The sequence below is a fragment of the Ursus americanus genome, chromosome 16 (assembly GCF_024610735.1).
Source record: "Ursus americanus isolate L20-20 chromosome 16, mUrsAme1.1.p, whole genome shotgun sequence".
Taxonomy (NCBI): domain Eukaryota; kingdom Metazoa; phylum Chordata; class Mammalia; order Carnivora; family Ursidae; genus Ursus; species Ursus americanus.
The window spans coordinates 5162588-5306310 of NC_142142.1; the positions used below are offsets into that span (position 1 = coordinate 5162588).

At 40.0% G+C, this 143723-nt stretch overlaps 14 protein-coding genes and 1 pseudogene across 14 annotated transcripts; all 15 read left to right on the forward strand.

Annotated features, from left to right (window-relative positions):
• The first annotated feature begins 5891 nt into the window (after positions 1-5891).
• Positions 5892-6824, forward strand: LOC123803743 (olfactory receptor 51B2-like). The gene has a single exon (XM_045815400.2). The coding sequence runs from the start codon at positions 5892-5894 to the stop codon at positions 6822-6824; it is 933 nt and encodes a 310-aa protein (XP_045671356.2).
• An 8559-nt stretch (positions 6825-15383) lies between these two features.
• Positions 15384-16305, forward strand: LOC123803740 (olfactory receptor 51B2-like). The gene is given in 2 exon segments (XM_045815398.1): positions 15384-16117; positions 16119-16305. Coding segments are annotated over 2 exon segments (921 nt in total).
• Positions 16306-20238: 3933 nt separating this feature from the next.
• Positions 20239-21174, forward strand: LOC123803744 (olfactory receptor 51B2-like). Its single transcript, XM_045815401.1, has one exon. It carries the CDS (start codon positions 20239-20241, stop codon positions 21172-21174), a length of 936 nt encoding a protein of 311 aa, XP_045671357.1.
• A 20270-nt stretch (positions 21175-41444) lies between these two features.
• LOC123803738 (small ribosomal subunit protein eS28 pseudogene) lies at positions 41445-41792 on the forward strand (annotated as a pseudogene).
• A 7228-nt stretch (positions 41793-49020) lies between these two features.
• LOC148108740 (hemoglobin subunit epsilon-1) lies at positions 49021-50585 on the forward strand. Its single transcript, XM_087868536.1, has 3 exons — positions 49021-49172; positions 49296-49518; positions 50358-50585. Exons 1-3 carry the CDS (start codon positions 49081-49083, stop codon positions 50484-50486), a joined length of 444 nt encoding a protein of 147 aa, XP_087724662.1. The 5' UTR covers positions 49021-49080; the 3' UTR covers positions 50487-50585.
• A 9467-nt stretch (positions 50586-60052) lies between these two features.
• Positions 60053-60349, forward strand: LOC123803745 (hemoglobin subunit epsilon-like). The gene has a single exon (XM_087868521.1). The coding sequence runs from the start codon at positions 60053-60055 to the stop codon at positions 60347-60349; it is 297 nt and encodes a 98-aa protein (XP_087724647.1).
• Positions 60350-65670: 5321 nt separating this feature from the next.
• Positions 65671-67049, forward strand: LOC123803737 (hemoglobin subunit epsilon-2). The gene is made up of 3 exons (XM_045815395.2): positions 65671-65762; positions 65874-66096; positions 66921-67049. Exons 1-3 carry the CDS (start codon positions 65671-65673, stop codon positions 67047-67049), a joined length of 444 nt encoding a protein of 147 aa, XP_045671351.2.
• Positions 67050-71320: 4271 nt separating this feature from the next.
• LOC123803736 (hemoglobin subunit beta) lies at positions 71321-72965 on the forward strand. The gene is made up of 3 exons (XM_045815393.2): positions 71321-71479; positions 71608-71830; positions 72710-72965. Exons 1-3 carry the CDS (start codon positions 71388-71390, stop codon positions 72836-72838), a joined length of 444 nt encoding a protein of 147 aa, XP_045671349.1. The 5' UTR covers positions 71321-71387; the 3' UTR covers positions 72839-72965.
• A 4666-nt stretch (positions 72966-77631) lies between these two features.
• On the forward strand, positions 77632-79002 carry LOC123803746 (hemoglobin subunit beta). Its single transcript, XM_045815403.2, has 3 exons — positions 77632-77790; positions 77919-78141; positions 78749-79002. Exons 1-3 carry the CDS (start codon positions 77699-77701, stop codon positions 78875-78877), a joined length of 444 nt encoding a protein of 147 aa, XP_045671359.1. The 5' UTR covers positions 77632-77698; the 3' UTR covers positions 78878-79002.
• A 9707-nt stretch (positions 79003-88709) lies between these two features.
• Positions 88710-89669, forward strand: LOC123803747 (olfactory receptor 52Z1P-like). Its single transcript, XM_045815404.2, has one exon. It carries the CDS (start codon positions 88710-88712, stop codon positions 89667-89669), a length of 960 nt encoding a protein of 319 aa, XP_045671360.2.
• Positions 89670-96576: 6907 nt separating this feature from the next.
• On the forward strand, positions 96577-97515 carry LOC123803749 (olfactory receptor 52A1-like). The gene has a single exon (XM_045815406.2). The coding sequence runs from the start codon at positions 96577-96579 to the stop codon at positions 97513-97515; it is 939 nt and encodes a 312-aa protein (XP_045671362.2).
• A 1323-nt stretch (positions 97516-98838) lies between these two features.
• LOC123803724 (olfactory receptor 52Z1P-like) lies at positions 98839-99810 on the forward strand. Its single transcript, XM_045815381.2, has one exon. It carries the CDS (start codon positions 98839-98841, stop codon positions 99808-99810), a length of 972 nt encoding a protein of 323 aa, XP_045671337.2.
• A 7413-nt stretch (positions 99811-107223) lies between these two features.
• Positions 107224-108189, forward strand: LOC123803733 (olfactory receptor 51I2-like). Its single transcript, XM_045815389.2, has one exon. The coding sequence runs from the start codon at positions 107224-107226 to the stop codon at positions 108187-108189; it is 966 nt and encodes a 321-aa protein (XP_045671345.2).
• Positions 108190-120097: 11908 nt separating this feature from the next.
• Positions 120098-121036, forward strand: LOC123803750 (olfactory receptor 52A1-like). Its single transcript, XM_045815407.2, has one exon. It carries the CDS (start codon positions 120098-120100, stop codon positions 121034-121036), a length of 939 nt encoding a protein of 312 aa, XP_045671363.1.
• Positions 121037-141152: 20116 nt separating this feature from the next.
• Positions 141153-142091, forward strand: LOC123803751 (olfactory receptor 52A1-like). Its single transcript, XM_045815408.2, has one exon. It carries the CDS (start codon positions 141153-141155, stop codon positions 142089-142091), a length of 939 nt encoding a protein of 312 aa, XP_045671364.2.
• Positions 142092-143723: the final 1632 nt, after the last annotated feature.

Sequence of the window (143723 nt, forward strand, 5' to 3'; positions counted from 1 at the left end):
TATCTATACAAAAGAACTACAAATGACAGCAATCCACTTAGGCATTTATTTTTCTTAAAAATCTATTTTATGAATTAACATAAGCATATCATTTCCTTGGATGTAGGTTACTATCATCACAAAGTGTAGAGTTTCATGTCAATCTTATATCGGCGTGTCTGTGGTAAAATGCAGGGCACCAAAAGCAACCTATTTGCAAAAGTATATCCCAGGAAACACTGCAAATACGTTTTGTATTCATAAGCCAGGTGGATTTCAGATCGGTCCACTGCACCAGCGCACCAGCCCATAAGTGAATCTCCATCAGGACAGGTTAGTGATGTCTGAAATTTAGCTTATCATCACTGAATACTTAAAAAAAAATAAAAGGAACTTATATGGAGTCACTATTAGAGGACTTCATGATAAATAAATAAATTCACTAGTGCCTATTGAGATGAATAATCAGCATGTAGTTATAGGAGATCTAAGGTTTATAAGAACATGTATTAGGAAGAAGTCTTTGCCAGTATCATCCTTGCTCTTCCAAAGAATGTTTTAAGTATACAGCATAAGCTGTAATTTAAAGGATAATCTACCATAAGGATATTGAATTTGAATGAGAAAATGAAAGGCTAATCATGCATTTCTCTGGATGAAAGACAAAACCCAGTCTAAAAATGATCAGAAAGAGAGTCAGAAATATTAGAGATACATTGAAAAATCCTCACCTGATCTAAAAAGTGAGCAGATTATTCCTCTTCCAAATATAAAATGAACTAATGGAATGAACTAATGGCAAGTGAGAGGCATACGAATTCACTCTGTTAATTAATAAATAATTGCTGGATTCTTTCTCAGGAGATGCAGATATTTATAGGGTAAATGAAAGGAGATGTATTTGTACTTATTAATTTTATATTAAACTAGATATTCAGAGTTATTAGAAATATTAAAGGACTCTATATCCAATTAAAGAATGTCAGTCAATTTTTATTTTATAGCCTAAGTCCTCAGAGAGTATCATTGTTATGAATAAGCTCATAGACAAAATTTGTTTTTATAGGAAATTTAGAAGTTTATGCCCCTATAGTTCTATTGCTTGTCACCAAGCTGACAGGTGGTAGGAACAGTAAAGAACACCATAAAAATAGGTAAGATGAGATGGACCGTTCAGAGGATAATTTTAAAAGATGGGATCTGCCTGGACTAGGGTGGAGTGCTGAAGGCTTACAGATAATAGAATTGAACTCCCTAGAAAAAAGAAGGCTGGTGACATCAACACAGGCTTGCTCAACAAATAGCAAAAAATTCCTAGGAAAAAGACTTCTCTGAATCCTTAGTGAAAGTATTTAGTTAGAACGCCCGAATGTTACCTTCATATATGTTATCAATATTATGGGGTAGGAATAGCCCGTAAACTGTGTGACACAGGAGCTCTGATCCATTGCCAGGGAATGGTAGGTAAGGCCAGAGGAAAATATTTTAACTCAAAAGGTAAGATACTTTTACTGATGAGGCTGTGTGACTATCTTCAAAACACATGTTCTCATGAAGATTGAGCTCGGTGACCCAGAGGGAGGCAGGCACTGACCGTATGACCCTTGTCAGGAAGCACCACCTCAAAGAAAGGCTTTCATTACGGGAGATGGGAGGTTCTTCCAAATCTGAGAGAGTCTGCTACTGTGATCCTATACTTCACAGGCAGTGCTGTAGGAAATATGAAAGGAATGAATACGGTTTGGAAAACACATGCATGACAGAGCCATAAAGGCCACTTAAGGAAATGGTGCCCCCCACCTCCTCCCAGTGCCCCCAAACCTGGCTGCTTGGAGTGGTGGTTGATATGGACTAACCTCGGCTCCCGTTCTCCAGTGACTGGTCTTAGGCCTCACGTGGAATGTTATCCTGACTGGGGCATCTTGCAGCAAATGACCTTCTACTTGTTCTAGAGAAAGTGGTGCTTCCGGGAATGGAGTTACACGCTGGGGTGGGGAGCCCTGCGGACGAGAGGGTAAATCTTCCTACTGATGGAACATGGGGAAAGCTTTGAAATCTTGTGGATTATCTCAGGGGCTCACTCCGTCACCTCATTTTCAGTTCAAAATATGGCTCTCCCAAATCAATTCATCCTTAAGTATGCATTTAGTACAGAGCTTTCAGGGAAAGGAAATTCAGACTCAAATCATTCTGAGACTGACTCCTAAACATCACTTCCCAAATCCGACTGACTTTCAGAAAGACTTACGGGCAGAGGAGAGTTCAGGAGGAGCTTAATTGAATCTGAAATGTCAGAAACCAAAATGTGACCCACGTGGTTTACCACATTGCACCCAGCCTCATTTTAAAGTCTTACAGTTGGGCTAGGCTCCAGGACAAATTTAGGAGACAAAGCTAAGACAAGACAAGAGAGTTCGTCAGATCCTTATCCTTGTCAGAATGTGAATACAGTCCTTTCTACTCAAGAATGAATTGTTAGAGGAAGTCAAGAATGGAAAGAACACCTTCTCCATGTCCACTAGTTCACTCCATTATTACTTAAAAGAAGACTTGTTACTTGACTTGTATGGTTCCAAACACAAGAACTATCATCTCTGGATCAGACTTACTAGGAGGAAGATATAAAGCTTACTGTTGAAAGAATTTATCAGTACTTGGACTCATTTGTGAGATAATATCACGTTAAGAATGCATATGTGAAGTAGTGTAATAAGTGGTCTCATGTGAAACCAAAGGAAGGTAATGTCGGAGAACTATCGAACTGCATCTGAGGTTAGTGAGATTATTTGCTCCCGGATTCAGGAATGGCAAAGTCAAATGCAATTTTGATGGTCTCGTCTCTGTTCAGGTGGGGATCAGAAAGGACAAAGGTGATGTGACAGCACGATTTCCCTTTGCTAGACAAAGCTACAATTCTGCTTTCTGTCTGTAGTGACAATGTGGAGTTATAGGACTCAGCTCTGGGGGCCCTCATCCTTCCCCAGAGGAGGCCAGGAGAAGATTTCCCAGAAGCTTAATTATCCAGTAGCCAAAGGGACCCAGAGGAAGCATTTTTTTCTATATAAATAACTTCACCAATTAATCTTATTAGTGGTCTTTGAAGATAATATTTGCATCAGGTTCTATATCAAGACCACAATTACCTCTCCCCTTAATTCCTGGTGCCCCAGGCAAGGCTCTGGTGACCGTGGGAGAATGGGCTGGAGATAATAGAGAAGAAATTGAAGATGACTGCTCTTCTTGGACTCCTCTTCCTTCATGCAGATATTGCAAGATGGTGAATACGGGAGTGAGGAAAGCTATGCGTATCCGTGGGCTGAGGCTGTGTCCAGTGTAACAGATTGTCACAAAAAAGTTCAGCTCCCTAGGAAATACTGACCCCCCGACATACGCAGTGCATTCTTGTTTTGTCTTCTTTTGTTTTTGTCTTAAATCATGGATGCACATATAAATAATTAAGAGATCCAGGTTGCTACCTAGACTTTCTTGTTAGCCCAGAGCTACCAAGAATATTTTTTTCCTACAATAAGAACATTCTTTGGAAGAGGCAGGCAGAGGAAGAGAGACTGATGTTGGGAGTACAGGTTCAGGGCAGGGTCACATGACATTCAGCTTTCAATATCACATCTTTTCCTCCTCTGGTGTTATTCTCAATGTTCCGTTTTCTTTCTCACACATCTCCCTATGTTACCTTTCTGTCCTCTCTTTCCTCTTCTTTGTGCTTTATGCCTTCGGTAATTTGACTAATTCTCAGTTATAGCTCAAAACTGTGTGTTGTCTTCTTACCCCAATGCCTATCCTTAAGAGTTGTTGTTCCTTTAAGGCTTGGGAATGATCACAGTGTAAGAGCTCCTCTGCGGGTAAGACACAGTCAGGACTAGTCAGGAACGTCCACCACTGAGAAAAAAATTAGGGTCTGGAGGGCCTGATGGTGACCACATATGCAGGGTGTTGGTGAGTTATTGGTGACTCTTAACTGGACATTTGCTTGGGAAAAGGCTGTACTTTGTTTGATCAGTCAACTTACACATTAGCCAATTAGTGTATCAGTAAGTACTATTTGGAAGTCAATGTTACTACATGAATCAGTTTAACTATCAGCTTACCAGCCAATTAGTGTATCACTGTGTTAAAAATAAGACCATTGAAATTTCATTAATGACCTGATAATCTATGTCAAAATCTGTCATTGCTGCCAGGAAGACTGATGTATCCATAGAACACTCAATGAAGAAAGCAACGTTAGCATTGGATTGAAAATACATGCATGTTTTAGTTGGAATGAATTAATTAGAGCATTTAGGTCTGAAAGACTGGTAATAAAATGTAAAAAACAAAACATTTTGCAGTGAGGTTTGTGCTAGGACATGGATGATGGGGAAGAGATACATGGGACATAGCTACAGGGAGAGGGCAAAGTGAGGGATAAGATTTAAACCCAATAAAAGTGTAATAGACATCAGAAGGAGGGAATAGGACAATGACGGGATGGAGACGACGTCAGCTGAATCCTAGGTGCATGTACAAGGAAGGCAGAAATCACTAGACGAGCCTAGGCAAGGCCAACTGGAATTAGCTGAACAATGTATATGAGAGCAAAAGTAATTGTGTGACGTAAGCCACTGAAGCCACACAGGGCTTTGTCATGTGGCAATTTTTTTTACATTGGCTAATTGACACAATAAGTAACTTGCATAAACTCTCCAAATATTAGTTTAATATTTAATGCTAGTGGATTTGTCTAGATGACCAACACTTGTTTCCAATATCACAGTTCTGTAGGTGAGAGTCTGGTAGGCTTGACTGGTTCTCTGTTTAGGCTGTAATAAGGCCACCATCAAGGCGATGGCCGGGCTAGGGTCTTGTATGAAATTTCTAGGGAAGAATCCACTTCCAAGTGAATTCATGTTGTTGGCAGAATGTATTTGCTTATGACACCAAGAATGATGTCCCTACTTTTTTGCAGGCTGTCAGCTGGCGCCCTCTCCCTGCTCCAGTAGCTGCTTGAAATCTTTCTCATGTGGCTCCCTGTATCTTCAAACTAGTAACTATCCGTCAAGTTCTTCTCAAATGTTGAATCATTTTGGGTTCTCGTTCCACCATTAGCCTAAATTTTTTGCCACTAGTGAAAAATCTTTGATTTTAAGGGCTCATGTGGTTAGATTTGGTCCACGCTGTCTTTTCATGGCTGGGTAGCTCATTTCATTTTAGTGAGATAGATATGATCGTCTTTAGGTAAAAGTTAGGAATTGAAAAAAGTCACTTCTACGTTTCCATCTGCTGTCTTTGGCACCAAATGCAATGCTTCCTTGAAGGAGAAAGTTGTAAATTCCATAAAGTTTAGTAATGTAACAGTCCTTGGAGGTTAGGAGGCACCTGGACAGATTTCGGGCACCCCCTCTGGGACTTTCTGAGTGTGTTGGTCCTATGGGGCTGCATAATATATTTATACATACAAAGTACTAGAGTGTGAACTACAACTCAGGTAAATATGGTATCATCCCACATTTTTGTGACAAGACCATGAGGTTTGTGTCCTTAATGCCAAGTCGACGTCTTCATTTATGTAGGTATCATTAATTCCTATTTGTTGAATCAATGAACAGAATATGAATGGTGTATCCAAAATGGAAGGGCAATATAAAGCATGCTCTTTCCTATAAAATCTGTTCACAATAGAGAGAAGAAACTAGATGGCAGAACTAGAGATGGACAAAGGTACAGATGGACTGTATTTTAGAGATAGTGGATTAAATAAAATGCAGTATTAAAATTACATTTAACTTCTTTCTTTTTACTCTTTTTAATGTGGCTACTAGAAAATTTAAAATCATGTACATGGCTCAAATTATATTCCTATGGAAGAGTTTTGGTCTAGAGAGAGCTTTTTTGTTTCTTCTCAGGGATCCACCATGTGGTCCAACATCAGTGCCACCCCTTTTCTACTGACCGGCTTCCCAGGTCTGGAGATATTTCATCCTTGGATTTCCATCTCCTTCTTTGTCATTTATGTCTCCATACTCCTCAGCAATGGCACCCTCCTCTTCCTTATCAGAGAAGACCGTGCTCTCCATGAGCCAATGTACTACTTTTTGGCTCTATTGGCAGCCACGGACCTTGGAGTGACTTTGACAACGATGCCCACTGTGCTTGGTGTTCTGTGGCTTGATCACAGGGCAATCAGCCATGGAGCCTGCTACTTTCAGGCCTATCTAATCCATTCACTCTCTATCGTGGAATCTGGAGTCTTGCTCGTTATGGCCTATGATCGTTTTATTGCCATCCGCAATCCCCTGAGATACACCTCCATTCTCACCAATGCTAAGGTGGTGAAGATAGGTCTGGGCGTTCTAATGAGGGGATTTATACTTATTGTTCCCATAATCACCACCCTCTCTGGATTCCCCTACTGCAAATCCCATGTCCTCTCCCATGCTTTCTGCCTACACCAGGATGTGATCAAACTGGCTTGTGCCGACATCACCTTCAATAGACTCTATCCTATAGTCCTGGTCTCATTAACCGGTTTCTTGGACTCTGTGCTTATCCTTATCTCTTATATTCTAATCCTTAATACTGTCATGGGAATTGCCTCAGGTAAGGAGCAGGCTAAGGCTTTAAACACTTGTGTCTCTCATATTAGCTGTGTTCTGGTTTTTTATGTCACTGTTACTGGGCTGACCCTCATTCATCGATTTGGGAAATATGTGCCACATGTAGTTCATATTATCATGAGCTATATCTACTTCCTCTTCCCCCCATTTATGAATCCAATAATCTACAGTATGAAGACCAAGCAGATAAGGAATGGTATCAATCGCCTTCTCTCTCTCCATAGAATTTGATTCTGATCTATTTACCTTGGAGTCTCTCCCCACTCTGGCATGGGTTTCTTGGGAGAATGGACTTGATAAAGCCAATGGGACTTACAATCAAGAGGACTGGCATCCCTGTCATTTAAAAGACACAGCCTCATTGCTCTGTTTCTTAGCCCCTTACCCCCATCATACTCCCAAGGACATTGACTTTAGTCCTGTTGCTCTGTTTGCTAGGTTGGTTTGCTATATACTGTCATTTTCTCATCTGGCAGAATTGTCTTCATGGTTACCTGAGGCCAATGATATTTGAAATGGTTGCAGAGTCTATTCATTGGGAGGGAAATTAGATAGCTTGCAAGAGTTCCCTGGCATTTTGTGGGAAACAGTTAAACATTTCTTGTATGCTTGAGAGCACATCAGAGATGACAGAGGGTCTTAGACAACCCTACCAGTATTGTATGTGCTAGAGTGGATCAGAAATAAATAAGAATAAGCACTGGGTGTTATATGCAACTGATGAATTATTGAACACTATATCTGAAACTAATGATGCACTATATGCTGGCTAATTGAATTTCAATTAAAAAAAAAAGAAAGAAATGAGAATAAGATATTCAGACCAAGAGAGAGCTTGTTGCCAAAACCACCCAAGGCCAAAGAAGAACTTAGATTCCAGCAGATGCTGGTGTAGCTAGATGCCCACCATAGATAGATTAATGAGAAGTCTCTGAGTTGCTGGTATCTGGTGTCTTCAGACTTGGGGATGAGGACTTCAAACCACTACAATAAAATAAAGTTCCATTTCTTGCACACCTGAGCTTTTGTTCAGTGTTCTGCAGTTCATAACCTTGACACATGCTTAATGGAAAAGGATACTAGTCAAAGAAACATTCTGATATGTACACAGGGGCAACATTTTGTCTTTTTCTGGATTGAGGGGATGGTAGTGAAATATTTTCAGGAAATATTGTAATTGTATGGACTTGAAACCCATAAGACATTTAAGGAAAGTTCTGTCAGGGCCTCCCATACATTTTATTCCATGCAGGGTAAACATGATGAGAATCTGTAAATCAGCAAAATAGGAAGAAAAGCTCTATTTTATTAGTTCATCAAAAGGTAAAGAGGTCTACAGAGAAAGATGTACATTCAACGAAATTATAGAAAATATGTTGGCAAATTGAATGCCAATGTATTCAATCAATAATTAGTCCATGACTTTTTTTTTTCTAACTGGAGAAGAAATTTCATATCCCTATGTCTTACCAGATCGCTGGAATGATTTCCTATAACCAATAGATTCTCTTGTAAAATAATTTATTTCTCCATTGGAAATGGTTATTTATAAAATAATCTTTGAAAACCATTGATTTAGATCTTCCATCACTGTTTGTTTTCATTCTTTTTTAAAATTTTTTTTATTATATTATGTTAGTCACCATACAGTACATCCCTAGTTTCTGATGTAAAGTTCGATGATTCATTAGTTGCATATAACACCCAGTGCACCATGCAATACGTGCCCTCCTTACTACCCATCACCAGCCTATCCCATTCCCCCACCCCCTCCCCTCTGAAGCCCTCAGTTTGTTTCTCAGAGTCCATAGTCTCTCATGCTTCATTATCCCTTCTGATTACCCCCCCTTTCTTTATCCCTTTCTTCTCCTACTGATCTTCCTAGTTCTTACGTTCCATAGATGAGAGAAACCATATGATAATTGTCTTTCTCTGTTTCCATTCTTAATTCACCTAACTTTTCCCCCTCATTTTAATTAGGTTTTCCCTATTGATTCTATGAAAGAGAAGAGAATAATGGATCAATTGACCTGTACAGTCCAGGCAGTTTAAAAATTAAAAGAATATATAACAAGAGCTTAAAAACAAGGGAAAATACATTTTAAAAAAATCAAGGCAATGGTGATATAAGTAAGTCTAACATAATAAGTATCTCTAATAGAGTGATGCCTAGAAATGAATTCAGAGAAAAACAATGAAACATATGAGGCAATTCCATAGTTATAAACTATTTAAAGAAGGTATAACAGGCATGATCTTTATTTTTTATCATCTATCTATATATATCCAAAAGCATCTTAAAAATTTAAGATTTCATGGAAATATAGTTACCAATTTTATTATACCATCTTATTATCTATAAAATTATATCCTATCTTTTATAATATATACTCTGTTCTCAAACTTCCCCAAATAAAATGCGTAGAGTTTACCTAGATATATGGAATATACTATTACATTTAAAAAGGCTAAAACTGTAATCATGTTATACCTTTGACTATAGTAAATTTACTTGCTTCAATTTATTCTTAAGAAATATGGAAAATTTGCTTTAAAAAAAGCACAGTATGGTAGAAAGAATGTAGTCTTGGAGCAAAAGTCTACTTTTGTCTCCTTCACATACAACCTTTGTGATGTTGAACAAGTCATTAAATCTCTGAGCCTTATTAATTAAGAATAATAAAATGCATGCTATCGGCATTCGTATGTCCTGTTAATTATATCAATATCATTGTACTGGCAAAGCCAGACATCTGAAGTGTTCGACCCATCAGCACTAAAATAGAAGGGAAGAACTTTGAGCCAGTAGGAAGTCATTTAATATATGATGATTCTTTCACATGATGAAATACATAGTTAATACGAATAAAAATTGTAAGTTTTATTTTTATTTTTTTCCTGGGAAAAGGTTTATTTATTTATTTATTTATTTATTTATTTATTTATTTATTTATATTAGGTTCAGTTAGCCACTGTATAGTACATAGTTAGTTTTTGATGTAGCGTTCAATGATTTTTAGTTATGTATCTTAACTAAAAATTATAAGTTTTATTTTTTATTTTTATTTTTTAAAGATTTTATTTATTTATTTGACAGACAGAGAGACAGCCAGTGAGAGAGGGAACAAGCAGGGGGAGTGGGAGAGGAAGAAGCAGGCTCCCAACCGAGGAGCCTGATGCGGGGCTCGATCCCAGAACGCCGGGATCATGCCCTGAGCCGAAGGCAGCCGCTTAACGACTGAGCCACCCAGGTGCCCCCAAAATTGCAAGTTTTAAACAGCCTTTGGAAATGATGATGTGCCCTCAAGCTTCTCCCTCGGTCATTCCCAACCAACATAGCTTCCCCTACGAGGACACCAGGACATCCAGTCCTTTGACACTTGTATTTTTGATTCCTTCTTGTCCTCATTTACCTTGACAACTTAGACGGTTTTATTTTCAGTTCTTTGGAAACTCTTATGCGGTATCCTATGTGTTTTGTGCGTTTGATTGTGTGTTTTGGCTTATTTTAAATTAATCCTAGGCATTTCATTCTTTTAGACTCTTCTGAGAAAACTTACCCAAACAAAGCAAAACGATGTAGATCTTAACATTTTCCAGGCCTTGTGCCAACACATACGTAAATAACTTACACTATTGTTACCTCATTCTTAGGAGTATTTATTTAATCTTTGCAACAGTCTTTTCAATGACTTCCATCATCCCCTTCTCACTGATGAAGGAGCCTCAGTGTTAAGTATGTAAAGACACAGAACCTATAGGTAGGGCTGGGCTCGTACTCATACTCCAGGGCTCCCGCTCTTAGCTATGAATTCCAGTAATTTGAAATAAAGTTTCCAATCTAATCTAATCTGATCTAATTATTGATTGTTCTCAAGTCCCTCCCCCTGCTCTCATATTTGTTTTCTGAACTCAAGACGCACATACATAACTAGCAAGGAGGCATTTCTACCCAACTGCTTACAGACACACCAGGCCCTAACCTGAATGATTCGCTTCATTCTTTCTTCCAGATCCAGCATGTAAAACAATGCGTAGTGCACAAGAGCCAAACAACAATTCCTGATCACCTAGTGAAGTCGGTGTCTTCCGTGACCCCTGTATTAATAAATGGACTTGCTCTGCACTCAGATAAAATCAGAGATGCGGATAGCATCTTCCACTGTTCCGTCTCCTTAGTCTACCATCCTCAGTCAACTTCTCATTGTAAATCTTGGATTCTTTCTCCCGTCCACTTCTGTGCTACCCTACCAACAGCATCTCATCTCATCCACACCAACAGTATTTCTCTCCTGGATTATTGCAATTGTATCCTCAGTCACTCCTCAGTCACTCACTCTTCCACCTTTTCAACGTGTCCTTCAAGCTTTCACCAAAGTAAACTTACAACGGGATTACGTGACTGTGATCCCCTCCCCCTTACTTCACACTCGTTGCTCTTAGGGTGAAGTCAAAACTCCTTACATGATTTGTAAGACCCTACATGATTAGAACCTGCTGCCACAGATTCATTTTGTGTCGAATTTTCCCACAAGTTTTTTTAAGCTGTACTAAAATTCTTTTTATCTGAATTCATTGTATTTCTTTCTCGCCTTTGGCCTATGCACTTCTTTCCTCTCTGTTTGGAACTAAACTCTATCCTATTTACACCTACTATGCTCCTTACCTTCCTCCTTGTTCAATCCTCAGCTGAAATCACATTTTCTCTGGGAAGTTTTCCCTGATCCCAAAGATATTCCCTACGTGCTTCTCTTAGCGTGCTATCATCTATGCAGTAATGATAGTACTATGAAAATGTATGGTAAAAAGAAGAAAATCTATGGTTAATATTTTCTCCCTGGTACCCACCATATTCCGATGTGTTCATTGTAAAGCTGACACAAAGAGGCTAATGATCTAAAAATAAGGTGATTTTTAAGACAAAAAGTTGACTGTCCCCATACACATGGCTATTAAGAAATTAACTCATGTTCTTCTGAATCAGAACTTATTTCCCCAAAGGAACAGGAAAGAAACAATGCAACTGGAATTCATAAGCTCTAGGATCAGCAATGGTACATGTGGTCCCTGAGAGAAACTGGTATACTTGTGGCATTGAAGGTAGACAACAGGAAGGACATGCATGGGTTTCTTAAACCCTGATGCTGAGGATTCGGAGGGGGGATCATATAAGCAAGTTCTGATATTCCATCTCTGCTGGCATCTGAGTTTCCAGTCTTCCTCCCACATCCTTTGGGAAATGCATGAATGACCTGAAGACATTGTTTAAGTGGCCCAGCTACTCCCAGAAAGAGGAAAGAGTTCTGGAAGGGAGATCGAGGGGTCTCCTGAGTGGCTATAAAGCGAACTCTGGGGAAGTGATTCCTACATACATAAGCTTTCTAATGGGGCCTCCCGAGGGAGCTATGTGAGGGAAGCATCTAAACCTGGTCTTCAAATAGGGAAGGAACAAGTCCCTATTACAGCAGCAAGACTGGCGTGGGTGAGTGCCAGGAACAGAAATACGGAATGACTCTTTTCCTTTCTGATGTTATACGCAGTCAAAAGGAGCATTTAATAAATTTTTCCAGAGGGCTGCATCGAGGGAAGATTCCAGCTGAGGTGAGAGACATCTACTGCACAGACTTCTTCCTTTTTTTCAATAAGTGTATTAAAGAAACTATGCTAGATTTGGCTTTTCTAATCTGTAACCCTTGGGTTGGCATCATCATAACCATGAGTGCCCTAAATTGTGTGCTTTTATCCATTTTTCTAGGTAGAAGGTTATAGTTTTTATCAGATCCTAACAACATGCATGTGCACCCGTGCATGTGTATGTGTGTGTGTCTACACTTTAGGAACTGCTGTCTTAGGAAGGGCATGTGAGACTCTCTAGGAAAAGTAGAAAACCTGAGACTCTATTTCTGGCCCATCACTCTTGTACCTATACGGTGTATCCCTCATTCCACTCAGGAGGAAATGGAGCAGATGGGAAGAGCAGATGGGGGGGGGCAGGATTAACGCTCTCCTCTCTGGTCACCTGTGCATTTGGACTTTGTGATGGATTCATTTTTCACTATTTCCTTTTGAGGTCCATATATCTTTCTTATCCTTTCTTTCCTCGTATACCCAAGCCCCCTCTGCTTCTTCCCTTCCCCCATATCCACTGAGAGTCAAGTTGTGCTCTCAGACTGAGCAGTATGGTCTGTTCCTATTGATGTCTATGTGTGTGTGTATGGGTTTTGTGTGTGTGTGTGTGTGTGTGTGTGTGTGTGTGTGTGTGTTGTTACAAGTCTAGGAATCCTGTTTACCTAGAAAAACATCATAACATGAAAATCAGGTTGGTAAATTATCTGGATGTTTTCAGCATTAGGGACCCTGTTGAGACATTCATTGACAATGCTTTGCATAAAATTGCACAGTGATCAAGCCCAATTTTAAGCTCCGCTGGTGTGTGTTGTGAGATTCTTCAAGATCGATACTGTGCTTATGAAATAGTTTTCTCAGCCATCAACATAGTGGCGGTCGTGTGGTGTGTGCTCACTAACTCTCTGCACATTCAAAATAGTAATCTTTCCACTTGTCCCAGGTGAGACTGAGGGGTGGTGCTTCTACTGGCTGTCCACACCTTCAGGTGTACAGCATCCTTTGGGGACAGTTCATCAGATAGTGATAAGACAATTCCCCCAGAACTTTAGGAAGTCACTAAAGAAAAAACATGTTCTGAGTTGGGAGCTGCCTCTCTCCACCTAGATGCATTAATTCTTGTGCGCCTGATGTAATTTTCTCAACACCTGTCAGTAAATAAACCCATATATAGCCAAGCCATGTTTATGGAAATTTGCTACCTAATGTAGGCTTGGGAGGATGCATTCAGTATGGTCCCAGCCCTGAAGAAACTGTCTACAGTGGTCTCAGTTTGATGACAGTATCTTGTACTCCTGGAAACCCCACACACCTGCTCCTGGACAAATATCGGGGTTCTCTTTTCATCCTGGACAGGGTTTCCCTTTATTCCAAAGGCTTAGGAACATGTCCTGGTTTTACATTCTTAGAGGTATTATAGCCTTCCCTGTATCTTTTTATTTTTCTGATACAAGCCTAGCTATAGAGGAAAATACAGCCTCCCTATTTCTCAAACATTTTTCTGCTCATAAAAATAGTAAAAGCTTATGTCCTTTTTGGTCTTGGACATTTTATTACCAGTCTCTGAAAAGATCTGATTAATTTTTAAGGAGAAGCTTACGTTCTGGAAATACAGTTGAATCATTCCGAATTCCTTTTATTTAATACATTAAATAAATTCAGGATCTTATGGTTTCTTTTTGTTTTTGTTTTGTTTTGGTTTGTTTTTGCTATTTCCCCTTTAGAATAGATATCTCTAATTCACTACCTCTCCCAGCTACCTTTCTCTTCCTCTGACATGTTGTTTTCTCAACCCATTTTTAAACCTCAGGCAACTTTCAGGGATAGAACAACATTTATATAGTAATACTAATGTAAACCCCTATATGACTTGATATACTTTAGTTTTAGGGAACTCCTAGAGTTGGTGATTTCTGTCTCAGCGAGTGCCATGCCCATACAGATGTGACGTCAGAGCATTTTCTTACATAAGAGTTACATTCTTTGTGAATTGTCCTGGCTCTGGTTTATTTCTGATATTAGGGACATGTTGTCAAGAAGCGTCTGCTTCTGAGTTGATGGTGAAGTGAGACTGCAGCGTAAAAGGTAATAGGCTCTTTATTTGGCGTGGATGCCACGAAGAACGTGGACGTAGTAGAGATGACTGACATCTTCTGGCTGTAGGGACATTGTAATGTGACCAGTCACATAAACAACAGCTTATCGGAAGTGAAGTATTGAAGGAAAAGGAGCTAAGAGTTAAGAGGAGACATAGAGAAAGAATCTGAACATTCAAGAGCCAGTGAACAAAGCAGCTATGAAAAAAATTACACGATATTTGGCAGGAACTAAGAAACCACCCAGGTGGACGAATCCAAAAGCATGTATCTCCAAAGATGGAATAGATATGAAATGTTTAGAGCAGTGATTCTCAGATATTACGGTACGCCTGAATCACTTGGGGATCGTGATCAAAGGCAAATTTTGGTTCGGGGGTTAGAGGTAGAGTCCAAGGCCGCATGTCTAACAAGTCCCTGTGCTTGTTATTTGTGGCTGGTCTATGGCCCCTGCTTCTGGTCGCCAACCTCTAAAAAGGGGTCACTAATTGTTGGAGGAACAAAGCAATTGGAAGTGATGGTGGTGGTCTGTGTTCCATAAAACAGCACCATTCAATTTCAAAAACAAAGGCAAGTTTTTCTAACTGAGAACTGTGTATTTATCATGACTGTAGAAAATAGAAGCAAGATCAAAGTTAAGTGTGCCCAAAAGCTTAGCAATCATGGCAACAAATCCGCTAAGTAAGATTATTACTCACTTGTACTTATTTACCTTATTTGTTGTTATACACGGCTACTGGAAAAAATATTAAGCGTACACACCATATAGGACCTGATGTTGTGAGAAAAATTAATGAAAACATTTCGTTTAATTTGAGAAAATTTTAACTCTTAACCGAATGTTTTTTTCTACTTAGGGAAAAACTAACATTCCTATCTCAAGTATAACCTGCAAACCTCTATTCTTCTTCTGCAGGAAAATACTTGTGGAGTTACATTTATCATAGCAATTAATTATCCCCAAGTATGAAGATTGTGGTTGAGGCTTCTGTGATATAATACCAGTAAAAACCCTGGGTTCCCTGAGTTCAATGCTTCTAGAAAGCTGCTCTCTACCTGTGGACATACTATGTGGCCCAATATCAGCGCTGCCCCCTTTTTGCTGACTGGCTTCCCAGGTCTGGAGGCTGCCCATCACTGGATCTCCATCCCCTTCTTTGCAGTCTACGTCTCTGTGCTTCTTGGCAATGGCACTCTCCTCTACCTCATCAAGGATGACCACAGCCTCCATGAACCCATGTACTATTTCCTTGCCATGCTGGCAGGCACAGATCTGATGGTGACATTGACCACGATGCCTACTGTCATGGGCGTCTTATGGATGAATCACCGGGAGATGAGCCATGGAGCCTGCTTCCTGCAGGCTTATATTATTCACTCCCTTTCCATTGTGGAATCAGGAGTCTTACTTGCCATGGCCTATGACCGTTTTATTGCCATCCACAATCCTTTGAGATACACTTCCATTCTCACCAATATCCGAGTGGTAATGTTAGGGATGGGAGCTTTCATGAGGGGTTTTATATCCATCATCCCTGTAATCTTGCGTCTCTTTTCATTTCCATATTGCCACTCTCATGTTCTCTCCCATGCTTTCTGTCTTCATCAAGAAGTCATGAAACTGGCCTGTGCCGACATAACTTTCAATAGACTTTACCCTGTAATTCTGGTTTGTTTAACAGTCTTCCTAGATTCTCTGATCATCCTTTTCTCCTATATCCTAATTCTTAAGACTGTCATGGGCATAGCCTCTGGTGAAGAGAGAACCAAAGCCCTCAACACTTGTATCTCCCACATCGGCTGTCACTGTGATTGGTCTGTCATTCATCCATAGGTTTGGGAAAAATGTGCCATCAGTGGTCCACATTATAATGAGCTATGTCTACTTCCTCTTTCCTCCTTTAATGAATCCTATCATCTATAGCATCAAGACCAAGCAAATTCAATATGGCATTCTTCGCCTTTTATCCAAAGATCGATTTGGAAGTTAAATGCAGATAGTAGAGATCTGAGGTTTCTCTGAACCGAGGGCCACGGAATTCTAATTCCACTAAGTCTTAAAACCTATTGTGGCATTCTCCATTTCTTCAAATGATACAACGCCATTTATGAAGCTTATGAGTTACAGGTTTATGAGTTGATTTGTTTCCTTGTTATCCTGTGTTCTTGCCTTTAAACTCTACCTAAGGGATAAAAACACTTTTAATTTTCTGGAAAATTAAGTACAATGTGGATATTGTATGCAATTAATTTTTATGCTAAAACACATAGAAAATTTGTTGTAGCTATTTTCATGGCTTACTTTGGAATTTTTTGATCATGTCTCTTGTCATTTTCCTATCAGGGAGTTCATCATTTCCTAATTTATTTGTGGGAACTCATTATAAATGAACCCTAGTGAGCCATTTATATTGCAAATATATCCCAATTTCTATTTGTCTTTTTATATGTAGAATTTAAAATTCTACATATAAATAATTTCATTTTTATTTACCTTATTGAGATTTGGTGGCCACATGATGAAGACCTCCTTGATTCCAGGTTTTTTCGTATGATTTCTCATTTTTTGCATAACTTCTTTTTGCACATTCTATTTTATAATAAATTAATATTTGGAGAAAATTAAGAGATTTAAAGAAATCCTCATTGATTCTATTTTCAAAGTGGTAACAGTAATATTCAGCCATTTGGCTAATATTTTAAGGCATGAGACAGGAATGATGCTGAACGAAAACAATTTAACTGCAAACAGACCAATACAAAATATTGTCTTATCTAGATCCAATCCACAGTGGGTCAAAAAATCAAGGAAACCTACATTTGAAATTATCTCTGTGACTAGTGACAACTTGTGAAAGACAAACTGTTTTGAGGATGTGGGTTCCAAAAAGATTCACTTCCAGACTGAGCGAAGGGAAAGGTTCCCTGAGGAGTGTGTCTTCAGCTGAGACCTGAGGGTGTATTAGAAGTTAACTGGTCAAACAGGCGTAAGAATGTTTTAAGCAGAAAGTAGTATGTGAGGAGGCTATAGGTGGGATGGTTCATGGAAACTTCTGGGAATGTGGCTGACATGAAGAAAGTGATAGCTCTAGGGGTGTGGGGGGGGAGGAGGTTAAATCAGTAGCATCCTGTTGGCCATGGCAAGGGTTTAGGTGTCTACCCAGAGAGTCACAAGAAGCTACTGAATTAGTTCTAAGCAAGGGAGTGATATGATTTCAGTTATGTTTACAATTTATATGTTCAGGTATGGTGTAGATTTTAGTGCAGCAAGAGGGCCACAAGAAAATCAGAAAGATACTGTGTCAGTTTCAGGGAGAGATACCAGTAGCTAAAATTATTAAAGTGAAGATAAATGTATTGGATAGGTATGAGATATATATAAGACCTAAAATTGATAGATTTTAGAAAAACGTATAAAAGAAAAGTTTGGGAAGAAACAAATATAAAATTTCTGGATTATTTTAAGTACATGAATGTTATTGACCCCAAAATGATTACTGATTATGCATAAAATCCATCTTTGAAAAATATTCTGCTAATTTGAGGATGAGTAAAAGTCCCAATAATGTTTGACCTATTAAAATGACCAAAGGAAATATGTTATGCTGTAGCACTGAGCTTTTAAGAAAAGACAGTAATGTATTCATTAGCTAGTCATTTATTGAGACAATTTTTAATATGTGTATCTTTTTGCCTGATTGTTAATTTTCACAGTAAAAGCTAGGCCTGTATGAACATGTGCTGAAAGGTTAGGAGATACAAGACAATAGAAACAAACTGAAGCAATGGACACTATTAGAAGCTCATAAAACACATGGGTCTTTGCATTCTTACCCAGGAAGAGAAAAGGATAGATCAAGGTTTCTACCCAGTGGTTCTTCACTGGAGTGTGTCCACTTCTATCAACCCTACTGATAACACCCTATACAATTTATCATGTGGGTTACTGTGTCTTGATTCTTCTCACTTATTCTACCTCTTTTCCAGTGTGCTCCTCATACCGTAGCAAAGTGACCTTTAAACAATGATTAGCTGATTGTAAGGATGGCCCATCACTTATATCATGCTCTTGTCATTTGGGTAAAGTCAGAACTCCTTACATGAATTGTAAGACCCTATGTGATCACAATCTGCTACCATAGATTCACCTTGTGCTAAGTTTCTCTCATAAACTTAGAGATGTTATAATTCTTGGTATAAATTTAGTATAAAAATATTTTTTGCTTAAATTCATCATATTTTTTCCTCGTCACATGATTAGTGCACATGTTATTCTTTGGGTGGTTTTTATTTATTTCTCTCCATAGAATTAGTGCCCTATCTTAGAAAAAATATTATATTCCTTACTCTTCTATTATTCAATTCTCAGCTTAAACAGCATTTCCAGGAGCCTTGCCCAGATCCCAGGGATACCTTCTCCCTAGCTCACTGATGTTCATTTTAACAGTGCTTTATAAATGCATGGCAAATATTTTCTTTCCAGGTCCCACTAGATTTTGAGTTTAGTTAATGAAAAGAACATGTCCATCGCCCTGAACCTGTCACAAAATAGGCAATGATAAATGAAGTCATTTTAAGATACAATATAAGACATCTTTCATTCACCTTGCTGTTCACAGACCTATTTAGGTTCCTATGAATCAGAACTGATTTCTCCAAAGTGACAAAAAAAGATAAAAATGTGATTGGAATTCACAAATTCTGGGAGTAACAAAGGCACATATGACTCCCTTGACCTTTGAGATAGACAGTAGGAATACCGATGTTGAGGATCTTGGGGTCACATAATCAAGCCCTGACATCCCAATTAGGGTGGTTTTTGAGTTTCCAGTCTTCCTAACACACCCTTGGGGAAATGCACGAGAGGCCTGGCTGGGGACACCAGTTGAATGGCCCAGCCACTTTCAGAAAAAGAGGACAGGGGAGGAAAATCAAAGAATCTCCCAAGTGGCTGGAAAGCTGAAACTCTGGGGAGGTGATTTCTACAAACATAAATTCTTCAACTTGGCCTCTTCAAGAGTTTTTTGAGAAGAAAGAGTCTGAAGTAAGTCTTCGGATAAGACAGAAAGAAAGTAACCATTCCAACAAGACTGTAGTGGGTGAGTGCCAGGAATAGAAATATAGAATGACTCCTTGCCCTTCTGATGTTAGATGCAGGCAAGAGAAGATAGAAAGATTTTCCAGAGGCCTGCACAGGGGTCATATTCCATCTGGGGCGAGAAATATAATAGCACAGACCTCCTTTGGACAAATGTATCACAGCAGGTTTGAAGCTTTTAATGTGGTACTTCAAGAAAACTGTGAATGGGTTTAGGCTAAATGTGACATTGTCTGCTATTGTCCATTTTTTTTTAATCAAGGGTTTCTGACTTTTGTGAGAATTCCATAAAATGCTGACATTCAATTTCTAAACAGAACAAAATTTTCTGATAACAACAAAAAATGTCTCTATCATGATTGTATATATAAAATTAAATCAAGTTTAAATGTATCAAGTATTTCAATGTATTTACAACCAAACAAAAAGACAGTGTAACTAAGTAATGTAATTATCCATTCATATATTTTTATCTTCTTTTTTAAAAACTTTATTGCTTCAGACATTTTCTAGCATAATACCTAACAGTGTGGCCTAACGTTTTGAAAAAAAAAATTTAATCGAGAAAATTTTAACCATTAACCTGATATTATATATAATGTGGGGAAAGACCATGATTCTTCATCATTAATAAGCCTAGAAATCTCCACTGCTCTTCCGTAAGAAAATAGTTGTAAAACCATGTATATACCAATTAATTAGCCTGAGTACAAAGATTGTGGTCGAGGCTGTTGTAATATATTCCCATGAGGAGGCAGTGCACACTGAAAACTGGATTTCTGGGTTCATAGCTTCCATAAACTTGCTCTCCACCTGTGGACATACTATGTGGCCCAATATCAGCACTGCCCCCTTTTTGCTGACTGGCTTCCCAGGTCTGGAGGCTGCCCATCACTGGATCTCCATCCCCTTCTTTGCAGTCTACGTCTCTGTGCTTCTTGGCAATGGCACTCTCCTCTACCTCATCAAGGATGACCACAGCCTCCATGAACCCATGTACTATTTCCTTGCCATGCTGGCAGGCACAGATCTGATGGTGACATTGACCACGATGCCTACTGTCATGGGCGTCTTATGGATGAATCACCGGGAGATGAGTCATGGAGCCTGCTTCCTGCAGGCTTATATTATTCACTCCCTTTCAGTCGTGGAATCGGGTATCTTACTTGCCATGGCCTATGACCGATTCATCGCCATCCGCACCCCTCTGAGATATAACTCCATTCTTACCAATTTCAAGGTGATGAAGACAGGAATGGGGGTACTAATGAGAGGCTTTTTATCCCTTGTGCCCCCAATTGTGCCACTCTCCTGGTTCCCATATTGCCGTTCCCATGTTCTTTCCCATGCCTTTTGCCTCCACCAAGATGTCATGAAACTCGCCTGTGCTGATATTACATTTAATCGTGTGTACCCAGTGATTCTCGTTGCTTTGACTTTCTTCCTAGATGCTCTGATTATCCTCTTCTCTTATATTTTAATCCTGAAGACAGTTATGGGCATCACCTCTGGAGAGGAGCGAGCTAAGGCCCTTAACACCTGTGTCTCCCATATTAGCTGTGTTCTGGTGTTTTATATTACCGTGATCGGCCTGACTTTCATCCACAGGTTTGGGAAACATGCACCACATGTGGTCCACATTACCATGAGCTATGTCTACTTTCTGTTTCCCCCAATAATGAACCCCATTATATATAGTATCAAGACCAAGCAAATTCAGAGAAGCATCATTCGCCTATTTTCTATGCACAGTAGGGCTTGAGATTTTATTTCACCATCTTGAGATCTCTGGGAGTTTTTCATTTCCCGTTATTGGAAGAGAAGCTTGGTTTTATACTCAGTGCCTTTTTTCAGAGTTAGATGAAATTTTAATCATTACCTAAAGCTATAAGTTGACTTGAGCAGATATGTATTCTAATATTACACCTGTATTAGAATATATATTAGAATAGAATATGTACAGAAAGTATTATTAGAATATATGTAACATATAATATTCTATGTATATATTCTCTCTCTCTCTATATATATATATATATTCTGTGTATGTATTCCAATATATGTATAGCATGCATATTGGAATAGAATATATAGAATATTTTATTAAATATATTTTATTTTTATTTTATTAAAATATATTTTATTAAAATATATTTATTATACATATATAATATATATTTAAGAGAAAATGCTGGTGATCTTGGGGAAAAGGGATATAGGAAAGAGCTGAGATGGGGCATTCCAGGTCTTGTATGTGAAGAGAGAAGAAGTACTACTTCAGACCATGCCAGATAAGTGACTAAACACAGCCTGGATCAAAGACGGTTCCTCTGAAGGAAGATGTGCAGCTGGGAGTACATTTTGTCTGTTATATAAATGATAATTAGAATGATCTATTTTTCATCTTCCCATCTCTATGCTTGAATCTAACTGTATTGGGAACGATGTTCCTCTAAAAGTAAATAAATCTGAGTGAGGAAAACTAGCGAAGGTACAGAACTCTAGGAAGCATCCACTCGAAACTTCAATGTCCTTCAGTATATCAGTGGATTTTATTATTAAATGGAAACCGATACAGACCAAGACCAAATAGCAAGCCACCAATTTCCTATCAGCCAGTCGAAGCCAGATCCCCCAGCGCTCCTTGTTCTCTTCCCAATGGCTGCTGAGCACCGACATACTAATTTTTCTTCTTTCTGGATTTCTACTTCACCTCCTGATATTTTTCTTCTGTAAAAACAGAGTATAGATTTAGAGATCTCTTGTTTCCGTCTCCCCTTGCTTCTCTCTCCACATAAAAGAACGCGGGGCTTTTTGACTTGATGAAATTTTTCTGCTAATCAAGTCAGAAAACCCGGCAAAACTGATGGAATAGTTTCTTCCATTTCTTTCTTTCTTTCTTTCTTTCTTTCTTTCTTTCTTTCTTTCTTTCTTTCTTTCTTTCCTTCTTTCTTTCTTTTTTCAAAATCTTGTAAGGTTTCATTCTGTTCATTTTGGTTGAGCGATGGTGCGTTGTCTGTGGTTCATATTACAGGTAGTAATAATTACCTAACTCACCTACTGTTAGTTCTATGCTACTATGTGGAGCTAGACTAGTTATAGGCATGTGACCTAATTATTTCTATATTCTGAAAAGGCTGCTGGTTTTTCCTGAGTTGGTTCTTCTAGTTGGACCCCCTCCCAACCCCTTATTTTCTTATTCAAAGCTTATGTACAGAGCCCAGGAAATTATCAGTCCAGTCTAAACTCAGTCTGCCTCACCTGAGAGACTTTCCGTACTGATGCCGTATCCAGGGAGTAAGCACTCTAAGAATGTCCAGTAACTTCAACGTGGAAAACCCTCATCTGCCATTTTCACTAGAAAAGCCGTATATCAATTGCCTCCAGTCTTACACTTTCATCATCCTTTCCTTAAATGCATAATATCTGGAGATTCGTTCTCTAGCAATGAAGAGCCAGAGGATCTCCCATGTGAAAAATACCATTGAGAAGACGTACTGTATTATTTAGAAATCTTTCTAAGCAAGAGAAGTTGCAAGTTAGAGAAATTGACTCTGGCTTTCTTAAGCCAATAAAGGGCCTTTATTGAAAGAATATTGGGGGACATTCAGAATTCAGCAAGGGCAGCAATTGTGTTCCCCATCAGCTTATGATCTCCCGAAGGATGACTGCCTGCCATTCTGCAAACCTCCAAAGTCATTAATGCAGTTCTTTAGAAAAAGATAAACAACTCTATTTGTGTGGTGTGGCTAGGGCTGATTTATTTAATCCACGACAGACTTCAATGTCTCAGAGTCACAGCACACATCCTGTTTCAGGAATTATTCTAAGAGTTCTCCATGAATTAATTTGTTGCATATTCATGTCTACACAGCAGTTCTTGAGAAGGGACAAAAAAATCTAAGCAACACACAGCTTTCAGACATCCTGTTTAGGGACACAGAATTTGGCAATGATTTATGAATAAAAGGTGATAGTTTAAGACACTTAATGTTTAAACATGACAATGAAGATGCTGCAATTTTTCTTTCTTTGCCCTTTCTTTTTTGCCTGAAATCTGAAGAATATATTTTATGTGTCTGTTAGCCATTTGTATGTCTTCATTGGAAAAGTGTCTGTTCATATTTTCTGCCCATTTTTTGATTTGATTATTTGTTTCTCATGTATTGAGTTTGAGAAGTTCTTTATAGATCTTGGATACCAGTCTTTTATCTGTAGTGTCATTTGCAAATATCTTCTCCCATTCTGTGGGCTGCCTCTTAGTTTTTTTGACTGTTTGCCTGGCTGTGCAGAAGCTTTTTATCTTGATGAAGTCCCACAAGTTCATTTTTTCTTTTGTTTCTCTTTGGAGATGTGTCATGAAAGAATTTGCTGTGGCCAATGTCAAAGAGGTTGCAGCCTATGTTCTCCTCTAGGACTTTGTCTCACATCGAGGTTTTTCATCCATTTGGAGTTTATCTTTGTGTATGGTGTGAGAGAGTGGTCAAGTTTCATTCTTTGGCATGTAGCTGTCCAATTTCCCCAGCACCATTTATTGAAGAGACTGTCTTTTTTCCGCTGGATGTTTTTTCCTGCTTTATCAAAGATTAGTTGCCCAAAGAGCCGAGGGTCCATTTCTGGGTTCTCTATTCTGTTCCATCGGTCTATGTGTCTGTTTTTGTGCCAGTGCCATGCTGTCTTTGTGATCATAGCTTTGTAGTACAGCTCGAAATCCGGCATTGTGATGCCCCCAGCTTTGTTTTTCCTTTTCAACAGTTCCTTGGAGATTCGGGGCCTTTTCTGGTTCCACTCAAATTTAAGGGCTGTTTGTTCCAGCTCTTTGAAAAATGTCATTGGTATTTTGATTGGAATGGCATGAAAAAATGTTCAGAATCATTAGCCATCAGGGAAATTTAAATGAAAACCGCACTGAGATACCACCTTACGCCAGTTAGAATGGCAAAAATTGACAAGGCAAGAAACAACAAATGTTGGAGAGGATGTGGAGAAAGGGGATCCCTCTTACACTGTTGGTGGGAATGCAAGTTGGTACAGCCACTCTGGAAAACAGTCTGGAGGTCCCTTAAAAAGTTAAAAATAGAGCTACCCTATGATCTAGCAATTGCAGTACTGGGTATTTATCCGAACGATACAGACGTAGTGAAGAGAAGGGCTATATGCACCCCAATGTTCATAGCAGCATTGTCCACAATAGCTAAATTGTGGAAGGAGCTGAGATGCCCTTCAACAGATGACTGGATTAAGACGATGTGGTCCATATATTCAATGGAATATTACTCAGCCATCAGAAATAACGATTACCCAACATTTGCAGCAACATGGATGGGACTGGAGGAGATTATGCTAAGTGAAATAAGTCAAGCAGAGAAAGACAATTATCATATGTTTTCACTCATTTATGGAACATAAAAAATAGGAAGATTGGTAGGAGAAGGGAGGGAAGAATGAACGGGGGGTAAACAGAAGGGGGAATGAACCATGAGAGACTATGGACTCTGGGAAACAAACTGAGGGCTTCGGAGGGGAGGGTGGGTGGGGGACTGAGATAGGCCGGTGATGGGATTAAGGAGGGCACATATTGCATGGTGCACTGGGTGTTATACGTAAATAATGAATCATGGAACATTACATCAAAAACTAAGGATATACTGTATGGTGACTAACATAACATAATAAAAAATTATTATACAAAAAAAGAAAATATATTTTACTCCAGTATTTTCAATCCTTTAAATCCTCCAAAAGTCTTCTTTTTCTGGGTCTTATCCTCTTCCCCTTCCTTCATAGGTGGTTTGTGGGCATAAACATGAGTCTGCATGCATGGGTGTGTAGGTGTGTGTGTAAGGGGGAGAAATCTCTAGAAACATTCTGTAGCCTTGTGATTCTCTCTAGGTCTCACCTCAATCTTTAGTTTCTCCATTTGAAAAACAAAGGTCTTGCTGGACCTGGTTTTCTCTTTCCCTGTCTTAATTAGCAGACTGAAAAGTTGAATTATTCAGCATGCAGAACTGTTAATCCTCCCAAAGTAACTTTCTCACACCAACTTGTAGAAGTACACATCCCACCTGTAACCCCTGCAAATCACTATTTTTTTCTATCACTATTGTTCTGTCTTCTCAAGAATGTCATGTAACAAAAAGCAGACTGTGCGTAACTTTTTGAGATCAGTTTCTTTCACTTAGAGCATAATGCCTTTGAGGTTTCACTACGTTGTGTTTACCAATAGTTCATTTTTCTTTAACTGTTGAGTAGTATTTCTTATATGGATGTTCCATTACTTGGATGTTGTTTTCCTGGTATTTCCTAATAATTTTCTGTTGGTTACTATTAGCCTCCAATTATGTTCCCTTTTGACCATCCTTTCCCATGCCCATTCCTAAGACATTTCCCTCAGGCAGAGGTCTACCACATCCAAAGTGTGAATGGCTGGATCTTCCTGTTGCCATCTCTCTTGCTCATACACCTATAGAAATCACATGTGCCTTGGCATTTCTATATTAGATCTATCATTCTTCTTTCTTCATTCTCTGTCTATCTTGTGAGTGCTCCCTCAGGAGACATCTTCCCTACACACTCCCTTTATCTGACTTCTTGCCGATCCCCTGGTTGCATTCACTGGCCCTGCCTCTCCTGATAGCTCACCCAAGCCTCTTAGCATATTATCAAATGCTATCACTACTGAACAGCTGGATCCAGAAGTATTGTTGACATTGGGGGCCAGGGAGCAAAACGAACAAAATGAATTGTAATAGGGATAATAAGCACAGACTCTACACTTAAGATTAAGATTCAACGCCATAACTGGAAGTAAGAGATACAGGTATTTCTCTAAAGTGGCTCGAAGAGCTTAGGTGTGGAGCCTGGGTGCCCAGATAAGTCCAGGGTATACTAATAATAGAAGAAAATCAATTATATATTCAGATCTTACTGTTGCTACTTGATGCCCTGAGAGCTTCACCCTTTTATCTAAGTGATCGTCATGTAAATTTCATGATAATTCCTAATTGTCGGATGAAGAGACTTAGATGTAGGTAGATTATTTGGTAGGTTAAGTATTGTATCCAAAGTCCCATAATGTGGAACTTAATCAGATATGTCTATACAAACAGGGTTTGTGGTCCAAGTGAGGGGAAAATTTTCTCTCCTTCATGTTCTCAGCTGATGAAAACAAATAAAATATTCAGTCCATCAATGGTGCCTTCAATGGGACCCTGCTTATCTATGGAAGACTTGGTGGAGGGTTGGGTAACTCAGACTATTACATCTAGGGGATGGGTGAGGGTGGGTGACCCTAACAGAAGGAAGGAGGTTGGCAAGACTGTGTCTATGAGAGTATATGTAAAATCTACATTGTGTTTCTCTGTGTCAATCGGCTATATTTATGAATAATATGTGTAAGAAAATATGCCTGTTTGCTTATAAGTGGTCAGTATGTCTAGAGGTGTCTACTACTTTGAGTTGGTGGGTATCTGTTCCTCTGTAACATGCCTGGATATCTCTATTTACTTTCTTACACTTCATGTTAAGTATGTATCACAGTAAATATCTAAAAAATATCTAAGGAATCATTTAATATTGTCCATTCACCGAAATTCATTAAGTGCCTGATATGTACCAGGTCTTATAGTGAGTATTAGAGAAATAAAGGTGAACAAAATATAATCCCTAATTTGAGGAGCTGTGTGGTCTAGTTAGGGAGAAAGACCTACAAACACAGAACTGATACATGCAGAAATGAGCTCTAAGAAAATGCAGCTTATTTTACCAGGAGCCTTTGGGATCATAGAAAAGACAATCAGCTCACATGGCCGGGGACAGACAAGAGAGAGTTAATTAAAAGCCTAAGTTATTTGTTCTGGACTAAGATATTTTGAAGTGAGAGAGGCTGGATTTAGCCGATATTATGGAGTTTGGTGAGCTTTTGGCACTTGTCTCATCCTCACTGCTTATGCATAATACGTATTACTCGTGAGTTTGATTTTACACTCAGTACTCCTGTTGCTTTTGGACATGTGAGGTAATGCTGATCACTCATGACGACAGTGGCAGAGAGAGTACAGATCATGGGAATCTACGTGCTCCTCTATCTCTCCCATCAGCCTTTGCAATTACATTGGCCACGAGGCTGGTTCTGACTGAAGGAACTTGAAGACAGTCATCTGTTCCTAGCCAAGCCAGGGGTGTCTTCTCACCATCCTCTCTGCCTTCCATGTGGTGAGAAGTAAAAGACTGTGAGATGGTGAATTCAAAAGCTGGAAAGAGTCTGCATTCCTGTGCCTCTGCGTGGAGGTGAGCACCCAGCGGAACTGACTGATAATTCACATCTGAGCAATAAATAAACCCGAATTGTGTGAGAAACTGCCTAAAATTAGTGAAGCAAATCATGTTTCTGATGCACATTTGTATTGATTGGTGGCTTCTTTACTTGCTTCTACTTCAGTCCTGTTTTCTGTTAAATGTCATTTCAAATCCTCACCTCGTGGGCTGAGATAAAGTGACCGTCAGTTCCAACCGCCAAAAAGGACCAATATTTTCTTAGTTCACTCCCCCAAATTTGCCCATTTCCTCAAGTTCTCCTACGCTGATCATCATTCACGAATTGTGAAGAATCACTAGATGTTTCCCAAATCCATTATTGCACCCTTCCTCATCTGACATGTTAGCCGTGACCCCAGTCTCTGTGTGGAGTTAAGACAAAGGTGTTAGTTTCTGCTGTAACCGACTTGCCCCTGGTGACTAACACCCATGGTCTTCTCCTTCATCCTCGCAGCTTCCCTAGTTCTCCCTGCCGGGATCCTGTCCCTTCTCTTATCTCCACCCTGTCCCCCTGGGCAACGCTAGGATAGAATCCCTTGCCTGATGAGCCCATGTCCTCCCCAGGTTGGCTCAGATGGGTCTGGTCTTTACCTTCCCACATCCTTCCCAGTCATGGGGAAGCTGTGTTACAATGCCTCAGAGTTTGGCTTTTAAGCTTATGTTCACTTATGCTTCCTCTTTGGATTGTCTTTATGAAATCCCCTACACTGATGGCCCAGTCCTGTGACTGCCAGCTGGCTGTCTCCTACCACGGGTGTTGTGCCTCTGTCTTTATACACAGACTCATCCGCACTGTTGGTGTCACCATCATTTGTGGTTAAGTGCTGTCTGTCCTTTTCTGTCATTCTGATCAAAGGCTTTTTGTTTCTTGTTCCCACCATCTCTCTCATCCTTCTTGCCTCCATCTTGACCTGATCTACTCAGTCTGTACTTTTGTCTGGACTAATAATTGGTATAGGTTTATGCTATTTGTTCATCATCATAGGGGACCCATTGTCCAGTACTTTTCCTTGTGCGCTCATCTGGAAAAGTATCCACTCACTTCACTCTTTGTGGAAACTATCTGTAAACTTTCTTAGTTCACTCTGCTGTAGCTATTTCAGCGTAGACCAGTGAGCTCCAGGGTACCTTCTTCGATTTAATGCCCCACAGTCTAGTGGCCCACTCTCAGGAGAATCTGAGCGATTACTGTGAAGTTTGAGAATGTCAGTGGTAATCGCAATGACAAAAAATGGATGATTTCTATCAAGATATTATTTTTTCTTATATTAACGTATTATTTTTTGAAGGTTCTTTTTTTAATGTTCGATTAGCTAACATAGAGTACATCATTTGTTTTTGATGTAGTGTTCACTGATTCATTAGTTGCGTGTAACACCCAGTGCTCATCACAACATGTGCCCTCCTTAATACCCATCACCCAGTTACCCCATCTCCTTATCCCCCTCCCTCTGTAACCCTCAGTTTGTTTCTGGGAGTCCAGAGTCTCTCATGGTTTGTCTCCCTCCCTGATGTCTTCCCATTCAGTTTTCCCTCCCTTCCCCTGTGGTCCTCCACACTATTCCTTATGTTCCACATATGAGTGAAACCATATGATAATTGTCTTTCTCTGCTTGACTCACTTCACTCAGCGTAATCCCCTCCATTTCCGTCCATGTCAGTGCAAATGGTAGGTATTCATGTATTATATCCTCTTAAACATATCCGGAAGAACTCTTTAGAAAAGTAGGCTGCAGTTGTTGCTTTGACCACTAGAGGGAAGGAGACGCACATGAAGCTAAGACGCCAAGCTGGGTGGAGCCTCACTGAAGGGAAGGGGTCTTTTGCCTGAAGGTGGGAGCCCCCTCCTTGCAGAGATGGGACATCTGGGTACCCCTGTCATTTTCCCTTTTCCCCAGTTACATCACCCGAAAAAACGTCCACACTCCCTTCCCCGTATCTAATAGTAAAGCAAAGGCGAGTAAACATCAGCTTGGATTTTCAAAATATCAGACTTTGAAAATGATTTCAGATAGTAGTCTGTCTTTATTTATCCTAGGACTGCAGAAAGGATAATAGTACCTCCAACTTAATATAATGGAAATATTTTTTTCAAGAGATAAATAAACAAATATTAAATCTCTTTCTCCACACTTCCACCTTTCTTTCTTTCACTTCCTCCCTTTCACCCACCACCTGCCTCCCTGGTATCAGAAATATTTTTGGAAGGACTCACATCAGAAAGGAATGCTATTAGAAGGTAGGGTTGGGGTGTCTGGGTGGCTCAGTCCCTTAAGTGCCTGACTTGTTTTCAGCTCTGTTGTGATCTCAGGGTCATGGGATCTAGCCTCACGTGGGTCTCTCCACTCAGTGCAGAGTCTGCTAAAGTTTCTCTCTCCCTCTGCCTCTGCCCTGCACCCCTGTGCTCTCTCCCTCTCAAATAAATAAATAAATCTTTAAAAAAGGAAGGTAAGTTTGCATGGGACCTTTTTTAGTTTATACGTATCTGTATTTTTGGAGTATTATATAAGATAAATAAAATAATATTCAAGCTATATAATGTTCAAATATTTCTTTATATAATCTGACTTATACTTTACTCTCTTGGAAAAGAAAGATAAATACTTGCTGTATAGTGGATTGATGATTAAATAAGACCAGGTCAGACTGACACCTCAACTGTGCTTAAAAATACATATTCCAAAGTGACATCATAAAGACAATATGGTACTAGCACAAAAACAGACACAGACATCAATAGAACAGAAGAGAGAACCCAGAAATGGACCCTCAACTCTATGGTCAATTAATTTTTGACAAAGTAGGAAAGAATATCTAATGGAAAAAAGGCAGTCTCTTCAAGAAATGGTGTTGGGAAAATTGGACAGCAACATGCAGAAGAATGAAACTGGACCACTTTCTTATGCCATACACTAAAATAAACTCAAAATGGATGAAAGACGTAAACATGAGGCAGGCACCCATCAAAATGCTAAAGGAGAACACAGGCCGCAACCTCTTCGACCTCGGCCGCAGCAACTTCTTCAAAGGCAGGGGAAACAAGGGCAAAAATGAACTATTGGGACTTCATCAAGATAAAAAGCTTTTGCACAGCAAAGGAAACAGTCAACAAAACTAAAAGGTAACCTACAGAATGGGAAAAGATATTTGCAAGTGTCTTATCGGATAAAGGGCTAGTACCCAGAGTCTATAAAGAACTTATCAAACTTAACACCCCCTTCAAGAAAAAATCCAGTCAAGAAATGGGCAGAAGACATGAACAGACATTTCTCCAAAGAAGACCTACAAATGGCCGACAGACACATGAGAAAATATTCAACATACTCGGCATCAGGAAATATACATCAAAACCACAACGAGATATCACCTCACAGCAGTCAGAATGGCTAAAACTAACAAGTCAGGAAACGACAAATGTTGGTGAAGATGTGGAGAAAGGGGAACCCTCTTACACTGTTGGTGGGAATGCAAACTGGTGCAGCCACTCTGGAAGACAGTATGGAGGTTCCTCAAAAAGTTAAAAATAGAGCTACCCTATGGCCCAACAATTAAACTCTCAGGTATTTATCCAAAGGATACAAACATAATGATTGTAAGGGGCACATACACCCCAATGTTTATAGCAGCAATGTCCACAGTAGCCAAACTATGGAAAAAGCCCAGCTGACCATCGACAGATGACTGGATAAAGCAGCAGTGGTGTGTGTGTGTGTGTGTGTGTGTGTGTGTGTGTGTGTGTATAATCACAACATTTGGTTAGTTTTATAATGTTTTAATTATTGATAAAAAACTGAGGTTTAGAGATAATAGCTCTTATTTTCTGAATTCATAGTGACTTCCTCTTATTTGCCATAATGTAATTTTCCAGACACTAAGAATTGAAAGCTATTGTGAATTTATACGAACACAACAAAGTTGTGAAACTAAGTCTATCGCCAGTTTCGGGGGGCGGGGGGGAAGGAAACCCATACATGTTTTTTCCATTAAGCTGTTGAATTAAGTGAAAGAGGAAAAACTGAAAGAGTAAATTTCTCGATGATTCCTGACTATTGTGCAGACACAGGCTTGTGGACCTGGGAGGAGGCCATGTGGGGCGTGATGAAGTTTGGATGGGATGGCCTTGCCACCACTTCTAGAGCAAGAGAGCTCTTTGGGTTCACACAAAAGGGGCTGCAGGGTATACACAGACCTCTGAGGGTTGCTTCTTTTTTCGGGGGGAGAACAGTCAGTGCCTGAGTGTATTGACTCTGAACCCTTTGTCCTCTCTCCCACTCAGCATCCAGGTCAGAATGACATGGCTTGTCCTCCCCTGTGCTAGGCTGACTCAGCCATGGGAGGGGGCCGTGCTGAGGCTCCGATAGCCCTATCTGTAGGGCCAGGAACCAGGAGGGGCAGCCTCTCCCTCCCTCCCAGTCCCAGAGTAGGGTTTGCTTATTTATATATTTAAATTATGTATTTATTTATTTTTAAAGAAATAACTGGTAGCCCGCCCAGCCTTGGCTCTGGCGTGGAAACCACCTAAGATGTTTCAGATTCCATCTGTTCCTTCTCTCCGAATGAGCAAAGGGGCTCAGTGGAGCAAGTCAGGAGCTTTGAGTCCTAGCCTGGGCATATCCATGGCAAATTAAATCATAGTGAGAAAGCTCCCCTCTTCTCTGAGCTTCAGTGTTCTCTTCTGTAAACTGCAGACTAGAGAAAATGGCCCTTCTCCCAACACAAAATTTCTGTTAATTAAATTCATAAGCTTCCTCAACTTCTAAACCAGATATGGCCTTGAACCCAATACTGTTCAACGAGCAGGTTGCTCTCAGGGCCTCTCATTCCACAGTGACATTCTCTTCTTTAACCAGGCCCACAGAGTACTAGCTGCGTGTGTGTGCTGGCTCTCTGTGAAGAGAGGATGCCCCTCTTCCTTCTGTTCCCATACACCTTAAGGAAAGAATGTGACACCATCCCTACGTAGGCTCCCCACTAACCCATTTCAGAGATTCAAACCCTTTGCTTCAGTGAAGTCCTAAGCAGTGGAGAGCAGTGGTTAAGAACAGGGACTCTGGGGCCGGACTCCCTGCGTGGCTGGCAACTCAGCACTTGTACGGGCGGTGTGGCTCAGTTCTCTCATCTGTAAATGGGGTTTTAACACCTTCATGAGATTGTGGTGACACTGAGGAAATCTATGCAGAGTTAAAAGTGTTGTCTTTCATATACTAAGTACTCTAAAGGGTTTGCTATTTTTATTGTGTCTGACTAGTATCATTCTTGCTACAGCCGGAAGCCATTTTATTCGACACTGTACATCCGTTCATTTATAACTATAATAATAATTTAAAAACTGGCATTAATTGAAGGCTTACTTGTATGCCGGGCACTATACTAAGTTCCTGGCATGACATATCATTTAGCTCATTTCGCTGAAGTCAGGGCCGAGTAGACCAAGGGGAGGAGTGGTGGCTGTGATCACTGTCTTCGGGCAGCTTGTTGGCTTTGTGAATTCAAGGCCTGTGGCTTTCCAGTCCTCTGTGATGCCTCCAGCACTTGCTCCAGCACATGCAATCCGTGTTTACCAAATGTATGAATGCGCCAATATGGAAAATTATCCTTTGGAACACAGATTTGAGTTATACTGTGTGACATAGGATGAAAGGATTTTTATTCATGTAAGAACTTTGTCAATATGAAGTCATCTAACAACAACAAGGGCTCAGTGGAAAAGACATGAGCTCCTCCCCATGAGAGAAAGTGTGTCACCCATGACCGTGTGGATATGACAGAGGTGTTTCTGAGGGGATTCCCGCCCTAAGCAGAAGGTTGGTCTTGATGAATTCTCACAGAGCCCTGGGGAGGCCTGTGCCGTTACATTTTATTCTCCGCTTCCCTGTCATATAAACAGCGATGAACACACATGAAAGGAAATTCTCCCCATGCTTCTTGACTGGGGGAGATCAATCAAAGGATCAAGTGTGTGCGTTGAGGCAAAAGGGGAAGCAGAGCAAGAAAGAGTTCTGAGTGCAGCAAAAACCAACAACAACAACAGCAAAACACAATGCTCCCTCCCCACTCAGGGATCCAGGGGATAGGAATTCAGGGTTTTGTGAAGCCTGGCTTGAAATTAGGAGCTCCAAAGGATATGAAGAACACAGAGACCCAGTGTCCACACTAAGCAAGGTTCCTTCATGTGACAGGGAGCCCCCTGCCCCAACTCCAGAGTCCCTCTCTTCACTCTGTCCTATCAGAATCTCCTCACCTCCATCTAGGAGCTGTTTTCCACAGTCTATGCCCCTGTTAGCTCCAGGGAGTTCCCCATGAAGGGACCCTCTGAGCACATAGAGGCTGGATGGCAAGTTCCTACTCTCAGCATCCAAGAGGCCCAGAATCCGGTTGTTTGCTGTTCCTTCCTTGGCTCCTGTCATTGACCTTGCCCTCCTCCCCGTCCCCAAAGCCTACTAAGATGGTCCGTTTGGTAAGCACAGCTCTCCAAGAAATACCTCTTTTGTTAATTGCTTACCCCCAAATCCCCCTCTAAATATATAGAATCACTGTAAGTAATAAAAAGAATCACGTGAACGAACAGAGCATGAAGGGGAATGAGGCAGAGTTAGGAGACAGAGAGTAGGTAGGAGAGTCATGGGAAAAGAAGGACAGGATTAGTGGATGATAAAATTTATTGTAACTTTAGAACATAAAATTGAGATCTTTTATGTTCGAAAGTCTAATCAATGAAGTTCCTGCTTTGCAGAGAGTGTGTCCTATTTCCTTCCACCCTCATATCAACTCTCTAAGGTAATAGAATTATTATCCCTGTTTTTAGATGACAAGGCTAAACTAAAAAGAGTCAAGGCATTTGCCTGAGGTCAGATATGTAAGTGACAATGCTTGTTCTTGGACCCAAGTCAGACTCAATCTACTGTTCATAAGCCCTTTGCTGAACTGCTGAGGACCATGAGATGGATGGGTCCAGGAGAGCAGAGAAATGGCCTGTGGATGAAGGAGGAAGGATGGAGAGGTCGATGACTATAAATTTGGGTGCAGGAGTCTCTTAGGGTCTAGACTTCCATGAACTTTGACTCAGCAAACTCAAGCTCCCCATAAGGGCTTTGAGAGCTGGTGTGCAAGATGTGTCTATCAGAGGTTACAGATAGGGCAGGACTAGCTGCCAGCTATCAGGGACCAGAAGGGCTACAGGTCTGTGGGCTCAGATAGGTGGCCAGCTCAGGTTGGTGGCTCTGGGTGGAGCCCGGGACTCTCAGGGGAGATAGACTGCAAGTTTAGGGGCAAGCATGGGATGGGCTAGGGAGGCAGAGCACAGCAGCGTTTTATATTGTGCTACCACATAAGATGCCCCATCTCTTCAACTCAGCACAAATGTCTTGACTATTCTGAGCTCAGTTTTGGCATCTGTAAAATAAGGGTAATAATTGTATCTATCTTATGGGGTTATTATGAAGATCAATAGAGATAGGCATGGTCTGGACCGGTGGCATAGATTTATTTAGGCCAGAGCTATGGGTTCCCTAGGGACCAGATGTCTCAAAGCAAAAGGAAAGTTCTAGAAAAAAGATGTAGAGGCAATCTCAAAGCCTGATAATTAATTTTTAGCAATGGTCTGAGATGTACAACAGAAGCCTACCCCTCCCCCAGTAAGACCATCCTCCCAGACAGAGCAGTCAAAGTCCAGAGCTTAGCGTTAAGGGATGAACACCTGAAGCTACAGGGCACAGAGGAAGCCAGCTGACAGCACCTTTTCAGTTTAAGAAACCCTCACTTCACTGGGAGCTCGTATAACTCAAGATCCTGAAGCATAAGAGGTCCACTAAGAATCTGACCGGAAGCTGAGCAGGAAATAGGTTCATTAAGGGACCGGAAACCACAGGACAGACATGTAAAGAAATAAAGGAAATGTAGACTAAAGCAAAATGAGAAGGGAATGGGAATTAATACTTCCCTAAAATATTTCTCTAGGTCAGGTGCCGTTCTAGGATATTTAAACAGTCTCATTTAGTATGATAGTTCTGCAAAGTATATAAAACATATTATAAATCATGCTAATGATAAGTAATATTTCTTGAGTATGTAGTGTATACTAAGATATAATTGAAGTTCATGATATGGATTAACTTAGTTTGTCTTTACACCAATACTCAGAATTGGATTAATGTCTCTTAATTAAAAGTCACAGAAAATGTAACATCGTGTCTTGAAGGCACTTAGCTAAAAAGTAGCCAACTTGAGATATGAACCCAGGTGGTCTGGGCTCTCCTACTGTCTACATGAGACTGCCTTTCTTTAGATGTGGGGGATAAACAGACAAAGAGATAAGATAATGGTCCCAGCTCACTGAGCCAGTAAGAGGTAAGGCTAGATATAGGCCCAGTTCTGCTGCTGTGGAGGACCGTGCCCCTTCCACAGCAAAATACCTATACAGACATCCACTGTGGACTCAAGAAACACAAGTGGGTGCTCCTGACCCCTGCTTCCCGCTTCCACACCTCGGAGATTAGAGATCGAGGTTTAAGCCGCGGGTGCACACCATACATCTTCAATACGGTTGCCTCTCCTTAGGAAAGTCTGAAAGAGAGAAAAAACAAAGAAAAAAATTGAAACAAGTTGAGAATAAAAAGAGGCTGTAGCTTGGATTACAGAGATTGTCAGGTTATAGGTTATAGGTAGCTCCCTGAGAATACTGGAGACCCGTATCTGCCCAATTGACCTCTTGACCCCTTGGCCAAGCTGCAAGTTTGGTTAAGGAAGACAGTGTTCATGTGTTAAATCCTTCCATTACTCCTCAGGCCTAACCCACTGCCTCTCTCTTTGCCCTGCAGTAACCTGGAACCTCACTGCCCAAACAGGTCTGTGTGACATTCTAACTAGTGCCAAGCGCTGAGGACACTAAAGCACATTAGGGTTAGTGCTGTGGTGCTGAGTTAGGGATACAAGCAATGAGACTCTGTGCAAGCTTCCTGTGCCTCCCTTTACAGAGAATGACAAGAATCTTCCCAAATGTTACCAGACCAAGACCTGTTCTATATGTTAGCTTCTCCAAAATCAGTTTGGGCTTCACATTGTCTTTCTCATGTGTAGGCAGGAGAGAAGAGCTCAGCATTAGTCCTTTAAAAGTCCCTATAGCATCTGTGTTGGGCTAAGCTCTCCTACTTTTTCTCTCTCAAAAATCAGCCTTCAGTGTTTTCTCACTTAAGGTCTTCCATTGCCTGGGGAGACACTCACTGGTCCAAGGAGGACTGGGGGGGGGGGGGAAAGAAGTATGACAGGGACAGAAAGTAAAGGGAATGGGTGAATGGGAGGGTCAGAGAGAGAGAAGGTAGACCAGAAGTTGCAACAGGTTGGCCTATTGTCTAAATATCCCAATAGAATTGTTTGGGGAGGTCTGAAGGGTGTTTCAAAATACATTGAATTTGTTGCCAAAATTGAAAATCAAGAAATGCGAGACATAAAGGAAGAAATTGCATGATCTCACTTATACGTGGAATCTAAAAACAGTTGAATATATAGAAGGAGAGGGTAGAACGGTGGTTACTGGGCTGGGGTGGGGGGGAAGGAAATGGGGAGATGTTGGTCAAAGGGTACAAAGTTGCAGTTCTATTAGATGAAGAAGTCTGGAGATCGAATGTACAGCATGATGTAATGCAGTTAGTGATACACTATTGAATACGGGCAGTTTGCTCAGAGTAGATTTCAGGTGTTCTCATCACACACACACACACACACACACACACACACACACACACACACACACACAAAGGTAACTCTGAGGGAAAGATGTTAATTAGCTTGACTGTAGTAATCGTTCATCTATGTGCGTGTATAGCAAATCATCTTATATATACACAATTTTATAGTAAATATACAAAATTTTATTAAAAAATAAAAGTAAAAGAAAAGAAAAGGGAAGGAAGGAAGGAAGGAAGGAAGGAAGGAAGGAAGGAAGGAAGGAAGGAAGGAAAAATAGCTTCCAAGTATCTGTATTTCTAATCATCCTTTGAAAGTAAGATGTGACCCTAATGGTTTAATGTATATACTTATCATAACATCATAACAACAGATAACACTAAGTGAGCATACACTATGTTCCTATCTCTACACCATGAACTAAATTAATCCTCATAACAGCCTTATGAGCTAAGGCATATTATCATCTTACAGTTCAGAGACATGGAGACACTAAGCAAATTGCCCAAGGTTATCTAAGAAGTAGGTGGTATTGGTGTCATTGAGTTCTTCTCAATTCTTTACAGCAACATTTAGCTAAAACATTGACTGCCCTACTTTTATTAGGGATGCAGACCCCACCTGACACCCTGTTCCTTTGTGTGATTTCCTGACCCAAGTGAACTTAAGCGTATAATGTAGAACAGGGGAAGAAGGGAGAGCCATTATAATGAGTGATGAAGTCTCCTTCTCTGACTGTACATCACTGGGGCTCTTCTCTAAGATGAAATTACTGTCTCATTGTATTTTAGCTAGTTCCATGCACCTTGCCTGAAGGGAGATGGTGACAGGTATTCACCATCAAAAAAAAAAAAAAAAAAAAAAATCCATGTTCATCTCTCAAGGTCCATTTTACATTTCCTAATTTTATAAAATCATTTAGTGCATTACTTACTCCCCAAAAGGAACCACGCCTAGAGAGTCACAATCCCCACATATATAACTCTATTAAGTATAGAAAATAGTATAATATTGTATTATATTTAACTATTGTTTTTGACTAGGACCCCTAAAATGCAAGATGCATGCCTCATTTATAATTAGAGGACTGAAATTAGTGTCTAGCACATAGTAGGTACTCCAGAAACATTTACTGGATGGCTGTACTTTCTACAAGCCCAGTCTCCTCTATCCCCTCCAGCCTCCTTGTCTTTGATTAAATAAACTTCAATTTTCCATTAATTCATATTCCATTTTTGTCTTAGCCTCCACTGCTGCCTTCCCAAAGTGCAAACACAGACGTTTCTGCCAGGGCCCCAGACTGAGTCAATGCCCTGGTCCCTACCTTCTTGGTCTGCATAGCCTTCTAGGGCAGGAGCCGGCCCCAGGACAGCCATGCTGAGTCATGCTGAGTCATACTGAAGCTTAGGGTGTGTGGACAGATGTTTTCAGCCTTGAGTGATGACTGCTATCTGGGTCCCCAGCAGGAGCCTTACAGGACAGATGGCAAGAAAAGGAGAAGTTGCTGAGTGACTGTAACTCCACCCCAAACAGCATCATGAAGAGGAAGGGATCCCTGAGGCAGAATGTGACATCTGAAATATGTTCCCTTCTGTGTGTTTCCCAGAGTCCCTAGTCTCTCATGGTTCATTCCCACAAACGGAGGGCTTTAGAAGGGAGGGGGGTGGGGGATTGGTATAGGCCGGTGATGGGTATTAAGGAGGGCACATATTGCATGGTGCACTGGGTGTTAGACGCAAGTAATGAATCATGGAACTTTACATCAAAAACTTGGGATGTACTGTATGGTGACTAACATAATAAAATTATTATAAAAAATAAAAATAATAAAATAAAATAAAATATGTTCCCTTCTGTTTTAAAAGATTATTTCTGGTTGTTTCAACAGATGCCATAGAATGAGCAGTCATTGCTCAGCAAATATTAATCTTGCTTGTTGTCCTTCATACCCAGAAGTAGAAAAAAATCCCTTATTAGTACATGCTTATGGATTTTCAGTTCATAAAATATATAGCCATTAATCTATCAGAGTGATTTGAAGCACTGGACCTTTGCTAGTGTCATGGCCAAGTAGACTGTTGTTGAAGAATGGTGTTTCAGAAATGTGGACTAAATGTGTCAGACTTGAGGGATTACACAACTGGGAAAAAATTTTTAAATGAGAGACATATATTAATTCACCTGACCCATCAAGAATTTTTGGATGAATATTTGATTCATTTATGACATTGAGCTTCTTGAGGTCCCAAGCTGTGCTAGTTCTGGACACCCAGGGTCCATTACCAGCCCTGGGACATACTTGATATAGTTTTTGGTCTTTGTTGGTGAATAAGTGACCCCTTGTCAGTCTACTTGGCTCTGATAGGAGCATACAGAGAAGATTTAGTGATGCTATGTTAAAATTTTCTTCTTGATTCAAGTACAGAAGTAGAGACAAGCAACATGACACATGTCTAATGTAAATGCAGACATTAGAAAGGAAATCTACCTAAAAAATGTTTACAGAGACAGTAGAACACAGGTAGTGAGTTATGTGTGTAATAACTGAGAGAGGGGCTGGAATATGAACCATCTAAATCAAAATTCATGAAAAAAAGTGACAAAGGAAAAAAATGGGGGCATGGGATTAGAGAGACTAGTATAGTTTGGGTTGAGAGACACGTTTAAAAGAGTGGTATTGGACTGAACTTGAAAATTAACTAAAGAATCAGATTCATTCATTTTTCATAGTATGAATAAGGAGATACAGCTCAATGGTTGGGGGCAAAGAGTTTAGGTGTCAGGGATTCTTGGTTTGTGTTCTTGGGAAAATGAAAGAATCACTTACCATCTTTTATCATACATAACATGGCAGTAGTAATTATACATAGGTCATCTGTTTGTTTTGATGGCTATGGAATATCACATATAAACTACTTAAAGATGCCCAAAACAGGGGCACCTGGGTGGCTCAGTCAGTTAAGCTTCTGACTCTTGGTTTTGACACAGGTCATGATCTCAGGGTTGTGAGATTGAGCCCCGCATCAGACTCCAAGCTCAGCACAGAATCTGCTTGAGATTCTCTCTCTTAAATAAATAAATAAATCTCTAAAAAAAATGCCCGAAGCAGATCACATGCTGAAGAAATGACCACTATTATTATTAATGCTATCGTTATTGCTCTTGTCACTGGTCTGTGTCTGAAAATACAGTAGGAGATAGAAATGCAGAGAGAGGGATGCCTGGGTGGCTCAGTCGTTAAGCGTCTGCCTTCAGTCAGGGTGTGATCCCAGAGTCCTGGGATCGAGCCCTGCATTGGGGTCCTCGGCTGGTAACCTGCTTCTTCCTCTCCCACTCCCCCAGCTTGTGTTCCCTCTCTTGCTGGCTGTCTCTCTCTCTCTGTCAAATAAATAAATAAAATCTTAAAAAAAAATAAAAAATAAATAAAAGCTAAAAAAAAAAAAAAAAGAAAGAAAGAAATGCAGAGAGAAATAGCACAGGACCAGAAACTCTGGGTATCCCCTTATGGTAATCAGGTGAGTCGTGTGAATAGAATCAGTAGGAAAGAGCCTGCAGATGGGTCAGGAGCCAACAGCAGAAGACATTTTCATTCCACACCAAGGTGTTCCAGTATTACGCTACAGGTGAAGTGAGGACATGAGGATTAGAGATTTGAGCCAAAGAACCAGATCACATCTGTGGAAATGGAAGATAATTTGGGGGGGCAAAATGAGAGTTGGACAAGAGTCATTCATTTATTCATTCAGCAAACATATCCAGAGTGCTGCTGTACAACGGGCTCTGTGTTAGACCCTAGTTTACTAATGTGAGTAAATGTTGATGAAGCAATGTCACTGGACTCCAGGAATTCATCTTTTCTGGCGGGGTGGGTAGTCACTCAGATCAACAGATGATTTTTACTGCAAAATAACAAATGTTGTGATGGAGAAGTAGACACGGAAGCAAGTCATTCTGCCAATATTTATTGAGGTTAAGAGATGAGGTTAGTAGGTGATTGTAATAGTAGCTGTTAGAAATGATGGGGTTCTGTCTCCGGCCGACCGCCGCCGCGCCGCCATCATGGACACGAGCCATGTGCAGCCCATCAAGTTGGCCAGGGTCACCAAGGTTCTGGGCAGGACTGGCTCACAGGGACAGTGCACGCAGGTGCGCGTGGAGTTCATGGACGACACCAGCCGCTCCATCATCCGCAACGTGAAAGGCCCCGTGCGCGAGGGCGACGTGCTCACCCTTTTGGAGTCAGAGCGAGAAGCTCGGAGGTTGCGCTGAACTTGTGGCTGAGTCCTGGATATCTGGATTGACCACTTGGCTCACAGGGATGATCTGCGATTGTTAATAAACGTTTATGTCGTATGTAAAAAAAAAAAAAAAAAAAGAAAGAAATGATGGGGTTCTGAGCCAGAACTAGGAGAAGGAATGAGGCCCTATTTCATTGAGGCCCAAGGAGGGTCTGCTATAGTCTAGTGGAAAATGGGTGAGAATATAAGCAGCTGGGGCACCAGCTAGAATTTAGTCTTGGGCAGAAAGCTCAGAGCTCATGGAAATTCAAGACTCAGAAACAAGGAAGTCCTCAAGACTGAGTATTCCGAGTCGGGCAAAGCTAGTTTTTTTCACAGAACTTATTCAACCTATGTGGACTTCAGGCTCTAAAATTTATAAAGAAGTTACTCAACCTGTATATAACTCAGATCCTAAAATTTATCCATCTTAGAATAAATTAATTTCATATTTCCGAAGGAACTGGTGGGATGTCCCCTCCACACATATGTTTTACCTTTGCGTTCCTTTTGGTAAAAAAAGAACTGGCAGCATTTTTGTATTTGTTTGTTTATGTTTTGTCTATCTGCCCGTGTATCCCCACACCCTTGAACAACGGTTCAGAGTAGGTGATCAAGAAATATTTGTCAAATGACTGGTGCAGAAGACATACTATCAGAGAGGGACTCTGAAGGAGGTGGCTTTGGCCAGTCATGGCAGAAGCTAGATCACAGTCTGAGGAAATACAGTCCTTGTTTATTCTCTTAGCAAAAGATAAAGATGGAAGGATTTCCGAAAACTCAACCCACCATCTTCGTTCCATCTCTACAGGTTTTGACTTTTGCTGTAGATCACTGCCTGTGGCTGAACCATCAGGTCAAAGTTCTGTTCACTCCTGACCCTTCTACCATCTTGACCATCTTGTCTTTCTCAGGGCAGCCCCAGAACAGCTGGATTTTTAATCAACGACTCGGATCAAAGTTCCATACAATTCCCTAGAGGACCTTATTATAGTTCTCCAAAATCATCAGAGGAATGTGGTTTACAGTGGTGTCTACAGAGGTGAAATTTATTCAGGAAACATGGAAGTATAGTAAACTGGAAGAAGAAGAGATCACACACTTTTTAGGGACCTGAAAAAGGGAAGATCCCAAAGATGAAGTGATGGGGAAATAAGTGTAATTGTTCCTGATTCTTCCCTGTCTTAGGAAATGTTTTTTGGTGTTTGGACCCAGCCCATCATGAGAACTATTTGCCCAAACTTCCAATAGAGCTGTCCCGTTGTTCCTCCTTCTCCAGGCCACCTCTCCAATCCCAGGCCTCCGAGCTCTATTGGAAGATCACATTTCACAATTTCCTCACTGAACTGCAGCAAGTGTCTCCTGACCATAATTTCTGCGTACATCGTCTGTTCCTACCAACACCAGAATTATCTTCCTCTAACACGGTCCTGCAATATCTCTCTGGGCTGCTGGGGGGAATCAAAATTTTCCTACGGACTTCAAGGAAATGTCTAAGTTTGTCAATCTGAAATATCAGTCTGAAACCTTGTAAGTATATCAGCTTTACTAGGATATAATTCACATACTGATTCATTTGAAATATGCAATTTTGTGATTTTAGTATATTTGCAGTTGTGCAACCATCAATACAATCAATTTTAGAACATTGATTCATCGCCAAAAGAAACTTCATATCCTTTTGAGGTCACATAACTTTTATTACAGTATATTGTTATAATTGTTCTGTTTTATTATTAAATAGAGTTATTGTTGTTAACCTCTTAATGTGCCTAATTTATAAACTTTATCATAAGTATGTATGTATAGGAAAAGCTGGAGTACATATAGGGGTCAGAACTACCTGCAGTTTCAGACATCCACTGGGGGTCTTGGAACACATCCCCTGTCAATAAGGGGCAACTGTACATATATATAGGTATGTATATGTGCAGATATAATGTGTGCATTAATCATATGCATATATACATATGTATATATATATTTGTTTTATGTAAATGTTTTTTTCTCACAACTCTATGATACAACTATTATTGTTGTTACAAATTTTATAGATTAGCATCTCTGATCACACCTTCCTGTACTTTCTCCCTCACTTCATCTGTGCCTACATTGGACTTACTGTCATTCCTTGAAAATCCTAAGCATCCTCCCACTTCAGAATCTTTATATTTGCAGCTCCCTATGCCTTAAATATTTCATGATGGTTCTGTATGAATTGCTCCCTCATCATCTATTGGTATCTTCTCATGAGTCCCTTTATTAAGAACATTCTTGCCATACTTTTTAAAGTAGCAATATCATTCCACCCTTGTTGCCATCATACTCAATCCAGTGTTCTCTTCCTCCGTGCACTTAGCATCACTGGCATATTCCATGTGTCCTACTTGTTCAGTTACTTTTGTCTAATTCCTCCTGCTATTCACTCCATGAAGACAGTGACTTTGTTTTTCTCACTTCTGTGTTCTTAGCGTTTGTGCGGTGTTGAATGAATGGTCAAACATGGACACAACTAGAAGTACAAAGAATATAGACACACACCCACTGTTGTACGTGTACAAAGCAATTGGCAGAACAGTGCTGGAAGTAGGAAGGCCAACTAGAGCTAGTCAGACCCCAGCAGGCAGGACCTTGATCGGATTCTTGAGTTCCAAGATGTGGCCCAGTTGTAGGTTGACATAGGCTCTTGAAGGCTTATTCTAGCCAAAATAAAAGGCACACAGACAAAAATAGAAAACAGGGTACTTATTTATTATTCTGCATTGAGATTTACAACTGGAATACTCATGTCTATTAAATAATAAGTTCTTTCCTGACATCAATCAGATAAAAGGAGAGGGAACAAATTGTGCAGGCAGGTATCTGGGTGCAATCATGCCAAGTGACCCTCTTTCCAATGGGATTAGATGTGGCTTATTCATCCATCGGCATAACAAGTCTAGCCATGGCATGGACATAAAGGTTATGTGAGGTTCAGAACATCTCTAGACTCCAAGCCAACAAAAGAGATCTTCCTTTTCCTATTCTTTCCTTATTGGTCAACTACGTAATGATTGGTATCTTTATCTTTATACATCAGAACATTTCATAAGATTATAAGTAAGAGCTTCTGGCCTGGAAGTCATTGTCTTTTTCAAGTGACTTTGAGTGTCTCTTTTTGTCACTAAATTTATCTTTTGATCTCAGTTGAATTTAGAGAATGCAATTTATTCCCCTAGCTTCCTAGGCCTTGCACATTATCTAGTCACTGCAACCTTCATATTCTGACAATACTCACATATTTGTGACCACACACACATACATATTACCCAGAGCATATTTATCAGGCACTTCTGAGCAGTTAATCTTGCAAGACCTTCAAACACTAGCCCACAATCTCTTGCATTTATTGACTTGTGTAGGAACCAAGGATGGGGTCTTTGTAGACAGTAAGAGAAGCACTGTGGCTTTCACTGTCTTTAGTGTCTTAGTTCCCTCCTTTGCCACAGGTCTGTGTAGTCTTGAGCTCTTATCTGTGCCCACAGTTGCTGACCCCACCCAGCTATCACCAGCTCAAGTCTCTAGAAGGAGAAAAACACTGGATCTGCCTGTCCCTGTGGATTAAAAACAAAACAAAATGAAATAAAAGCCCCCCAAATTCCAGAAAGCAAATGAATTAACAGACCTGAAGAAGAAGAAGAAGAAGAGGAAGAAGAAGAAGGGGAAGGAGAGGAGGATGAGGACAAGGAAGAGGAGAATGAGGAGGGGGAGGGGATGAGGAGGAGAAACAAAAATAAAAACAAAACAAAACATGAAAAAATCAATTAGTCAAACAGGGACAGGGAGAGGGTGGGGACCTTAGGGTCTGAATCAGCTGGAGTACAGAGAAGTGCTACATTAGCTCGCTGGCCCAGGAATCTAGGAGAAATTCCTTTCCCTCACAGATGCCTCAAGCTCAGGAAAATAGGGGCGGTGGGAACTTCGTTTCAGAAAGAACCCTCCTGGGACTAGAATTAGTAAGGGCTACAAAGGGGTTAGGAGAGGAGTTATCACTAACTGCCCCCACTAGGTCTACAAAACAAATTGTGCTTGTTTCTCATAATTTCTCACGGTGGGTGATCTTGTTAATGGATGGGGTCCAGCCATAACCATTACTGCTTCCATTTAAGCCCTGCTTACTTACCAAACTTCAAATTTATACTTTTCCAGAGAGATGTAAATTTTCTATTCAGGAAACATGCTATGCCATAGCTTCAATACTGAACACCCAAAGTCCTGAAGATAGTAGCATGCCTAGTTAAAAAAAAAAAAAAAAACTCTAATGTTTCGTAGAATTCAAAAGTCACCAAGTCTAAGACTTCCCAATCTTCTAGTAGCAGACGTGGAAGCTTAGTGTAAAATTGGATCTTCTCCATCACTTCTATATACAAGATTCTAAGCCCTCTACCTAGAAGAGTCCCATTTGAATCAACCCTAGATAGAAATCTAAATACTGGGTTTAAGCATGCTTCAGAGGTACTCTACTTGAACAAAGTTTATTAAATCATTACTCAACTTAGGTCTCAGGTCAGAACCATGGGATATGGACCAATAACCCATGGTAGTGCAGTAAACTGAAGGGAAGGAAGATTAGAAAACACTGGCTCTAATAATAGAGTCACTCCTTCACAGTATTTTTTCCTATGTTTTTCTTAGTTCACAGAGTACATTAGGCAATATTATTTGCAATAAACGGGGGAAAAAAAACCCCAAGAATTCCCTGTTTTTGAAAACAAATCACAAAAATAGATGAAGGCAACTTTAGTTAAGGTGAAAAAAGCATCAAGGAAAGCAAGAAAATAGACCTACATTTCTGAAGAAATGGGAAATTTATGACTGTCTAAGCTGCCACATTCAAGTTTCAACCTTCCTGTCTATCATGTAGAAAAGTGTGCAGTAACTGGATGGTTCCGGCTCTCCGTTTCCTCTCCCTCTTGCTTAATTAACATTCACGCACATCTTTGGCTATGCTTTAGGCACAGTTATCCCAGAGGTCAGTCAAACCGCTGATGTCCCTGTCAGGAGCTGCCAAGTGGGAGGAATCACTCTGAGAAAAAAAACCCAGCTCTGGTTGACTAACCTACAGTCTGTGAGAGATGGTGCCAAGAAGGTGGCATGGGACTTAAAAAGCAGCCATGTTGCCTGACGCCAGTATGGTCTATTCTCTCATTCCTTCCGTGAACAGAAAATGTTCAACTGGCTTCCTGCATGACAGCCACAAGCATCTCCTGCTACTCATGGTAACCAGCTTATTCTAGGCGGATGACGACTCAGGGAACCTTTGATAGATACCATCTTTTTCTGTTATGAGACTCTAAATTCAGATGCGTAATGGAAGCCGACTGATAGCCTCTCTAATCAAGAGTCCTACATAGCTTTTGATAGCTTCAGTGGTTTATAAACCCTGTCTATGGTTTTCCACTTTTAAAACTCAAAAATTGAAAAAAAAAACTCATTTGTGGTAAAGAATAATTTTTGGAGTAATTTTTCTCAGATAATACTATGAAAACCATGTAGTGAGGCCAAAGACCTAGTTTACCTACCAACAGCATGACTTCTATAATCCACAGAACAGCACCTAAAGATACAATATTTGACTCATAGGGTTTATACGTGTCATAAATTAACTAGCAAGATTCAAGAAAGAATTTAATCTTCCTTGCCGAAAAGAGACATCTTAAATTTCTTCAAATCCTTCAGAGAGCTTACGAAGGGGCAAATGCCAGAGAACACCTGAGAGGCAGGAATTAATGTTTATCAAAATTTGGAATTTCTTTTTAAAAATCCTTTTAATTTAAATACCTGAAGACATAACACGTTTTTTTTACCTTATTAATTTTTAATTTTATATATAATAAATATTCTTACTGTTTACTTTTTCTGATGAGTTAATCTTTCTGATCTCTCTGGATAATCATGTCACTTATCTCTACACTTTGGGTTTTTCTTCCAGGAAAGGGAGATAATAAAGATATTTCATAGGAGAAATAAGTAAAATATTTCAAAATGGGCAGCTAAGATAATTTAGCTTAAATTCAACAAGCACCTAAGCTAAGAGACTACACTCAGGCAACCTGACTGACTTCAGAATCAGAATTCATAAGCCTTGCATTAAGCTACAGATATGCTGTCTTTCAACCTTGTCATGTATACAGTCTAGCCCAGGGAGGTTTTCCTGACTTTCTTAGGAAGGGAAATGCTAGTCCATTAAAGACCGAAACTTAACTATACAATTATAGAATGCCTCTCCTCCAACATTCCTTATCACCATACCAACAGGATTCCAGACTAATAACTAGGAATTGCAATTGAAAAAGGTTCAAGGTGCAGACTCCATTTCATGCTGAGTTTTTAGGGAAGCCCAAAGATAAGAGCAGCATCAACAAACAAAAGAGCACTAGAAGCATTTGAAGCCTCTGGCGCCTATGGCCTCCGGAAACATTAAACATACTCCAACCTCTAGCCTGATTAACCTAACAGTTCATCTATTTCTCAGCTTGATCACAAGTCCTGGTTTTAAATAATTGCAGACTCCTCGGCTGTCTCGCTGATTAAAGAAGCATAGTGGACAGAAGATCAAAAGGAGAACTCAGGGAAATCTCCCCAAAGTAGCCAGTTTCCCCCAAAGTCACAGAGAAATGGACAGAGAGAGGGTTCCAGGGAAGCATAGGATGTACGTTTATTCTTTCTGTCCTCTCTATGAAATTGCCCTCAGGTATTGTACTTTGGGACTGAGGTCTTAGTCTTATTGTGGATTGCTGTCACCCTGTCCAGCTGCCTCAAGGAATCATGTATGTGTTTTGTCTCCTTTGGAAAACTAAGAACCAGAGGCTTGGTTATAATCCACTCCTCAAGTAAGTTAAACCTGGCTGAGAGTCTGTGTCAACAATTGTATTTTTTTTTTTTCTTCTTGGCTCTGTTCTTGTCCCTGTCACCGTCTTTAACCCAAATATTAAAACTGTTTTGGCTGGAACTCTTGCCCTATCTTGGGCTTGGCTCCTCTCTACAGGTCTTTCTTGGAGAAGAAGAAAGGGAGAGATGGAAGTCATCTTGGAGGGTCACATGGAGGGAGAAGAGGGTGAAAAGGGGAATGAATGGAAAATTGTGTTGAGGACAGAGGAGGAGCGAACAAAGGAAGGCTCTCTCAGGAACCAACACACATTATCACAAGTTCAGTGAACATTCTTCATTGCTGACCCTTTCCTGACCTGACTCCACCCCTGAGGGACACAGCTCAGCCTGACCAATGACTTCAAAGAACTTGGAGGAACAAGGGCCCAGAAGGTCAGCAGTAAAGGATAAAAGGGGACAGCTTCTTGCAGCAGCACACACCTGCTTCTCTCTCTGAGTGCCTGTAAGCTCCCAGACCTGACATCATGGTGCATTTTAGTCCTGAGGAGAAGGCTGCTGTCACTAGCCTGTGGGGCAAAGTGAATGTGGAAGAGGCTGGAGGCGAGGCCCTGGGCAGGTAGGCACTGGGTTTCAAGGCATGGGAAAGGGTGGTGAATAAGAGCCTGGCCAATTGACCAGAAAATTCCTCAAGATTTTTGGAAGTCTTTGATTTTCCATCTGCTATGGTCCCATCACATAGGCTCCTGGTCGTTTACCCCTGGACCCAGAGGTTCTTTGACAACTTCGGCAACCTGTCCTCTGCCTCTGCCATAATGGGCAACCCCAAGGTCAAGGCCCATGGCAAAAAGGTGCTGACTTCCTTCGGAGAGGCTATTAAGAACATGGACAACCTCAAGGGCACCTTTGCTAAGCTGAGCGAGCTGCACTGTGACAAGCTGCACGTGGATCCCGAGAACTTCAGGGTGAGTCAGGAAATGCTCATGTGCTCTTTTATTACTTTTCACTTCAGGATAATAATGGCAGTTGAGTCTTTGATCGGAAAGACTAACAAAAACTTCAAAAATTATGGGTCGAACTCCAATGGGCGTAACCAGGACCACCTCGATTCAGGACTAGTGACAGAAAAGGGCTATTAGCAGCCAGAGTTTGCTTAAAACTTTTCAAGAACTTTTGTCAGAGCTGGATGTTTTCATCCTAGAGAACAACATCAGAGAATAGCAGACATGTTCAAGGAGGAATGGAATTGGCATTTGGTAAATAAAGGCCTGTCTCAAGGAAGGAGAAATATCTTATTTTATGTGGGTCCTGATGACGAAAGTTTAGGGAGAGATTTGGGGGAAAATTTTTTAGACAGACTTCTCAAAGGAATATACAACAAGTTCTCTAAAATATATTAAATTACCTGTCAGTATTGTTATCAAATGGAGGCTTGTTCTTGCACTGATTGGAGACTTTAAATAAACTCAGTCTGAGGACACATGCAGCCCTAAAATCCCATTATTACAGGACTTAGTCAATTGGTAGATAAGAGAGAGAGAGGGAGGGAGGGAGAGATGCAAATAAAAACGGTGGCATGGGAGAGAGGATGGGAATATAGGGAGGCAGGGTGTTGACTGGAGAGCTCAGAATCATTGCATTGAATTTAGGGACTAGCCGATCCGAGCTTTTTGCAGGCACACCCTTGAGAGCAGTCGACGTATGGAGTTGGCAGGGAGTATAGGTATTGAGCCACTTTTTCTGCAATTCTTTTTGAGACCTTCTACTCAACATGCTACTTGTCGTTTTGTCTTTCACCTAACAGCTCCTGGGCAACGTATTGGTGATCATTCTGGCTTCTCATTTTGGCAAGGAATTCACCCCCGATGTGCAGGCCGCTTGGCAGAAGCTGGTGGCTGGTGTTGCCACTGCTCTGGCCCACAAGTACCACTGAGTCCTCTTCCCCGTTCAGCAGTAGCCTTCTGTGTCCCCAGTGTCCTCCTTCTGCATATGGGGATTTGGGTTTGGCCTTGAGAGCACAGCTTCTGTTCAATAAAGTTCATTCTATTCAGGAATCAGAAATTAATACTGTGTCTTCTCCATCTTTCGCTCTTGTGTTAAAGGAGAGAAGTTTCATTGGCCAAGGGGTGGGGGGAGACATAGGAAGACATAAGAACTCCTTTGGGAAGACAGACATTATGGGAGGATTCTAGAGGGTCTGGGTGGATGCTAGAATGGGGAAGTTTTCTGGGTTGGGGAAAGGGTTAGTTAAGCAGGCAGGGATTTACGGGGCAGTGTGGCAAAAACTTACTGTAGAGGGGAAGGAAGGAGGTGCTAAGCAGTGCCTCAGGAAAAACAAGATATTTTGTGGTACATGTCTCAGCTTTAAAACCTTTGCAGGGGTCTAAGGTCCAGGGTAGGGTTACTTTTTCATTTGCTTTAATGTACATATTGAATCATCTAACTTATCATATATCTTGTGAGAGGCTGAGTTGGTCATAAGAGGATAAGTTGAGGGATGGCTGGGAGCTTTCCAGAGAAATCTCCATTAACCAACAATAACCTCTTCTTTCCCAAAGGGTTCCACGGTCTCAATGGGGAGCCAAGGCTAAGACACAGGAAATCACTGTGTGTTATTTTATAATCGAATGTAACATGCACTAAAATAAAATTGGAGTTAGGATACTGTATGGATTTGGGGGAGGGGAGAATGACCAAGACTTCAGGTAGCAAACAAGATACTAACAAAGGCTCATAGTCTAAAACCAGTAAGCTGGGGCTTAGTGACTTGCAGGAAAAGGGTTTTCTGGAAATAAAGGAGACAATAAGACATAGGTAGAGCATTAGGAAAGACAAGATAACATTAGGCCTTGAATATAAAAATAAAAACTCTTACTATGCTTTTGGCAAGAATAAACAATAAATATCTTTAGAACTATAAGAACTCAAGGAATAGGGGCGCCTGGGTGGCACAGCGGTTAAGCGTCTGCCTTCGGCTCAGGGCGTGATCCCGGCGTTATGGGATTGAGCCCCACATCAGGCTCTTCCGCTATGAGCCTGCTTCTTCCTCTCCCACTCCCCCTGCTTGTGTTCCCTCTCTCGCTGGCTGTCTCTCTCTCTGTCAAATAAATAAATTAAAAAAAAAAAAAAAAAGAACTCAAGGAATAGTAGTTAGAGGGCAAGTAATCAATTCACACAAAATGAATTCAAAATTGCAGAGACTAGACATGGATGTTATTTCAAAGCAACAGACATAATGGTCTAAACCAAAGAAGAGCAGTGAGATCTGCAAAAACATGAAGGATAAGCAGAGGTAGAGTGAGGAAAAGATGGTATCTGGCTGGCTGGAGTGGATGACAAGGAAGGAGCTGGGAGTCGATGACGGAAATCTCCCAGCCTGGGGGTGGGGGGGCTGAGAGGGGTGGAATCTAAGAAGAGGCCTTGCACTGACTTGGGGACACTCGTGAGGAAGTGGCATGAAGTGAATCACTCTTGAGGGAGTCATTGCTAGGTTGCTTAGGGAATCTTGACCTCCAGGCCTTGAGTCAAACTCACATCAAGGCTCAAGACCTTCACACTTGATAAGTTAAAGCGTCGTATCTTGGCAAATTCAACTCTCAGGCATTTCATTGCCCCTGCGCATTGATCAGAATTTGTCCTGTGAATTACCTTCTGATTTGGGCTCACGTCTCCACAATAGCGATGAGAGGCAAATGATTACTTACTTGCAGGCTGTCCACAGCACTGGTCTCTGAGCCCTGTAGCCTCTCTTTATGCCCCTCAGCAAAGGAAACAGAAGCTATTCCCAGCACTACATCTTTCACCCAGTCAGTCAGTCAGTCAGTCAGTCAGTCAGTCAGTCAGTGTCTCAGTCAATAACAAACATGTATTTTTAATAGATCAATCTCATTGCCTCTTTCTTGCCTTCAACTCTGACTCTGGCTCTGCCTATCATGGGGTCAAGGACAGTGATGATGGAGTGGTGGGCAGAAGATACATTATTTATCCCTTAAGGGATTGAATTTCAATGTTACCAGTCCAAGACCATTTAAATGATAACAACTTCGTAGTTAACACACACAGGTGCGTATGCACATGCAGACACAGGTCTAGATGACTCAAATTCTTTTTTTTAAGCTTTATTTATTTAGTTTAGAGAGAGAGTGAGCACAGGAGGGAGGGGCAGAGGGAGAGGGAGAGAAAGTCCCAAGGAGACTCCCCAGTGAGTACAGAGCCCAACACAGGGCTGTGTCTCAAAATCTGAGATCACGACCTGAGCTGAAACCAAGAGTCAGATGCTTAACTAGCTGAGCCACCCAGGAGCTCCTCCGACTTTAAGTAGAGGAAAAAAGGACTAATTGTTGATAGGCAATAAGAGCCATGTGAGCAAAATAACGTCACGATGAACAGGATATTCTTGGAATATTAAGAGTACAGGGGTTTAGAGATGATGTCATTACCAGGATGAAAATCCTGTAATGGCTTCTCACTCTACCACTGAAGACAAATCGCGAGTTACTAGGTTTCTGCTTCCTGCAGCCACATTTCCTGCCTATCCGCATCCTTACCTTTACATGTCACCCATTTCAGCCCATTATTCATGTTCCCACCATACCAAGGGTTTGTCGTTCCTCCCTCAGAGGTGTGGATTCCCTGTTCCAGCTTTTAGACCTTTCACCCCAATATCTCCCCATAACAAATTCCTTCCTTTCATTCTCGCTCCAGCTCAAATACTACTCCTGAGAGGGGCTAATCCTGCTGTGATCATGTCCCTCCCTCATTAAGTCCAGATATTAATTTCTTCATAGCAAATGATAGTAACTGAAGTTATTTTGTAGATTGGCTTAATTATTCATTTTTGATATGTTCCACGCCCGCATTATAAATGTTAAGAAGAAACTTTTCTTCTCTGCCTCATTTATCGTAAATCTCTAGTACTTAGAACAATTATCCAACAAATAGATTTTATTTTATTTTATTTTTTTAAAGATTTTATTTATTTATTTGACAGAGAAGAGACAGTCAGCGAGAGAGGGAACACAAGCAGGGGGAGTGGGAGAGGAAGAAGCAGGCTCATAGTGGAGGAGCCTGATGTGGGGCTCGATCCCATAACGCCGGGATCACGCCCTGAGCCAAAGGCAGACGCTTAACCGCTGTGCTACCCAGGCACCCCCCAACAAATAGATTTTAAGCGAGGGTCTCAGAACACATGAGGAGTGTTTAAAAAAAAAAAAATTCCATGGATGACTTCTGTAATGAAATGACTTTAGAGGTGAGGATTTAGGCAACGTCAAAAGCAATGACTTGGGAGAAAAGGGAAGGATAAAACAGCAATGGACAAGGAGAAATCAACGAACCTTTGGAAGATACTGCCTTGAAAGCATTAAGAGAAAAGCAGGAGTTACAGAGAACTATTGGAAAACTATTTGGGTTTCTGGAAAAGTGGGGAGGTTGTTTACAGACATGAGGGGTCATAGAAATCCATTCGTCTGAGGAGGAGTTAAGCTTTCTCACTTGTGAAAGACTTCAGAAGCTTGGAAATCAGCCTCTGATTCATTCTCTATGGCCAGGTTCGACAATCTGAACCCAAAGGGTTTTAAAACATGATCAAGGTCTACATACACTCATCTCACAGACTTCCTAGTTTACAGACTAAAATCTGGCTCCTTATACCTCCTTCCAATCCACGCATGCCCTTAAATTGAGACTGGTGACAAATTATTATGGCTATAACTGGAAAATAACTACCGATTTCATCATGAATCTCATCTTCCTGGACTTTGTTATCCTCATCTATGAGCAGGCTTTACATGAGGTCACGAAGACTGAAAAGATTTCACTTATGCTATTGTAATGTCGGGCAACCTGATAAGTTAGAGGATAAATTAATCTGGAGACAGACACATCCTGAAATAAAATGGCCACAGAGGAAAATAATCAAGCCAGGTTTCCAAAGCTTCAGGGACCACGATTTGGCAAGTATCAGGCTTTGGCTGTGCTCAAAGTTGCCTCTTGTCTTCCTTCATTTCACTGATCTCTGATCTTAAAAAGAATCCTCTTGGTTTTGCCTCAAATTCTTATTCTTCTTTGCATCGTCTTCATCATTTCTCCAAGAACAGATAACAGTCTCTGAACAATATCAAGTTGAAAGGATGAATTCTCCGAGGGCAGGAATTCAGCTTTCATGTATTGGATTGAGCTCTTTAAGTTTTAGAGTATCCTGTAAGTAACACGGAGGTGGATTCTCAATGTTATTTTTTTAAGGAGTGATCTCAGGGAGAAACAAACAAGCCCATTTCCTAAAGCTCTAAGTGCAGGAGTAATAGACACTGATAGAGAGAGAGAGAAAAAAAAAAAAAATGAACCATTCCTCTTCTCCCTGGAAGTGTGTCCTGTCCCGTCCTATAAAACTGCTTGTTTGAGATGTTCAAAACCAAAGTACTGTAGGTGACAGGGACAGTAGTGGGTGGAATACTGTCAGTGAAGATGGCTTCAGCCTGATCAGAAATGAAATGAAACGGCAAGGGAGTATGGTTCCAACACATGTCAGAGACAGCTCCCTTAATCTGCAGCCTATGCCATGGAATCTTCTGCTGCTCTCTGCACTGAACACATGCTAACACCCTTCTCCCCCAACCTGCCAAACACCTGTATTTCTTGAGACAAATTAGTAGATACGTGAAATTTGCCAGAATGTTGTCTGATGACTCTGAGGAAATATCTTTCGCTTAGGTAGATACGCTATTAAGTGGATTAAAAAACACTGAAGGAACATCCAGTCCTGCCCTAATTCACTCACGTTGCTTCCTTGTGATGTTGAATAGAGGCATTATTACTATTTTAAGATATATTAAATTGTGTGCCCAGTGTAATTTTTTTTTAGAATTTAAAATTTATTTTTTTAATTTAAATTCAACTAGCCAATATATAGTACAATCTTAACAGAATTGAGAAACAAAAAGGGCTGTGGCTTCTTCCCTGTGAAAACCGGCTGAACAACAGAATGATACATTGTCACAGCTCCTCACTCAATGCCTAGGACATTTACAATTCTTCCTTTTTACAGTGTCAATCCATGCTTCATCTTTAGTCTTCAAGACATTGCAGGCTGGGGGTGGGGGGCTTGGATGTGAATTGCATACTGGCTGGGGGATGAGGATGGGTGGGTGCAGGAGGGAAGAGGGGAAAGAAATGGAGTATCAAATTTCACAGGAAGAGCCGAGTCCCTCGGAGGGATGGGTTTTTTAAAAACAGAGAGGTGATATAGTCATTTTGGAAAGCAGTTGGAGAGACCAGATGATGAAGAGAAGGGAGTTAGTGTCATTTTATATGCAGGGAACCAGTCAAAATTACTGTTCAGGAGACTGAACAGGAATAGAATGTTTTAAGAAAATTGATGCGTATGTGGGTGCATACCTGATCAGAGAAGGAGTATAGACTTGGGTGTGGTCAAAGCAGCTTGGTGTGATTTTGAAGAAGTGATTGGGAAAAGGACAATTAGGGCAAAGATTCAGCAGGACTTGAAAAATAATTGGCAGACAGTGGGGAAGTCACAGATAATAGCCGGTTTCCTGTCTAGCGAGTAAGAAAGAAAGGCATCTACTAACAGAAAAAAATGCCTAGATGTCCCTTACTTTGGAGCTGGGAATGAGCATCACCAGTGTCATGGCAATCATGTCATTGAAAAAGTCTCTAGAATGCTCCAACTGACTCAAGAAATAGTTAATGGGTTTTAAAAGACTGAATCTCCTTTCTAGTCCCATTTCACTGATGCTGACTACTAACACTTCTTCCTCAGAATCTTTCCCATATGTGTCCACACCAAAGAGTTCCCCAAATGCGGTCTTCTTGGGTAGGGCATGTAGGATGATGGCTGCTGTGATTGAACAGCATTTGCGAGTCCCTCAGTCACTTATAACACACTAAGCAGAATAAACAGGAGTCACTCATACACCATTAGCATGCAGTCACTCACACACTGTAAACACATTAACTGAGCACCTTCTGTAAACAGTTATAGTATCCAACACTTTTGAATTCCAAATTTGCCCTATTCTCTGCCTATCTAAGACATCACTCTATTTTCTAAATTTAGGTGGCAGGATTTTTTTTTTCTTTTCCTGTGCTGTTTGTTACTCATTTCTCACCTGAGCAATCTCTTCCTTCCATTGACCCTTCTCCCATGCTGTCCTCATTGATTATCTATGAACACGTACACACACACACACACACGCACACGCCCTCAGGATCAGAGTATTTAATATTTAAATAGGCTCTAATATTTCTCAATAGTCGATAAAAGCCATTGAGCAAAATAGTTTCGTAATGAACAAGATATTCTTGCAATATTAATCTAGACAAGAGTACAAATGGATTAGAAATGGTGTCATTCTCACAATTAAAATTCTCTAATGGCTTCTTACTCAAGATAATGAAGGTAATCCTGAAGAGATTTGAGCAGGTGCTATCTCTACCGTCCTCTCTGACCCCTCCCTTCTTTACTATTTCCATATCAACCGCATCGATCCAGTGTTTGTCTGTGTACATACCTGTGTGTGCAGGTTGTGTGTGTGTGACTGTGTGTGTTTGCCTGCCTTGGGGCTTTAGATTTGCTATTCCAACTTCCAGAACTTTTCTTTCTTAATATTTTTCCATGGGAACCTCTTCATGTCATTATGGTCTCAGCTCAAATACTGTCCCTCTCAAGAGATCACTGCTAACGTAATTGTATCTCGCTCACATCAAGATATGAATTTTCCTCATAGCAAATAATAATATATGAAATGATTTTGCTGATCGATTCATTTACTTATTCTATGTATCTTCCCTTTTATAGAATAAAGTTCCAAGAAAGCAGTTTTCCTCTCTGAATTGTCTTAAATCACCTGTACATAGAACAATCAATGGTGCATAGAAGTTCAACGTATTCATCAAAAGGATATTTGAAAACACCTTAGGGGGCTTTTGTGAAAAACCAGCTTCATAGGTGAGAATTTAGGCAACGTCAGAAGGAGTGACACGGGGCACCTGGGTGGCTTAGTTGGTGGAACATGAACCTCTTGATCTCGTGGTTGTGAGTTCGAGTCTCATGTAGGGTGTAGAGATTACTTGAAAAAATAAACTCTTTAAAAACAACAACAGAGGGGCGCCTGGGTGGCACAGCGGTTGAGCGTCTGCCTTTGGCTCAGGGCGTGAACCCGGCGTTCTGGGATCGAGCCCCACGTCAGGCTCCTCTGCTGTGAGCCTGCTTCTTCATCTCCCACTCCCCCTGCTTGTGTTCCCTCTCTCGCTGGCTGTCTCTATCTCTGTCAAATAAATAAATAAAATCTTAAAAAAAAATTAAATTAAATAAATAAAAAAAAAAACAGAAAGAAAGAAATGGGAAGGTTGGAAGGGTGGAACAGCTGCAGACAGGGAGGAGTCAGCAAGCCCTGGAAAGCAGTTGCCCTGAAAGCAAAGAGAGAAGCAGTGGTACCAGATGACTGTTGGACTCACTGTCTGTGTTTCTGGGAGCACGGGGCGGTTGTTCACAGACATGAGGGATCACAGAAATGCATCAGCCTGAAGGACAGTGACTGAGAATCACATTCACTTCTTAAGGCTTTCAGAGGCTTGAACACCAGCCTTTAAGTCGTGCTTCGAAGAGAGGCTCTGCACTGAATACATCAGACGTGGTCAAATATCTGTCCACACTCAACCCACAAAGTTGGGTTGAAGGGCTTGAAGAGCTTGAAGAGCTTCTAATCTGAGTTTCCCTTAGACTCTGTGCACTAAACATTTATTCCAACAGAAATGTTCCCATCTCATCAATAGGGTGTGAGAATTCACAAATTTTTGCTTATTGCTCTAAAGTAGCTATTGAGTTGTGGATAAATTTCATTCTCCTGGCCTTTAAACGTTTCCTGAGTCTCTATCAATGAACAGATATAGGCTTCACATGAGATCATCGGGACTGAAAAGATTTTACAATTTTATAATAATACAATTACAGGCGATCTGTTATGTTAGGAGGAAAATAATTTGAAGATAGAGATTTTCTCAAATTCAATTCACAGGTAACTTTTGATCTGCATTTTTATTCTATCAGCAGGTGTCTAGTCTCAGGGGCAAATAATCAAGCCAGATTTACGAAGTTTCAAGACTCCTGATCAGATAGCATCTGAGGTCATGCATCACTTTCAGAGAGAAAACAATTAGTATGAATTCTGTCACACTGGAAGTGTGTCCTGTCAAAATCTGTAGCGAATTAGAAATAAAATTATCTAAAGTGCAGTGATGTCTTAGCTATGACTATGGGGACTATTAGAGAAAAAAGAATTTCTGCCCCTTTGGAGGTTTTTTAAATTAAATTAACTTAATTTATTTGACAGAGAGAGAGAGAACACAAGTAGAGGGAGCGGCAGAGGAAGAGGGAGAAGCAGACTCTCTGCTGAGCAGGGAGCCTGATGTGGGGCCCGATGCCAGGACCCCCGGATCATGGTATGAGTGGGAGGAGGATGCTTAACCAACCGAGCCACCCAGGTGCCCCTAGAGTAGTTTTACAACACATGAGAGAAAGCAAAGGAAGTGCTTCCTGATGTAAATTCTCAGGCTAACACCAGCTGAAAAGTGGACCCAACATTTATCAGAATTGGCTCTTTAAAGTCAGCAAGACCTGCCAGTGAACCTTCTACCATTGTTTTCATCGAGATGGAAGAGCTACACCAAACCAAAACCCTGGGCCCCCAGCCAGAACACACCCTTGTGCTGTGGGAAATGTACATAGTTGGTTGTAGACGCAAATACAGAGATAAACCATTTTTCCAGACAAGCAGACATGCTTTACTTTAAATGGGCACATAGATAATAAGATGTGTGGTCCAATATATTATTACTTAACAGTACTCTATTCTTGCAATCAAGCTGATGCTTTATGGGAACCATTTCCCCCTGACTATGTGAACAATAGGGACCATGGGCCAGATTTGACCCACAAGAGATCCAGTCAAGGTCAATAGGTCACTATGCCTGTGGCAGTCACTCCTAACTGAAGGAGACTTACACTGAAGCCATCACAGCTCCTGTACGAGTAGCCAAAGAAATCTAAACTCTCCGAACTTTCCAGATTCGTGCCCATGTTTCAGCTTTAATCGAAGGACACGTCTGGGAGAGTGACAAGAATTTCAGGGAAGACTGGCAAAGAGCACTGAAATTTTCTGTCGTGGGGTGGAGAAAGAGTAGCTAAAAGAAAAAGTGAATAGAGAAATTTTCATAACTGAGTTGAACAGGGCACAACACACACTCAGTGGGGTGGGGGGACTCCAAGACGCTATCACAGATGTAAGTTACCACAGAACTCTTCTGTGCCTAGATACCCCAACTGTATTCAGAGTCTAGGCTTAATCCATAGCCTCGTGGAATCAGGGGAAGCAAGGGGACAATAACTCATGCATGGCGAATAAAAGGCCACCCATTCTAGCAGCAGGAAATAGTTACTTTTGACACATCTGTGATTACCAGTAAGCTCCCAGACCAGACACCATGGTTCACGCTACGGCTGAGGAGAAGGATATCTTTGCAAGCCCATGGGGCAAGGTGCATGTGGAAGAGGTTGGGCAGACACGTTCTCGGGAACATTTGCTCTGCCTCTGCCATCATGAGAAACTCCAAGGGAAGTTCCGTGGCAAGGTGTTGACTTCCTTCAGAGAAGCTACAAGGAACCTGGACGATCTCAAGGCCACTTTTGTCCGGTTGAGTGGGCTACCCTGGGACATGCTCCAGGTGGACCCTGGGACCTTCAGGGTGAATCCAGGAGATGCTCAGATCCTCTTGCTCTGAACCTCGGGATGCCTCAGACAGCTGAGCACCGACCTGACTGCAGCCAAGGATGGCTGTGGGAGGGGGGATATTTGGAAACACTGGCGTTGAGAGGACGGAACTAAGCCCAAAGGGCCTAAGGAGTGCTTCTCAAAAATCTAGAGGGACTCATTTGAACTCTATGGGCTTTTAGAAGAGACTTGTATAGACTATTGGTAAGTGCAATGGTCTGGAAGGAACTTGAACTTTACTTTTTATTTTTGACTTTTTTCCCTCTGGGAGGCAGAAAAAAACAAAGCCAAGGAGAAATATCTATGCAGGCGTATGCTGGTTCTATATAAAGAAGGAACCTAGGGTTCACGAATCTATTGCTAAGGTTATTCACATATTGGCTGGATATTGGTACAAAATTGCCCCCAGAGACCCATTTCAACCTTACATCCTATAAATCCTGAAATGGGGCAGAGTGTCCCTGAGGGAGGGAAATGGCAAGAACATGGGGCTTGGGGTGCATATGGAAAGGAAGCCATGAATTTTTGTTTTTCAGCCCACAAAATATGAGGGTGGTGGTGGTGAGAAGAAAGAAAAAGTGAAATCATGGCCACGTACTAGTCTTGCAGGGCAAACACACTTGTGTTAGTGACCAAGCAAGACGCTAGGCTTGAAGGAAATTGTCATTGGTGTGGTTCTGAATGGGAGCTGGGTGGCCAGGTACCTGGAGGCCCGCGGGGCACTATGTTCATTGTACCCATCTATTTCCTCTTGCCGCCTCCACAGCTCCTGGGAAACATGCTCGTGACTGTTTTGTCAGACTATTTTGGCGAGGAATTCACCCCCTAGGTGCAGGCTGCCTGGCAGAAGATGGTGACTGGAGCAACTAATGCCCTGACCCATAGAGATCCAATGGTGTAGAGTCACCAGGAACAGCTTTATTTTCAAACAATAGCAATGGCAGTGGTAGCATTAGTAACAGTAATAATCATAATGGTAATAATAGTGCTCTGCTAAAGAATTCTTCAGTAATCGTCTTCAGTTCTACTTTTCCCATTGCTGTTAAACTCGTAGGAACCCCAGGAATTATATGTTGAATTCTAAGTGTGAGTGTGTGTGTGTGTGTGTGTGTGTGTGTACGTGTGTGCAATTTCCCCATTCAATTTTTGTATGAAGTAAAGATTTTGGCAAGCAAATAAAAAACAAGGCAATGAAAGGAATATGTTCCTGGGCCATACACCTGGGGAGAACATACACTTGGGGGCTCTTCAGGTTAAAGCTGCAGACGTGGGGGGGCTCTGATGAGAGAGGGCTGGTGTCATGGGACAAGAACTCCTCCGAACCTGAGATTATATGGGCCTGAGTGAAGATGCCAGTGAAAACCAAGGATGTGGGTGGAGGTTGAGTACCAGTGTGGGGATTCTTCGGAGGAAAATTAACCCAGGTCTGAAAAGGGCAGGGTCCAGGCAAGGACTGTAATTCCGTTCTCCTGATAAGAGGGAAGCATTTTCTAAAAGCAGCTGGTTTGTCACAAGCCCTTGCAAGGGTAGATTAGGGATGGGAGGGGTTGGAGGTCCGAGCAGGGGGTGACTCTTTTTGAAATCATCCCTTAAGAACTGGCCTTGGGCTTTACGGAAGAACTTTGTGGTTTAAGTGGTCAGAGCTGCTGGGGAATGGTATATTGCTTATGTGTCATCAGGAGAGACCGTGTCCCAGGGGGCAGATTCGCTGCAGTGTTTCAGAGAAGGGACTTCCCCGTGAAGCACTCAGAGAGGAGGGGGTTTGGGTGGGAAGATGAGCCGGAAGAGGCTGAGAAGGCAGCTCAGGGAAGCAGATGAGCTCTTCGAGATCAAAAGGAAAAGGAAAGGAATTGCATAGAGCCACAGGGAGGCTAGATCACAGGAATATCCGACTGGCTGGACGTTAACTCGGGGTTATAAGCAAGGCTGTAGCGTGGTAAGCCTGGCTGTGGGTGCTGGGCAGATTAGCGATCAAGCTCACATTGACAAATCTCTACTGGTTTCCGTGCCTTCGTGTAAAATACCCACTCCACCCGCATGTGCCCAAACAGCGAGGCCAGGGCCAGTCGCTCCAACTCTGCTCCCTCCCACTCTTCCCTTAACACCTCTCTCTCAGACCTTGTAATGCCTTCTCTAAAGGAAATCTGTTTCTTTCTTTCTTTCTTTCTTTCTTTCTTTCTTTCTTTCTTTCTTTCTTTCTTTCTTTCTTTCTTTCTTTCTTCCTTCCTTCCTTCCTTCCTTCCTTCCTTCCTTCCTTCCTTCCTTCTTTCCTTCTTTCCTTCTTTCCTTCTTTCTTTCTTTCTTTCTTTCTTTCTTTCTTTCTTTCTTTCTTTCTTTCTTTCTTTCTTTCTTTCTTTCTTTCTTTCTTTCTTTCTTTCTTTCTTTCTTTCTTTCTTTCTTTCTTTCTTTCTTTCTTTCTTTCTTTCTTTCTTTCGCCTTTTCTCTCCAGCCTTCGAGTTTTGCACCTGCCCTTCCTCGCTTCTGGGAGCTTGTTTCACCAAACGACGTATGCCTGGCTCCCTCTTATCATTAAGTCCCTCTTCAAATGTAACTTCCTTTAGAACCTCTATCCTTATATCATTTTTCTCTAGTCACTTGCTACCATGTCATCAGATGCATTTTTTTCTTGTCATATAACACCCATCTGAAATTCTCTTCTTCGCTGATTTAATTCTCAGTGTCGGTCTCCTCTGCCCCCTAGAATGTGAGCATGGCACTATATACACTTTTTATTTTTCAAGAACCCCAGTTTTTAGAACAATCCATGGCATGATTGGACTCAGTAGATATTTATTTTTTATTTCTTTTTACCTTTGTATTTTTAGATTTTATTTATTTATTTGAGAAGGAGAGAGTGAGAGAGAGAAGGTGAGCCCGGGAGGAGGGGCAGCAGGTGAGGGAGAAGCAGGTTCCCCGCTGAGCAGGGACCCCCCCCTCCCCATGCAGGGCTCAATCCCAGGACCCTGAGATCTTGACCCGAGCTGAAGGCAGACACTTAACCAAATGAACCATCCGGGTGCCCCAATATTTGCTTTTTAAATATGTGATAAATAACTGTAAAACTGTTAGATGACCACAGTGATGGGCTAGCATTGATGTGATAAGCTTCTGGACAACAGTGCGAACCGTGAGCGTGGAAGTCAAGTGAAAGTGTGGAACAGCCATGAAGGAGAGAAATCAGAAAGTCTTGGAAAGTAATTGTCTAGAGAAGATGAGAGAAAAACAGGAGTTAGAGGTAATTGCCATAATCACTGTCTGGTTTGCTGGGAAGATGGGAGGCTGTTTGCCAACATTCAGAGTCGCAAATGTCCCTGAGTCTGACGGGTTGCAGTGTGTGCGCACTGGGGAGACAAGCACCAGGGCCATGGGAGAGCATGGACCCTGAGACCATTCCCTCAGACCATGCCCATGGCTGAGGGGAGGTGGGATTCCTGGCTGTGGCCAAAGTTTCCTTGCTTTTCTTTCATTTCATTGACTTCTTCCCTTGAAGAAATCTTTTTGGGATTGAGTCACACTTTTTTTTTTTTTTTTTTTAAATATCTCTGTACCAAAGTGTTCACATCATCATAGTTTGGGACTGCGAGCAATTCTGTCATGGTAAACTAGCTCTGGCACCTTAGCAATTCTTATCCAGATTGTATTACTTTTGTTTTGCTTTGTTTTGCTACATTTTATTCTTTTGATCATTTTGCTACTTTTAAAAGATATTTTTCAAAGGCATTTCTCAAATGCTGCGAATTCAATTAGCTCTTTATGAATGACATAGGTGGTGGTAATAAGAAAAACCCTGTATTTCAGAAGGCACCACAGTAAACTGCCAAGCATGGTAAGGGCAGAACAATCCACATTTTAAATGTAAGTTTTTTCCAAGATGAATTGATAAAAATTCTCAATGTCTCAAAGGATTTCTTTTCTTTTCTTTTTTTTTTTTTTTGAGATTTATTTATTTATTCGACAGAGATAGACAGCCAGTGAGAGAGGGAACACAAGCAGGAGGAGTGGGAGAGGAAGAAGCAGGCTCATAGCGGAGGAGCCTGATGTGGTGCTCAATCCCATAACGCCGGGATCACCCCCTGAGCCGAAGGCAGACGCATAACCGCTGTGCCACCAGGCGCCCCAAAGGATTTCTTTTCTAATAGCAGAAATTCAACACTAATACATTGAGTTGAACTTTTTAAATTTTAGAGTACCTTTGTAAATACACATGGAGATTATTTCTTAAACTGTTTTTTTTTGTTTGTTTTTTTTTTGTTTTTTTTTTTTTGGTGGAATTGGTCTTGGGGAGAAACAAACCAGCTTCCTGGAGCTCAAAATGTGGGAGCAATAAACTCTGAGAGAGAAAAAAACAAAAACAAAAAACAAGCCATTCTCTCTCCCTCCGAAAATGTGCCTCGTTTAGACCAATAAGTGCTTGTTTGAGATACACGAGACCAAAGCACCTTAGGTGACAGGGACAGCGGTGTGTGCAATACTGTCAGTGAAGTTTGCCTCTGCCTCATTAGATACGAGGAACAGTTAAGCACAACAAGGGAGTGTGGCTCCAGCAAATGCCAAAGGCACCTGCCTTAATCAATCACCATTGCCAGAGTCTAATGTTCCCTCCACTGAACATGCAATTTTCCCAGTACTCAATTGTGCACTTGCTGACATAGAAGAGTGGATACATGCTATCGGCCAGAGACACTGCTGAGTAGTCCAAGTGAAAAAATGTACTCAAACAAGTACATATATTTTAATAGAACCCAATGACAATAGTGTAATACTGGTTCTCTAAATTATCCAGCTTTTACCTGTCTTGTATCTGAACTGAGGCTAGATTGGAGTCTTTTCTTCTTACAAACACTACAAAACTATGAGCCTTGTCTAAGTTTTAGAAAAAAATGGTGACCCGGAAAAGCCGTGGCTTCCTTTATACCCAAGGTGAACAATGAATGATATCTTGTAATCATCCGATACAATGCCCAACAGATTTCCCATTCTTACTCCTTTTAAGTCCAGTTGTGCCTCATGGTCAGCCAACAAGGTCACCTCAGGGATAATGGGGTGGGGAGCTTGAGATAGGAAATGCCTAGTAGACAGTGGGGAAAGGACAGCAGAATCCCCCTGATAGAGCCACCCAATGCTATCGAGACCCAGATGTCCATCCTGCTGACCCTCCCTTGTCCAGACCCCACCCCTGGTGTGACAACCCACCCTTGACCAATGGTCTCATTTCATTGGGAGAAGTGAGGGCCTGGAAACTAGAAATGAGGAATAAAAGGCCACACAGAGAAGTAACAACACAGACTCGCTTCTGGCACATTACTGGTCACCAGTAAGCTCCCAGACACCATGGTGCATTTTACTGCCGAGGAGAAGGCTGCGGTTGTTAGCCTGTGGGCCAGGGTGAATGTGGAGTTGGTTGGAGGCGAGGTCCTGGGAAGGTAGGCGCTGGAGGGGGGCAGAAAGGCAGAAAGTATTCCTGAAGCAGTATTGGTCAGGTTTCTTACCTGCTCTGACTTCCCATCTCGTCTGTGACTGTGATCGTCCCATAGGCTCCTGGTTGTTTATCCATGGACCCAGAGGTTCTTTGACAGTTTTGGAAACTTGTCCTCTGAGTCTGCAATAATGGGCAACCCCAAGGTCAAGGCCCATGGCAAGAAGGTGCTGACCTCCTTTGGAAATGCTGTTAAACATATGGATGACCTCAAGGACACGTTTGCTGAGCTGAGCGAGCTGCACTGTGACAAGCTGCACGTGGATCCCGAGAACTTCAAGGTGAGTTTTGGGCATGCCTGAGCTTTGTCCTTTCATCCTAGATATTCGCAGTGTGGATATGTTAGAAAACACAGGTAGTTAAGTCTGATCCCATATTTTGGGACATTCTATTTCAAGGAGGGGCTTGATTTTGGTAGGTAGGTTGTTCCAAAGGTCATAGGTAAGACCGATTAGGGTAATTACCATGACCAGTGGAGGCCACTAGCCATCTTACATTTCTGAAAAAATGCATGTGTGAAGAACACTGGCCAAATTGAGTTAAATGTTTTTGGCTGGGACAGTACAATTATAGCAAGAACATCTTACTTTTGGTAACTGAAATTTTCTCCAAAAATGATGAATACATTTCTGCATGATTCTTGAGTTTAGAACCAGGACTAAGCAAGACAAAATAAGAGCAATCTTTTCAATGGACAATCTGACCCCTCTCCCCCTTTAGCAGTGATGAAATGCTCTTGTATACTTGGCTCAAAATTCTTTTTCATCTGAGTGTCCAAACAATTTGAAAGAATGTATGATCTGGGGATGTAGACTATACATATTAAGGCCCCTTGCAGTCCTGTAATCCCTCTAGAAAAGAGAAGCCGTCCATGGTAATGTTTTGGGCTCAGAAGTTGACAGGGCAAAGGAGAGAAGGATAGAGCACAATAGGAGGTACAGGGCTGGGAGTCATATTGACGCGTGTCCAGCATATGATGGTAAACTTTTGTCGGAGCATGGCCCCGAACGTCGCTCAATCTCCTATCAGGAAGAAAATCGATGTGGCCAGCTTGAGGTTTTCTGTTCACTCGGCACTATTTCTTTGTATCCTACTCTTTCCCCAGCTTCTAGGCAACATGATATTGGTCGTCTTGGCAACCCACTTCACCAAGGAGTTCACCCCCCGGGTGCAGGCTGCTTGGCAGAAGCTGATAACTGCCGTGGCTAACGCTCTGACCCACAAGTACCACTGAGGTGCCTACCGGAGGTGTTCCAAGAGTCCCTCTCCTGAAGATGGGCAGGGTGCCCTGCCTCCAGACCTAACTGCTATATAATCAAGTAAAATAAAAATTGTGCTCTGTAATGAATATCCTTATCTTCTCTCTTGGTTTTTATCTTTAATGTTAATTCAGCTAAAAGAAAGCACTTCTTTAGGGAAGGAGGTTATTTGGGGGAGAATAGAGAAGAGATGCATAAGATTCTGCAAGATAAGAGTGGCTTCAGGGGCGCCTGGGTGGCTCAGTTGTTAAGCGTCTGCCTTTGGCTCAGGGCGTGATCCCAGAGTCCTGGGATCAAGCCCCGCTTCCGGCTCCTCTGCTGGGAGCCTGCTTCTGCCTCTCCCACTCCCCCTGCTTGTGTTCCCTCTCTCGTTGGCTGTCTCTCTCTCTCTGTCATCTAAATAAATAAAATCTTAAAAAAAAAAAAAAAGAGTGGCTTCAGGGGGCAGTTACTTCTAGGAAGGGAAAGTGGACTCTTGAGCTGAATAGTGGCTCCAGGGCAAGGGAGCGAATGGAGGTACTCTTGGGAAATGCAAGAAGATTGTTGATAGAGTGAGTAGGGGCACATTAGAACCCCAAGTAGGGGACCTGTCTAGGCTGCTATTTTTATAATCTCCGAGTTTTTTGATGCTATATTTCACTTATATTAAATAATATAAGAAACATGTTTTTATCAGCTGTAACAGGGTAGAGATGGAGCTTCCCAGAGACCCAGGCGAGGACCATGCTCTAGATTTTCCCTAGTGTCTTCAGTGGTATTAATGGAGGAACTATTCCTAAAGCATAGGAACTAACTGCCTTGGTTTGACTCTGTACCCTATCTGCTAGCTCTGTGACCTGGAACATGTTTCCAATTCCATTAAGACTTCAGTGGAGATAAAAGGCCATTTATGTGGGAAAATGACAAATTTAGGAATTAGCATGCTGGGTCTAAGTGACAGAGGAGAAATTAGCCCCTTAAAAGCAGTGCAGTGGGGATGCCTGGGTGGCTCAGTCCGTTAAGCCTCTGCCTTCAACTCAGGTCGGATCCCAGGGTCCTGCATTGGCTCCTTGCTCAGCGGGGAGCCTGCTTCTCCCTCTGCCTGCCCCTCCACCTGCTCGTGCTCTCTCCCTCTGACAAATAAAAAAGTAAAACCTTAAAAAAAAAGCAGTGGGGTGATATAGAATTAGGAACACTACTGCCATGAAAAGCAGGAATAGAAGCTATTATTATAAGCAAAGTACCAGTTAAATTTCCTGCACACAAGAGTAACATAGTGAATAGGGAATTTTAGGGAAACTGATCCATGTATGGGTATAGAACCAACAAGGCAGGGTGTAACTTAGATGTAGCCACAGGAATGTACTGTGATTATAATGAGGGCAAAGGACTGAACTTCACAGAAGCAATGAAACTAAGAACAACTCAAGTAAGAGACCATCGTGGCCAAGATACCACAGGACTTGGAATGGAATGCAGTAGAAAGTGGTGAAGTCACCGATGACAGCCGGGTTCCCTGCCCGTGAATGAAAAGAGGAAAGTCTATTCTCAGGACAGAAAATGCCAAAAGTCTCTTGTTTGGAGCTGGCAATTGAGCACGTCCACTTTTGTGGCCATCACTTCAAATTCTGTGCCCAAGTCCCTGGCATAGAAGTGAAAAGCCAGGGCTTTGGGATTAGCAGTAAAAGATCACATCCAGCCCCATCACCTTGAAAAGTTTGGTGAACATTTTCCAGCATGAATTTCCTTGTTTGTAAAATGGAATAAAAATTCCTACCTCACAACTATGTTCCAAGGTTTTAAGGAGGTCACTTTAAAGTGCTTTGGCTGTCATTATTGAGAAGGTAGTGGTAGCAGTTTATACAATGCACGCTGATCTGTTCCTCTGTGCCCTGTTCCGTTGTGCATTCTCGAACCGACTGTATTCTTTATGAGCTCCAGACCCACATATCTATTTGTTTGGTGGTCCATATCTCATTGCTCAAGAGTGCATCGAATACAGTACGTCCAAAAAAAACCCCAACAGTTTCCTAATCTATTCCTGCTAATCTGTTCCCCATCTAGGGACTAGCACATCATCCATTGCTTAAGCCCGGAAATAGAGATGACATTTTTACCACCCCCACCAACTATAATATCATCTTAACTATTTGTTTCTAATTTATTTTACCCCATAAATCCAGTTATATATGGAAGTCAGAATAATTTTTTTAAAAATACAAATCAAATCATGTCACCCAGGTCCTTGAAGTTTTCCATAGTTTTTCTTCGCTTTCAGGTTAAAGACAGATAATCTGTAACATAGTTTTAAGATCACTCATGGCTCCTTTGCACCTTTCTATCATATAACACTCCCCCTTGTGATTTAAATTACAGTTACATTGTCCTGCTTTTTGCATATAAATCATATACATTGAATCATTGTCTCTAGTTACTTTTTTTTTTTTTTAAGACAGCCTGAGACAGAGTGCCTGTGCATGCAAGTGGACGAGCTGGAGCGAGGGAGAGAGAGAATCTCAAGCAGGCTCCATGCTCAGCGCAGAGCCCACCATGGGGCTCGATCTCACAACCATCATGAGCTGAGCCGAAACCAAGAGCCACCCAGGAACCCCTCTGTTACTTCTTCTTCTTCTTCTTCTTCTTTTTTTTAAAGATTTTATTTATTTATTCGGCAGGATAGAGACAGCCAGCGAGAGAGGGAACACAAGCAGGGGGAGTGGGAGAGGAAGAAGCAGGCTCATAGCGGAGGAGCCTGATGTGGGGCTCGATCCCATAACGCCAGGATCACGCCCTGAGCCGAAGGCAGACGCTCAACCGCTGTGCCACACAGGCGCCCCCCCCTCTGTTACTTCTAATTGACGTGATGTTGTACAATCATCTGTATTTCTGCAAGGGAAGCAGTGGTTGATTCTTTTCATTGTTGTGTAATATTTCATTCTTTCTTTATATCACGATTTATCTCTTCCACTGAATGAGGAACATTTAAGTTGCTAGCAGTTTGGGATCGTCATGCATACTGATGTCACAGTCTTTGGACTCACACAAGCATGCATTTCTGCATTTCTAGAAGAATAATTGCTAGCTCGTAGGCTTTGCATATATTCTGCTTTAGTAGCTACTATCAGATATTTCTAAAGCAGGTGTACATTTTACACTGTCGCCAGCAGAGCCTGAGTTTTATTGATCCACATCCTTGCTAAATTTTGAAATTGTTTCTCTCTCTCCTCCTCTTCTTTATATTCTTTGCCTTCTGACTTCCATCCCACTCCATTCTCTTCCTTTCTGTTGGTTGGTCCCTCCCTCCCTCCCTCCCTCCCTCCCTCCCTCCCTCCCTCTCTCCCTCCCTCCTTCCCTCCCTCCCTCCCTCCCTCCTTCTGTCTAGCTGTGCTAAAGGGTATGTATCTGTAGGTCAATGTAATACTATTTCAAATTCAGAAAAGACTAAAATTCCCTTTGAATCTTCATTTCTAGATCTAACTCTACTTTTTTCCTGAGGACACAACTGGAAATTTCTGCACCTGCATTTTCCCAGAAACCTTGTCAGACTTAATCTGGTTGAATAAGGTAAATCTTCATTGCAAATCCTCTGCATTCTTTCTTGAGTCATATCATAGTTTTAAATAATCACGTTATAGGTCTCCGATATCTTTTTCTTTATCACTCATTAAATTGTTTCTGTTAAATCCATGCTCCCCAGATGTATTTTAGTAACTGGTACAGAAACAATATTCATTACTTCTCATTCTTTCAAAGGACATTTATTTCAGTGAAGGAATGAGAAGAGTTTTGTTACTAGAAGTATTTATCCAAAGAAGGAGAAAGAAAGCAAGTTAAAAGTATGGCAAAGCATTTATTCCAACCACTTACAAATATCTCTAGAGACAAAGAGAAGTACCATATAGAGTCAACTTGATAACCTTTCTGTTCTCTAGGGCTTAGTTTCCTTATCTACGAAGTGAAAGAACTAGAAGAGTTAAACTCTGAGGAACATTTCACTATATCAGACTACATCATATGCACATAACCAGAGTGGTCCTGTATTCATGGAAGCCGCTGCTGAAGGGGATGAACTGGGAAGAGATCTAGCAGGGATTCTGAGTCAAGACACACAACACCGAGAACGCCACCCTCAGGGCAACTGAAGGGAACTGGGGAATGAGGACGCAACCCACATTCTCACAAACCAATAAGCTTCTGCAATGTCCTGGGCCAATCTGCTCACAGCAGCAGGGAGGGCAAGATCAGGGCTGGGCATAAAAGGAAGAGCAGGGCCAGCTGCTGCTTATACTTGCTTCTGACACAACCGTGTTCACTAGCAACCACAAAGAGACACCATGGTGCATCTGACTGGTGAGGAGAAGTCTCTCGTCACCGGCCTGTGGGGCAAGGTGAACGTGGATGAAGTTGGTGGTGAGGCCCTGGGCAGGTAGGTATCCAGGTGGCAAGGCAGGCTTACGGAGAGTGAATGGAAGCTGGGCAGGTGGAAATGCTCAGTCGCCTGGGCTTCTGACAGGCTCTGACTCCTCTGTGCTCTGTGCTGTTTTCACCCCTCAGGCTTCTGGTTGTCTACCCCTGGACTCAGAGGTTCTTTGACTCCTTTGGGGACCTGTCCTCTGCTGATGCTATTATGAACAACCCCAAGGTCAAGGCCCATGGCAAGAAGGTGCTGAACTCCTTTAGTGATGGCCTGAAGAATCTGGACAACCTCAAGGGCACCTTTGCTAAGCTGAGCGAGCTGCACTGTGACAAGCTGCACGTGGATCCCGAGAACTTCAAGGTGAGTCTATGACATGCTCTGTTTTTTCCTTTTCACTTTCTAGTCTTTCACTCTGATTCTTTTCCCTACCTGTTCTCCCCCCCACCTTCCTTTTCCCTCACTATGTATTATCATTGAATGCTTTTCAGAATTTACATAATTTCATGTTACCCTTCAGTATTCCATATTGTTTCCTTTCTCACAAGCTTTTATTTCATCAAGCTCTTTACTTAATTACTTATCTTTGGCCCCTCTCTTTTCCTCCTAACTTTTTTCTCCTACTCAATACCCAACTTATGCACACTAGCTCTCATCTTCTCCTTCTGCCCTTGGAAAAGTCTTTCTGTCTTTCCATATGGGGATTGGAAGGGCTCTTCAAAGAGTTGTCACTCTGGAGGCTACAAATCATCTCAAAATTAAAGAATAATTGGGCATGTGATGTGATGAGCATAGGGTGTTACATGCAATTAATGAATCATTGAAGATTAAGTCAAAAACTAATGATGTATTATATGTCGGTTAATTGAATTTAAATTAAAAAAAAAGAAAAATTGCATGTCTATCGAGTCAAGACTCAATGGAAAGGAAAAGAAAAAAAAATATCTGAGGATGATAGACTAGAAGTAGAGAAGCAGGGCAGCTGTAGCTGCTAAAAGACAGCCCAGCATCATTCTAATTAACCAAGTAATTGTTAAGTATATGCATAATAAAAAATATACAGTATACCTACATATATATTTACTCGTTTATGCTGATGGAGATAATGTGAAGGTCAGTTTGGGCTGGAGTGTGGTCAGAAAAAAAAAAAAAAAAAAAAGATTGTTGGCTCCGTGTCTCAGCAGCCCAGCTTGATTTCTCTCTGAATCATGCATGTACGTCTATCTCGTCTCTTCCCCGCAGCTCCTGGGCAACGTGCTGGTGTGTGTGCTGGCTCACCACTTCGGCAAAGAGTTCACCCCTCAGGTGCAGGCTGCCTATCAGAAGGTGGTGGCTGGTGTGGCCAACGCCCTGGCCCACAAGTACCACTGAGCTCCTGGCCTGTTTCCTGGTGATCCCTGGAAGACCCTGTTCCCCTAAATTCTATCTTCTGAACTGGGGGAAATAATGTCCACCATCAAGGGTATGGTTTCTGCCTAATAAAGAACCTTCAGCTCAACTTCCTGATTCATTTCACTTATTTTATTTTCTTGTCTGGGGGTATGGAACATCCCTGGGGGTCTACAGATTGGAAGCTCTTGTGTCTTAGTCAAAGAGGTCAAGGGAAATGAGAAAGGAAGGCGATCATACATACCACTAGTGATTGACACTTCTCCCTCCAAAGCACAGGCATGGTCAATGTATAAATCTACAGAGAACACTGGCATTACAGGGGCTCTAGGGAAGACTTGCAACCTAAGACACAGCCCTCAGGCTAATTCTTTGACCTATTTCCTACAATTAGTAAAAACTACGGTGCTCAGTTAGAGACATAATGAATGATCAAGACACTGCTGTGTTTCCTTTTTCCCTACCTCCCTTGCCTGCAGTGTAGCCGGCAACACCATGCTCCATCAAGCGTGCCTGCTCTAAGAAATTACCTCCCTCTTTTACTTGCCCCAAACATGTCCATCAATAATTCCTGCTCCCACCCTCCCATTTCAGACAAACTGCATGTTTGCTTATCACTTGTGATGCCTTTGCACCCTGGCCTCAATGCACTTTCCAATATTGCCTAAGAAAATCTTTCCAAAGCCTTCCCCTCTTCCTATTCTTCACATTTCTTCTTACCCCTCACACTCACACTCTATGCTGCATAAACATTTCTGCCTATTTTGTACTGTCCCACATGACCACCGTGCCTTTGACTTTCCTGCGTAGGCAGGAGGTGAATATTTATTAATTAAGGTGGTTGGTGACTGAATGAATGAGGGAAGGATTATTGCCTGTCTTAGAACTGCTGGAACTAGAGGACACTCTGAACCAGGGACCTGGAGAGAGGTCCTTTGGTGTCGATGCGCCAGTATCGAATGAGGGAAGGGAAACACTGATCAGACATTTGCTTTCTGCTCAGAGCCTGCTGGACGCTTGGCCTTATGAACGAAGACCTTGTATATTTGTAAAGGGGCCCAGACTGAAGCCACGACTTTGCTCCTAAGATGTACGGCTTCAAATTTAACTTGGGAAAAATCGCCCCTTTGCTTTTCTTAAATCAACACCCTGGCCCACATCGTGATGTCAACAAAATCTAATTCTGAATGACCATCTGAGCCCAATGGAGGAGATATTTGCGTGGTCACTACAGACTGAGACACTGATTGTAATAACTAGCACAAACTTTATCAATCTCGTGGCTAGATTGGCTTTTATTGTTTTTCATACAGAAATATGACTTTTAAAAATATATGTCCATCATTTCTGTGAGTTCTGGAATATTTTATTTTGTTTAATTTTATGAATTTAATTTAATTTTTGGAAGGATGCTTAACTGAGGTAACCAAGAGTTTGTGCATCTGGGAGAGAAGAGTGAACACTAAATGTGCCTGACCCAGGAAAATAAGGGCTATGCTGTAGACATGCCAAAATGACTGGACGGAATTTAAAACTAGACATTACTGTAGGTACAACAGTGTTCTAGTTGAGTGTCATTTTTTTTAAAGATTTTATTTATTTATTTGAAGAGATAGAGACAGCCAGCGAGAGAGGGAACACAGGCAGGGGGAGTGGGAGAGGAAGAAGCAGGCTCCCAGAGGAGAAGCCCGATGCAGGGTTCGATCCCAGAACGCTGGGATCACGCCCTGAGCTGAACGCTTAACGACTGTGCCACCTGGGCGCCCCTAGTTGACTGTCATTTTTGAGCCAAATCAAACCACACACCTCTCGATGACAGGCATGAATCTCTTGATCCTCACTCTTGATTATACTCAGACCAGGTCCATCCTGGTTCAAAACATCGAAGTATGCAAATTTGACAAAGTGGAGAAAAGGGAGAAAATGTCTTTCTGTCTCTCTTTTGGGGACATAGGGTGTATGCATATGTGTGTGCGTGCACACGTGTGTATGTGTGTGCGTGCACACGTGTGTGTGTGTGTGTGTCTGTTCATATGCATGGACATGCGTGGGTTTAGTGGTCATTGGGGCTGGGATCAACGTAAGCACACACCCCGTGCTATCCTTCACAGGGGAGAAATAAGCTTAAAATGGTGAAGATGGCAGTGCGTCGAGAAGCTTTCTAGAATCTTTGAATGCTGATCGCGATGTGAGCCTGAGGCTCAGAACATAATCACATTTATCAGTTTATTCTTATTTTCATGTGATATCTCTGCGCTTTTGATGTCTTATTACAACTTGCAGCCTTGTCCCTGCATGGTAGTGGTAAGAAAAGGAGCAGTCTGCCTCCCTCTGCAGTCATGCCAAGTAGCAGCTGTGATGGGAGCAAGAACAGCAGCTTCTGTCCTGAAGCCAGGAACAAGGTGGCTCCAGCAGTCACCAGTACAAAAGCTTAGTCCACAGGTCATTCATGGCAAAGAAGGCTGAGGAAGAAGATGTAAGAGAACTTAGGGGAACACTTTCTGAGTACAGGAAATGGTAGGGGAAGTCCAAGTAGACGCTAATTTCAGTCAGTCAAGATGGCAAAGCTGTGGCCTCGACAATTTGGCTCTTTACAGAAAAGTATAAACATATGCAATACTGTTATTTAGTAAGGGCTGTGAATTTCTCATGGCAGAGAGTTCCAGCAAAAGGCATGTCCAAACTTCCCTAGAAGACCTCCCTTTGCACACTTATACCAGAACTCTGACATCAGGGGTGTGAAATAGAGTCTTGAAAACAGTCTGAATGTAAAACAATGGTAAAGCTAATGAAGTTTTAAATTTAGTAAAATGAAATTCAAAGCCTACAGCTCAATGTGTGTGTGTGTGTGTGTGTGTGTGTGTGTGTGTGTCTGTGTGTGTGTGTATTTGTTATTTAAACATTTGGAACACTGGATGGTCCTCTTTCCCTGTAAGTCAACATGTGGAATCTTGCGCCAGGAATAGACCAATAGTAAGAACATCTTTGCTTAAGCGTTTTAGAGAAGAATGAATATAAATAGAAAATGCTGGAATTTTATCTCTTTAACCCCTGTAATCTTTTGGGGCACGTAATTCTGACCTAACCTCCAGATTACCAGACAAGAACCAAGCCTTTCCTACATCGTCTGAGAACAATCAGAAAGAGGTTGTTCACAAGTACTTTATGGGCTTGGGACAAGTAAAAGGGGAAAGGAATCCTTACTTACTTAGCAATGATGGAAAAAGTAGTTTAGGAAATGGAGCAATGGAAGTGGGAATTTTAGGAGTTCATTTGAAACGAGTAGAAATAGAGAAGTCCTTTTCTTCTGGTTCACCTAGAAATGTTTTTGTAGTTGGGGTTTCTTAGTGTTAGAGCTGAGAGGATGAGAAATTTCTGTTAAATATTTGTTGCCAGTGATGGCAATGGAGAGAAAAAGGTGATATTAGACATTGGGGTGCCTGGATCAAAAGGAGATTCTAAGGTGGGAAAAACAGTGTAAGTCAAAAAATGCATGGCCCTTTCCTTGCTTAAAGGAAATGGGAATTCAGGAGCAGGCTGAGATGCAGGAGACACAGATGGGAAATTAGAAAAAGAACCAGCAGGGCTCTTCAGGAATACCAAGAGCCGATGCTGAGCTCAGAAATGCTCACAGCTTTTGATTTTTTTAATGGTATCTTTTAATGGTAAGGAGCAGAATTCTCCACTTCAGGTTTTCGTCACCTAAGAAGTTAGTCATCAGAACTCATGACATGGGGGAGAGAAACGTGAGGGGAAGGATATTGGAAAAACTGTAGAGATAGAAGGATATATGCTAGTAAAAAAGATTGAAGCGAACAGAAATATGTAGAGAAATGGAATTATGGATGATGAATTTCAATAAAAGAAATGGTTATACACACAGCATTCTTAGTTGTCTAGGAGGGAAAAAATTTGGGCCAAAGCCAGAGTGCCTTTCCATTTTCCTGTCCCTCATTTCTAGTCACAGAAAAGCTTTTCTAACAGACCAGGAAGAAACCATTTTTTTATGTCTCGGGTTAATTAAAGACATTGCTTCCCTCAGTGTTACCAACAATTTTGGTTTATAATTGATTTTTTGGTTGTTTTTATTTCTTGGTATGTCGAGAGATCTCTATGTTTTCATCTGTGGGTCCACAAAACTGAATAGAGTTGTTACTTTGCAGGACACTCCTGATTCATATGTAATTCCACTTTCAAATAATCATTTGTTTGGTTATATGACTAAATTAAGAAAAAAAAAAAGAATGAATGAGTGAATGGATGGATGGATGGATGTTTGGTTTCTTCCTAGGACGATTTAATCCAAACCGAGAGAAGAGATACAGTTAGAACCGAGGCAGAGGTTCCACCCATGCTGTCCTTGTAATTATTTTGCTCAGTCTGAAGACAGGAGGAGAACCATCCATATGCTTTTAGGTAGAACCACAGTGGATGAAGGCTTTGTACTTTCTGGACCTGGGATTCTTCATTTGTGTAATAAGAAAATTGAAGAGGCCCTCTCTGAGAGATTGCCACGTTGTGATTCTCAAAGTTGCAGGATTATTCTTGTCAAGGAGAATGATTTTAGTAGCAAGCTGTATTGCTAGGATGAGACCTAGAGATCCGTAGGGAGAAGACCAGGGTCTGAAGTCAGACTCACAAGCAGGTGTCAAAACTGTCAAGGAGAGGGATGGCAGTCACCATTCAGGCCTCACCCTGCAGAACCACACCCAGGCCTGGGCCAATCTCACAGCCCCAGGGAGGGCAAGATCAGCGCTGGGCATAAAAGGAAGAGCAGGGCCAGCTGCTGCTTATACTTGCTTCTGACACAACCGTGTTCACTAGCAACCACAAAGAGACACCATGGTGCATCTGACTGGTGAGGAGAAGTCTCTCGTCACCGGCCTGTGGGGCAAGGTGAACGTGGATGAAGTTGGTGGTGAGGCCCTGGGCAGGTAGGTATCCAGATGGCAAGGCAGGCTTACGGAGAGTGAATGGAAGCTGGGCAGGTGGAAATGCTCAGTCGCCTGGGCTTCTGACAGGCTCTGACTCCTCTGTGCTCTGTGCTGTTTTCACCCCTCAGGCTTCTGGTTGTCTACCCCTGGACTCAGAGGTTCTTTGACTCCTTTGGGGACCTGTCCTCTGCTGATGCTATTATGAACAACCCCAAGGTCAAGGCCCATGGCAAGAAGGTGCTGAACTCCTTTAGTGATGGCCTGAAGAATCTGGACAACCTCAAGGGCACCTTTGCTAAGCTGAGTGAGCTGCACTGTGACAAGCTGCACGTGGATCCCGAGAACTTCAAGGTGAGTCTGTGGGACCCTCAGTGTTCTCCTTTTTCTTTTTTTAAGATCAAGTTCATGGTGTCCGGAAAGGGTATGAACCTTGGGTGCTGTTTAGAGTGGAAAGGAGGTATTCCAACAGCATCAGTATGGACTCCTCAGGACTGTGTGTGTGTGTGTTTTTTTTCTTTTACCCTCTTGCTCACAGTTGTTTCCTCTTGTTCTCTTTTTGTTTCCCGCAAATTATTTTCTTTATTGTTTTGATTAAACTTTTGAGTGTTTGAAAAGTGCTTTTAATCCATTCAAAATCATTTTTTTTCCTAATACTGTTTTCCCTTGTCTTTTCCTTTGAAAGCAAAGAGGATAAAATCTGATTGCTTCTTTGCCTAGTTGGAAAGAATAACCATGGTAACTTAAGTTCTGGATTAAGGCAGGAGGAAAGAAACATTTGTAAATGTAAAATCAGTCTGATATGTTTGGAGTCACAAGGGTAGTAACATCTGAGATCCAGCTATCTTTCTGCTTATATTCTAGGGGCATAGCTTGGGGCTGTGGATGGGGCTGGAATACGTTGAGTCTTGGCTGGGTCTGTCTGCTAATCACGCACATGTCTCTTGTCTCTTCCCCGCAGCTCCTGGGCAACGTGCTGGTGTGTGTGCTGGCTCACCACTTTGGCAAAGAGTTCACCCCTCAGGTGCAGGCTGCCTATCAGAAGGTGGTGGCTGGTGTGGCCAATGCCCTGGCCCACAAGTACCACTGAGCTCCCTTCCTGCTTTCCAGGAAGAGTCCCCTGGTCCCTAGAACCCAACACCTGAACTTGGGGAAATTGTGAAGTGCTTTGAGCACCTGGCTCCTGCCTAATAAAGAACACTTCTTTTCATTGCACTGGTGTATTTAAATTATTCCTGCGTCTCTCACTGGAGTTGTTACAGGACATGGGAGGGCAAGGAGTTTAAGACATAAAGAAATGAGGGGCTAGTTCAGTTCTTGGGAAAATATATCTATATTTCAGACTCCACAATAGGAGTGGTTGGAAATAGCCAAATATGTGGGAAACAGACTCTGCTGCCAATTTTAACTTTCCCTTAGAAAAGAATTCAAGCCGAGGCTTGATTTGGGGTCTAGATTTTTCCTATGCTTTATTTAAATCAAGTCTTTATTTAGTTTTCCTTATAAATGTCCTCCCTCTCCCCTGTTGTCCAGAACCTCGCAGCCCTCAATCCACTAAGTTCTTCTGTCTGAAGACATCACTGTTCCTCTCTGATTTTCTTTTATGTTTTGCTGTCTCATTACTCGCCCTCCCCATCACTCTTATCCTGGTTCCCTCCATCCTCTTACAACAGAGACCAGCATGAAGGTCCCAAAGCAGGAGAGGAAGTTTCCCTGCCTCTTCCCTAGTGCCTTTCATGGTTTGCGTTGGAAGGAAGGAACTGGTGATATTTTGTCCGATACATGACCAAGGCAAATGTGGAAAGGAACTTTTGGGGGCTTGATATACGCTGCTGTCTTGCAATCTTATTATGAGTTCACACCAAATTGCATCCTCCTCTTCTGAGGAAGCTTTAGCATGTATAACCAGGAAGTGACTGGAGGTCTGCTCTCACCTCCTCCTCTTTCTGATGCCTCTGATGCCTTCTCTGCCTTTCTAGTTATTAGCACAGTGTTGCCAACTGCAACATACCCTAATTTCATTATGTCAGTCAATGGCCACTTATGTGGATGCTAGATGCCAGAAATAAAATGACTTTGAAATGGTCCTTGTCCCCTCACACATTCTAATTCCGAATAAAGTTAGGAAGACCATGGAAGTATCACCACTAATAAGTAAACTAATTGATTAATTATATTAATATGCAAACAATCTTCATCTAAACACAGAAAGGAGATGAATACAAGGTGTCTTTATAAATACATAAATGATAATTCTCTAAGCCTTCAGGATCAGAGGGGAGCCAGAAGTGTGCCTTCGTGACAATTTTGGTCATCCACTGAAGGGAACTTCACGTTTGATATTGACCTGAGTGTTAGGACCTTGCATGCAGAGAGACCATAGGACAGCAGAGGTCCTGTAGATCTAGATACAATGAGGATTGATAGGTGAAGACATAAATTAAAAGCGGAAGGAAGAGTCATGCAAGCATCTAAGAGAAAGCAGACTACGCATGCCTGCTGGGCATGAGAATGAGGTGGGAGAGTGGGTAGGCAGGGGTGTGGTGGTCCAGGAGGTCAATGAAGGGCCCGAGGAAGGATGGGAAACACTAATAATATTAAATGGCCCAGATTCTATAATTTGGTGAGGGCTCTATTAGCAGAGCACTCTTTTTAAGCAGATTTGTGCAAAATTCTTTAAGCTAAAGATGGATTTATTATGGAAACAACATCCATCAGATATGTAACTCCAGTTTTCACTTGTATTGCTAGGTTTTGCCTCTTACCATCCAAATTCTCAAGTGTCCCCTTCCTGATTTTGCTTCTTTTAATTATTAGTATTATAAAAAATGTAACCTCAAGATTGGGAAAGGGTCAGTAGACATTACTAATTAACAAATCAATAAGCACCACTTTATAGCTATTAGGCCAGAGGTATAATGTCTCCAAGAGATACATGCTCAGCTCTGACAAAACTTGGTACTATCTGGCTGCTGTTCTATTCCAGTACCAACATTAGCTGGAGGTAGAGAAGGATGAAAGAGAGGGACAGAGTACACAGCATGTGTAAATCATATGTTGAGATTACTATTCTGGTTTGAAAGTCATGTAGCCTCATGGAAATCAGTCTCTCACTTTAATAGCCATCAAACAGGACGAAACAATCTCAGGTATTCACATTCATAAATGGGTAAGGGCTGGAGTTGGTCCAAAATTACTCTTCCTTCTGCAATTTGCTTTATAAAGTTACTGATTTCTCTTCTAGGACTGATTTTATATTCTGATTATCTCTGGGTGCTATTAAAATGAATACATTTACTATGTTCTTATAACTAAATGAGAAAGGGGATTCTCACATAGATGTGAAGGATTGACATTAGAGCTGCACAGGACCTGAGATTTTGTCACAACCAGTCCAGTTGAAGGGGAATTAACTGGCTGAGAACACACAAGATTTCTATCCATTTCAAAGAGAACACCTTGATAGTGGTTCAGTGGATCTAGCAGGTCTTGACGGTATAAATGACGGGGTTCATCAGTGGTACGAAGAGGATGGACACCTTCCCGTGATGATATGGATGAAGGAGGAGGAATGCCTTGCACACTTGTGAACAATGGAAGACCCTAGCACAGGGACATACAATTACAGGTCAGTCAGAATATAAGACATACACACTGGTGTGAGAGCTTTGAGTGGCTCCCTGTAGGAGGCAATGTCCATTGCAGATCTGAGAATCAGAATATAAGAAAAGACTATTAAAAGAAAGTCTAGACCCATGGCAAGCAAGATGACCAACAAAGCATAGAGGCTGTTGATCCACGAGCCAGAGCAGGGGAGTTGGATCATATCCTGGTGTAGACAGTAGGAGTGAGAAAGGATATTGTCATGATAGTGATAGAAACCAAGGAGGTGCAGGCCATGAAGGATGGTGGAGGATGTACCCAGAATCCACCAAACACTCCAATCTTCACTACCTGGAGGCTGATGAGCACTGAGGGATATCTCAGAGGGTTAGTGATGGCCACAAAGCAATCATATGTCATGATGAAAGGCATAAGTGACACAGTGAAAGAAAGATATGGACACCATGGAAGTGGGAAAAACAGGCATATAAATGATACTTAACAAAATTCAGCCATAGTTGTCCCATAACTGTGGGCAGTACTGCGACTGACAGAGACTCAGGTCAGTTTCTAACAGCATAACCAGAAAGTAGCACATGGGAGAGAAATATTGAGCACTAGGGAATTTTTGAAACTTATTTTTAAGGACCTGAATAATATCAAGGCAGCAATGTTAATAGGAGTCAGGTCCAGAAGAAAGTTGGATTGTTACATGCATCTGGAATCAAAAAGGTAGGGAAACATCTGTCATTTGTATGTCAAAGTTTTGAGAACTGATAAGTCAAAGTAGAAGTGAAAAAATAGTTGAAGATGAAGGGGTTTGAAAAAAGCCCTGTTGAAATAAAACAAAACAGAAACAAAAATAGAGACATCAATAATCAATACAGAAATGCAAGTCAATTGGCTGATGGATAGGTCATCTGATGATCTCCTTTATACTTTACCATTGCTGAGTATTGCAACAGTAATAGAAATAAAAGAAAGTAAGAGCATAGAAACAATGCTACTGATGTGCTTGAATGGATGTCTACACTCCCCTGAGTGCCCAGAATCAGTTTCCCAATGGATTCTTGGGTCTTTCATAACTTCTCAAATTTTGAAATGACACACACCTAAAGATCTTGTCTACCTTCTTCAGACTTTGGACGATCTACCTCGTTTGTTGGGGACTCCACAGAACCATGTATCCAGCTATACCTCAGTGTGCAAGGAACCAAAGGAGCTATCTACCAAAGGGGCTTTGGAAGCCAAGGAGTATTCTGGAAACAAACAAACAACTGAGGTTGTGAAAAGGTAGGGATTGATAGGATTCTCCCCTAAGTGTTCTCAGATAAAGAATGATGACTTTTGTGGAAAAGGAATGACCTGCCCATCTTCAGGGATGATATTTCCTGTCTTGCCAAGATGACTTAGAGCCTCCTCCAAAGTTTAATCAGGTATTTCTTGGAGATGCCCTTGAGAGGAGCTGCCTTTGTATTTCTCTCATTGTGTGCCTACTGGGGCCGCGTCCCTTCCCACAACTGTCTTTCTCATACAATTTCCAGTCAAATATGGGCAAGAATATGTGTGCTTGTTTTTGTTGTTCCAGAATGTAGCCACCAAAAATGTAACTTTGCTGGAACTTGGTTTCTTCAGTGGAAAACTAAACTGTTCAACAGCACACGCTAAACATGAACATATGCACATTCTATGACCCAACAATTTCCAGAGATCCGTGTGCATATGTGTGAACAAAATTTTTACAAGAACCTTCGTAGCAAGATTCTTCATGACAGTCAAAGGTACGAAGGACCCAAATGCCCATCGATAGTGGTATCAATAGAGATTTCTTGTGGTATAGACATGAAGTGGAATACCATGAACCACTCTAGTTATATCAACAATGTGAATGCAATTCATAAATATCAGGTTGCAGAAATAAGTCAGACATTATGAAAATGATATCATACAATACACAAGCATTTTTAAAAGAAGGAAATAAATCAATCACAATAGATAAAAAGAGACAAACCAGGATATTGATTACCTTTGCGGAGAATGAGGCTAATGACAGAGAGGTTGCACCTGCATCATGCATGTACTTTTCCTCTTAGACACTTACTCATGCTACCTCCCCATCCTGGATCACCACTGCTGCTATTTTGACAGATATAGAAGGCATTTCTGGTGCTGGATGTTCCTTTCTAATATATATATATATATATATAGACACACACACACACATATATATACACACATATATATACATATATATATGTATATATATATATTTTTTTCTGGCCCTTTTATCCTTCTGAAACTCTTTAGTGTGACCTTCATTTATGTTTCCATGTGTTTCCATAGATATGCTTAAAAGTGGTACAACAGCTATCACATCAGACTCCATTACTCACATTCTACAATCTATAATATACGCTCTATGTGATCCTGGGTTTTCTCTATTTTTTTTTAAATATAGAGACCGGATCCAGGTGCCTGTACATACTGTAGTCTCAAAAATAAAATAAAACAACAACAAAAAGAACTACAAGGAAGGAAAAAAATATTAAGACGATGAAGGATTAAATGAACAAACCATTTCTATGGTACCTGGGAATTTTGTCCTATTTTAGGACAATGGGTCCTTCTGAATAGTTACCATGTCCATTCTGAGAGACATTCCTGGCTCATACCTGATTTGTAAGGCCATAGATCCTGAGACACTAAAAAATTCCTAGCTCTGGAGTTTCAGGTAATGAGCCTTTACCACCTCTGGGGCATTCTAGAAATCCAAGGATCTAGGAACTGTAGGAGTCTAAGCAATTAAAATGTTACATCTTCTACAAGTTCACAAAACAACAATGTCCAATAAACACATACATAAAAGTGATCTATTCTCATGCAGTGCAAGAACCCATTGTCAAAGTCCACAGCAAGAGCAGTCTTCCAGCACTGCGTCTATCAGAGCAGATGAATGTTGGACAGGGAAGGCAAGAGGCCAGGTTCATCACCCATGGCTTCTCAAAAGCCCTACAGGGAAGTCTACCCATCTGTACTCCACCGTCTTTTTCCCCCAGTAACAACGCATCCTAGCAACAACATCCTGGTGAAGTCTTTGAGTAACTCCCTTCGCTGAGATGCCATGACTACATTCCCACAGATCCATCATGTGGCTTAGGTAAAAGTTTCACTGGGTGAGTTGATTTTTGCCCCTCAGCAAACTGACCATCCTAAGATATGGCCAGCATTACAGGTATTGCAGCTAATATTCCCACCTGTGTGGCAACAGAAGGGCTAGCAGGTAAGGCATGTTATGTAGGGATGACCTGGAGGCCCCTTTTGCTCTTTGGGATGTGGGATCCCACTGATTGTGAAGGAGTCTTGAACAATCATTTGGGAATCCCCCAGTTCCAGTCTTGCCTACAGTATCCTTCTCTCCTATGCTCCGGGGACACAGTAACCAGTCATCTGGGCCTAGACTCTACTCTCAGCAAAGTAGGGCTCTCTCTGTTGAGATGAAGCAGGAACAATTAGAGGTACGAGTTTACTTCTTATGTCCTCTTCCAGTGGAGGAGGATGGAACTGGAAATTAACACTAGCATATGAATTCAAAATTTCATTAGTAATAACATTTCTGTCAAACACATAAATATGATCATGGACATAAACTTCCATGAATGAATCTTAATTCTAGATGTAACTGTAAGTCTATGTCATATCCAGCAGTTTTCTAGGTCTCTTTCTGAAGGCCTTACTGATTTAATATGACACTATACTTTTTATTGCTGAGCAAGCTGTTCTTCTCAAGTGAGGACGAGAGAACAGAGCAGTAATGAAGAGGGTGATTCTGGGGGCCACGCTGAAGCCATCCAAGTGCCTTGGAGAACAGCAGGAGCCAGCAGTGTGGATCCCAGTCCTGCGTCTCCTAGAAAGACCCTGCAAGTTTCTCTATCTTGAAAAGGAGGGGGCTGAAAGAGATTGTCTTGGCTTAGCCTGCAATTTTCAGGGGACAGTTGAAAATCTGTATAATACTTCAAGTATTTATCCTCAAAGCTTTAGCTCCTTATTTCAGTATCATTAAAGAGGGATTTACTTCCCATTTGTACTTTTCTGCTTGCTTTTCATCTTTCATTCAGTGTCCGATGTCTTATTATGTCTGGTTTTTACATTAATAGTCTGACTTTGTCTAAAATGTAGAAAAGGTAATAAGACATAAATTTCCTTGATGGAGATCACTTAGGCCATAGTGCAGTCAAACACTACAAATCCTGATGGAGACTTCTAGATACAAATGGCTACAGTTACACAGATGTACTGTGTAATAGAACTTGTTATCATGGTTCTAAATTATGGATAATCATTTCTCAATATTTCAGTTATGATGGGAGTATTATTTATAAACATCTTATGTAATGTAATAAAATACAAAGCAAGACTAGATGTACCAATAATACTTAATAAAGAGAACACACACAAAATTAATAATAGTAACCCTTCCTGTAACCTGGTTTGTGGTGAAAAAGTTGCCACCAATGCTAACATCCTGAGAACCCCTGAACACCCAGTTTTTTGGACTAAGTTGTAGAAGGTTCTTATCTCTTCAGCCATGCCAAGACTCTGAAGGGCTTGGCCTCCCTTGCACTTACCCAATCGTAAAGCAAACCTGCTTATGCATCTGAAGAGGGGAAAATTCAATGGGCTGCTTCTGCCCCCTGCTGGTGTCCAGATGGGACCATTAGAGGAGCTACCTGGGAAAGAGTGAGATCTTCCAATTTCTTGTCCAAAGCAGGTTGTGTGTGGGTGTCCTTAAGTAATGATACCAATAAACTAGCAAAAACCTGGACCCTTCTAGCAAAGAGAGAGATTTTTTATTCAATATAATGATAAAGACTCTGACTTTCAGAGCCAACACTCCTCCTCTCTGCCTTTAAGGTCAATAAGGACTATTGGTCAATATGCTATGTAATCTGAAAAAGGCAGCAGGTAGTCACATAGAGGATCGTTTCTGAAGAATAGAAGAAAAGACAGAGATGCCAGAACATGCAGGTCAGTTTGAACTGGAGGGTGTAAGGCAAGACTCCTCTGCGAGAATGATCTGTTTAATTTGAAACTGAAACTAACGGTGTACTCTATTTTGTCTAAATTGAATTTAAATAAAAAAAATCCAAATAAAGATCTCTATAGTACCTAATGGCATTTTGGACCCTTCGGATGCTAATTCTACCATGTGACCAAAGGAGGAGAGACAAAGCCAAGGAGCCTTAAAAAGTCAAGGTGTATAAGAACCCAGGATGCAGCCTTCTAGAGAGCATACAGTGCTTCCCCATGTGGCCTTGACCATCTCCATTTGCAGATGCCTCCGTGGGAACAGGCTGAGCCAGCACTAGCAGGAGTCTCTGCCACACGAAGGAGACGTGCATGTTTAATGGCAAGTGTGTGTTAACCTGGGTGTGCGAGTGCTGTGCAGAGGACGAGCTGCACACGCGGTCCCTGGAGAGCATGTGGGGGCGCTTCTCCCCGAAGTTAGCTGTGGGCCCTCTGCTCCCATGAGTGAGTCAAGCTCCGTCCTCTGGGGACTGAGGATCTTGGGCCCAAGAGATGCCCAGAGGACGTATAAATAGCCAGCTCCACGTTCCCTCACCATGTTGTGAACATTGTCTGGCTGTTCTTCTGTCCCTCTCAACTAGTTAAACGTCTTCAGGATCCTAGAAAAGATAGGTAAGAAGCTGATCTTGGCTCAGCAAAGACATGTGGAAAAAGACACCTGAAAAAAAAAGAAAAGAAAGAAAAAAAAAAGAAAAGTACAGGACAGGACAGGACAGGACAGGAAAGGAAAGGAAGGAAACGGATGGAAAGGAAGAAAATCTCAGGAAACCACAGAAGCTGCTCAGTGTCCCTAGAACTTGATCATCCTGCATTTACTCCCCCTGATCTCTGAGGTGCTGTGTGTGGCTGTGATTGGACTGCCTGGGCAATTGTAGTGACTCTTTGGGCTCTTTTCCTAAATGGGTCATCTGCAGAGAGCACAAGTGTATTTCATTCTTTCTGAATATATTTATGCACTGGTTGTTTACCTTTGCTATGTGGCTCTGAATTGGGCATAAATGCAGTGAATTTATAATCAGTTCCAGTAATAAGAATAAGGCTCAGGGGATAAACAAGCCTAGCAGTGAAAGGCCATGCACACGTGTGTGTACACAAATCCATGCACGCACTTCTTCCGTAGAGTTTACTGGGTATTCACCAGAGAGCAGGTGCTCCGCTCAGCCCAGAGGAAGCAGCTGAGGCTCAGATGTGGACTCCCCTCCCTGTATAACAAGGATGTTACCCTGGTGCTGGGGCAAGAATAAAACTCCATTTCTAAGCCCACTAAGTTCACCATGCTGAGCCGCCTACACCCTATAAACGTCACATGACAGAATTGGGGTGAGAATTACAGTTGGTCTCATGTATCTAACATGAGAGTATAAGTCTTGTCCTGCATGGCAACTCTAATCTCTGTCCAGGGGATCATAAGCCTGCAGTCCGAAAAACTGAACTTAGTTCACAGTAACAATGCTTTCGATCTTAAGGATGGCAATGTTGGAAGTGCCCAGATTTCATCTGTGGCTGGGATAAAAATGTGTCTGATTTATGTAGCAACCATCGTAAAATACCAGATTCAGAGCTGACTCACATTTGCAATTGATGTTTATTTTAGGCATTTTATATATGAAAACTAAGCTTCAAATTATGTAATTTTTAATGATAATGCGGTAGGGTATGACTTAGTATTGAAATCAATCTATGGGCCCGAGACTTACACTGTCCCTATTAGCCACACACGGCTTCCATGCATATATTCATGATTCAGTCATTTGATGACATGTTTTTGTATAGTTTATTTCTGTAGTCAGCATTGGATGGTGGCTGAGATCAGATCTTTCAAATTTATGTAGTTTGACTCTGAATCCAATGGGATCTAGGTCAAGAAGCTGAAAGTCTGTGGGATTTTTTTCATCCATAGGAGTCATAGTAGTATCCATGTCAAGGATTATTGTAAAGGTCTTTTCAACAGTTTATTGTGGAGAGTTAATGAGCTATATCTGGAAAGTACTATGAGACATATTAAGCACGTATTAAATTCTAATATTTTTTTTCAGGATGTTTTAATTCTTCCATGGAAAGATTCAGAGTACAATTTTAGGCTAGTTAATACATCTCCCTGTTCTTCCACAGAGAAGAACATATTGGGGGAAAAATCTGAGCAGACATCATTCTGCCTAAGTCAGTGTTCCTCAAACCTCAGTCAGCCCTGTGGTTTTTATTCAAGGTACTCGGTGTGGAATACGCTGCCACAGATGCCTCCTTCCTCTTACAATCACACCAGTCCCCAGGCTATGTGGTATGTCCTGATTGGAATCCCAGGGCTGGAAGATTCTCACACCTGGCTCTCCATCCCTATCTGTTCAATGTATGTTTCGGCTGTCGTAGGCAATGTCTTCTTGATCTTCATGATTGTGACTGAGCGCAGCCTCCATGAGCCCATGTACATCTTCCTTTCCATGCTGGCCTCGGCAGATGTCCTGCTCTCCACGGCCACAGCACCCAAGATGCTGGCCATCTTCTGGTTCCAGTCCATGGTTATATCCTTTGGTTGCTGTGTGTCCCAGATGTTCTTCCTACATTTCATCTTTGTGACAGAATCTGCTATTCTCCTGGCCATGGCATTTGACCGCTATGTGGCCATCTGTCACCCTCTGAGATATACCACTATCTTAACCTTGTCAGTCACCCGGAAGATGGGCCTAGTAGCTGTGGTCAGGAGTTTTATCATCTGCCTTCCGTTCGTCTTCCTGGTATACCGCCTTAGGTATTGTGGGAGAAACATCATTCCCCATTCCTACTGTGAGCACATGGGCATTGCCAGATTGGCATGTGACAATATCAGGGGGAACATCATCTATGGCCTGACTGTGGCCCTGTTGTCTACAGGACTGGATATTGTGTTCATCATTATGTCGTACAGCATGATCCTTTGCACGGTGTTTCGGATACCTTCCTGGGCTGCCCGACTCAAGGCCCTCAACACGTGTGCTTCGCACATCTGTGTCATCCTTATGTTCTATGCCCCAGCATTCTTTTCATTTTTTGCCCATCGTTTTGGGGAGAAAGCCATCCCTCACCATGTGCACATCCTCATAGCCAACCTCTATGTGGTGGTGCCCCCTATGCTAAACCCCATCATTTATGGGGTCAAGACCAAACAGATCCAAGACCGAGCAATTTTGCTTTTCTCCCGCATCAGCACGTGTTGTTAAAATGAAGATTAATGTCTAATGCTGGATATTTCTGAAGAAAACACGCAGACTCATACACACACACACACTATTTGCATGGGTAAGGGGGATAAATGAAATCCTTAAATAATCCTCAATACACTTAAAAGGACCGTAAATGCCAAAGTACCAATGCATTTTCCTAAAGCAATAAGACTCTGAAAAAATAATGATCTTCTCAATTCTCTGAGATATGCTATTATCTTGCATCATAACTTCTTCTTAAGCAAACATAATTGAACTATGAGTAAAAAGAAATACGTCTTAGAGTTCAACCCAAGTGGAGTTTTCTTTGGTAGGGCTAGGAAGTGAGAATGGTGAGTTGCTGAGATTTTATACAGACAGTTACAATTTCGCTGAAATATGAAACACTCCCACTGCAATCAGGGAACACTTCGGCTAATAGCATGAAGCACTAAACTATAATTATCTTCACCTTTTTGGTAAATTAAAATGTGAGTTCTAAAATGAGATATTTTCTGATTTACTGATATAAAATCTACTGTATGGAATAGGCACAGAGCATAGGTTTATTGTATGAACAGATGATTCTGAATTAAAACAAATAATAAATTATATTAACCCATCTGAGATGATGTAGACACCTTAAAAGTCACTACTTTTTTCCCTATATATTGGGGACTTCAGGCCCAAATACCAATGAAGCATCCCGATAGCAGAGACTTCACTGAGGGAGGGAGTAAAAGATTAAAAATGCCTACCCAGGCCAAAATTAAAAGGCAGTAAAAGATTACATGGGATGCTTACACAGAATCTTACATTAAAATGTCTCTAATCACACCAAATGTAATTTTTTATAAACTTGTCTCCAGATTGTACCTTAATTTCTTCATTCAAGAAAATACTTTGACAATCTTTTCTTCCTCAAGGCCTAGCACATGCTCTGAGAATGTGAAATCTGACCTTATTGATGCTTGAAGAAAGCAAAAATGAACCTGGAGGCAATACTTTGAACATTTGCAAATTTTTCTTTGTTTCTATTATGTATATATCATGTATGTGTGCATATACATATTAATGTATATATAATGTAATATTGATATGACATATATTCAATTTCGTATATTCAATTTCATATATATATATATGAAATTGAATTGAAAGGCTGTTTTCTTGATCCTTGGAATCCTGAAAAATTACCTTGGCTTGAAATACGTGGTGTATTCACTTGAATTTTGGCAAGTTAATCTATTTGAGAAGTTAAAAAAAAAGAAACAACCTGTGTTATTAGAAATCCTTGTTGGCTTGTCCCACACTAACTGTATTAAATTATCCTTTGTGTAACTACTGGTTTTCGACTGGTAAAATGGAATCATTTTATTACCTTCTTCATTGGCTTGATAATTAAATGAAATATGCTTAGGATGTATTTGGCATTTAATAAAAATAAATTTTATTTTGGTGATGGTAATATTTATGAGCAGAGACACTAAAGAACCCAACTCACCAAACTGAACCTAGCCAGGATATCCAGTTGTTTCAGCATTATTTGTAGAGAAGACTATTCTTTCTCTATTGAACAATCTTGATATTGTTTTTACGAATCAATTGACCTCATAGGTGGACATTAATTTCTTCATTCTGTATTCCATGTGATTTATCAGTGGTTTGGCAATATGAGTCTCTTAATGACTATAGCCTTCTTAAAATAAAAGATGGGTAGGAAATTGGTGCAATTGATTTTACTCTACTAAAAACGAGAATTGCCAGATTTTTTTGAAAAAAAAATATGATGATCATTAAAAGATGATTCATTTGTCTATCCCCCAAAACTCTACAAAATTCAGGGGCAAAAAGGAAAACATATGGGTATTGATCTGTTTGTGAAGGTATTTCCTGGTGTACAATAAAGTGGAAAAAAGTTGTTTATCCATTCTACAGGCAAAAAAAAAAAATGGTCAGGACCATCTTTCTTTCTTCTTTTCTTTTTTTTTTTTATAATGATTTTTTATTTTATTATGTTAGTCACCATACAGTACATCCCCGGTTTCCGATGTAAGGCTCGATGATTCATTAGTTGTGTATAACACCCAGTGCACCATGCAATACGTACCCTCCTTACTACCCATCACCGGTCTATCCCATTCCTCCACCCCCTCCCCTCTGAGGCCCTCAGAGGACCATCTTTCAAAGTATGTTCAAGATGAACTGAAATTTGCCAAACAAGGAACAGAATTGGATATGTGCTGAAAATAGTGTTATAAGAGCTGGCATAATAAAATTGATACCTCAGTTATTTTGAAAGGATACTGTTACTAACAATAATGTATAATTTGAGGGTGAAAGGGATTCAGGATAGAAGACTGAAGGACAACAAAATTTAAATAAAATCCATAGAAGAGTAGAAGAGGAGCGAAAGAAAGTGATAAGGTAGTCTCAATTGTTCCTTGGTGACTCGAGACTGAGCTAATGATTAAGTAACACGTGCCAGTCTGACCTCTGAATCAATTCTATTCAACATGAATCAGTACCTTTGTGTCTGTCTCCTTCACAGACAAAATTCTAGAAAGAACATTTAAGGTCCCTTGCCCTTTTATTTCTATCTCTCTTTCTGCCTGAAACCTCTTGTGAATGCCGCCTCCGTCCTACTGAAAGGATTCTTCCTGAATTCGCCAGCATCTCAACATTACCTTGAGTACCTCTTAAGTTAGCAACATACAAGAAAGTCTAGGAACCAGTTGAATCATGTCAAGGAGAAAGGTACTATGTGCATAAGTATTTCTTAAAAGTCATCATTTGTTCTAATGATAAAAGATATATGAATTCTTACCATATTTCTAAAAATTTGAAAGCATATATGATATCTTTTTACTTGTATTAAGAGCAGATGACATGATTCCTCCACATCTCTGAGACATAAAACACCTGCATTTTGAGGGAAGAGTGGTAGAAAAGAGGAAGAAAGGTATAAAGGGGAGGAATGGAGAGAAATTTCACCAGACGGTCAACACCTGGCTAAGGATTCTGTATGGCAGGATTTATTTATTTATTTATTTATTTATTTATTTATTTATTTATTTATTTAAATTCCATTAGCCAACTTATACTACATCATTAGGCAGATGTAGTGTTCAATAATTTATCAGCTGCGTATGACACCCAGTGCTCATCACATCACATGCCCTCCTCAATGCCCATCAGCCAATTACCTCATCCTCCCACCCTACTCCCCTCCAGCAACCCTCAGTTTGTTTCCTATGATTAAGAGTCTCTCCTGGTTTTTCTCCCTTTCTGATAACTTCCCATTCAGTTTTCCCTCCTTTGCCCTATGGTCCTTTGCACTGATTCTGATATTACACATATGAGTGAAACCATACGATACTGGTCTTTCTCTGATTGACTTATTTCGCTTGTCACAATACACTCCCGTTCCATCCACATCAAGAGAGGGAACATACCTCAATATCACAAAAGCCTTCTATGAAAATCCCACAGCAAACATCATTCTCAATGGGGAAAAACTGAGAACATTTCCCCTAAAGTCAGGAACAAGACAGGGGTGCCCACTCTCACCACTATTGTTCAACATAGTACTAGAAGTCCTAGCCTCAGCAATCAGACAACAAAAAGAAGTTAAAGGCATTCAAATTGGCCAAGAAGTCAAACTCTCACTCTTCTCAGATGACAGGATACTTCGTGTGTAAAACCCAAAAGATTCCACCCCAAAATTGTTAGAACTCATAGAAGAATTCAGCGACATGGCAGGATATAAAATCAATGCACAGAAATCCGTTTTATATAATGCACTAACAATGAGGCAGAAGAAAGAGAAATGAAGGAATCAACCCCATTTCCAATTGCACCAAAAACCATGATATCTAGGAATAAACCTAACCAAAGTGTTAAAGGATCTGTACTCTAAAAACTACAGAACCTTTATGAGAGAAATTGAGGAAGACAGAAAGAAATGGAAAACTATTCCCTGCTCATGGATTGGAAGAATAAATATTGGTACAATGTCTATGCTACCCAGAGCAATCTACACATTCAGTGTAATCCCTATCAAAATAGTGTCAACATTTTTCACAGAGTTGGAACAAATCATCCTAAAATTAGTGTGGTAGGATTTAGAAGTGTACATCTGAACTGGTCATTGTAAGAATATTACTAAATTTACAAAAATAGCTTCAATAAAATAAAAATCTGAGGACTGAGACTGCAGGAGAATGAGAGTAAATGTGTGATAAAGAGCTATTGTGGATACAGACTTTTCTTTCCAGAAGTGCCTCAGGGAATGAAGGGTCATAAGGATATTTACAGAATTCATGGCAAAGGAACATGCCCACATCTCTGTGTTATTTTGAAGTTTTTCCAAATGAGGACAGCAGAAAAGGGACTGAACTCACAAAAATACAACTGGTATATATTCATTGCTCTACATTTACCCTGTGGGGAAAGAGAAAAGAGAAGAGCAATGAGATTCTGCAAGTTACAGAAATCATTTCAGAGACATGAGCTGTGGGTGGACCCAAAACAGTATCATTCTGAGCTGCTGAGCCCCTCCAGGACTGGGCTAGTGGTGAGAAAATCTCTCAGTTCATATTCAGAACTCCTCCTTCTCCATATTCACTGGGGAACATTTTAATTGGTAGTCAGCAGCTTTCCTCTACAATCAAGCTCAATAAATGTGTGCTGCTGCCCCAGCACGACACAGACCTTGCTGTGAGTTTTGTTGGAGGATGAACCCACCAACATGATCTCAGACAGACGTTTACAGGATAGGGTAAAATTTTTTTCAGGGACAGAAGAAAAGCAGGAAAGGTTCTCCCAGAGATGTCCACCTATTGGAAATGGCCCCAGCAGCAAATGGATCAGAGATCATGACACTGATGAGGGCTGTTAGTGAGGGTGCAGACAGAAAGAAGAGGCACTGCCCAGCACATGATACCAGGGAATGAGACCAGAATCTCAGGAGGAAGAAAGATGCATGAGAGGTAAGCAATGAGGGATAGTGCTATGAAGACTGAGGATGCTTCCCTACTGGCTGTTCCAATGATAAGCACTCCCTCCCACCCGCCCTGTACTCACTTATGTCCTCTCCCGCCTGCCTTCCCACCATCTGTACCTGTCAGGTAATGCTCCCCTGGCAGCTGCTTTCTGTTGAGTAAGTCAGTCAATAGGATTGTTACTGAAGGATTCCTATTCTAATTCTGAGTAACTGAGGAAGGAGAAAGTCAAGCCTCTGAGAAATAATCTCTGACCTATGGATTTGTAGAATGAAGCTCCGGAGAGTAAAGCTGTGGAAACCCAGGACTTAGCTGACTGATGACTAGTCTATCCTAAATGCATGCTGGCGGAATACAGCCTTTCTTCACAAATGATCCCTGTGACTATGATGCTTCCCTAGAGTTTTAGCTGCAGAAACCACAGCTGTTCTTGAACTACTGGCATATTTGGTGACAGTCAGTACATGGTTAGGTCATCGTGAGCTTGCTGACATAAAACAACAGTGTTGGAGAGTCTAGGAAGGAACGACATACCTGAACCTTCCTTTCTACAGGATAGCCACTATTTTTCTATTGTACAACTTGAGAGTTTCATGATTCTAGATATGCAATTTTTCAAAGCAATGAAGTTTATCAGAGAGGAACTCTCATATGGGGACTAAGAGCCCAAGACTTTACAAAATTCAGTCATCAGTGAATTGTGGTGGTCAAATGATCATTACTTGTTCTGCAGCCCTCTCCTGAATCATTTCTAGTGTCCTAAGTTCTGCCCTCTGTCTTCCATTTCTACTTCTAGATTGGATTCCAATTAAAGAACCTATGTTTTCACCCCTTTATTTTCTCTTTATTTTTGATGTTTGAGCTCCAAAATGACCAGAGCATATAAATGATGTGCATATTCTTAAACATCAACAAACCTAAATTTACCAATCTTTTGCTAATGGTAAATCTCACACTTTAAACCTTAGAAACTAACCTCTATTCTGGCTATGTTACCTACTCACCTATGTCCTGTAATCAGCAAGAATCACTCCTCTTGTCTCTACATTTTTGCTCTGGATTTCCTTGCCTCCTAGATATTTCTTGCCTCTGGTTATTCTGAAACGTGTATTACAGAATTTCTGCTATTTTAAGTATACAACTCAATTTAAGGAATTCCATGTTAGTAATAAAGACAAATTAAAATACAGTTTTACTAATAATATAAAAGACAACATGAAACTTCGATCCAGATTGTAAAAATTACATGGATTTGAGTCATCTTTTCTTAAGCTCTATCTCAATTTCTTTTGAAAGGACATCCATTCATACATGGATATGCAATGTCATATACAGATAGATTTAGATATATAAGTGTATTATGCTCGCAGGTGGAGTTGTTTAATCTCTCTTCTCTTTCATAGGAGCCATTGATAGCAATATACTGGATAGAGTTTGACTATTTGCTTGTCCAGGCTAACAGTTCCTGTCTGAGAGACAGTGGGAAACATCATAGAGCACTAAGAATTAGCTGCAATTTGGGATAGGGAGTCATTTTTGAAAATCCAATTAATGTACAATTTCCACGCAAAATATAAAAGTATAATTATTTTTTCCGTGGGACCAGAAGGACATAACAGACAGATCACCAGTTGATTCCCTTACTCAGATGATCTGGTGGTTCTAATGCATTTGGCCTGCCAGGCACATAACCTCTTATTATGGACCAGTGCTTGGGGATGTCCTCCCTCAAAACAGTGATGTGCATCAATGGGTCCGTCTTTTTCCATCAATAATATACATGAGATGGTTCATATGATCCTAGACTTCGGCCAGAACCAGAGGGACTCACTATGACGACTTTGGATAAAAAAAGAGTAGAAAAGAAGAGTACCACTGACTGAGATACTTCTTTCATTTGCTTCTGGAGACCCAAAGACATTATGTCCATCTCCAACGTGACCGTCTTCATGCCTTCTGTGTTGACACTAATAGGGATCCCAGGCCTAGAGTCTGTGCAGTGCTGGATCGGGATTCCATTCTGTGCCATGTATCTCATTGCTTTGTTTGGAAATTCCATGCTTCTGATCATCATCGTTTCAGAGCGCAGCCTCCATGAGCCCATGTACATTTTCCTAGGCATGCTAGGAGTCACAGATATTGTACTTGGCACAAGCATTGTGCCCAAGATGCTTGGCATATTCTGGCTACATGTACCAGAGATTTATTTTGATTCTTGCTTGCTTCAAATGGGGTTCATCCATACTTTTCAGTGCATAGAGTCGGGTATCCTCCTGGCCATGGCTCTGGACCGTTATGTGGCCATCTGTTATCCACTAAGATATACTGCCATCTTTACGCACCTGCTGGTCACTCAAATAGGGGCTGTGGTAACACTCAGGGCTGCCATTCTGGCAGCCCCATCTTTAGTACTAATAAAGTGCCGGTTGCAATTTTACCATACAACCATCATCTCCCACTCCTACTGTGAGCATATGGCCATCGTGAAGCTGGCTGCAGAAGATGTGCGGGTCAACAAAATCTATGGCTTGTTTGTGGCATTTGCTGTTGCAGGATTTGACCTGATATTCATCACTTTGTCCTACATACAGATATTTATCACAGTTTTTCGTCTGCCCCAGAAGGAGGTTCGGTGGAAGGCATTCAATACCTGCATCGCCCACATCTGTGTCTTCCTCCAGCTCTACTTCCTCGCCTTCTTCTCCTTCTTCACACATAGGTTTGGTGCTCATGTTTCCCCTTATATCCATATCCTCTTTTCTAGTCTCTACTTGCTGGTCCCCCCATTTCTCAATCCACTTGTCTATGGTGCCAAGACCAAGCAGATCCGCATTCACGTGGTAAAGATGCTGTGTTCCTAAAATCCACTGTGATTTACACCTGCAGCCTTCCCCTTTATGCAATAGTAACAATCGCTCAAAACTAAATAAAAGAGCAAATATCCATGGTAATTGTGATGCCTGAGTTTTCTATTTAATTCTTTCATGAAATTTGCCTGCCCATTAGATGGTTGTCACATCCTAGCCTATGACACCTACTGGGTAATGAGAATGAGAAATGTAGAAAGAGCAAAATAATGAACGTATATCATTTCCTTTTTCCTTATTTTTTAGTTCCCGATTGAACCTTCTCCTTTAAGTGTCTGTCTCCAGAAGCATTCACAAATATATATCACAAAAATGTAAATGCACCCAACACTCATTGGTTTGATTGTCCACGTACTCACTGGTAACACGTTGTTGATTCTGTTGTTTCTATACTATCCTAATCATCTTTATAAAATGAGAGGATTTTTTTTAATTTTTACGTGAACACTACTACCACCAACAAAAAAACCCAAACAGAAAAGCAAAATACTGTATGTACTGATAAGACATAGTCTTCAATTTTCAACATTTCCAATGTCACTTAGGCCATTAAGACATAAACATCATCAGAAATCCAGTATTCCTTGTAACACATCACTACTTTTTCTGCTTCATCACCATTTACTACTTTATTCATTCATCAAGTGTTATTAAAAAAACAATCCTACAATTGATGTTTATTTTAGGTATTTTATATATGAAAACTAAGCTTCAAATTATGTAATTTTTAATGATAATACAGTAGGGTATGACTTAGTATTGAAATCAATCTATGGGCCCCAGACTTATACTGTCCCTATTAGCCACACATGGCTTCCATGCATATATTCATGATTCAGTCATTTGATGACATGTTTTTGTATAGAGTTTTATTTCTGTAGTCAGCATTGGATGGTGGCTGAGATCAGATCTTTCAAATTTATGTAGTTTGACTCTGAATCCAACGGGATCTAGGTCAAGAAGCTGAAAGTCTGTGGGATTTTTTTCATCCATAGGAGTCATAGTAGTATCCATGTCAAGGATTAATGTAAAGGTCTTTTCAACAGTTTATTGTGGAGATTTAATGAGCTATATTTGGAAAGTACTATGAGACATATTAAGCATGTATTAAATTCTAATATTTTTTTTCAGGATGTTTTAATTCTTCCATGGAAAGATTCAGAGTACAATTTTAGGCTAGTTAATACATCTCCCTGTTCTTCCACAGAGAAGAACATATTGGGGGAAAAATCTGATCAGACATCATTCTGCCTACGGCAGTGTTCCTCAAACCTCAGTCAGCCCTGTGGTTTTTATTCAAGGTACTCGGTGTGGAATATGCTGCCACAGATGCCTCCTTCCCCGTACAATCACACCAGTCCCCAGGCTATGTGGTATGTCCTGATTGGAATCCCAGGGCTGGAAGATTCTCACACCTGGCTCTCCATCCCTATCTGTTCAATGTATGTTTCGGCTGTCGTAGGCAATGTCTTCTTGATCTTCATGATTGTGACTGAGCGCAGCCTCCATGAGCCCATGTACATCTTCCTTTCCATGCTGGCCTCGGCAGATGTCCTGCTCTCCACGGCCACAGCACCCAAGATGCTGGCCATCTTCTGGTTCCAGTCCATGGATATATCCTTTGGTTGCTGCGTGTCCCGGATGTTCTTCATACATTTCATCTTTGTGGCAGAATCTGCTATTCTCCTGGCCATGGCATTTGACCGCTATGTGGCCATCTGTCACCCTCTGAGATATACCAATATCTTAACCTCATCAGTCACCCGGGAGATGGGCCTAGTAGCTGTGGTCAGGAGTTTTATCATCTGCCTTCCATTCGTCTTCCTGGTATACCACCTTAGGTATTGTGGGAGAAACATCATTCCCCATTCCTACTGTGAGCACATGGGCATTGCCAGATTGGCATGTGACAATATCAGGGGGAACATCATCTATGGCCTGACTGTGGCCCTGTTGTCTACAGGACTGGATATTGTGTTCATCATTATGTCGTACAGCATGATCCTTTGCACGGTGTTTCGGATACCTTCCTGGGCTGCCCGACTCAAGGCCCTCAACACGTGTGCTTCGCACATCTGTGTCATCCTTATGTTCTATGCCCCAGCATTCTTTTCATTTTTTGTCCATCATTTTGGGGAGAAAGCCATCCCTCACCATGTGCACATCCTCGTAGCCAACCTCTGTGTGGTGGTGCCCCCTATGCTAAACCCCATCATTTATGGGGTCAAGACCAAACAGATCCAAGACCGAGCAATTTTGCTTTTCTCCCACATCAGCACGTGTTGTTAAAATGAAGATTAATGTCTAATGCTGGATATTTCTGAAGAAAACATGCAGACTCATACACATACACACACACACTATTTGAATGGGTAAGGGGGATAAATGAAATCCTTAAATAATCCTCAATACACTTAAAAGGACAGTAAATGCCAAAGTACCAATGCATTTTCCTAAAGCAATAAGACTCTGAAAAAATAATGATCTTCTCAATTCTCGTAGATGTGCTATTATCTTGCATCGTAACTTCTTCTTAAGCAAACATAATTGAACTATGAGTAAAAAGAAATACATCTTAGAGTTCAACCCAAGTGGAGTTTTCTTGGGTAGGGCTAGGAAGTGAGAATGGTCAGTTGTTGAGCTTTTATACAGACAGTTACAATTTTGCTGAAATATGAAACACTCCCACTGCAATCAGGGAACACTTGGGCCAGTAGTATGAAGCACTAAACTATAGTCATCTTCACCTTTTTTGTAAATTAAAATGTGAGTTCTAAAATGAGATATTTTCTGATTTACTGATACAAAGTCTACTGTATGGAATAGGCACAGAGCATTGGTTTATTATATGAACAGATAATTCTGAATTAAAACAAATAATTATATTAACCCATCTGAGACCATGTAGACACCTTAGAAATCCATACTTTTTCCCCTATATATTGGGGACTTCAGGCCCAAATATCAATGAAGCATCCTGTTAACAGAGACTTCACTGAAGGAGGGAGTAGGAGATTAAAAATGCCATACCCAGGCCAAAATTAAAAGGCAGTAAAAGATTACATAGCATGTTTACATGTTACCTTCCCTGAAAAGGCTTTTATCACACCAAATATAATTTTCTATAATTTGTCTCTAGACTGTATCATAATTTCTTTATTTAAGAAGATATTATTATAATCTGAAAAAAAAGTAAATATGTTTATAATCTCTGCTTTCTCAAGGTCTATCACATGCTGTGGGAATGTGAAATGTGACCTTATTTGCACTTGAAGAAAGCAATAAAAAGAACTTGGAAGCATTTTCTTGAACATTTACAGCTTTTTCTGGGTTAGTCTTTCTCTTTGTTTTTCTGTTATGTATATATCATATATGTGTGAATACACATTTATGCATGTATAGTGTCAGTGAGAGAAATCAAAGGCTGTTTCCTTGACTCTTGGAATCCTGAATAATTATCTTGGATTGAAATATATGTTATATTCACTTGAATTTCATCAAGGAAATCTACTCTAGGAGGTAAAGAAATACTTTGATATTAGAAATCCTTGTTTGCCTATCCCACACTAAGCATATAAAATTGTCCTGTTATGTAAGTATTGGTTTTTGACAGGTAAAATGGAATTATTTTAGTACCTTCTTTATTGGATTGACAAGTAAATGAAATATGATGTATGACACACTTGGCATTTAATAAGTATAATTTTATTTTGATGATGATGGTAATTTTTATGAACAAAGACACTAAAGAACCCAATTCACCAAACTGAACCTAGCCCTGCTAACAATAATGTGAAGAAAAGTGGTTGAAATGGATCATCGTCATAGATATGGAAGTCACATAAAATGTTGACAAAAAGTTGCAGCAAATAATATTCTGGTTCGGGGCGCCTGGGTGGCGCAGTCATTAAGTGTCTGCCTTCGGCTCAGGGCGTGATCCCGGCGTTCTGGGATCGAGCCCCACGTCAGGCTCCTCCGCTGTGAGCCTGCTTCTTCCTCTCCCACTCCCCCTGCTTGTGTTCCCTCTCTCACTGGCTGTCTCTCTCTGTCTAATAAATGAATAAATAAATAAATCTTTAAAAAAATAATATTCTGGTTCAGGGCCAAATTCTCCAAGGAACGATGGAGAGTCTGAGAGTAAATAGATTACAATATGCTGACAAAATAGTTGCTTAAATGAGTGGTTTAAGTGAGACTTAAACATTAAATGCTTGATTTTGGCACTGGGGAACTAAGAAAATGCCAACTACCCACCCAGAATGTATGAAGTATGATAGGATAAACAATGATGGAAATGATGTAGCCTTAATTTTAAGAAACTTTCAGGTTGAGGGCTCAGGGATGTGTGGATGCTGAAAGAGGTAGGAGACCGCTGTCTGTGCTTTGCTGCTGAAGGCACCATTACTGAGCCAGTGCCCTGGAAATTTTGAAGGTGACCCTCCATATCCTACTGTCTCCTGACCACTAAATCTTCAGCTGGGGAACAATGAATAAGAAAGATGGAATACCACACAATATAGAAATGGAGAGCTCTGGAGGAGCTTAGAGAAAACTGACATACTCTTCCAGATGCAATTAAACAAACAGGGCACTAAGAAATTGGTAAGTGAGAACAGTCTTTCCTAAGAAGAGGAGGCTGGGTAATTTAATTTCAGACTCTGAGACACAGAGAATTAAAGAATATGTCATCTGAGTAGTTGAGCGATAGCTTTCCCCAGAGGTAGATTTAGAGAGACAAGAGAGTCAGAAGAATAAATCTTCCTTCTTGTGGTTTTTGCTCTGTCCTAAGTGGTCTCGGCAATGGTGAAACTCTGTGACGGAAAGAACAGGGCATCAGGAAAATGTATCCCAAAGTGTGAAGAGGCTAAATAGACTAGTATACCCAGCGTCAAGACTCATGCAGAATATCATGTTATAATTGGGGTTTTAGCTAACACAAGTTAAAGAAGTATAAGAATTGGGGAAAGAAAAAAAACAAATTCTAGATTTTATCAAATGATTTTTATTTATTTATTTACTTATTTTCCTAGGCTTTATAAAGCATAGGAAAGTCAACAGAGTTCCAGAAAAGCAGCATACAAATCCATATATTTTTATAGTGTATTGTGTACTTGAAATTTGCTGAGAGAGTAGATCTTGGGTATTCTCACCACAAAAGAGAAAAAAAAATGGGAAAATGGTACAGGTGTGAAGTGATAGATATGTTGATTGGCTTGGTTTTGGTGAATATTTCATAATGTATACTTATACTGGGTCATTAGTTACACACATCCAATATAAATGATTTTTGATTGCCAATTATACTTCAAAAAAGCTGTGGGAAAGTCCATAATGTTTTATAGCAGCTATAATAAATGGAAAAATGAAATAGAAAATGATGTCATTTAAAATGCTAAACAATGAGTGCCTGGGTACCTCAAGTGTTTGCCTTCAGGTCAGGTCATGAACCCAGGGTCCTGGGATCTAGCCCTGTGTCAGGGCTCCCTGTTCAGCAGGGAGTCTGCTTCTCCCTCCCCCCTCTTGCCCATTCTCTCTTTCACAAATAAATAAATAAAAACTTAAAAAAATAAAAAAATAAATTAAATAAAATGACTTGGTAAACAAAAAGGTATGTGTACCTGAAATAGATGTTCATTGCATATTGTTCATTGTAATAATACTGACTCCAAAACAACCCATAAATTCAGCATAATCCCAGTTAAATGCTAACCTATTTTATTGCTTGCCTACTGATATTTTTTTCAATTTTTTTATTGTGGTGAAATATATGTGCCATAACATTTATTATCTATAATATTTATTAAAATTACAATTCAATGAAATTAATAATATTTATAATGTTATATAACCATCAACACCAATTCCAAAATTTTTCATCACCCAAAACAGCAACTCTATACCTCTTTTTCTTTTTTGGGAGTTGGGGGGAAGAAATACAGTTTTATTAAAACAGAGGAACACTCAAATTTTTTTTCTTTTTTTTTCTTTCAATTTTTACTTAAATTCTAGTTAACATACATTGCAATATCGGTTTCAGGAGTAGAATTCAGTGATTCATCACTTACATATAACACCCAGTTCTCATCCCAAATGCCATCCTCAATACCCATCACCACCTAGCTCATCCCCCACCTACCTCCCTCGGTCAACCCTCAGTTTGTTCTCTATCATTCAGAGTCTCTAATAGTTTGTCTCCCCCTTCATCCTTTCTTCTTCTTCTTTTTTTTCCTACCCACACGTTCATCTGTTTTGTTTCCTAAATTCTACATATAGGCGAAATCATACGCTATTTGTCTTTCTTTGATTGACAGATCAGATCGCTTTGGGAAACTATACCTCTTAACCAGTAACTCCTCACCCCCCTGGTAACCTCTAATCTACTATACATTTTTATGAATTTGCTTACTTGTATAAGTGGAATAATATAATATTTATATTTTGTGTCTGGCTTATTTCACTCAACATAATGTTTTCAGGGTTCAACCACTTTGTAGCATGTATCCATACTTCATTCCATTGTATGGATGAATAACGTCCCATTTGTATGTCTATACATTGTTTTATACATTCATCTGTTGATGTACACTTTGGTTGTTTCCGCCAAATGGCTATTGTAAATAATGCTACAGGGAAAAATCCATGTACAAGTATTTGTTTGAACACCTGCTTTTAATTTGGGGGGGACATACTCAGGAGTGGAATTACTGCGTTATATGGAATTCTATGCCTAATTTTTTTAAGAACCTGCCAGACAGTTTTCCACAGACTTTGCACCATTTTACATCACCACCAGGAATTTATGATGGTTCCAATTTTCCCTATCTTTGCCACAATTTGTTAGTTTTTAATTTTAAAATTCTAGACATTTTAGTGAGTGTGAAGTAGTATCTCATTATGGTTTTAATTTTTAGTTCATGAGCCGTTGGTTATTTGCATATTGTCTTTAGCGAAATAATCACCCAAGTCCTCTGCCTATTTTTTTTCCTCTGCCTATTTTTAAATTGGGTTGTTTGTCTTGGTTTTGAATTGTTTGAGTTCTTTATATACTCTAGGTTTTAAACCCTTATAGATATATCATTTGCAATATTTCTCCCGTTTTGTAGGTTATTATTTTATTTTTTGATAATGTCATCTAATAATGTCAAAAAGTTTAATGCTGATGAAATACAATTGAGCTATGGTTTTTTATTTTGCTGTTAATGTTTTGGTGTCACATTTGAGAATCTATTGTCCAATCCAAGGTCATGATAGTTTACCTCTATGTTTTTTCCTAAGAATTTTATGGTTTTAATGTTTATATATGCGCCATTGCTCTCTTTTTCTATATGCTGGGTTGTCCTGTTTATTTAAAAGAAGAAACATAGATGTTAGTAAGACAATTTTTAAAAATTCCTTGACCAGTTAAATATGAATTTATATATTATAAAAACAATAATTGCAGCAGTGTAAATATGACATAATAGACATTTAGATCCAAAAGCAGACTGCGGAGTCAAGATATAGATCAGTATTTATATACAAATTTAAACTAAAACATATATTCCCTCAAAATGATCAAGGGAGCACCAGATTATCTATTAATACATGTATTGAAAAAATGGTTTCTACATGTGTGAATAATTAAATGAAACCCTTAGTTACCCACGTCCCCAAATCAAATTCCAGATAGAGTTAAAGTTCTCTACACTCTCCTCGCTTTCTCTTGATTCTAGTAAAATCTCCATCACTATTCCTGTCTCTATGTCTACCACTGTCTAGATCACTTCCCATCTCCATGTGCAGTTCTATCTTTATCTATAACTCCATAATTGTTTCTACTTTTGAATTTGTGTATGGAATAGCTGTTTAAGATAAAAAATTTTGTCATAGAGAAAAATGTTTACTACATAAAAATTACATACGACATGTATATTGTATAGGACAAAAATTAAGTCAAAAGACAATAGAAAGACAGACATATTAAAATGTAAACAAATGTTCTATATTTAAATAGTAATTAATGCTAAAATTAATTATTTGTTGTTTCTTTTTCTTCTTTTGCATCTATACACCCTTAGCATATGTTTCTTGGCAAGCCTGTCAGCGGGACTGGTTCTCTTCCCCTTCTCCAGAATCTAGATGAAGTTTCCAAGGATAATTATTCTTCGATAATTGCTCCCTGAAGGATTCTGTCTCATCCTGCCTCCCATGCTGATCAGTTAAGTGCATATAAAGGACAGTAATAACTGTGCTTATGGCCTGGTTAGAAGGAAACAGCAAGAAAGGGGAGACATGAATTGATGTGCCTGCTGCCAGTTCACCTGGTAAGAAAATATCTCAAATTTAGGATCAGTTGAGTTATGTTTAATGCTATCGTGGTAACTGCCTTGCACCAGGTTGGGAAGGCTGTTCATAAACATCTCAGCTCTGTATCACATTGGTAGCCTGAAATTGCTTACAGTGTGAGTATTTAACCTAGAGAAACTGGCAACTGGTACAGATCAGGGTATTTTACTCAGACAGTTGGTTTTTAAACATTTATTAGCATTCCACTGGTTATACCTAACCAAGAGCACCAGCCCAATATGAGAAAAAGACTTCACCTTCATGCAGCACCTCTATGCCAAGCCCTATCGTGAATTCCATCTCTGGTTCCTCACCTTCACACCCAAGGCTCTGCTACAGATGCGTAGAGTTAAGTGTTAATGAACTTATTCCCCAATAAGGAACTCTTGCCATCATATTCAGCTTGTGAGATCCTGATGGCTTTGGACCCCAGGTTCCGACAGGAGACACTTACCCTTCTACAAAATACAGAAGCTTTCCCCATCATCCGTGGGTAGTAGGTGGAGAAGGAGTCAACTGATAAGTTAAAAAAAAGACATTGAAAAATACTAAAAACTGGGAGAAAGTAGCCCCGTTTTCTTTTTCTTTTTCTTTTTTTTAAAGATTTTATTTATTTATTCAACAGAGATAGAGACAGCCAGCGAGAGAGGGAACACAAGCAGGGGGAGTGGGAGAGGAAGAAGCAGGCTCATAGCGGAAGAGCCTGATGTGGGGCTCGATCCCAGAACGCCGGGATCACGCCCTGAGCCGAAGGCAGACACTTAACCGCTGTGCCACCCGTAGCCCCATTTTCTAATACTTAATTGTTCCTTTGATTTCCTGTGTTGAGTATTTACTGTCCCAAATATAATGACAAACAATTTACATACATTATCCTATGTAACTGTTATTCTGTTTATATCAAATACCTGGATCTCAGATACTTAAGTGGCTCTCCCAAGATCACAAGTCTATTAAGTGTTGGAACCATGAATTCTCTTTACTACTGTGTTATATTTCTTTTGCTACTTACATTCATTCCTGCACAAACTGCAGAAAATTACCAGATCCTTCTTCAGTCTTCAATTTCCATGGAAAGCTGTCATTTCCATGCTTATTATCACTGCCTTTCACTGCCATAAATGGCCCAGTGGAGATTTCTGTTCATGCCTTTTGTGTTTGGCATGTAGCCCATGGAGAAATAATCTTTACTCATATCTAAATAGATTTCTCTTCCACACAGGATGGTTTCCATGTGTCCTTGTTTCAGAAATAAGTTTCCATCTCTTTGGTAAGGAAATGTTTTAAATAAGACTATTAAGAGCTTGAAATTTGATGTATAATAACTGACCAGAGATTTATATTCTCCAGTCCCCATGCACTTCCATGTATCGTCAAATGAAGTCTCACCATGACGTTTTCAATGGGTCCATTGCGTTCACACCTGCGACGTTCACTCTGGTTGGCATCCCAGGGCTAGAGACAGAGCACATCTGGGTATCCATCCCTTTCTGCCTGATGTACGCCATCATCTTCCTAGGAAATGGCATCATTCTTCATATCATCCGGATTGACCCTGCTTTGCACCAACCCATGTACTTCTTTTTGGCCATGCTAGCCTTTGTTGAACTTGGGGTCTCTGCTTCCACCATGCCCACTGTGCTAGGCATTTTCCTCTGTGGAATTTATGATGTCAGTTTTGGTGGTTGTCTGCTCCAGATGTTTTCCATGCACTCTTTTACCATCATGGAGTCAGGTGTCCTTCTGGCTATGTCTGTAGACCGTTTTGTGGCCATCTACAGCCCACTGCGCTACACAACCATCCTGACAATTCCCCGCATCATTGGGATGGGTGCCACCATTGCCTTTCGAAGTGTGGTGCTCATGTTCCCACTGCCCTTCCTCCTGAAGGGCCTGCCTTTCTGTGGCCACAATACCCTCACACACTCTTACTGTCTCCATTCAGATCTAATCAAATTGCCCTGTGGAGACACCCGCCCCAATAGCATCCTGGGTCTGTTTGTCATTACCTCCACATTTGGGCTGGACTCATTGCTCATTGTGGTTTCTTATGTGTTGATTCTTCACACGGTACTGGGAATAGCTTCTGGGACTGGGCAGTGGAGGGCACTCAACACATGTGTGTCACACATGTGTGCTGTTCTTGTGTACTATGTGCCCATGATCAGCCTCTCCTTGCTGCATCGTTTTGGGCGGCACTTACCTCCACTCCTCCAGACTGTCCTGGCCAATGGCTACCTCTTCTTCCCACCTGTCGTCAACCCCATTGTCTATAGTATGAAAACCAAGGAAATTCGCAATAGCATTGCTCGAACACTGCCTAGAAAGAGGCGTGGGGTCTAATCCAGATAGATAATACCCTAAGAATGCAGGAATTTGGATCAGACCTTATTGCCTGGATATTAGTCCAACAAATGGGAAAAAATTCCATAATTTTTTATTGCTTTTGAGAAATCTGTGAGCTTTAATAGATGGAGAAAAGAAAAATAGCCTCACCCTTTCTCCCTGAAAATACAGAATGTCTTTACTTTGATGTAAGCTTATAGAAGGAGACACAGTCTCCAGACTTTACCCTGGTAAGGACACTGTTTGACTATTCAGTCCTTAAATACTTGATTCATTTGTTTTTCCCTTTGGGAATAGGTAGAATGGGTCTTAGGCAGGTTTGTATTTCCAAGTATGTACAATGTAGTGGTACATAGTTGTGATACAATTTGTGAGGACACAAAGGAGTGTGTATAGTAGGGGAGTGTATAGAGTGTGGGAGATAGAAGAACAGCATAATGTTGCCCATTATAGAAGCTGGATGATGGGTAGATGGGGTTTCATTATAATGTTGGTTTTGTAGATGTTCAAAGCTTTTGTAATAAAAAATTTAAAAACATCCTGGGCTGATATTAAGTATTCATTGAATGTGTGCCTGTGAAGCAGAGATAACTTTCAACTGGTACCTTACTAAGTGATTTACATACATTAAGATAATTTAATCCACAGAACAAATATATAAAGTAAAAAAATGTTTTTGACTTTAAGAAACCATTTTATTTTTAATTAACTAATGGCATGAAAAAACAATGATTTGAAAATAGTGGGTTCAGTAGGAAAGAACTCAAAAAAATAAGCCTCCACTTTTTAAAATTTAAATTCAGTTAGTCAACATATAATACATCATTAGTTTTTGATATAATGTTCAATGATACATTAGTTGCATGTAACACCCAGTGCTCATCCTATCACATGCCTTCCTTAACTTTTGTAATAAATTTGGTTAACATGAATCACTCAGTAGTAGATGTTAGTAGACATGCTTGTGAGGAACAGGAAGTCAGGGAGGGAAGGAACAACTTGAAGTAAACGTCCTAGATGGGGTCTGCAAGATTCAACTTCTTTTTCCACGTGGTTTTGATTTTCCACAAACCAGAATGAATATCCTCATAAACAAGAGTTTTGACTAATTACCAGTCAGCCAAGTAATTAAGACAGGTCCCTGCCTTAGAAAAAGTGGTAAATGTATAAGGCAATGGGTGGCATCATTTATACCATTTTTTTCTGTTATTACCCAATTCACTCGATTTATTGAGTTCTCTTCCATTTTTTATGTACCTATGTTTGAAAGTGTTCAATTTGGTGGAATCATGAAAATGGGTAAGGATACTTTTTACTGACCTAATTCTTAATTTTTCAAGGTAGTTCAGCAGCCATTTCATAACAATAATTAGTGCGGATCTCCATGACAGTCCTGTGAATTCATTAGTATTGTTATTCTCATTATATAAATGAAGAAGTTGAAAGAATTTTTGTAACTTTACTGAAGCCACACAGTGATAAGGTGGTACTTGCAAGAACAAAGTCTATAATTTGATGGTGGATGATTAAATCAGCTATAATTAAGTCCAAATTATACCTATTTAACTCTTTCTTTAAAATTTTTTTTATTATGTTATGTTAGTCACCATACATCCTTAGTTTTTGATGTAGTGTTCCATGATTCATTGTTTGCGTATAACACCCAGTGCTCCATGCAATATGTGCCCTCCTTAATACCCATCACTGGCCTATCCCAATCCCCCACCCCCTCCCCTCTGAAGCCCTCAATTTTTTTTTCCCAGAGTTCGTAGTCTCTCGTGGTTCATTCCCCCTTCTCTTTACCCCCTTCATTCTTCCCTTCCTTCTCCTACCGATCTCCCTGCTATTTCTTATGTTCCATAAATGAGTGAAACCATATGATAATTGTCTTTCTCTGCTTGACTTATTTCACTTACAATAATCTCCTCCAGTCCCATCCATGTTGATGCAAACGTTGGGTGATCATTCTTTCTGATGGCTGAGTAATATTGCATTGTATATATGGACCACATCTTCTTTATCCATTTGTCTGTTGATGGACATCTCAGCTCCTTCCACAATTTAGCTATTTTAACTCTTAATATGTGTGGGACTTTTCTGTGATTTGACCTGTTTGAAATAAATTTCCTCATTTGTAAATAGGGGAATAAAATAGAGTTTCAACTTGATGGTTTAAAAATGAAATACAATGATGTAAATAAAGCAATTGGCAAAGTTCCTGGTAGAATTTGCTCCATGAATACTTAGATTTTTATTAGTCATTACTCTCTCACAATATCTGAGAGAAATGTGTGAAACACCGTGCAAATTTCACACTGCCCAATAGTAGCTCTGTATCCTAATATTAAGTTCAAACGTATCATAATTAAAGCCTGAATTTATTTGACAGAAGCTCTATGTGGTGTACTATACTAAGTGATTTACATAGATGAAGATCGTTTAATCCGTAGAACAGTTATATGAAGCCATTATCAGTATGTTCTACATCATGCAGATATGGAAATGGAAACATAGAGAAGTCAAGTGTAATGCTCCAAATCTCAGCTAGCCTGTGGCAGAATCTGGATTCTAAACTAGACATCACAAAAAACTAAGCTTTCAACCAATCATATTATGAGTGGTGTATTATATCTTAAAATTCAAATATAACATTATTAATTATAATTAACTAATTATAGTCTGTAATGATGTCACCTAAATATTTCTTCAACAGGATCTTTATACAATGGGCCTCCCCTTAAACCAGTCTGGCTTCCAAGGGATTCTCTTCTTCTTCAATCCCTATAACCACCAGAAACATCACCCGTGATCCTATGGGTCAAACTTTCATTCTTACACTGATGATAGAGAAATGTTGAAAACAGCAACTCGATTTTATTGTAACATTTTATTACATGATATTCACTGTGAGTTTAGTTCTTGCAGGTGACAGACTTAATTCACTCTGAGGATCACACCAAGAATATGCCTCATCTCATGGTTGTACAAATCAGTTTAGGCTAATTTATGCTACAGTAACAAATAGCCCCCAAATCTCAAGGGACATAAAATTTCTCTCTCTCTCTCAGCTACATTTACAATGTGGGTAGTGGGTGGAGGGTGAATTTATACACCATATAAGTATGAGTAAGAGAAGTTGTTGGAGCCTCTTAACATTTCAATATGAAGCTCTTAGAATAGATGATTCACGTGAATGAAAAAAAGACGGTGAGCGCACACCGGAATGCTAATGCTTTCATCTGTGACACATCGTCTGCGCTCATAGTCACTGATGCAGAGGCAGTTAAAAAGCCACAAATTTACAGATGAGCAGAGAAAAGAAGGAAACCGAGAAATACTGGTAAACAGCACGAGTGTGTGAGTGCAAACAGGCCATCACGGTCTGACAGGAAAGAGGAAATAACTGTCAGAAATCCCCTGAGCTTGTTTGCAGCATAAGAGTCTGTCAGTGGCACAGAGGGGACATGATGCCAAAATTATGTTTATCATCCCAATCTGAAAAGCCAGGAGAACAACAGCAACACAAAAACCTAAAATACTAACAGGCCCAGAAACATCACAAAAATGGAACAGACTGGATATAAAATGATAGAGACTAGTGAGGACTGAAGCAGAATGAAGAGGCATTTCCCTTCATGAAGAAGGCAGATACTCTTCAGTTCCAGACAACTGTTATCTTTTAGGAATAAAAGTCCAATGTTAACACATTTTTGAAAAGAAACCACACGTCCAAAATTTTAGGCTGCTATGAAAAATACTGTATGATGATTTGGATAGAAATCCTGCACACGCTAGCTTGTTTATGGCTCTTGGGTAAGTACCAGGAGTAGGAATGTTGGGTCTTCTGCTATGTGTAAGGATAACTTTATGGACTATGAGAAACAAACTGAGGGCTTCAGAGAGAAGGGGGGTGGGGGAATGGGATAGGCCGGTGATAGGTAGTAAGGAGGGCACGTATTGCATGGTGCACTGGGTGTTATACACAACTAATGAATCATCGAACTTTACATCAGAAACCAGGGATGTACTGTATGGTGACTAACATAATATAATAAAAAAACATTAGAACAAAACAAAACAAAACAAAAACAAAAAACAAATTTCAAACCACTTTCTAAGTGGCTCTACAATTTTACATTCCCATCCGCAGTATGTGAGAGTTCCAGATGTTCCACATTATCACCAGTACTTGGCAAAATCGGTCTTCAATTTCCTCTGTTGTAGCTGATTTGTAGATACATCTCACTGTGATTTTTTAAAAAGATTTTACTATTTGTTTGAGAGAGAGAGGGAGACAAGGAGCACAAGCACTGAGGAGGGGCAGAGGGAGAAGCAGACTCCCTGCTGAGGAGGGAGCCCTATGGATGTGGGGCTCCATCCCAGGACCCCGGGATCATGACCTGAACCAAAGGCAGACCCTTAACCGACTGAGCCACCCAGCTGCCCCACCTCATTGTGATTTTCATTAGCATTCTCTAATGAATGAACATGCTGACCCTTTTCATGAGCTTATGACCCATTCGTTATCTTTCTGTGTGTGTATGCACAGTAACTTCAAATCCAGTGGGCATGGCTTAATAAATATTCCTAAATATATCGAAATAAACTAAATATTTCTGGCTCCACAAAGGAAGTTAAAGTCTGTTTGTCTCTAGATTTTTCATTTTGAGATGACAAGCCTGTCTTAACAATACGCTCTCTGTTGTGCCACCGATATCATGGGATAATGAGAAAATGGATTTAAAGAGTTAACAAAGAAAAATTTTAGAGAAAAATAGAATTTGTTTTTTTATTGAAAATGTTTTTTTTTTAATCTATCCTAGGTACAAGTAATTGACTAGATAATTGTTTTACAAGTATTTTCTCCAGTCCACGGCTTGTTTTAATCTTCTTAATAGCATCTTTGAAAGAACAATGTATTTTTAAATTGTGTGGAACCAGAAAAGGCCCCGAATTGCTAAGGAATCGTTGAAAAGGAAAAACAAAGCTGGGGGCATCATGTTTCCAGATTTCAAGCTGTACTACAAAGCTGTGATCACAAAGACAGCATGGTACTGGCACAAAAACAGACACATAGACCAATGGAACAGAACAGAGAACCCAGAAATGGACCCTTGGCTCTTTGGGCAACTAATCTTTGATAAAGCAGGAAAAAACTTAAGGTGGAAAAAAGACAGTCTCTTCAATAAATGGTGCTGGGAAAATTGGAGAGCTACATGCAAAAGAAAGAAACTTGAGCACTCTCTCACACCATACACAAAGATAAACTTCAAATGGATGAAAGACCTCTATGTGAGACAGGAATCCATCAAAATCCTAAAGGAGAACATAGGCCGCAACCTCTATGACAGCCACAGCAACTTTTTTCATGACACTTCTCCAAAGGCAAGAGAAACAAAAGAAAGAATGAACCTGTGGGATTCATCAAAATAAAAAGCTTCTGCACAGCCAAGGAAACAGTCAAAAAAACTAAGAGGCAGCCCACGGAATGGGAGAAGATATTTGCAAATGACACTACAGATAAAAGACTGGTATCCAAGATCTACAAAAACTTCTCAAACTCAATACACAAGAAACAAATAAACAAATCAAGAAATGGGCAGAAGATATGAACAGACACTTTTCCAATGAAGACATACAAATGGCTAACAGACACAAGAAAAAATGTTCAAAATCATTAGCCACAGGGAAATTCAAATGAAAACCACACTAAGATACCACCTTACACCAGTTAGAATGGCAAAAATGGACAAGGCAGGAAACAACAATTGTTGGAGAGGATGTGGAGAAAGGGGATCCCTCTTACACTGTTGGTGGGAATGCAAGTTGGTACAGCCACTCTGGAAAACAGTGTGGAGGTCCCTTAAAAAGTTAAAAATTGAGCTACCCTATGATCCAGCAATTGCACTACTGGGTGTTTACCCCAAAGATACAGACGTAGTGAAGAGAAGGGCCATATGCACCCCAATGTTCATAGCAGCATTGTCCACAATAGCTAAATCATGGAAGGAGCCGAGATGCCCTTCAACAGATGACTGGATTAAGAAAATGTGGTCCATATATACAATGGAATATTACCCAGTCATCAAAAAGAACGATTTCTCAACATTTGCTGCAACATGGACGGGACTGGAAGAGATAATGCTAAGCAAAATAAGTCAAGCAGATAAAGAAAATTATCATATGGTTTCACTCATTTATGGAACATAAAAAGTAGGAAGATCAGTAGGAGAAGAAAGGGAAGAAGAAAGGGGGGGTAAACACAAGGGGGAATGAACCATGAGAGACTATGGACTCTGGGAAACAAACTGAGGGCTTCAGAGGAGAGGGGGGTCAGGGAATGGGAGAGGCTGGTGATGGGTGTTAAGGAGGGCACGTATTGCATGGTGCACTGGGTGTTATACGCAAGTAATGAATCATGGAAATTTACATCAAAAACTAGGATGTACTGTATGGTGACTAACATAATATAATTAAAAAAATAAATTGTAGTGAAGTCTAATGTATCATTTTCTTTCCTTAGTTTATGCTTTTTGGTCTGTTCTAAGAAATATTTGCCTAATTACGAGGTCACAAAATTGTTCTGGTTTCTTCTAGCAATTTTATAATTTTAGATATTTTGTTTAGGTTTATAATCCATTTCAAGTTAATTGTTGTATAGAAAAAAAAGGTTGATTTTTTTATATCAATATCCAGTTGTTTCAGCATTATTTGTAGAGGAGACTATTCTTTCTCTGTTGAATGATCTAGATATTGTTTTTGAGAGTCAATTGACCTACATAGACATTAATTTCTTGACTCTCTATTTCATATGATTTATCAGTGATATTGGCAATATGAACTACTTAATGACTAGATTATTAAAAAAAAAAAGATGGACAGGAAATAGATGTAATTGATTTTACTCTGCTAAAACCTGGATTGCCACATTGGTGTATGCTTCATAATGAATACATATCAATATTTTTTTGAGAAAGATTTTGAATGATGATCCTTTAAAGATGATTCATTAGCCTACTCCCCCCCAAGAAACCCATGAAATACAAATAAAAAGGAAAACAAATAGGTATTGATCTGTTTGTGAAGATACTTCCAGGTATTGCGATCAAGTGGAAAAAAGTTGTTTCCCTTTCTACAGGCAAAAGAAATGATCAGGACAGTCTTTCAAAGTATGTTTAACACGAACTGAAATTTGGATGACATGACAAACCAGGAACAGCATCAGGATATGTGCTGAAAATATTGTTATAAGAGTTGGCATAACAAAATTGATACCTCAGTTATTAAGAGAGATTTGGTTACCAGCAATAATGCATAGTTTGAGAGTGAAAGGGACCCAGGATAGAATATTGGGGGGGGGGCACCAAAATTAAAAAAAAATAAGTAGAAGAGAAGAAGAGGAGGAAAACAAAATGATAAACCAGTCTAAATTATTCTTTGGTGTCTCAAGACTGAACTAATGATTAACATATGCCAGTCTGACCTCTGAATCAATTCCATTCGACATGAATCAGTACCATTGTGTCTGTCTCCTCCACAGATGAAATTCTAGAAAAAGCATTTAAGATTCCTCACCCTTTCATCTCTATCTCTTCTTCTCCCTGAAATCCATTGTGAATGCCATCTCCATCCTACTGAAAGGATTCTTCCTAAATTCGCCAGCATCTCCACATTACCTCAAGTACATCTTAAGTTAGCAACATACAAGAAAGTCTAGAAACCAGGTGAATCATGTCAATGAGAAAGGTACTATGTACATAAGTATTTCTTTGATTTCATCATTTGTTCTAATGATAAAAGATGCATTGATTCTTCTTCCCACATTTCTAAAAAATTGAAAGTATATGTTGTATCTTCTTTTTACTTGCATCAAGAGCAGATAACATGATTCCTCCACATCTATGAGACACAAAACACCTGCATTCTGAGGGAAGAGTGGAAGAAGAGAGGAAGAAAGGTATAAAAGGGAGGGATAGAGAGAAATTTCATCAAATGGGCAACAACCGGCTCAGAGCTCAGTACAGAAGGATTTAGAAATGTCCATCCTAGCTGGTCATTCTGAGAATATTACTGAATTTACAAACATAGCTTCAATATAATAAAAATCTGATGAATGAGACTGCAGGAGAATGAGAGTTAAATGTGTGGTAAAGAGCCAGTGTGGATACAGATTTTTTTTTTTTTCCAGAAGTGTCTCAGTGAAAGAAGGGTCATAAGGATATTTATAGTGTTCATGGCAAAGGAACATGGCCACATCTAAGTGTCCTTTAGATGTTTTTCCATATATTACTGATGAGAGTGTAAAATGGTATAATCACTTTGTTTGTTTTTTGATTTTTTAGATTTCTATTTTTATATTATATTTTATTTTATATTTTTTCCATTTTTAAAAATTTAAATTCAATTAACATATGATGTATTGTTGGTTTCAGAGGTAGAGGTCAGTGATTCATCAGTCTTATATAATACCCTGTGCTCATTACATCATGTTCCCTCCTTAACGTCTGTCATTCAATTACCCCATCTCCCAACTCCCCTCCAGCAACCTTCGGTTTGTTTCCGATTATTAAGTGTTCCTGATGGTTTGTTTCCCTTTCTGATTTCACCTTGTTTTATTTTTCCCTCTTTTCCCCTATGAGCCTCTGTTTTGTTTCTTAAATTCCAAATACCAGTGAGATCATATAATTGTCTGTCTCTGATTGAGTTATCTTGCTTACGTAATACCTTCTATTTCCATACATGTCATTGCAAATGGCAAGATTTCATTTTTTGATATTTGAGTAGTATTCAATTGTGTGTGTGTGTGTGTGTGTGTGTGTATATATACAATCAATGGGCTCTTTCCATACTTTGACTGTTGTGGATATTGTTGCTATAAGCACTGGGGTGCAGGTGCCCCTTCCATTTACTATATTTGTATCTTTGGGGTACATACCCAGTACTGCAATTCCTGGGCTGTAGGGTACCTTTATTTTCAACTTTTTGAGAAACCTCCACACTGTTTTCCAGAGTGGCTATACTAGCTTGCATTCCCACCAACAGTGTCAGAAGGTTTCCCTTTCTCTGCATCCTCGCCAGCATCTGTTGTTTTCAGATTTGTTAAATTTAGCCATTCTAATTGGTGTGTGGTGGTATCTCACTGTGGTTTTGATTTGTATTTCCCCGATGCCGAGTAACACTGAGCAAAATTTATTTCATGTGTCTGTTCACCATTTGTATGTCTTCTTTGGAGAAAGGACTCCTCATGTCTTCTGCCCATTTCTTGATTGGATTATTTGCTCTTTGGGTGTTGAGTTTGATAAATTATATATTTTGGATACTAGTCCTTTATGTGATATGTCATCTGCAAATAGATGTTTTTCCAAATGAGGACAGCAGAAAAGGGACTGAACTCACAAAAATACAACTGGTGTATATTCATTGCTCTACATTTATCCTGTGGGGAAAGAGAAAAGAGAAGAGCAATGAAATTCTGCAAGTTAGAGAAATCATTTCAGAGACATGAGCTGTGGATGGACCCAAAACAGTATCATTCTGAGCAGCTGTGCCCCTCCGGGACCGGGCTAGTGGTGAGGAAATCTCTCAGTTCATATTCAGAACTCCTCCTTCTCCATATTCACTGGGGAACATTTTAATTGGTAGTCAGCAGCTTTGCTCTACAGTCAAGCTCAATAAATGTATGCTGCTGCCCCAGCACGACACAGACCTTGCTGTGAGTTTTGTTGGAGGGTGAACCCATGAACGTGATCTCAGACAGACGTTTACAGGATAGGGTAAAATTTTTTTCAGGGACAGAAGACAAGCAGGAAAGGTTCTCCCAGAGATGTCCACATATTGGAAATGGCCCCAGCAGCAAATGGATCAGAGATCATGACACTGATGAGGGCTGTTAGTGAGGGTGCAGACAGAAAGAAGAGGCACTGCCCAGCACATGATACCAGGGAATGAGACCAGAATCTCAGGAGGAAGAAAGATGGATGAGAGGTAAGCAATGAGGGATAGTGCTATGAAGACTGAGGATGCTTCCCTACTGGCTGTTGCAATGATAAGCACTCCCTCCCACCCGCCCTGTACTCACGTATGTCCTCTCCCACCTGCCTTCCCACCATCTGTACCTGTCAGGTAATGCTCCCCTGGCAGCTGCTTTCTGTTGAGTAAGTCAGTCAATGGGATTGTTACTAAAGGATTCCTATTCTAATTCTGATTAACTATGAGGAAGGAAAAAGTCAAGCCTCTGAGAAACAATCTGTGACCTATGGGTTTGTAGAATGAAGCACCGGAGAGTAAAGCTGTGGAAACCCAGGACTTAGCTGACTGACTGACTAGTCTATCCTAAATGCATGCTGGCGGAATACAGCCTTTCTTCACAAATGATCCCTGTGACTATGATGCTTCCCTAGAGTTTTAGCTGCAGAAACCACAGCTGTTCTTGAACTACTGGCATATTTGGTGACAGTCAGTACATGGTTAGGTCACCGTGAGCTTGCTGACATAAAGCAACAGTTTTGGAGAGTCTAGGAAGGAACGACATAACTGAACCCCGTTTTCTATAAGATAGCAACTATTTTTCTATTGTGCAACTGGAAAATTTCATAATTCTAGATATGCAATTTTTCAAGCAGTGGTCTTTATTAGAGAAGAGCTCTCATATGGGGATTATGAGATTTTAGAAAATTCAGTCATCAGTGAATTGTGGTGGTCAAATGATTACTTGCTCTACAGTCCTCTCCTGAATCATTTCTGGTTTCCCAAGTTCTGCCCTCTGTCTTCCATTTCTACTTTTAGATTGGATTCCATTTAAAGAGTCTATGTTTTCACCCCTTTATTTTCTATTGATTTTTGATGCTTGACCTCCAAAATGATCAAAGCATTCAAATGATGTGTATATTCTTAAACATCAACAAACCTAAATTTGCCAATTTTTTGCTAATGGTAAATATAAACACTTTAAACCCTAGAAACTAACCTCTATTTTGGCTAAGTTACCTATTCACCTATGTCCTGTAATCACCAAGAATGTCTCCTCTTGCCTCTACATTTTTGCTCTGGATTTCCTTGCCTCCTAGATATTTCTTGCCTCTGGTTATTCTGAAACGTGTATTACAGCATTTCTGCTATTTTAACATGAACCTCATTTTATGTAATTCCATGTTACTAATAAACACAAAAATAAAGCATAGTTTTACTAATAAGGTAAAATATAGCATGGAACTTTGATCCAGATTGTGAAAATTACATGGATTTGCGTCATCTTTTCTCAAGCTCTACCTTACATTCTTTTGAAAGAACATCCATTCTTATGTAGATATGTAATATATAGATGAAGATATCTAAATATATTATATTCTTGGGTGGAGCTGTGTCTACGATTCTCTTTCATAAGAAGCTTTTGATACAGTATATAGGTTAGAGTCTGATTACTTGCTTATCTAAACTGTTCCTGACTCAGGGACAGTGAGGAAAAAAAAATGAGCACTAAGGATTAGCTGCAATTTGGGATAGGGAGAGATTGATGAAAATCTGATTAATGTATAATTTCCAAACAAGATAAATAAGTATTTATTTTGTCTGCAGGTCCAGAAGGACATAACAGAAAATTCAGCAGTTGATTCCCTTACTCAGATGATCTGGTGGTTCTAATGCATTTGGCCTGCCAGGCACATAACCTCTTATTATGAACCAGTGCTTGGGGATGCCCTCCCTCAATATACTGATGTGCATCAATGGGTCCGTCTTTTTCCATCAGTAACATACATGAGATGGATGATATGATCTTAGACTTTGGCCAGAATCAGAGAGACTCACTACGATGACTCTGGATTAAAAAAAAAAAAAATGAGTAGAGGAGAAGAGTACCACTGACTGAGATACTTCTTTCATTCACTTCTGGAGACCCAAAGACATTATGTCCATCTCCAACATGACAGTCTTCATGCCTTCTGTGTTGACACTAATAGGGATCCCAGGCCTAGAGTCTGTGCAGTGCTGGATCGGGATTCCATTCTGTGCCATGTATCTCTTTGCTTTGTTTGGAAATTCCATGCTTCTAATCATCATCGTTTCAGAGCGCAGCCTCCATGAGCCCATGTACATTTTCCTAGGCATGCTAGGAGTCACAGATATTGTACTTGGCACAAGCATTGTTCCCAAGATGCTTGGCATCTTCTGGTTTCATGTACCGGAGATTTATTTTGAGTCTTGCTTGCTTCAAATGGGGTTCATCCACACGTTTGAGTGCATAGAGTCAGGTATCCTCCTGGCCATGGCTCTGGACCGTTATGTGGCCATCTGTTATCCCCTCAGATATACTGCTATCCTCACCCACCAGCTGGTGACCCAAATAGGGGCTGTGGTAACACTCAGGGCTGCCATTCTGGTAGCCCCATCTTTAATACTAATAAAGTGCCGGTTGCAATTTTACCATACAACCATCATCTCCCACTCCTACTGTGAGCATATGGCCATCGTGAAACTGGCTGCAGAAAATGTGCAGGTTAACAAAATCTATGGCTTGTTTGTGGCATTTGCTGTTGCAGGATTTGACCTGATATTCATCACTTTGTCCTACATACAGATATTTATCACAGTTTTTCGTTTGCCCCAGAAGGAGGCTCGGTGGAAGGCATTCAATACCTGCATCGCCCACATCTGTGTCTTCCTCCAGCTCTACTTCCTCGCCTTCTTCTCCTTCTTCACACATAGGTTTGGTGCCCATGTTCCCCCTTATATTCATATCCTCTTTTCTAGCCTCTACTTGCTGGTCCCCCCATTTCTCAATCCACTTGTCTATGGTGCCAAGACCAAGCAGATCCGCATCAATGTCGTAAAGATGTTGTGTTCCTAAAATCCACTGTGATTAACACCTGTAGCCTTCCCCTCTATGCAATAGTAACAATCTCTCAAAACTTAATAAAACAGCAAAAATGTGTGCTAATTGTGATGCTCGAGTTTTCTATTTAATTCTTTCATGAAATTTGTCTGCCTTGTAGATGGCTTTCTCATCATAGCCCGTGATACCTATTGGTCATGGGATTTAGATCCTAGTGGGTAGTGAGGATGAGCAATGAGGAAAGAGCAAAATAGTGAACATATATCATTTCCTTTTTTTAAGTTTTTAGTTCTTGATTGAACTTTGTTCTCTAAATATCCTCTCCAGAAGGATTAACAAATGTGTATCTCTCAATGAATTTAAATGCACTCATGTCTCATTGTTTTTGATTGTCCAGGTCAGTGAAGAAAAACATTGATACTGTTTGTTTCTGGATCATCCCAATTATCTTTAAAACAAATGAAAAGAAGTTTTTTTATTCTTTTTCAAATAAAAAAACCCAAACAAAGAAGCAAAAACTCTATATATCTGATGAAACATAGTCTTCAAATTTCAACATTTGCAGTGTCATTCAGGGCATTAAGACACAAAAATCCTGAACAATCCAGTGTTCCTTTTAACACTTTACTACTTTTTCTGTACCCTCACCATTACTTCTTTATTAATTCATCAAGTGTAAGAAAAAACCTACAATATTATAAATGCTATATTAAAGAATAGAGGCATAATGGTAAATTTGACATAGTGTTACATGTTTTGATTTTATAGCCACCATAGCTTTATATTCTGGGAGAAAGAGAGAGATAGAGAGAGGAAAATGTGAGAAAAGTAGTAGAGTTACCAATGGAATGTGGGTTAGCAAATCAGTGAAGCACTGAAATTCAACTGAAAGCAGCAGTCTGTAGAGTTATTTTTATTTTCTTTGTTTTTTTTTAAATTAGGGAGTCTGATTCTTCTTTTATTTTTATATTTTTAATCCCAGTTATTTAACATACAGTGTTATATTAGCTTCAGGTGTACAATATGGTATTCAACACTTGTATACATCACTGTGTGCTCATCTCTGCAAGTGTACCCTACTCCCCATCAGCTATTGCACCCATATCCCCACCCACCTCCCCTCTGGTAACCATCAGTTTGTTCTCTGTAGTTAAGAGTCTCTTTCTTGAGTTCCCTCTCTCTCTCTCTCCCTCTCTCACTCTTAATTTTTTCTTTCGCTTGTTTGTTTTGTTTCTTAATTTCCACATATGAATGAAATCATATGGTATTTGTCTTTCTCTGTAAAGAGTCTGATTCTTAAGGAAAGACAAATTTATGGTAAGGCATTCATGACAGGTAGATGATATTGGAGATTAAATAGAGATTCAAGAAACTGCACAGGTCTTTTTCAGTGTAATGTATAATTTGTAGAGATAAGACAAATACAAATATCAAGAATGATTACGGACACTGTGTCAAGTTGTTGAACTTTATTCTGAAAGCTATCATATGTCACTGGTGAGCTTTTTACTATAAGAAAGGCAGGTGTGTATGTGTTTGTCTTTGTGTAGACCTACGTGGCATTTGGCAGCATATCTTCTCAGTGGATATAAAACATTATGCTTTATAATCACTCAAGACTATTGTATTAATGAATATATAGAGTATTCCATCTAAATTAATGGCTTGAGAACTTAAGACTTGTGGGCGGATCCTGAAAACCTCAGCTCCTAGATCACCTTTTTAAAGATTATGGAAAATATTCACATGTGTGCAGATACTTTGATTTATGACATTAAAATCAAGGTATATATAAAAATATTAGATTGTATATCACATGGGTGTGGATACTCTGGCTCGTTTTATGGACTGGGCTTTATCAGATGTCTGCTGAAGATGATTACTTTATAAATCTAGAGGCTATCCTAAGGCATTTGAGGCTGTTAAATGTCAGTATTTATTAGATAAGATTCAATCGGATTACCAGTAGTGGTTGTTGTCTTTGATAACAGTGTCTTTGAAATTAAAAAAAAAAAAAAAAAAAAACTAAAAAAAATCAGAGGTAATTTCTTTTTTTTTCTTTTCAATTTAAATTCAATTAATTAACATATAATGTATTTTTAGTCTCAGAATTAGAGTTCAGTGATTCATCAGTCTTATACAATACCCAGTGTTCATTACATCACATGCCCTCCTTAATGTTCATCACCCAGTTACCTCATCTACCCACCCCCAACCTCTCCAGCAACCCTGTTTTTTCCCTATGATTAAGAGTCTCAATGCTAAGTGAAATAAGTCAAGCAGAGAAAGACAATTATCATATGATTTCTCTCATCTATGGAACATAAGAACTAGGAAGATCGGTAGAGGAGGGGGATAAGGAAGGGGGGTGATCAGAAGGGGGAATGAAGCATGAGAGACTATGGACTCTGAGAAACAAACTGAGGGCTTCAGAGGGGAGGGGGGCTGGGGGAATGGGATAGGCTGGTGATGGATAGTAAGGAGGGCATGTATTGCCTGGTGCACTGGGTGTTATACGCAACTAATGAATCATCGAACTTTACATCAGAAACCAGGGATGTACTGTATGGTGACTATCATAATATAATAAAAAAACATTAAAAAAAAAAAGAGTCTCAGGGGTAGTTTCTTAATGTTCCAGCAAGAGTCCAACAAACTTTTATGAAAGGGACAAAAAAATAGCTTGGGCTATGGGGGCAAAAAGACAATTAAAGAGTATTTTTTTTAGATATTTATATAAAAAGAGACAAAGTGTATTTCCACAAAAATTTTGGTGAAATTCTATATAATGATGTATCATTTGTAATTGGCAATATTAATAATAATAAACCCAGTTGTGTAGTTTTCTGTAATGAAAGTCTTAGAAGAATGGAATTCATTTTGTTCTAGGGGATAACATTCCGCTTGAGTGTGGCTGAAAGTTAGATTTTCCCTACCATCAAACTGATTGCGAAATTCATCTGTAAAAACCATTCGTCTCAGCTACTGGGCTGTACAAAAACAGGCAGCAGATCAGCTTGGGGTAGTTCACTATAATTCTAAGCTTATTTTGGGGAATTTTGAAATATGCCCCCAAATTACTAATTCTGGCAGTTTTCCTGAAAGTATGCATAATATAAGACCAACCTAGAGGCAGAATGTGAAAGTAGGAGATATTTCCACCATATTCAATTGTTAATAATATCCTATAAAATATCTAGTCTACAGTCTAGATTATTCAGTTATTTGGGTCTTTAAATTACCAGCATCAGTTCCAAATTAAGAGCTAAAAATGGAAAAGAGAAAAAAAAAAAGGATCTTTGTAAGAAGAAAAGGACAATCAGGGCTCTCTATCCTCCCATACACAAGCCAGGACATTTAGAGGATAAATTCCTAAACATAAAACTGCTTGAAAAAGAAAAATACCTTTGTAAAGGATAATTTTAATGATTTCTAGAAATTTCAAAATTAATCTTAAGAGGATTGCCATCAATTTCAACAATGACTAAAATAACTTGTTTGGCTGAATTTTCAAGAACACTGGTTATGATTGACATTTTTAACTTCATAGGGGAAAGAGAATTTTCTTTACAATCAGCACTTAACAAAGACTTACTGGCTTTTCCATTAGTATATCCTTTTTATGAAGTACTTCACTATTCCTTTGATCATGCCTGATATTTTTCATCTTCAGTTTAAAATCTGGTGAATAAATATTGAATTAGTATTTTCAAGGACGTTTTTCTCAAGACTTCACAAGAGCCCTTGATTATGCCATGGATATTTCCTAAGTAATACAAAGAGGTCTTTGTAATGGTGAGTTTTGACACAGCAGGTGTGGGAGTTGACTCTTGCTCCTGGAGTGGGCTTTCAGGTGAGGGAGCCATAATGCATTGAACCTTCTGGCTTTTGCAGTCCCTTATCGAAATGTTCAATTAGGGGAAAAAAAAAAAAAACTGGCAGCATTTACCTATCTCCTCCCTTCTTCTCCTCTGTAGAGAACTTCCCATAAGCTGCAGGCCTTTTGAGCTGACCTTCCTGGAGTAGTTTCTACTCCAGTGTGGGGATGCCATTCTGACACTTGATGAGTAAATCAGCCACATTTGGGATTTAGTTAGCAGGTGCATTTGGCTTTCATACCAGAGTGTATACTTACATTTAAACAGTATAACATCGGGGAAAGGAAAAAAGGAGAGGGAGGCAAACTCTTTCTTAACTACGGAGAACAAACTGAGCATGGCTGGAGGAGAGGTTGGTGGGGGATGGGCTAAATGGATGATGGTCATTAAGGAAAGCACTTATGATGAGCACTGGGTGTTATATATAAGTGATGAGTCTTTAAATTCTACTCCTGAAACCAATAGTATACTATATGCTAACTAACTAGAATTTAAATAAAAACTTGAAAAATAAACCAGATGACATTTTGTCTTTCAACAACTACTTCTATATATAATTTCTAAAGTTGTTGAGAACCTCTATTGGTCAGACTTACAAGGATTCTTTACTGAAAATTACAAAACATTGTTGAGAGAAAGTAGAAAAGATGAAGAAGTAGAGACCAATACCACGTTCCTGGGTTGGAAATCTCAATATTGTTAAGATGTCAATTCTTCATAAACTTATCTAAAGATTTAAAAGAGTCTTTCGGGTACAAACGTGATCCAAAGGTGCATCTGCACCCCAATGTTTATAGCAACAATGTCCACAGTAGCCAAACTATGGAAACAGCCCAGATGTCCATTGACAGATGAATGGATAAAGAAGATATCACACACACACAAACACACACATACACACACACACATAGAAGAATATTATTCAGTCATAAAAATGATGAAATCTAATGATGTAAATCTTAAAATTTACAATGAAGTGGTTGGAACTAGAGGGTATCATGCTAAGCAAACGAGAGAAAGACAATTATAATGTTTCACTCATATGTGGAATTTAAGAAACAGAGGATCATAGGGGGAGGGAAGGAAAAATAAGAAGAAATCAGAGAAGGAGACAAACCATAAGAAACTCTTAACTATAGGAAACAACCTGAAGTTTTCTGAAGGGGAGGTGGGTGGGAGGATGGGATAACTGGGTGATGGGCATTAAGGAGGGCACATGATATAATGAGCACTGGGTGTTATACGCAACTGATGAATAACTGAACTCTACATCTGAGACTAATGATACAGTATACATTAAGTAATTCAATTTAAATAAGTTATTTAAAAAAATAAAGATACAAGAGTCCTAAAGAGAATTTTAGCAAAATTTTGTCATGAGTGAGAAACTAATTCTATATACTTTATAGAAATTCAAAGGAGCTATACACAAAGGAATCTTAAAAAGCAGAATACATTTTGAGCATTTACAATACTTGAGATTAGTACTTACTATAAAACTATAATAATCAAGACAGTGTGGTATCAGCATAAGGATAAAGACATAGATTAATGAAACAGAATAGAGAACCTTCAAGTTAACCCACATTTTTATAGTCAATTGACTTTCTCCAGAGATGTTAAAGCAATTCAATAGAACATAGAAAGCCTTTTCAACAAATGGAACTGCAGTGATTATTAAATATATATAGTATATAATATATTATATAGAATATGTATATAATATCTTGATTGTGTTACACCCATACAAAGTAGTGATAAATTAAAAATAGAGCTTCTAGAAAAAAACAGAATATCTAGATGACTAGAGGATAGGCAAATATTTCCTTATTAGGACACAGAAAGCTATAAGCTACCATCTTTTTAATAATCTTCAAGAAAAGGACAGTTTGAAAAAATTAATAAACAATAACCAGACTTTGAGATTGTTTCATGTATATATGTGTGTGTGTGTGTGTGTGTGTGTGTGTGTGTGCATATAGACAAAACACTTGAGTTTAAATTACAGAAATAAGTCTTACAACTCCATAATAAAAACACAAAAATGGATACAATTCTTTATCAGACATCTATAAGATTAACACACCCAATAACATCTAAATACAAAAAAAAAGTTTTTGAATAAATAAGATAAACAGTTTGTATTTTTATGATTCTATTGATAGATGGTCTGGAACAGACGAACTAATAAATAAGGGGAAAAATAAAGTAGTGGTTTTTTTTTTTTTCTGCAGGGGTGAAAGATAGTAAACATTGATTGGGAAGGGGCCTGAAACGGGAATTTTCTGAAGTGATGGAAATGTTCTATTTCTTGATGGAGTTGTAGGTAGCATATGTATCAAAAGATAAGCTTAAATACTCGACATCATTCATCATTAAGGAAATACAAATCAAAACTGCAATGAGATGTCACCTCACACCTGTCAGAATGGCTAAAATTAACAACACAAGAAATGAGATGTTGGTGAGAATGCAGAAGAAGGGGAACTCTCTTATACTGTTGGTGGGAGTGCAAACTGGTGTCACCACTCTCAAAAAGAGTATGGAGGTTCCTCAAAAAGTTAAAAATAGAACTATCCTCTGATCCAGCAATTTTACTATTGGGTATTTACCCAAAGGATACAAAAATACTAATCTGAAGGGATACATGCACCCTAGTGTTTATAGTAGCATTAGCAACAGTAAATGAATTATGGAAAAAGCCCAAATATCCATCAATTGATGAATCGATAAGGAAGAGGCTATATATATATATATATATATATATATATACTCAGCCATAAAAAAGAAGGAAATCTTGCCATTTGCAATGATGTGGATAGAGCTAGACAGTACTATGCTAAGTGAAGTAAGTCAGTCAGAGAAAGACAAATACCATATATGATTTCACCCATATGTGGAATTTAAAAAAGAAAACAAATGAACATGGGGGAAAAAAAGAGAGAGAGCAGGAAGCTAAGACACAGACATTTCCTTATGGAGAACAAACTGATGGTTACCAGAGGGGAAGTGGGTGTGGGGATGTGTTGAATAGGTGATGGGGATTAAGGACAGCACTTGTCATGATGAACAGCAGGTGTTGTATGGAGGTATTGACAGTTACTGACATGGAAAGAGATGGGTCTAGAATGAACATTGAAGATTTGGATCCTGATTGTAATTTTAAGTATGGTCATTATTTTTAATAGAGATGTGTAAATATGTACATATAAACATAATTATATAATTATATGTTTTTGTGTGTGTATGCCCATTTATTTTTATAAACATATTTCCTTAGTTCTGTCTGCTGAAAAGAACAAATAGCATGACAAATCAGTAACAAGGAAAACCCTTGCTTTTGGGATCCTGAACTGGGAAAGCATAATATAAGTTAGGATAATAATGCTGTGCCAGAAAGTAAGAAACTGTTCAAAGTGTGATTGGGATATGTCAAAAGAACCCACAATCTAGTCTGAAAAAACTCTCTCAAGCTCAGTGTAGAAAAATCTAAGCATCAAAAATCATGAGAGTAATAATGGTAATGGATTACAATATTAGAATCTCTAGGGTAAATGATGAAGGTTGTTCACAGTAGAAAGCCCAACCACAAAGGCTGGAAGAGGTGGCCGTTCTTTCAAATGCGTAGCTGCTATGAACACTGGGGTGTACATCCTAGCACAAAGTCACAAGGCTCATGGAAAAACATGAAAACCTGGCTCAATCAGAACAAAATAAGGCATCAGAAATTAATCTTAGAGAAATAGAGTTGTTTGAATTACCTGATGAAGAATTGAAAATAAGCAGCATGTGTATGGAAACGTTGAATCACTACATTCACACCTGAAACTAATGTTACACTGTATGTTAACGTACTGGAATTTAAATAAAAACTTAAAAATAAGTAAAAAACAAAAACAAAACAAAACGAACCAAAAAAGAACCATCAGAAAGATGTCCAGTGAACTAAGAAAAACAATACATGAACAAAATGACAATATCAGCAGTGATAAAAAAACAGCTTAAAAATTAAAGTTTGGACCTGAAGAATACAATAATTGAAAAAAACTTCACTATAGGAGTTCAACATGAGAATCAATGAAAAGAGAAAATCATTGAACTGAAAAATAGGTTTTTCTTTTTTAATTGAGACATAACTTAATACCATCAAATTCACCCTTTAAAGCACACAAGGTGTTAGTTTTTAGTACATTCAAAAATTGTGCAACTATCGTTACTAATTATGAAATGTTCTCATCACCCCAATAAACATACCCCATTCTGATTGGCAGTCACTTCCCACTCATCCTATCCCCAGTCTCTGGCAACCACTTTTCTACTTTCTGTCTCTATGAATTTGACTATTCTGGACATTTCAAGTAAGTAGATCATAAGTTACATGGTATTTTATGTCTAGCTTCTTTCGTATAGTATGAAGTTTTCGAGGTCCATCCATGTTGTAGCATCAACCAGAAATTCACTTCTTTTTTATGTCTGAATGAAATTGCATTGCCTGAATACACCCAAGTCTACTCTTGGCACCTGGCAGCACAAAACTCTGGCCACACAGGCTTTTCCATGATCGCTTCCCTCTTTGCATGGTAAGGACTCCCATCTTAATTCAGACATTCCACAAATAATATAACCATGGCCAGGCCCCTTTTATTTTATATTTTCCATTTTTCATGTACACTTACTTCTCACTTGATTAATTTTATCAACCATCATAGTCAAAGCTATTCAACTTGGATTTTTAACTGTTATTTTAAGCTTAAGTGTTGTTTCTGGGTTTTTTTCTGGATGACATGCAGAAATAAGAGCTTCTTCTGAAAATTTTATTTCCGTATTTCCTATTGCATTTCTTGGAGAAATAGAGTTCCATTAAAATGCTTACAAAGGTAATTATTTCTATTTTATATATTGGGAGTTTTAAGGAACTATATCTGCCAGAAATAAGGAGTTGCATTGTTTCTAAAACTTCTTATTCCCCTAGAGCTCTAATGGACTTTGCCAAATAGTATCTAACAAGGTTTTTGTCCCGAAGATTCAACAACATTATGATTCCGTGAGGTTTAAGCTTTTTTTTTTGCATGATTCCAAAAGTACCTTGGCAATTCACTCAATAAGTCTACATTGTTAACTACACTCTATACAGAGTACAGTGTTCAGAACGTGTTGACCACACCTCAGCATACTTCGTATTCCATCTGAAAATTATTCATTTTATTTTCTCCGAAAACATTTTATTTTATTTCGAGCCCATGGGTTGCTACTCTGTTGGGTGGTCGGCACCCAGATATACATTGTTCTTTTTTTCTGGTGTAACTTCTCCAGCTATGGCTGATTTCAAACCACCACACGACATCACTGAGTCCAGAACTGAAAAGTGATGCACAGAACCAGCTCTCCGAAGGCGATGGGAGCTGACCCAGCACTCAATGCCCTCCATCGATACCATTGTTTTTTTCTAGGATGAATATAATTTTATGGCAGCTTAAGGACAAGTTGGGAGCCAGAGACTCTTTCGGTGCAAAAGAACAGTTCTACTAAATAGGGCTGGATCCAATGACACAGGACAAAAACAGTCTGACTCCAAGTAAGGCCATCATGTCGTTCAGGCAGATGCATGTAATGCAGTGTTGTGATGCTTGCTCTGGTACTATGCAGAGAAATGGAATCCTTTCCCTCCTTCTACTTGACAATAAAACTTATATCCCTTTTGTGAGGCATAAACATTCTTTCAACTCAGTCGATACTGGCCATGAATTCTAGTTCCCAGCTGGGAAGTTGATACAGATATTGTGAACGACACTAAAAGTTTTGAAGATGAGTATCACCATTTAATTAGGATTTTGAACATCATTGGGACAATTTAATGAGCTCATTTGATAAAGGAAGGATTTGTATCACCAAAGTTCATGTGGGAGAAACTCAGAATGTAAAAGATTATTGAAGCTCTGAGGTGAACTTTCCTAGGTCAGCCCCTTTTATGAAGCCTAAATAAGAAATCAGTGTTTCTCTGACTATAATTAGATTACAGAAATATTTATTTAATTTCTGTCAGCTTGTCTAAAGTGATGTCTAAATATCTCAGGATGTTTTCATTTCTTTTTATTGGCTCATTTTTTAAAAAAATAAATAAGTGTCATTGACTTGTTTTGTGTTGTCTTAGGGCACCGCCTTCTTTTAGGAATCTTTAAAAGGAGGGTAATTTTGGTTTCCATTCCCAAAGAGAGACCAGCTTGAGAAGTATAAAGATGCAGAATTGCATTTAGATAATCAGTCTTCTAAGTTCTGAGTCATATTGTTCCTCTTTTTCCACCAACCTAAAGGCTTACCAGCCATTGGTGAAAACCAATCCCCCAGCTGCCTCCTTTAGTACAAAATGGCCATCCTCACTATCCGAACCACCAATTCCCACTTTAGGACTTCTATGTATGATGCCACAGATGATCCTTGGTAACTCTTTGGGCTTGAGGATCTGCACTGAATGTGGGGAAATGGAACATTGGTTTCAAAGAGAACATATAACCCATGTCATCCAAGAAGATACCAGGATGATTAAAAACAAAAAGGAATCTTACAGTAGCTGACTGTTTAAATGTGAAGAAGATTTTGTCTCATGTTGCTGTTCAGAATATTTCTGAGTCAGTTAATCACACAATGGGTGACAAGTTTTAAAGTGAGCCTGTATGGTGACTAACATAATATAATAAAAAAACATTAAAAAAACCAGAATGCAAATGTCATAAACCAAGGAAAAGTAATACTATAATCAACAAAAGTTAAGACATGAAGGAAATGGAGACAGAAAAAAGTGTGCCATATAGCAAGGATAAAGTGTCTACGATTTAAAAGATGTAATTTTAAAGCTAACTCCCACCTGTTAATATTTTATAAGCTGTTTCTGAATTCTGGAAGGATCTTCTGGGAAGGGAGCAATAGCATGTAATAAAGAAACATTCATCTGAAAAAAAAAATGAGCCTGAGAGATAGGAGGATCCCAGAGGAGCATCAGAGCTGATCAATGCACAGAGACATTATTGGTTAAAGGTAGGGAAATTATACATGTTTACACTGGAGAACATTCCATAGAAAGGATGCCCTCAAGTCATTCAGAGAAAATCACACCTGGTGACATGCTCATCAAATATCTGAAGTTAGTGATGGGAAGGACAGAGTAACTTCTATCAGTGAATGGCTGGCCTTCAGGCAGAATAATACATTTTATGTTTCTTTCTAACTTCTTTAAATGTATTACATCATTTCATCCTCACAGTCACCATGAAGTGTGTTTCTGTTAACTTTGCCTCAGTAATAAAGAATTGAGACAATGACAAGTTTTAGAACTGCCTGAAGAGCATGCAAAGCTAAGGAGTATCCTAGGGATATACACTGTCCTGACTGACTTCAGATCCACACGGTTAACCGCCATGTTCCATGGCTGCTGTTCTTCTTTGGAAGGTGGATTGAGGACTTTTATGAGTCATGAAGAGGGAGGCAGTCTGAGGCTCAGTAGGCAGAAGCCCTATCTGGCATTTGGAGATGTCCTGCACTGGACAAGCTACCTCAGAAACAGAGAGAGTCTATCCCTGGGGGCTTGAGGCAGAGATCAAAGGGTGAATGCCAGAGACCTTATGGAGGGAAAGGTTTCCTGAGATCATAGGGAGGGTGGATTTAGACTCAATCCCGTCATTCTTTTAGGTTCTGGGAGTCAGCCTGAGTCCGACTTAGGTTTAAGTAACACTAATGGCTCAGGGTTCATGCTGAAAATGAGACCTCTGATTGTTTTCCTGCCCCTGAAATTCAGGGGTTTAAGATATGTCTCCTCCCTCTTCTAAACATGTACGTATGTGTAGACACACAGTTGCTTCCAGCTTGTTCTTGTCATCCAGTGCCGTTACTCTCACCCCAAGAACATTGTAATCTCACCTCCCCTGATTTCCATCTATCAAGTCATCGAGCAGCACAAATATAGTTTCCATGTTACTCTTCTAATGTGGCCAGGTTACTTCATCCTATCCCATCTGGACTATGACAAGTATCCTTCTAACTTCATCTCCCTATGCAAGCTCTCATCTTTTAAGATATTTATCAGTCTGCTAGCAGAGTGGATTTTTATTTTATTTTGTTTTTTAATTATGTTCAATTAGCCAACATATAATACATCATTAGTTTTTGAAATAGTGTTCCATAATTCATTAGTTGCGTATAACACCCAGTGCTCATCACAACACATGACCTCCTTAATACCCATCACCTGGTTATCCCATCCCCTAATCCCCCTCCATTCTGTAACCCACAGTTTGTTTCCTGGAGTCCACACTCTTTCATGGTTTGTCTCCCTCTCTGATTTCTTCCCATTCAGTTTTCCCTCCCTTTTCCTGGGGTCCTCTGCTCTATTCCTTATGTTTCAAATATGAATGAAACCATATAATAATTGTATTTCTCTGCTTGACTTATTTCACTTAGCATAATCCCCTCCAGTTCCATCCATATTGATGCAAACGGTTGGTATTCATCTTTTCTAGTTGGTATTCATCTTTTCTAATGGCTGAATAATATTCCATTGTATATACGAACCACATCTTCTTTATCCATTCATCTGTTGAAAGGCAGAGTGGATTTTTAGAGGGGAAAAGCACAACAAACAAACAAAAAATAACCTTTTTATTCCACCTAAGTTTTTGTAATTATTTTGCTTAAAATTGGAACCTCACATTTGTTATTCTTCTCTTTTCCTTAGCCTGAACAACCATCATTTCTGTTTATGAAATAATTCATATGTGAAAGTTACTTGTTGTTTTGCAATCCCCACTGTACATTTCATGCTTCTTTGACTTTGTCCAAAGTATTTCTTCTGGGATTTCCCTTCCTTCTCTTTTACCAGGCTAAGACCTATTGATGAATGATCCCCCTGCTAGCCATATTTATTCTGCCTATTTTGAATAAAGCTATAAAACACCGATTATCATTTAATTAAAGACTTTTCTTCTCCAATGTAAGACTGTAGAACAACGTTTAGTTCCCAGGTATGTTATGTCACTCTCCACACATGCAGGTGACATTTGGCAATGCCTGAGATATTTTTGATTTTCATGACCAGAAAGAACCACTGGCATCTAGAGGGTAGGAGTCAGGGATGCTGCTAAGCCTCCTGCGATATAGAGAATTACCCCAGGACGCAAAGTTTATCGGACTAAAAATGCGAGTTGTGCTGAGAAGGAGAAAACCTGGTTTACAAGCATATCAGTTAGGCCTCATGAAGTTGGAAATATAAAACTATCAGGAAGAAAAGTAACTACTTTTTTTCACATGAGTTTTCTTCTGCTAGGTTGAAAGTGTGCTTTTCTATTTTATTTGCCTGCTCCTTTGTTTGCTTTCTTTCTTCCTCTTTTTTTGCTCTCCTGCTGATTACTCATGATATATACTGCTGTTGAACTGCACTTTGCACGCTATCCTGAAAGGATTCTCTAGGGCAACTCTGACCCATGTGGCCATGTTAGGTCTCCCAAATGACAGTCCCTGATAAAGACAGTAGCACACACTTTTGAGCCAAACTGCAGTGTTAGCCAGTATATGGATAATATGGCACTGAAAATGTGGTTTTATATTAGGCATGTAACATATTGTAAATGTGTGTAATGTATGTAGTATAATTATTTGGTAAAAATATGGAGGGCATAAGGGAGATTTTTTCCATCAGAATTTAAATAGACACAAACTGATTTTACAAAATTAAAGATTTTATTTATTTATTTAAGAGAGAGAGCGAGCACAAGCTGTGGGGAGAGTAGAGGGAGAAGGAGAGGCAGACTCCCTGCTGATCAGGGACGCTGATGACATGGGGCTCAATCTCAGGACCCTGAGACCATTAACTTAGTCAAAGGCAGAAGCTTAACCAACTAAGCCACCCAGGTGCCCCCAAACTGATTGAATTTTGCTGTGTGGTTTTGTACAACTCTGCCTGATATAATTACCCACTGATGTATATCCCATATCCTTGTGGAGTATAATTGTAAAATCTCAGATGACACAAATTATTTTTGGTTCTGTCTGCATCAGTATGCCATGGAATTAGAACCAAGTTCACCTATTACAACAAAACGTCTTAGTTTTTTATTAATATACTATAGGCTAATAATGTCAATATCATATGTTAAAGAAGATAAAATACCCTAAAATGTCAAAAGATTTTATGAAGGTGAATGATACAGTACATATTTAATAAATGTTGAATATTAGTTTTGAATTTCAAGCTCTCAGCACAATCTAGATTTTTCAAAATATGGAATAAATATATTTTACTTATTCTTCAATTGCTTCCAAAAATACCTGGAACATAGTGAGCACTTAAATAGTGTATTGAACAGAATCATCAGGCTATAACCTTTTAATTTATGGGAAGTAATATTAATGTTATTTTGATGATGTTATATTCCATATAATGTCAGTGATTTTGGCAATATGAGTCTTTTAATGACTGTGGTTTTGTTAAAAGAAGAGAGGAGCTTGTATTGTGTCTAATTGATTTTACTCTGCTGAAGACATGGATTGCCACATTGATATGTTTCATATTAAATACCTATACACATTTTTGGTAAACAAGATATGATGATGACTTTTACTTAGGATAATATTCACTAGCCTAACCAAAAAAGGAGGAAAGAAAAAAAAAAAAGGAAAGAAGTAGATACATTATGTATTGATCTAGGTTTCAAGCTACTTCCAAAAATTATGAAAAAGTGGAAAAGTATTTTTTACCGATTGTGATGCTAAATGAGGTTGTCAGGGACAGTTTTTCAAAGTATATGTAGCATAAACTGATATTAGGTAAGATATACTGAACCTTTGTCTCTGGAACAAAATAAACGGAGTGAGAGAATTCACGTTGGAAATACTATCATAGAAGTTGCCATGAGGAAGTTGAGAACTACATTATTTGGAGTAGATAGAATTACAAGCAATTTGTGTAGTTTGAAGGAAAAAAGAACATAGGATAAAACTTAGGGGAGTGTCAAAATTTAAATAAAGTCCATAGAAGAGAAGAATAAGGTAGGAAATGATAAACTAGTCTAAATTATTCATTGGTGACTCAAGAATAACGTGATTATTAGCTCACATGTCAGTCTGACCTCTGAATCAATTCCATTCAACATGAATCAGTGCCATTGTATCTGTCTCCTTCACATAAAAAATTCTGGAAAAAGCATTTAAGGTCCCTTGCTCTTTTGTCTCTATCCCCTATTTTACCTGAAATTACAAATGCCCTCCTCCATCCTACTGATCAGACAGAGTCTATACATATATTCAGAACATTTCGTCCTAAAACAGCAGAATACACATTCTTTCTGAGTGCACATGGAACATTCTTCAGAATAGATCACATATTAGGTCACAAAACAGGTCTCAACAAATGCAAAAAAGACTGAGATCATGCCATGCACCTTTTCTGACCACAATGCTTAAAACTGGACGTCAACCACAAGAAAAAATTTGGAAAGACTACATATGCATGGAGGTTAAACAACAAGCTACTAAAAAAGGAATGTGGTTCATATATACAATGGAATATTCCTCAGCCATCGGAAAGGATGAATACCCACCATTTGCATCAACATGGATGGAACTTGAGGGGATTATGCTAAGTGAATAAGTCAAGCATAGAAAGACAATTATCATATGCTTTCCCTCATATGTAGAACATAAGGAATAGCATGGAAGACCATACGGGAAGGGAGGGAAAACTGAATGGGAAGAAATCAGAGAGGGAGACAAACCATGACAGACTCTGGACTAGAGCAGAGAAGCTGAGGGTGACAGAAGGGAGGGGGTAAAGGCAATGGGGTAACCAGGTGATGGGTATTAAGGAGGGCACGTGTCGTGATGAGCATTGGGTGTTATATGGAACTAATGAATCATTGAACACTACTTCAAAAACTAATCATGTACTATTGTTGGCTAACTGAACATAATAAAAAAATAAATAAATGGGTCAGCCAGAAAATCAAAGAAAAATTCTAAAAAATCTGGGAAACAAACTGAGGGCTTCAGGGTGGGGGGGATGGGATAGGCTGGTGATGGGTAGTAAGGAGGGCACGTATTGCATGGTGCACTGGGTGTTATACACAAGTAATGAATCATGGAACTTTACATCAAAAACTTGGGATGTACTGTATGGTGACTAACATAATAAAAAATATTATTATTTTAAAAAATTAAAAAAATAAATACGTGGAAACAAAAGGAAATGAAAACAAAATGTTCTAAAACCTTTGGGATGCAGCAAAATGGTCATAAGAAGGAAGTATTTGGCAATACAGGCCTATCCCCAAGAAGCCAGAAAAATCCCAAATAACCTATTCTTACACCGAAGGAGCTAGAGAAAGGGCAAGAGATGGAGTCTAAAGGCAGCAGAAGGAAGGAGATAATAGAAATTAAAGCATAAATTAATGATACAGAAACTAAGAAAACAACAGAACACATCAATGAAACCAGGAGTTGGTTCTTTGAAAAAATTAATAAAATTGGTAAACCTCTAACCAGACTTACCAAAAAGAAAAGAGAAAGGACCTAAATAAATATATTCATGAACAAGAGAGGAGATATAACAACCGACACCACAGAAATACAAATAATTATAAGAGAATATTATGAAAATATGAAAAACTATATGCCAACAAATTGGATGACCTGGAGGAAATGCATCAATTCCTAGAAACATATAAACTACCAAAACTGAAACAGGAAGAAATAGAAAACTTGAGCAGGCTGAAAACTACCAAAGAAATGGAATGAGTATTGATGAAAGTATTTACCTCCTAAATTTGCCAGCATGTCAACATTACCTCAAGTACCTCTTAAGGTTAGCAACATACAAGTCTAGAAAAGAGGTGAATCATGTCAAAGAGAAAGGTACCATGTGAATAAGGCCTTCTTTGAATTCATCATTTGTTTCCATGATAAAAGATATACTAACTTTTCTCCCCATATTTCTAAAACTTGTAATGCATTTATCATATCTTCTTTTTATTCACATCAAGAGCAAATGGCATGATTCCTGCACATCTATGAGGCATAAGACACCTGCATTCTGAAGGAAGAGTGGAAGAAAAGAGGGAGAAAGTCACAAAGGGAGGGATGGAGAAAAATGTCATCAGATGTGCAATAATTGGCTCAGAGCTCAGTACAGAAGGATTTAGAAAGGTCCATCGTAACTGGTCATTCTGAAAGTATTACTGAGTTCACAAAAATAGCTTCAAAAAGATAAAAATCTATGGAATGATACTGCAAGAGAATGAGTTAAATGTGTGGTAAAGAGCCATTGTGGATGCAGATTTTCCTTCCAGAAATGTCTCAGTGAAAGAAGGGTCACAAAGATACTTATTTATATAGAACTCATCAGCATAGGAACATGCCTACATTTAACTGTTCTTTAGATTATTTCCCCTATGAGGACAACAGGGAAAAAAATGTCAAAAGTAAGTTTTATTACTTCGTACAAGTTTTCTTAACTTGTAAGGAACTAAAAAATTATAACTTGAGTATATTAATTTCTCTGCATTTACCCTGTGGGGAAAAAGAAATGAAGATACCAAGGTGACTCTGCAAGTTGCTAAATTGACTTCAGAGACACTAGCTGTGGATGGACCCAAGAGAGCTTCATTCTGAGCTAGTGGGTCCCTGGTGGCTTGTGCTAGTGGCTAGGAAAACTCATGTTCAGACCTCCTCCTTCTCCACATTCACTGAGAAACATTATAATTGGCGGCCAATTTAAGCTTAATAAATGTATGCTGTGTCTATCAAATCACAGACTTCGCTTTGAGTTTTGTTGGAGGATGAACTCACCTACATGATCTCAGACAGACTTACAGAAGAGAGAGCAAGTCTGCTTTGCAGGGACAGAAGAAAAGCAGGAAAGGCTGTCCCAGAGATGTCCACATATTGGCAGATAGCCCCGGGAGCAAATGGATCAGAGTTCATGACATTTACAAGGGGCTGTTCTAGAAGGAGCAGAGAGAAGAAAGGGGCATTTTGAGTACAAATACAAGGGAATGAGGTGGGAATCTCAGGAGGAGGAAGAGTGGATGACAGCTGAGCAGTGAGAGATGGAGCGATGAGGACTGTCGATGGTCTTCAGTTATCTGGTAAGAGCAGAAGTGTTTGCCAACAACAAAGAGAGAGGAAGTTTACCCCTTAATGTTTCACTATCAGCATTTCCAATGATAAGCACTCCTTCTCACCTGCTGTGTAATCACTTCTGTCCTCTCCCACCTGCCTTCCCACAGTCAGTACCATCCATACATGTCAGGTAATGCTCCCATGGCAAATCCTTTCTCTTGAGTAAGTCAGACAATAGGATTGTTACTAAAGGATTCCTATTCTAATTCTGATTCACTGAGGAAGGAAAAAGTCAAGCCTGTGAGAAACAATCTGTGGCCTATGGATTTGTAGAATGAAGCACCGGAGAGCAAAGCTGTGGAAACCCAGGACTTAGCTGACTGACTGACTAGTCTATCCTAAATGCATGTTGGCGGAATACAGCCTTTCTTCACAAATGATCCCTGTGACTATGATGCTTCCCTAGAGTTTTAGCTGCAGAAACCACAGCTGTTCTTGAACTACTGGCATATTTGGTGACAGTCAGTACATGGTTAGGTCATCGTGAGCTTGCTCACATAAAGCAACAGTGCTGGAGAGTCTAGGAAGGAACGACATACCTGAACCTTCCTTTCTACAGGATAGCCACTATTTTTCTATTGTACAACTTGAGAATTTCATGATTTGGTTTGTAATCTTTTAAAGATTATTTTTTTATTTGAGAGAGGAGAGAGAGCATAAGTGGGGAAGCGCAGAGGCAGAGGGAGGAGCAGACTCCCCGCTGAGCAGGGAGCCTGATATGGTGCTTGATCCCAGGATCCTGCGGTCATGACCTGAGCCAAAGGCAGCTGCTTAACTGACTGAGACACCCAGGTGCCCCAGATATGACATTTTAAAAGCAATGATGTTTATCAGAGAAGAAATCTCTTGTAAGGACTAAGAGCCCAGTTTGCAGAAAATTCAGTCATCAGTCAATTGAGGTGATTAATTTTCATTCGTTGCTCTCTAGCCCTCTCCTGAATCTCAAGTGCACTCTCTGTCTTGTATTTGTACTTCTCCATATGACTCCTGTTGGGGAACCTATCCTTTCACCCCTTTACTTTCTATTCCTTTCTTGTGACTGAGCTCACAAAATGATTTAAGTGTTCAATTGATCTATATTTCGTTAAGAATTAATAAACCTAAACCAGCCAAATCTCATGCTAATGGTAGCTCTGAACAGTTCAAACCTAAGACCCAGTCTCTAGTCCATGAATTACCCACTTACTCATTTTCCTACACCCTGTAGTCATCAGCATGGTACTGTCACCTGTATACTTTGTCACTCTGAACTTCCGAGCCTTCTAGAGATTCTTCCCCTCTAGGGGTTCAGAAATGTGCTTACAGAATGTCAGCTATTTTAAGCACACAACTAATTTTATGGAGTTCAGTTCTTAGAATATGGGAAAAATAAAATACAGTCACACTAGAAATGTAAAAATGGTATGCAATTTTGACCCATTCTCACCAAAAGTGAATTGGTTTGGATGATCTTTTCCAAAGTTCTTCCATTACTTTCTTTTGAAAGGACATCTGATATTACATAGGTACGAATGATACAGATAGATAAAGATATCTAAATATAGTGTGCTTTTAGGTGTCAGCTGTTTCTCTCTTCTCTATCATAGGCAGTGTTTTCTTCTAATACTGGTCAGAGTAGGATTTGCTGGTCCAAAGTGTCAATTCTAGACCCAGAGATAATGGAAAATTACAGTACTATTGGGTCGCCGGAATGTGGGATATGGAGAAATTCATCAAACTCTGACTCAAATACCCTTTCCAAGCAAAATAAACAAGTATAATTATTCTGTCCACAGGTCCAGAATGACATAACTGACAGGCCATCAGTTTATTCCTGTACTCATGAGACCTGGCTGGATCTAATGCAGTGGCCTGCCACGCCCATAATCTCTATTGTGCTACAGAGCTTCTGGATGTCCTTCCTGAAAATGGTGGTGTTTCTCTATGGATCTTTTTCCTTTAATAATACAAATGAGAGAGAGGATATAATCTCAGAGTTCAGCCAAAAATCAGAGAGACTCACTATGATGACTTTGGATAAAAATAATAGTAGAAGAGAAAGTACCACTGACTAGGATACTTCTGTCATTTGCTTCTGGAGACCCAAAGACATTATGTCCATCTCCAACGTTACAATCTTCATGCCTTCTGTGTTCACACTAAGAGGGATCCCAGGCCTAGAGTCTGTGCAGTGCTGGATCGGGATACCATTCTGTGCCATGTATCTCTTTGCTTTGATTGGAAATTCCATGCTTCTGATCATCATCTTTTCAGAGCGCAGCCTCCATGAGCCCATGTACATTTTCCTAGGCATGCTAGGAGTCACAGATATCGCACTTGCTACCACCATTATGCCCAAAATGCTTGGCATCTTCTGGTTTCATGTACCAGAGATTTATTTTGAGTCTTGCTTGCTTCAAATGTGGCTCATCCACTCATTTCAGGGCATAGAGTCAGGCATCCTCCTGGCCATGGCCGTGGACCGTTATGTGGCCATCTGTTATCCACTAAGACACCGTGCTATCTTCACCCACCAGCTGGTCACCCAAATAGGGGCTATGGTAACAGTCAGGGCTGCCATTCTAGTAGCCCCGTGCCTAGTGCTAATAAAGTGCCGGTTGCAATTTTACCATACAACCATCATCTCCCACTGCTACTGTGAGCATATGGCCATTGTGAAGCTGGCTGCAGAAAATGTGCGGGTTAACAAAATCTATGGCTTGTTTGTAGCATTCACTGTTGTAGGATTCGATCTTACTTTTATCACTTTGTCCTACATACAGATATTTATTACAGTTTTTCGTTTGCCCCAGAAGGAGGCTCGGTGGAAAGCTTTCAATACCTGCATCGCCCACATCTGTGTCTTCCTCCAGCTCTACTCCCTTGCCCTCTTCTCCTTCTTCACACATAGGTTTGGTGCTCATGTTCCCCCTTATATTCATATCCTCTTTTCTAGCCTCTACTTGATGGTCCCCCCTTTTCTCAATCCACTTGTCTATGGAGCCAAAACCAAGCTGATCCGCATTCATGTGGTAAAGATGCTGTGTTCCTAAAATCCACTGTGATTAACACCTGCAGTCTTCCCCTTGATACGATAGTAACAATGTCCCCAAACTACATCAAATATTTCAGAAACAACAGTAATTGAGATGGCTTAGTTTTCTATTTCTTTTGTGAAATTTTCCTGCATTTTAGATTGTTTCACATCATCCTCCTCCGTGACGACTGTTACTCAGTGGGTGTCTGGATGCTACTGCATAATGAGAGGAAGAAACACAAAGAATAAAACAGGGAAGATGTGATGTTTCCTTTCTCTCCTCTTTTTCAGCTGCTTCTTTTACGGATTCTTCTCCAGAGGGATTCACAAATATGCATCTATCATTGAATTCAATGCACCCAAACCCATTGTTCTACAGTGTCCAGTTACTCAATAAAAACAAGGTGTTGGTGTGTCTAGACCATTTTCGTCTCTAATAATTTTTTTCGAGGACGTGTTTCCTAAGCATGTTGTGTCAAAACAAACAAACATATAAACAAACCCAAACTTTTATTGATGTGAGATGATAATACAAAAATTTCAGTTTATCTTCAGAGTCATTCGGGAATTTTGAGATGCAAAAAGCATGTGAAATCAAGTGCTCCATTTTATACACCCTTACTTTTTCTGTTACCTCCACTAGTCTTTATTATTTCATCAAATGTTATCAAAACAGGGTATGTTAAATACTGTACAAGGGAATAGTGGCAGAGTGGTAAACTGGACACATTGCATAAGTCTCATGGGTTTGTTTCCTTGTATTTCCAGGAGGGAAGACGAGAGAAACAAAGAGAGAGGGAACGAAGCAAGAGTTGTAGTGGTATGCCCTGAGAGTGACGGAAAGAAACATTGAAATCTATCTGATAGCAACAGGCAGGAGAGTTAAAATCATGTTTTGGTTTTTAATTATGAAGCCTGGTTCCTGAAGAATAATGAATGATTGGTCCCATAAGGAAAGACGCACCCTGCCAGGTAGATGATAGAGGAGGCATGAACCAGAGAATGTGCTTAATGTCACAGCAGAGATTTTTTTTTTTTCAGTATAAGATACAATTTGGAGAGACACAGGTTACTATGATATCAAATACGGCCATGGAGGGAAAATTGGGTAAAGGGCGGCAGGATGAATAAGTCATGGGGATAAAAGTGCAGCCTAGAGAATAGAGTCAAGGGTATCCTAATAGCTTTGTATGGTGACAGATGGTGGCTACACTTAATGTGAGCACACCATAATGTATAGACTTGCTGAATCACTCTTCTATACTCCTGGAAATAATGCAACATGTTTGTCAGCTAAACTTCAAGTAAAAAAAAAAAAAAACCAGAGGGGCGCCTGGGTGGCTCAGTCGTTAAGCATCTGCCTTCGGCTCAGGGCGTGATCCTGGCGTTATGGGATCGAGCCCCACATCAGGCTCCTCCGCTGGGAGCCTGCTCTTTCCTCTCCCACTCCCCCTGCTTGTGTTCCCTCTCTCGCTGGCTGTCTCTCTGTCAAATAAATGAATAAAAAATCTTAAAAAAAAAAAAAAGCCAGAATGACCATGGATACTCTTGAGAGAAGATGAACTTTATTCTGAAACTTATTACGTGTCATTAGAGGTTTTCTCCAGAAGGTAAACACGTGTTCTTGTGTGCATGTGTAAATATCTGT

Coding starts and splice junctions, on each gene's coding strand:
- LOC123803733 (XM_045815389.2), top strand. CDS start 107,224: ATGAAGTCTCACCATGACGTTTTCAATGGGTCCATTGCGTTCACACCT.
- LOC123803746 (XM_045815403.2), top strand. CDS start 77,699: ATGGTGCATCTGACTGGTGAGGAGAAGTCTCTCGTCACCGGCCTGTGG. Junction 77,791..77,918: donor GGTGGTGAGGCCCTGGGCAG/GTAGGTATCCAG, acceptor TTCACCCCTCAG/GCTTCTGGTTGTCTACCCCT. Junction 78,142..78,748: donor TGGATCCCGAGAACTTCAAG/GTGAGTCTGTGG, acceptor TCTTCCCCGCAG/CTCCTGGGCAACGTGCTGGT.
- LOC123803737 (XM_045815395.2), top strand. CDS start 65,671: ATGGTGCATTTTACTGCCGAGGAGAAGGCTGCGGTTGTTAGCCTGTGG. Junction 65,763..65,873: donor GGAGGCGAGGTCCTGGGAAG/GTAGGCGCTGGA, acceptor ATCGTCCCATAG/GCTCCTGGTTGTTTATCCAT. Junction 66,097..66,920: donor TGGATCCCGAGAACTTCAAG/GTGAGTTTTGGG, acceptor CTCTTTCCCCAG/CTTCTAGGCAACATGATATT.
- LOC123803736 (XM_045815393.2), top strand. CDS start 71,388: ATGGTGCATCTGACTGGTGAGGAGAAGTCTCTCGTCACCGGCCTGTGG. Junction 71,480..71,607: donor GGTGGTGAGGCCCTGGGCAG/GTAGGTATCCAG, acceptor TTCACCCCTCAG/GCTTCTGGTTGTCTACCCCT. Junction 71,831..72,709: donor TGGATCCCGAGAACTTCAAG/GTGAGTCTATGA, acceptor TCTTCCCCGCAG/CTCCTGGGCAACGTGCTGGT.
- LOC123803745 (XM_087868521.1), top strand. CDS start 60,053: ATGGTTCACGCTACGGCTGAGGAGAAGGATATCTTTGCAAGCCCATGG.
- LOC123803751 (XM_045815408.2), top strand. CDS start 141,153: ATGTCCATCTCCAACGTTACAATCTTCATGCCTTCTGTGTTCACACTA.
- LOC123803749 (XM_045815406.2), top strand. CDS start 96,577: ATGTCCATCTCCAACGTGACCGTCTTCATGCCTTCTGTGTTGACACTA.
- LOC123803750 (XM_045815407.2), top strand. CDS start 120,098: ATGTCCATCTCCAACATGACAGTCTTCATGCCTTCTGTGTTGACACTA.
- LOC123803744 (XM_045815401.1), top strand. CDS start 20,239: ATGTGGCCCAATATCAGCACTGCCCCCTTTTTGCTGACTGGCTTCCCA.
- LOC123803747 (XM_045815404.2), top strand. CDS start 88,710: ATGCCTCCTTCCTCTTACAATCACACCAGTCCCCAGGCTATGTGGTAT.
- LOC123803743 (XM_045815400.2), top strand. CDS start 5,892: ATGTGGTCCAACATCAGTGCCACCCCTTTTCTACTGACCGGCTTCCCA.
- LOC123803724 (XM_045815381.2), top strand. CDS start 98,839: ATGCTGCCACAGATGCCTCCTTCCCCGTACAATCACACCAGTCCCCAG.
- LOC148108740 (XM_087868536.1), top strand. CDS start 49,081: ATGGTGCATTTTAGTCCTGAGGAGAAGGCTGCTGTCACTAGCCTGTGG. Junction 49,173..49,295: donor GGAGGCGAGGCCCTGGGCAG/GTAGGCACTGGG, acceptor CCCATCACATAG/GCTCCTGGTCGTTTACCCCT. Junction 49,519..50,357: donor TGGATCCCGAGAACTTCAGG/GTGAGTCAGGAA, acceptor TTCACCTAACAG/CTCCTGGGCAACGTATTGGT.